At 40.9% G+C, this 121,896-nt stretch overlaps 1 protein-coding gene across 1 annotated transcript; it reads left to right on the top strand.

The window, feature by feature from the left end:
- The first annotated feature begins 48,949 nt into the window (after nt 1-48,949).
- Nucleotides 48,950-121,563, top strand: PCOLCE2 (procollagen C-endopeptidase enhancer 2). Its single transcript, XM_019753573.2, has 9 exons — nt 48,950-49,351; nt 50,364-50,472; nt 92,325-92,580; nt 97,005-97,129; nt 99,840-99,976; nt 108,417-108,571; nt 113,750-113,833; nt 118,764-118,931; nt 120,996-121,563. The coding sequence occupies exons 1-9, from the start codon at nt 49,266-49,268 to the stop codon at nt 121,124-121,126; spliced, it is 1,251 nt and encodes a 416-aa protein (XP_019609132.1). The 5' UTR covers nt 48,950-49,265; the 3' UTR covers nt 121,127-121,563.
- Nucleotides 121,564-121,896: the final 333 nt, after the last annotated feature.

Here is a 121,896-nt window from a genome sequence, read left to right on the forward strand (position 1 = left end):
GGGGTAACGGAGGCTTTGACAAATTAAATCCATCTGGCTTTAAGTTATAGTTCCTATATCATTTTTCCTCATTTCCTGTGGCATGAGTGTCCCGAGAGTAGTGTTAAGAGTGGTCCCAGGCAATAAGGGAGTGCATTGTACGCAGAGAATTTTAATCCAATACTAAAACAGGCTAAAAGTTGATTTGCTTTTACTATGGTCATACACTGGCAAATCCACACAATGTCAGGTACAATGTAAAATACTCTTCCTTCCCCAAGATCTTTTGTTGGTCTAAGCTTCAAAAAAATTGTATGGCTTCTATTCAATTTTATAATAAATAAAATTAGCACATTTTATTGCTTATCCTTTAATAATCATTGTATTCTACGTGGCAGTTATCTCAGAGAAGCCCCGGCATAAATGGACTTATCTACATGTGTTTGTCTGAGAGTTAGCTTCCTAATCACTCAGAATCATTCCTGCTTGCTTTGGGATGTCTCCAACTCTCCTGGAACTGTCTGCTTCTGCATTTAAACACCAGCTTGCAAAAAAATAATGGCAGTAGTGACTGTCACAGTTCTTGTGCTACTTCACCTCTCTTTCACTAAATTTAAATCTTTTATTCCATGTGACCTCTTAGAATTTTATTTATGATTAAAACTTAAAACAGTGAAACTGCAAACTGCAAGGTATAATATTTTTGTTTCGTAAGGGCAAGTTTTAGTTCGTACATGAAAAATTTTACTGCATTTGAATAATATCATTAAAAATTGAAATTAATTCCTTTTGTTATTTTTCTTGTTATCTAGTTACTATTAACCTATTATGTTATTATCCATTTCTGTAGCAGACTAATACGTTGGTATATGATTTTTTTCCCTTTCATTTGAAAAATAATGTAATTATGTATTAATCCATTACTTTCCCCTCTCTTTTGATTCTGTAATTGTTTATTTTATTACTTAATTATTTTTATTGGCATGATGATACACGCAATGTTCAATAAAAGAAAAATCTGTGTTTTTTGCTCTGTTATTATTCATTTCGTTTCATTATAGTTGCTGAAGTAATGTTGCATAGAGTAGCATTTGTTAGACAATGATGTACTCTGTATATCAGATACACGAAGTGACCGCTGCTTCCCAGAGTGGGAAGCCCACCTTGTAGATCCACAGAGCCTGGAAGGAAGACTGCCCCCTACTTGTTCTGGTGTGAGTCAGCCCTGAGGCTTCTGGAGGGAGAGTAACCCTCACTTTACCTTCATCTTCTTTTATTCAGAGATGTATATTTAACTAAAATGTCAACTCTGTAAGGACTAGAATTTTTCGTTGTTCAGCACAGATCCCCAGGAACAGAGGGCAGTAGTGGGGACAGAGCCCCAGAGAGTAGTTTACAGGCTCTCGGCCTCACGTGGAAAGGTGCTGGCTCGGCTGTGGATGATGGGCTGTCGGCTGTGGCCGGTTAGCCGATTGGCCGCCGGTATAACTGCTGCGGCTACGGAGGAGAGCCGAGGATTGCCGAGGAGCCGAGCAGAGCCAAGGAGAGCGGAAGAGAGGAGAGGAACAGAGTCGAGAGAGTGGAGGAGAGTAGTCGGTCAGTCGGTTGGCGAAAAGGCAGATGGCAGATCGCACGTCCGGTGAACCCAGCCTCCAGTGAGACCGTGGTGGTATGGCTCCCCTACCTATGGCTCCGTGGGTGTTCCTTTTTGGCCTCACCATATCCTGCATTCTTGTGTGGGGAGCGGGAGCAGAGACCCCGCAGGCCGCCCCGCCTGAAAAATGGCGCGGCGAGCAGGGTATGGTGCCGGCTGAAACTCTCCGGAATATACTGGAGCAGTTTACACGTATAAAAGCTCAGCTTCGTAAGCGGAGTATGGTGCTGGCCAAAACCTACCGAAGCATGGTGGAGCGGTTTGTTCGTGTGAGAGCCCAGCTTCGGGAGGCCCATGAGGAGCGACACCAGGAACAGGAGGCGCGGTCTGCCTGGGAGACTCAAGCCTCCAGCTGGCACACCTCCCTCTTGGCCATAGAAGGCTTTGTCCTCTTTTTGTTGATCTGCTGCGGCCTTAGGCTCCGAGGGTGGTGGACATCTTACAAGGAGGCCTCCACCCACTCAGACACCTGGCACGGTGAGCAAGATTCCGACCAGGTAGGAATGGCGTCTGACTCTGGGCAGGAGGACGTGTAGCCCCCACACAGTATATGGTGTCCGGTGGCCACTGTTCTCAGGAGTTGGACCCCCAAGGAGGGGTGGGAGGACATGGACGGCTCCCCGGCCAGTGTGGAGAGGGCCCTGCAGGCTCTGGCTGAGTGGTTGCCGGAGGAGGAGAAGGCTACAGCCAGCCGCGTGGGCTGGATGTTCCTCACGGCCTTGAGTCTCAACACGGAAAATGGGCTTAATGAAATGGCCTGGGTACCGAACCAGGTGTCCCGGTTGGAAGCGCTGGAAGCCCCGGTCCGCCTGTTAGAACAGGGGCCCCAAGGTGGAGACTCTGAGGCAGTGGCGGAGGAAGCAAGTGGAGACAATGTAGCTCCCATCCCCCAAGCCCAGCCAATCTTGAAGCAAAGGGTAAAAGGTGAGCAACATTTGGGCCCCGGGGGCATTGCTGCCAGCAACCCAGCTGTGACTGAGTTCACGACCTACACCCCATATACTCCCACTGAGTTGCAGGAGCTGGGGAGGCGGTACAGACAGCGCCCTGGAGAGCCAGTCTCGGCTTGGCTATTACGTTTATGGGATGAGGGAGCAGACAGCATTCTCTGCTCCCCAGGCGAAATGGAAAAGCTAGCCTTCGTGACAGTGCATCCATTCCTGCGACAAAGGTTACAAAACTGCCATAGGTTGGCCAACAACCAGGGCAACCATTCTCTAATGCAGTGGCTCACTGCTGCGGTATGCACAATATGGGGACAGGCTGGCGAGCTGCCAGACACTGAGTCAATGGCAATCATATACAGAACTTACGCAAATAATCCGTGAAATGGGTATGAGACATGCTATTTTTAACCTCAACGTTAAAAGATGACGAGCTTTTTACTGCCAGCATGAGAGATCTGGTTTTGGATACTGCACCTGCGAGTGCTTTTGGATCCTTGGTTGCTATTCTTACACCGTATGTAGGGCGACGGATCCATGAAGTTACAACTGCCATGGCCACCCTAGGGGATGTTGAAAGCCGGAGGTGAAGGAAGTTAAGACAGGAGGTCCGCACAGTTGAGACCTGGAAGCCCAAACCAAAGGTAAAGGGGCGAGGTCGCGGGCCTCAGAGAGTAACACGTGCACAGATGTGGCGTGATCTCGTGGCAGCAGGGGTCAATAGGAAGAAAATAGACCGACAACCCAGTGCACTCCTGCTTGAACTTTGGAAACAGTTGCGTCCGGAACAACAATTCCGGAGAAACATAAAGGAGGAGTCTGGGAAAGCGCGACCTGTGTCCCTCCAGGACTTCATGCAGCCGCTTGAGGCCGACTCCTCTCAGCTTGATTAGGGGTGGGGCCAAGGTACCCGGTCAGAGGGGACGAGCAGGGACCGGAGGCCCCACGTGGAACTGTCCATACATTGGTCCCCTTCGAATGTACAGAGGGTTTTGGCTCTAGTTGACACTGGTGCCGACTGCAGTCTCGTTTATGGGAACCCAGAACTGTTCCCTGGACCAGCAATCTGCATTGATGGCTATGGGGAAAAACTGTCACTGTGAAAGCCGTTTCCTTACCACTGGGTATAGGAAGGCTTCCTCCTCGTACCTACAAGGTTTATGTCTCCCCCGTTCTGGAATATATTCTAGGGGTGGACGTGCTACATGGCCTCGGCTTACAGACGTCGGTAGGAGAGTTCCGTCTCCGGATCCGGGTGGTGAAAGTGGTGACATGCGGGCATGCTCACCACCCTCCTCAAGTGTTGCCACAGCCCTGGCGCGTGGTTACAGTGCGACAGTACCGCCTGCCAGGAGGACAGGAGGAGGTTGGTCGTACAATATTGGAATTGGAGAAGGCACGTATTGTGAGGCCAACGCACAGTCCCTTTAACTCCCCAGTATGGCCTGTCAAGAAGCCAGATGGGACCTGGCGAATGACTGTGGACTATAGGGAGTTAAATAAGGTGACGCCACCCTTACACGCTGCAGTGCCTTCAATTCATGATTTAATGGATCGTCTGACTGTCCGCCTGGGGACATATCACTATGTAGTGGACTTGGACCTGGCAGGTCAAAAGCCCCCACTGTCGATGGTTGGGCCTGATAGCACCATGGGGGGCCAGTTTGACTCATGATTTGCAATTGACGCCAGGGGTGGTGGCTGAGTGGCCACCGCAAGTGACTGTAGTATACAGAGGCCCCGATACCGGGATGATTTTGTGAGGAAACTATGTGCTCTCACTATGGCCTATTATGGGGTCCCTTGTTCTGTTACATGTTGAAACTATGCAAGGGACCCCAAGTACTGCCATAAAGGTCTGGTACCACAAACCGGGAAAGGTGCCAGTGGCAGCGACCCTCCTTTCCCAGGACAAAAAGCTAGCGTGTATCCTCCCAGATGGAAGGAATTTGCCATTGTTGGTTCCTAAGACTACCGTTTCTTTTCGTCCGTAGGTGTCAGTAGGCTAATATGGCACAGGGACCCTTGCGGAAGACGCTTGTCGCGTAGATTGTGAGGCGAGACCATGTAGGGGTGGAGTGTGGGGACAGAGCCCCAGAGAGTAGTTTACAGGCTCTCGGTCTCACGTGGAAAGGTGCTGGCTCGGTTGTGGCTGAATGGCTGTCGGCTGTGGTTGGTTAGCCAATTGGCCGCCGGTATAACTGCCGAGGACTGCCGAGGATTGCCGAGGATTGCCGAGGAGCCGAGCAGAGCCGAGGAGAGCGGAAGAGAGGAAAGGAACAGAGTCGAGAGAGTGGAGGAGAGTCATCGGTCAGTCGGTTGGCGAAAAGGCAGACGGCAGATTGCACGTCCGGTGAACCCAGCCTCCAGTGAGACCGTGGTGGTATGGCTCCCCTACCTATGGCTCCGTGGGTGTTCCTTTTTGGCCTCACCATATCCTGCATTCTTGTGTGGGGAGCGGGAGCAGAGACCCCACAGGCCGCCCCGCCTGAAAGATGGCACGGTGAGCAGGCCTCCGTGCACGACAAATGGTGCAGCGAGCAGGGTCTCCCAAACGACAGCAGTCAATACATTTTTGTTGAATGAAAGGAGTGTGGTGTTACTTTGCACATGCTAGAGTGCACACAGCTTCATATTTCCGAGTGTTTGTGTGAGGGTTCCCAGCACAAGGAGGGAGGCTCATTAAGAGTGGACATCATGTATTTTGCTTCTTTTGTGCCCCAGCACCATCACCCCTGGCCGTACCAGACTCCACAATTGCAGACTGACTAACCAGTTGACTATAGTTCAGGACTCAAAACACTATTCTGAAGAAATTAAGAATGACCAAGAAGTTAAAATTCAATAAAATAAAATAGCAGTTTTAATTATTTTCTTACCATCTTACTGGTTTCTTGGGGTGGGGTGGGGAGGGAAGGAGGGCTATGCATTAGAGAATAAAATACTCAACTATTAAAAGACACTGATCATGGGGGCCGGCCCAGTGGCTCAGGCAGTTGGAGCTCCGTGCTCCTAACTCCGAAGGCTGCCCGTTCGATTCCCACATAGGCCAGTGGGCTCTCAACCACAAGGTTGCCGGTTCAATTCCTAGAGTCCCGCAAGGGATGGTGGGCAGCGCCCCCTGCAACTAAGATTGAACATGGCACCTTGAGCTGAGCTGCCTCCCAGATGGCTCAGTTGGTTGGAGCGCATCCTCTCAACCACAAGGTTGCCTGTTCAACTCCCACAAGGGATGGTGGGCTGCACCCCCTACAACTAGCAACCACAACTGGACCTGGAGCTAAGCTGCGCCCTCCACAACTAAGACTGAAAGGACAACAAATTGACTTGGAAAAAAGTCCTGAAAGTACACACTGTTCCCCAATATAGTCCTGTTCCCCTTCCCCAATAAAATCTTTAAAACATAAAAAAATAAATAAATAAAAGATACTGATCATTGTCGAATTTTAATGATTTATTTCTCATTCATATAACAGCTACCCAGGAATACATCTATGAGTCAAGATAATATTACTAAAAGTTATATTCAAAGTAGGAAAGGAGGGAAAATGTAACTTTTAAGAGATCTGAGCAGCTCATATAAGATGTCCTTTCAAAGTTAAGTAATATAGAAGGTTAGAGACCCTAAAGACTATTATATAATCCAGCCTCAGTCTGTAAAAGAAGCCAGAGCCCAGAAAACATGAGACTTTTGTCAGGCCTCACAGTGAAGGGGTGGAGCCAGGACCGGAAGCCAGCAACCTTGAGTTTTACCCCAGGATCTGTCCTGAACTACAGAACTTCTAAAGTACAAGAAAATGGTTCTACACTTGTTTATTGTACTAAATGGCTTAGATATTTAAGATAAGCATTCTGGAGTTACAGCTTTTTATCGTGGCCATTGACTAAACAATGAAAAAGAAAGTTATAAAGACACTGGCAGATAATATACTGATTAACAAAGATTTGAAGTTACCTTTAATAACCACTTATTATAGCATATACATTTACGAAGTAGAATTAGTACATACTAAGCATCTATCATGTTCATGACATAGTTATTTCCTGTAGAGACTACTGAATGAATAAATAATAGTACATGTTTCTTAACACTGACCATATGCCAGTCTCTGTTCTAAATGCTTTACATTCATTTACATGCTAAATCTTCACAACAACCTGCTATTATCATCATCCTCATTTTATAGATGAGGAAAATGAGGCATAGAGAATTTTACCAAGATCAGACAACTAATAAGTAGAACTCTTCTAATCTGATCATCCGGCTCCATAGGCTGTACAACTATGATCTACTTCTCATTTTAAGGAACATAAACATAAGAAGAAGTGAATGGCAATGCAAATTTAAAGACAATGAAGGGGGACTATAATGTTCACAGGTAGTACACAGAGCTGAGTGTATAGTAAGCCAGAGATCTTTGGGTACAAATGGCAGAAACTAAATTAAAAATAGCTTAGGTTAGTTCAAAAGCTATCTGTTTGCTATCCATATTAGTTGTTATGGGCTAAATTGTGTCCCCTCCAAATTTCGTAGATTGAGTTCCTAACAGCCAGTACCTCAGAAGGAGATAGAGCCTTTAAAGAGGTAATTGAGGTAAATTGAGATCTTTAGGGTTGCCCGAATCCAGTCTCACTGGTATTTTTATAAGAGGAGGAGGTTAGGACATAGGCGACAGAGGCAAGGCCATGTGCAGACTCAGGGAGAAGAGGTCATCTACAAACCAAGGCCTCCGAAAATAACCAACTTTGTGGACATCTTGGTCTTCATCCTGAACCATGAGGAAATAAATTTCTGTGTGTAAGCCATCCAATCTGTGGTACTTTGTTGTGGCAGGCCTAGAAAACTAATACACAAGTCTACTAGGTAGTTTACAGAATTGAAGGGAGAGTTGCAGGAACCAGTCAGAGCCAGTTACCTCAAGGACTAGAGCAAGGGCCTCCACACATCCAAGATACACACACACACACATACACACACATACACCATCAGTCTCTCTCTTTCTCTCTCATCTGTGTTTGATTTCATTCTTTTCTATATCAGATGGGCTTTCTCTGTGTGGAGGGGAAACATGGCTTTCAACTTTGTTTTTCTTTCTCAGCCTCAGAACGTAAGAACGCTAAGGATGGACTCAGTTGGCCCATGTTCAACCCTAGTCCGGGCAGTTAATCCTCCTCATTCAGTAAAGTGTCTCTGTGACCCTTGCTTGGCCTGTGTCCCTGAGTCTGGAGCCGCTTCTGGTTCACTTTCCCCAGAGCACAAACCTGCTTTCTTCTGGGGCGAGAGAAAGATAGTCATTTGCCTGCTGAGAGAAGGGGAAGGAACCTGGGAATCTGACTGCTCTTCAAAAGACTTTCCACAGAACTGTTTGCAGCCCTGCCCCTTACCCTCTCTTTCAGAAAAATCTGTGCCTCCAATCCCAGGGCTTTTCTGAGGTGCTGTGCCGTGAACTGGCTTCCTTCTTAACAGTTCTCCATCTGCAGACACTCAGGTTTCAGTTTTCTTAGGTCTGTTGGGTTAGTCTCCCCTCTCCCCTCATCTAGCCCCTGTCCATGTTCCAAAAATAAGTTAACATTGACTCTTCACCCATTCCCTCTGTCCTTGTGGACTTGGCCTTTTGCCTTCTTTGCTATCATTTTAGTGGTGTTTTGAAAGGGATCAAAGAAAAGTGCATGTTTAACCAGAAGTTGATTCTGGGCATTTTTAAATAATCCTCTGTGAACATGCCACATGGCTGCCTTCTGGCTTGGTGGTGGTGATGGTGGAGATGCAGGGGCTGAGAGAAGACAAGAGGAAGAGAGGTGTGGCAGACTCTGGCCCCTTCCTTATTCAAGCAGAAAATCTCTGTTTTTAAAATATATATATTTTTTGGGCTTCTAAGATTTCATTTGAGCAAAAAGCCTTTAATTAAAAATAGAAAACCTTAAAAACCACTGCCTAACACCAGGCTGTCTCCTATGTGTTTTATAAAGTTGTAATCATAGTGTACCTACAGTTTTGTATTCTGGTTTCGTTTATTTATTTATGTGACCTCAGATTGCATTATAAACATGTTTCCATATTTCTGTAGCTTTTTCATAATCAGTTTCTTAATCCAATGCCTGGCACATGATATGTCATTAGTAAATAGTGATTGAATGAGTTATAATATTTAATAGCTGTTATTTGTAATTTTTTGTTATTATAGTAATAACTTTTGTTGAATTCATGTATTCATTCACTCAACACATGTTTTTTTAATGCCTACCATGTGCCCCACACTGGTTCATAGTGCCGGGAAAATGGCAATGAATAAGATACATATAGTCCTTTCCACACAGAGCTCACAGCTTACATCAAAATGGAATCTGACAAGCGAGTTGACAATCACAATGCATGAGTATAAAAGCTATGGGAAACTAAAGAAACTATGGAAGCACATTGTAGGGGCCCCTAACCTAGACTTGAAAGTCTGGGAAGGCTCCCTGGAGGAAGAAACGAAGGAAAACTGTAAAAAATAAACAGAAAATGGCGAGTGCGGAAGGGAAGACAAATGCTCCATACTTAGGAAGAAGCAGGTGTACAGGCTGGGCACAGAAGAGACTCTGACCCCTTCCAGGACCCAGGAGAGGCTCAGGAAGGTGGCAGAGCAGAGTGCACAGGGGTGAGAGTCCAGGGATGAGCTGGAGAGCAGGCAGCAGCCATGAGGGAAAGGTCTTACCAACCGCACATTTGGCATGTATCCTGAGGGCAATGGGAAACCATGAAACAACCTTGGAATAAACTTCACTTGCCATTTCAGGGTCAGATCTGCAGATGTTATAGGGCTTGTGAGCTGTGATGAGTCTGTGACTCATCCTTAAGAGTAATGGAGACAATTGCAGGGTTTACATAAGGGGACAAATACTTGCATTTCAAAACAAAACAAAACAGTCTGATTACAATGTGAACAATGGATGGAGGGAAAAGGCAAGACTGTACCAAAGACCATTTAGGACTAGCAGAAAATATAAGACAATTCCAATGGGATGAAGAGAAGTAGATGCCTTCAAGGATTAGGCAGGTAGAAGCAACAACCTTTGGTGGCTGGATGTGGGGAGAGAAGGAGAGGAGAGATGGTCTGCTAACACTGGATTTCTGGCTTAGGCCATGTGTGTACTGTGAAACCCTTCATTAGAACAGAGACAACAGGATGGGGGAAGCCAGTGAGTTGAGTTGGACTCACTGGTATTAAAGTGCCTGAGGGACCTCAAGGGGACTTGTCTGTAAAATAAGAGGAAATGTAGTTCAGAAGCACAGGCAAGAGGTTTGGGCTTCGGATGGGGATCTGGGTGTCCTGAGCACAGAGGTGGTAAGTGATGTGGAACTGAAGACGAGTGGTAAGATCACTCAGGGACAGATGTGGAAGAGAAGGGAGGAGGCATGTTGTCAGACCCCCAAGGCATACTGATAGTTACAGATGGGGAGAGGGAGATAAGGCTGCTACTGAGATGAGAGCTGGTGGATGAAATCCAGAAAAGTGCTGGGTGAGGAAAGCCCAGAGAAGACCGTGAAAGAGGAACGGTCAGTGTATCAGCGTGATATGGACCACAAAGTGGCAGCCAGAACATCACTTGTGAGCATGATAAGGCAGTTCCTATACTGCCTTATCATGCACACAAGCCAGGTTGCAGCCGGTTTAGAAGCATCTGAATTTCACACCAACTATGTAGGCAAGATTTTTAAGAAGTACAGCAGAAGGGGAGTAGAGAGAGACAGGGCCTGACTGGAAGGAAGGAAGACAGCACAAGACTTGAGCGCTTTGAATGCTACCAGTGGCTCCCTGATACCACCCATTTAAAAACAAAATAAAACAGACAAACAAAACTCCCTAGTCTACTTACAATTCAGGGTTCTCCAAAGTTTGGCTCAACCAGCTTTATTTCCTACTATTCTCCCACCATCACCCTGTGTTTTGGTCAAGCAGAGTAGTCATTGTTCCCCAAACAAAACGCATAGTTCGCCACCTCCATTTCTTGGTTTATATTGTTTCCTCTACCTGAAGTGACTCTGTTACCTCCCTGGGTATAGCCCCACTCACGAGTACTGCCTGTCTCTGGCTGTTGGGAACCCCATGACCCTCCATCCTGAGACTCCAGAGTTCATTGCTTATCCCATTCTCATGTCCTCATCTTCCGTTCCTAAGTTATCTGGATATTTCTCTTATGACTCTACTTGACTGTAAATTCCTTGAAAACATGAGTTGTAGCTACTTAGCACTTTGTAAGTTCTCTTTATGCAGTAAAAGTTAAATAAACATGAATGAATAAAAGTTTCAGTGATTCTTTATTATACACAGTTGATGCCTTGTCAAGGGGCAACTCACTCTGATCCTGTTCTGGGCCCCTGTATTTTCATTAAATAGTAGTAACTCCCTGGGCTATGTTCCAGGTATATAATCTGTTTTATGCCTTGATCCCATGAAGTGGCTGCTATCATCATCTTGTTATATAGATGAGGAAATTAAGGCTCAGAGAGATTAAGAAATCCACACAAGGTCACACAGCTAGTGAATGGCAGAACCAAGACTCTGAATTCAAATGTCTTTCTTGGCCCTCAGAGCTTGTGATCTTATCCAGGACACAACCCTGGTATTGCTGACTTCTTTCTGCTTTTGTTGCTGACGTGAAGAATGGAGAAAAGTAATTATAAGAAATGCTCTAACAGCGTTCTCAGTTAATCGTCATAGAAAACATTGAAAAATATACTACTTTAGGAAGCCCCTTCATAACAATAGAAAAGTCAATGGAGTCTGTCATTTTTCCTTCTTTAAAATTCAGTAATGAGGAAACAGCATATAAACCATAATGACTTTCAAGAAATAGCCAGTCAGTGAAAAAGTAAGTGTGGTTGAAAAAGGGGTACTGTAATAAATCCTAACTGGGCAGGTCCTGGTGGGTACTCAGTCCCAGGCCTATAACTTCTTTAGTGAAAGGTTTTTAAGCCAGCCCTGTCCATTGTTCTTGTGTATCTAGGTTAACACACCTTTGACATAAGCATAACCATCCTCAGCAGAACACATAATTCTAACTACCCTGTAATCCAATCCCCGCCCTGCTTTCTCCCACCTTCATGTAATCTTCCTTATGTTCCCTCCTTAATTTCAAACGCATAAAAGAAACTGCAAAACTGTTATTCTCCAGCGCATTGGAGATCTTGCTTCCGGAAATTGTCAGTTTTGGCTCAAATAATCTTTTACAAAAATTCTCTACGGGTTTGGATGTTCTTACCTTGACACAAGGTATTGGAATATGAGAAATGAGAGAAGCAGCTAGATAGAAGAAATATTCACATTTTATTTGGAAACAATGTTTAATAAATTCTGAACTTTCAATTCCCTGGCATGATTCTAAGAACCAATTTCTTAGAAAAATTATATTTGTCAGTGCGTTTCCTAGGAACATTCTTTCATGATGACACAGAATTAGGTGGCTTTAGTTCTTCAAAGTTGTAAAAATGACTCTTTGCTTACATGATGTAGTAAGGAAACATCGAGAACATAACCGCTTAGCACTGCCTGGATGAAAAATCTGCACTCATTCCTAGGAAACTCCAAGAGTTAGACTGCATTTTCTGTTTTCACAAACATGTTGCAGTAGACCTTTTTTCATTCATCTAATAACAGTTCTCATTATTTATGGACAATGATTATTTAACAATTCATTTGTTTTTCTTTGGGACACCATTTCTAATTAGATAGTCATTATAAAAGTAGAAGATAGCTCAATTTTTGCTAATGGACTGGCATTCTTCATGTTAGGAATAAATCTATCTGGCATTATAAAGACATCGATGTCCAGGAATATTCTGAACAGAGTCAGAAACATTCAGAAATAGCCACACTTTGGCCAGATTCCCAGTAGTCATTGTGCTTTTTCCTCAAATAGTCTATTTTAGATGCTGGCTTCTCCTCTTTTAAAGATGAGCAGTCCATCTTGTGTGATGTGAAACATTTCTCTTTTGGCCTAACTCCCTTTCTTCTCCCTGAACACCTGTGTTCCATCAAAAAGTGCTTAATGAGACAATTTTTAAAATAAAAGTGAAATTAAAATAGCTGTCTTTTGAGGGTCCCCCCACCCATAGAATTCTGGGTCAGGCCTAGAGAATCAGTTTCAGTCAGTGTAATTTTATAACCCTTCGCAAATCCTTTTAGATTCACTAGCATCTAAAAGTTTTATAACTGATTTACTATTTATTCCTTTTTACCTAATAAAAAATTTAGAAGTTGGTTAAAATAATTTTCCAAAATAGAGGATTTGGGAGAGGAACCTAGCTTTTGGAGATGCTCAATGTCACATGTTAGCCATGCAGCAGCTGTGTTTTGTCCTTAGTTCCTGGCCCCAGGGTGGTGGGTGGAGTGTATCCCGCCATGGGCTGGGTGGGTGCAAGGCAGGTATGAAGGTGTAAACGTGACCTGGAGTGGAAGCAGCAAGCTTTGACTGAGCTGTGTTATGTAATACATAGTACACAGCCAAGTCCTGTCCTCAGGGCAGCCTGGGTTCAAATCCCAGAAAACCATCTTGCAACTTTGGGAGATTCCTTAACCAACATGAACTCCTGTTTTCTCCTTTTTAAAATGAAAAAAACTGCTATTATCATTAGGGTCGTGTCAGGAGACAGAAACCATACCAATTATCTGAGCAGTGAGAATTATATATGGGTAACTGTTAACTAGCTATGAAGTTGTTAACTAGGTGACTACAAAGATAAAAGAGGACACCAAGGAGTTGCTGTGGTAACAACTACATCTTCCTTACCTCCCAGGTGGTAAAAAGAGGAGGGACCCAGGATCTCTGAGAACGGGGTGCCAGTGGGGCAGTGCTGCTGTCTCTGAGCCGGTGCATGGACGCTGGTCCTGCAAGTGAGCGGAAACTGCAAACTAGATTCAGACTGCTCTGGGAAGCAGCTGCTCCTGCCAGGATAACTCAGCATGGCTGATGTGACACTCACAGGAACAGCTAGTAAATGCAAGCCAAAAGGGAGGAGCAAGTCCCTTCCCCTCCCTCTAGCCTTGTAGCCTCTCTCTGGTCTACCCATTGGCAGAGTCCGACAGGGACAAGCTGGTAAAGCACAAGTGTATCCTGGAGGGTTCCAGACAGAGCCAGTACAAGAAGGGTGAGTTTAGAACCACAAAGACCTACTAACTGACAAAAATGCCATTTATTGAGCATCCACCCCAGGCTAGACAAAATGCCAAATGTTTTACATGCATCACTTTATTTAATTATCTTAACTTAATGGAGTATCCCCATTCTACAGACAGGTAAGTAAGGAAGCCAGGTTTATCTGACTTCTTAACTCCTGTGCTATATATAACAAGACGTTGTTTGAATCATGTCTCTGTAAGCAGATGTTGTCCCTCCCACCTTCGCCGTCCCTCGTTGTTCCAACATATTCAATATTCTCAGAGCTTGGTGGTTCCTGGGGAGAGGCAAGGGGAGTGGAGAGTCAGGCAAATTTATAGAGGAGCCAAGAGGCAGAAGTAGACCCATTTTGTGGTTCAAAAGTACGTAATATGGCCCTGACCAATAGGCATATGGGAAGAAAGCTCAAGAGAGCACCAAGGGAATTCACCTGACAGGAAGGCTGAACTAATGGCTGAGGTGCCATTAGTTCCTGGGGGAACACTGGTGCTGGCACTGAAGCCTTTGCAGCTGGCACGACTCAAGAGGGTGGCCAGAGTAGAGGGCACACAGGAAGGACTGTCAAGCTGAGGTAGAGCTTCTGAAAGAATCTCCAAGGGAAGAAGCATCCTTCTTTGTGTCTTGAGCCACCACAGTGACCTGGGCAGGGATCTGCACTGGGCACTCAGGCAACAGTACCGTCTCCGGACTTCAAGCCTGAACAAAGAGCTCCAGCGTTAGTGAGTACAGCTATGATGTGAAGTGGCGTTCTCCTGAAATTTCAAGGTTTCAGTGAGGAAAACAAAGACTTCTGCATTGGGAACAGCACATTTTGGAGCAACCAGCTGCCATGTCACCTCAAACACCTTGTCGTGCGGAGCGGCCTGCGGTTTCTCTGCTCCCGCTCCCCACACAAGAACGCAGGACATGGTGAGGCCAAAAAGGAACACCCACAGAGCCATAGGTAGGGGAGTCATACCACTATGGTCTCACTGGAGGCTGGGTTCACTGGACGCGTGACCTGCTGTCTGTTTTTCTGCCAACCGACCAACGACTCTCCTCGGCTCTGTTCCTCTACTCTCCTCGGCTCTCCTCCATAGCCACAGCAGTTATATTAGCAGCTAATTGGCCAACTGGCTATAGCTGACGGCCAACCAGCCACAGCTGACGGCCATCTACTACCCGAGCCAGCACCTTTCCACGTGAGGCTGAGAGCCTGTAAACTACTTTCTGGGGCTCTGTCCCCACACACCTCCAGAAAAAGAACCAATCTGTTGAGGCGAGAGCCCCAAGGCTCAGTGAATGACGCATTCCATCTGCCCTGGTCTATTCCTTGGAAACAAACTCTAAGGTGGAAACTTGTATGCAGGTGTTTCATGAGGGTTGTAATTAGTAACAACACCTGTAAAAAAGTGAGGAAAGCAAGACTGCACAGAGGGAGCAGTTAAACAGCAATACACATGCAACAGAGGCCTTGCCGATTCCATTCTTAGTGAGAACCAGAATGACGCTTCGGGACGTTTCTAAGATGGGACTGATGTTTTAACTCCCACAGAGACCAGCTACTGGGTACAAGGGGTTGTAACTTTGTCCTGTGGGAAATTCCTTGATGTGCTGGCTGGGAGCAAAACCAACACCCAGCACCTGTCCCAGCAACTGTGATATGGGCCAAATGAAAGGGCTTCTCACTATAGAAACTCTAAGTTTTCTTTTCCTTAGTGTCTTAGCTCCCTAGCTCCTGGTTGCAATCATTTTTCAAATCAGTTTCTTTTTCTTTTTCCCCTTCTTCTGCCTGCCCCTGCCCCACTCCGGTTCAAGCCATTGTTTCTCAGTCTAGTTGTGTAGGACACAGCTCCCTGACCCATACTGGTATTATGAGCCTTGCGCTCCCTCCCCACCCCAGGCAGTGGGTCGGTTGCTGGTAGGCCGCTCATGGCAGCTCACAGCAGCTCTAGCTAATGGCAGCTGATGGCGGCACACTGGAGCCCGCAGCAGCACACAGCAGCCCGCTACAGCCCCGTTGTTCACGATCTTAGCTGTAGAGGGCGCAGCTCACTGGCCCACGTGGGAATCGACTGGGCGACCTTGGCATTAGGAGCACGGCGCTCCAACCACCTGAGCCACCAGGCTGGCCCCTCAAATCAGTTTCTTAATCACAAATAATAGTGTGTTTTTAACCAGAATCATAGAAATTTTCTACCCTCTGCTTTAGATAATTACCCTAAAGCTTGTGATTAATGCCTGTTGACTACAGTCATTGTGGCTCAGGGTTCTTTCCAGGACTAGCTCCCGGGTGAACAATAACTGAATGACTGGTTAAACGAGAAGAAAAGCCAGGCTCCATGAAGCTGAACAAATTTTTCATCACGCAGTCACCCTGTGTCAATGGCTTTGAATCATGCTTCTTGGGCCAACACTTTTAACTCCATTAACTAAAATCGATCTCTCCTCATCAAGGGGCCATTAGGATACAAGTGATGCCCCAACAAGACTTCCAGTACATCCCAACCACAGAGGTCATCCTGGTCCTCCAGGCGGATCTCAAGACGCCTTCCCCTCATCTAAGGTCAGATAGGGTGAGAGTCCCGTGAATCCCCACTTGTCAGGGACAGTGGACACATTCAGCAGGAAGCAAATAGAGAAAAGGAGATCTCCTGTCCCTCAACTTCCCATAGAGACTTATGGGGATCACGCCTCTCAAGGGGAACATAAGGCAGGCAGTTAGAGACAGGAATTGGGTCTCCAAGATGCCTTGATACGTCAGATGACATTCCTGAATGTCCAACATAGTCTATGGGAAATGATCACCCAAAAGACCTCCCCTCTCTGGCCAAATTTTCCTTTGTTTGCTATAACCATTAGCCATTATCAATCACAGGTATTGTGATTGATAATCAAGCAGGCCCACAATTAGAGAGGAGTAGCCCATTCTAGAAGAGAAGGAAATAAAAACTCCAAGTCTTCACCAGTCTGTGGTTTTTGAGCCACTCTGTGCTCGGGCCCGCTTCTTCTTCTTTGGAGTGTACTTTCGTTTCTAAGAAACTGCTCTTACACGACTGTATTTCTGTGTCTCGTTCAATTCTTTGCTCAAGAGGCCAAGAACCTGGGCACCACTCTGAGAAGGGTCTGTTCTCCAGTAGCAGCTGGGAGAATAATGCTTTGGTCCTGAACGAGAGACCAAAGAGATCCACTATTGCATCCACTGCACATCCATCAATTAAAAAACATTTACTGAATAATTGCTATAAATCAAACAATGGAAACACATCAGTAATTGTCGTGCGGGAGACCCTGCTCGCTGCGCCATTTTTCAGGCGGGGCGGCCTGCGGGGTCTCTGCTCCCGCTCCCCACACAAGAACGCAGGACAATGGTGAGGCCGAAAAGGAACACCCACGGAGCCATAGGTAGGGGAGTCACACCACTATGGTCTCACTGGAGGCTGGGCCCACCGGACACGTGACCTGCCGTCCTCCTTTCCGCCAACCGACCAACCGACCGATGACTCTTCTCCACTCTCTCCTCTGTTCCTCTCTCTCGGCTCTCCTCTTCCGCTCTCCTCGGCAATCCTCCGTAGCCGCAGCAGTTATACCAGCGGCCAATTGGCTAACCAGCCACAGCCGACGGCCATTCACCACCCGAGCCAGCACCCTTCCACGTGAGGCCGAGAGCCTGTAAACTACTCTCTGGGGCTCTGTCCCCACAGTAATCAATATAGATGAATTTCTAGCCTCCTGTTAGAGTTACATTTACTAAACCGTTCTTTGCCTCAATGACCTCATCTGTAAACTATGGATAATCATAGTTCCTAACTCATAGAATTACTGTAAAGAGTGAATGAGGTAGCACATATAATGTCCTTAAAACTGCCTGACACATAGCAAGCTCTCAATTAGTATTAGATATTGTTATTTATAATGTCCACTCTACAGTGTTTAAGGAATGCATGGAGGACCAGCAGGTCAGTCAGTTCCACTGCTACCACCCTTTCCAGGCATGGATTTACATGAAGAAAGGAGCTTTAATGAAGAATTGGGACACTGGGCCTGGTCCAAGAGCAATAATAAGCTACTCCTGAAGGAAAGACATGGTTCTCAGAAGTCTACCATGTGGATTGATGGCCAGCCCAGCCCCCAGGGACTCCTAGTTCATGCAGACTGCAAGAAAGAGTAAGTAATGACACAAAATCTCCATGACCAAATAAACATAGCTGCTCTCAGAATACCATGTCTGCCCAGGCAGCAGCTCTGGGGGAGCAGTTGTGGGATACTCACCAGGCAATCAGTTCAAGCTCAAGTCCATCTCATCAGCTTGGTGCTCCTTAACTATCTTATCCCCTGCCTCCCTGTGTTACTGGAGAGCAGGCCCTTCTCTGCACGATGCCCGGGCTTGGTTCCCACATGGGGTGGGGGGCAGTCGAACCCAGGCCTCCTATAGGAAAACTGGGAATCCTAGCCACTACGTTGCCAGAGGATGGGCCCTTCTCTGCATGATATCCAGGTTCTCGGCATCTCCAGCAAAGAATTGAATGAGACACAGAGGTAAAGTGGTGAAACAGCAGTTTATTAGAAGATATAGTACACTCCAAAGAATTAGGAGTGTACCAAGCACAAAGAAAAATGGCTCGAAAGGCTGCAGCTCAAAGGCTCAAAGGTGCTGACAGGCAAGGACTTGAAGTTTGCATGCCTTTTTTCTTTAGAGTGGGCCGCTTCTCTCTGAGTGTGGAACCACTTGATTGACACCTGTGATTGACAAGAGGCTATTACCTCATTTTTTTAGACTGAGCATGTTTCTTTCCATAATCCAGTCTGTTATAATGATATTAATAAACTTCCAGGCATATGTGTGATATTATAATGGTGGTATAATGACGCCCAGGTGAAATGAAGGTCCTTGTGGTCTTTACTGTGCAGGTGCGAGTGACTGGTCTAATTTAGTTGGGTATTTTGCACTCATAGGGGTAGATAATTACAATGAAAAGGGAAAGTATGGGGCAGAGAGGGGAGATCCTTTGGGTGGTTGCATTCTGTGGGTTATGCAGGAATGCAGAGACCCGATGCCTGTCTCTAACTACCTACTTTGTTTTCCCCTTAAGAGGCGTGATCCCCATAAAATCTCTATGGGAAGTTGAGGGACAGAAGGTCTTTTTCTTCTGTATCTGCTTCCTGCTGGGCAGGGGCATAGAGCTGTCCCTGCCTATTGGGGATTCACAGAACTCTCTCCCTATCTGATCTCAGATGAGAGGAAGGGTCTTCAGATCCACCTGGAAGACCATGTCGGCTTCTTTGGTTGGGACTGTAATCCTGCCGGGGTATCATCTGTATCCCCAAGGCCCCTGAATGAGGAAAAATAGGTTTTATTATGCAGCCTGTGACCATTTAACCGGTCATTCAGGTGGCAATAATTGTCCAGGAGATGGGTCCAGAACATGGTGGAAAGAACATTAGGCTTCAATGGTTACAATCAACAAGTATAAATCATAAGTTTTAGGGTAATTATCTAAAGCAGGGGGTAGGAGATTTCTATGATTCAGGTTAGAAACAATCTATTGTTTATGATTAATGTTAGGTACGGCTGGAGGAATGAGTCGCGGGAGACTAAAATTGGTCTATTAGAATTTATCTGCTGTGTTTGAGCTGCGGGAGGTCAGGCTAGAAAAGACCATAACCTCTCCAAGCAAAAAGGGATATGGAGTTTTATAGGAGGGGGTAAACAAGATTGCTTCTACTTCAGTGCTTCAGGGTGTTTTCACTGCATTGTCTCTAGCAACAAAGGGTTTCAGGGCATGACCAAGCCCTCCAGCTCCACACCCTGACCCCCAGGCCTCTATCTGGACAGCCGATCACAAGCCCCTAGGAGACAAACAAAGTACAAATCAAAACAGGGTAAGATGGTTTCTACATTCCAGGCAGCTCCTCCAGGCCTAAGGCAAACACAAGCCGGCAGGTACAAAGTACAAAGCAAGACAAGATGGCTTTTAAGACAAAAGGTTCCTGTTGCCAGCCTAAATATGGCCTAAACAATTAAGAAACTGATTTATAAAATAATTGAGAGGCAGGAGGATAAGAGCTAAGAAACTGAGGAAAAGGAAACTTAAGGAAAAGGAAACTTAAAATCCCTATAAGAAAGAAAACTTAAAGTTTTTCAGTGGGGGAGCTACTCACTTGTCCCGTATCACCTACCCATGGGGTCTGAACTTGGACTTGAACAAGGCACTGCCTCCAGGAATTTCCCTTGGCTCCATGGCTCCAGCTTTACAACCACAAATTGTTGTGCCCCAGCCCCAGCCCCAGCCCCAGCCCCTGGCTTACGTGTTGGCTGGGCACTCATCGCCTAACCCCCATCTGTCATGTAAGAGGGACTGGATGGCAAAAATGGGAGTGAAGTGTACTGTTGGAGAAGTAGGAAGAGACATTGTTTTAAAGGGTTTGGTACTTTTGTTACCATAGGCAGAAAGAACAGGGCCATGGGAAGAGATGGGGAGGAAGGGAAGGAGGAGGTGAGAGGAGACAAAGGAGGGAAGAGATGAGATCAACCTTTAGAAAAACACATGCAATTTCATTCCAGTTCCACTTCTCTCCCTTCATTTAATCATTACAACTATGAGATGTAAGTAGGGATGATAGCTTTATTGTCCCATTGAAAAGGTGATAATACCCTTGATATGCTAAATGATTGCCTAAGGTCTTCTAGCTAATAGATGATAGATAGGGCCTGGAGCTGGGAAATAGGAAAAGTGAACAAGATCAGTAACCAAAACAGGATAGTTAATCAGACCTCTTTACTGATATTATCTTGAGGATAGTTTTGGAAAATTATTTGATGTTTCAAACATTTTCTGTTTACATCTGCTAATGTCATTTTATGATATCGGTCATGTTTTACAACTCCACGGAGTTTCTCATTAATAGAGAGAGAAAAGTGCCTGTAAGAAACAAATTCAGTTGATATATAAGCTTTTATTAAACGCTTAGAAACTTTTCCATTACATGCCCCCACCTCATTTCCTCAGCTTTTGTGCCCCTGGTTCTCCAGAGCTGCTCACTGGGCTTCCCACCTGAGAGAGGAGCTGTTGTGGCAGGAGCTGCCACAACAAGCAGTGATGGGTATACGTGTAGGTAGCATTTCAATAGCCCTGAATTCCTATTCCAAAGCATGAGTCACTCTCCCAGTGGGGGCAGTCCCCGTTTTAACTGATGTCCAAGGACATTCAGGTGGACAGATAGACTGACTGACTGACTCACTAAATGACTGACAGATTGCTTCTTTCCATTGTCCATCCCAAATTCTCCACAGCTGTACTCTGTCTGCCTGCTGAGATACAAATATCTCTTATTGGAAAGCTTGGAGGCAGATTCTTGTCCTGTTCATTCTTTCGTTTGTTCATTCATTCATTCATGCAACAAATACTACTCATGTACCTACTATGCATCAGGCACTAGGCTAGACTCTGAGGATACAGAGGCCACAAATAGAGGGCTCCTGTCCTCAACACCTTCACAGCCTCATAGAAAGAGCCACACCTATAAGGATAAGGATTCTAGCTAACGCAGGTGCTGTAATGAAAGTTTGCACAGAGTACAGTGGAGAAAATAAAGGACGTGTCAGTTCCATCAGAGGCAGGGAAGGCAAGAAAAACTCGTAGATGATTGGTGCTCAAAGTGAGTCTTGGAAGAGAAGGAGGTATTTGCTGGTAGGCGGGGTGGGATAACTCCCAGTGGAGGAAGCAGCAGCATGTGACAGAAAATCTGACCCCAGCTGGTTTAAGCAAAAAAGGAATTTATTGGGGAACTGAGTGAAAAAAAATAAAAAGTCCAAGGATAGACTTTTCAAGCATAGCTGAATTCAAGGCCTAAGCACTGTCTTTAAGATTTGATTTCTCTCCATCTTTCCCTGATTTCCTCTGAGATGACTCCAGCAGTATCAAGATGGTGACAACAGATGAACCCCACATCCTCTCAGGTTTCAGCGTCAGAGGAAAAAGTACTACCACATCCCACTCTTCTCAGAAACGTCTCATTCTCCAAAATTGGCTCTAAAAAGAGAGCAGTCGTGTGCTCATTCCTGAAGACATCACTATGGTGGCCAAGGGAGTGGGGAGCTCTAAGGATCTGTCGTGTGAGTCACGGCTCTCCTCAGAGAGCTGGGTGGGGCCGTCCTCGCCAGGACAACTCGGGCTCTGAGTGAGAAGGACAATTCAGGCTCTATTATCACAGGCAAGGGGAGCTGACAACAAACGTGTATTCAGCACTAGGCCGGCTGACACAGCTGCTCCATGTCACCTGTCCAGGAATCTGGAGCCAATGCAGTTCAACACCACAGAGCCCCTGGGCACTAGCACCACACTGGATTCTCCTAAAGGACCGGATCCCGGTCATCTCACTTGTGAGCAGTCAGCTCCTCTGGAGTCCACACTCTGAGAAAGGTTTTCTCTTCACCTCCATTGCCACGGGAGAGCCCGGGCCTGTGGGGGAGCCAGAGAGCGGGCTGCGGTCAGAGGCTCCGAGAGTCTCTGGGGAGGCTGCCTGGCCCAGCACAGGACCGGTCCTTCTCACCTGTTCTACCAGCAGCGCCTCTTCTCTCCCTACCCATGGCGACCCACGCCGGGCCACAGGGGGCGCCACCTCAGCTCTCCAGGAATTAGTAGGAGGACCTGGAAGCTTCATCTTGCAGAAGCTGAGCTTCATGTTTGTACAGCGGCTTCACTCCTTTCAGAACCTATCTCAGAACCTATTTCTCCCTCCTCATTGCATATCAAAGCTAAGAAATATTCTCAGTTTCTTCCTTTTCTGGAACTTTTTGACTTATATACAGTTCCTTATATCACCATAGCCTATCTCTTATACAGCTGAGGGGAATTTTATATGCATACACATATACACATGTATATGTATATATACACTTTATAGGTAAATATGTATTTTTAAAATTGTCTTTATTCACATATAAATTGCACAAGTAAAACACATCCATTTTAAGTGTGTAGTTCAAAGGGTGTTGACAAAAGCATACACCCATGTAACCACCACCACAATTAATATGGAGAACTTTTCCATCACCCCCAAAATTCCCTCGTGCCCCTTTGCAGTCTACTATATTCACCCACCACCCAATTCCATTTCTGGCCCTAGACAACCACTGATATGCTTTCTGCCTCTCCAGATTAGATTTGCCTGCTATAAAGTTTCATATGAATAAAATCATATAGTATATACTGTTATAGGTCTGGCTTCTTTGCTCAGCATAATGTTTTTTGAGATTCATCCATGTTCAGACATATATCAGTAGTTTGTTCCTTTGGGTTTCTGAGTAGTTTTCCATTGTATGTGTATATTACAGTTCACCTACTGGACTGGTTTAGCTTTGAGCTATTGTGAATTAAGTTACAATAAACATTCATGTATAAGTCTTTGTGTGGATTTATTTCTCTTGGACAAATAATTAGGGCTGGGATTGCTGAGACACAAGTGTATGTTTAACTTTATAAGAAACTAGACAAATGAATATTTAGTAGAAGAATAGAACTCTCACATATTTGTTATGTTGATAGTCCAGGCCTTAGTTTCCTCGTTAGTAAAATGAGAATACTATCTACCCTAATTCTAGCTACGATTGTGACTAGCAGAATGGATAATACATGTAACACATCATAAAGTGCTGAACTGTGCAGTATGAAAAAAGGGCTATAAGGATTCTGAGGGAAGGGAGACAAAAGGGGGTTGAAGGAGTCAGAGAGGGCTGAATGGAGAAGGAGCTCACCCTTGGATGCTCAATTAAAGCTGCCTCATATGTGGATGTATGGATGTGTAGATGGATGGATAGGATGACATAACTTCAGGGAATAGGTAATAATTTAAAGAATGTAAGGAGAACATTAGATTTATCTAATTTGCAAAATAAGAAGTCCTGACAATTAAGTTCACGAACTTGTTGCAACAAAGTTGCTAACTTTTTTGATATCAGAGGGATTATTCACTATGAATTTGTACCAACTGGACTAACAGTTAACCAAGTTTACTATTTGGAAGTGCTGAAAATGTTGCGTGAAAAAGACGACCTGAACTTGTTGCCAATAATTCATGGTTCTTGCATCACGACAATGCACCAGGCTCACCTGGCACTGTCTGTGAGGGAGTTTTTAGCAAGTAAACAAATAACTGTATTGGGACACCCTCCATACCACCTGATCTGACCCCCAATGACTTCTTTCTTTACCTGAAGATAAAGGAAATATTGAAAGGAAGACATTTTAAGGACATTCAGGATATCAAGGGTAATACGACAACAGCTCTGATGGCCACTCCAGAAAAAGTGTTCCAAAATTGCTTTGAAGGGTGGACTAGGTGCTGGTGTCAGTGTATAGCTTCCCAAGGGGGGTACTTCAAAGGTGACCATAGTGATATTCAGCAATGAAATATGCAGCACTTTTTCTAGGATGAGTTCGCGAACTTAATTGTCAGAACTCATACGTTTTAAAATTGCATTGACATAAAGAATGTTCCTGACCACTTTGTCATATGTATTGTCTTGTTTAGAGGATCAGCTGAGGCAAAAGTGGCAACTGACCGGTGTGGTCCTGCAAGAAAAACAATGCTCCTGCCAAAGAAAAAGGATTATCTGGCCTCTTGTTTCAAATACTGTGCTATATAAAGCTCTAGACTTTCCTAGTACCATTTGTATTTTCTACTAAAAGCCAAAAATAAGCAAGTCATGGCATATAAAATAAAAGAGAAGAAATGCACAAGTTTATCAGAGAATTTTCACTCTTGTGTGATAGAAGTCTAAGATAATATTAAAGTTTCTCTTTCCTCAAATGTTCTAGTTGCCCAGGTCCCTCACTGACTGAGGCAGCCTCACACATTGCTTTGGTTCAGGGATGTGGCACCCCTTTGCCCGTGCGGGAGACATAGAAGCCTTCAGAAGCTAGGAGCCAAGCTCATTGTCACCTTAGTGTCTGTTCTCTCGTTCCTTCCTCAAGACTGGTTCTTTCTTACTATTCAGCTCTCAGTCTAATTTGATCACAGTGAGGACTCCCTGCCCACTCAGGCCTCTATCACAACACACTGTTTCAGTTCTCTGTAGAGCATTTATCACTGCAGATATTTCTCACGTACTTATTTGTTTGCTTTCTTACTGTCCACCTTCCCCACTGGGACACGTGCTTCTCAGGAGCAAAGCCTTTGTCTTATTTACCACCATGTCCTCAATTCCTAGTTCCTGGTATATAACAGGAGCGCAGCAAATATTTGATGAATGAATGAATGAATGAGTGAGTGAATGAGATCACACCTTGGAGAAGGGGAAGAGAAGGGAAGTAGTGATCACTGAGTTGCTGGAGTAATTACCCAAAATAAAATGAGAAGAATCTGGAAGTGACTGAGTTTAGAGTCAACAGGCAAGATGAAGCTTTCTGCCATCTAGGGCTTGAGAGATGGTTTCATTTCAGCTATAGAGGAATAAAGAAAGTTCCATTTTTGCGACACCTACTCTATCACTATAAGATTCATATATGATGCAAAATTGATAAAATGAATAAATATTTTCACTCGTGTAAAAGTCACTCAATTTGAAATGACTGTCTGGTTTGATGGGCAAGATTTTATTAATGATTTAAGCAATAGGACTAGTGTCCCTAATTGTGTACATGACATTTGACCAAACTAAATGTAAAAGTATCTCTGATTTCTTTAAAACACTGATAAGATTTGTACATATTGTAAAAAAATTTTTAAATATGTCTTTAGAAAATAGTCACTGACTTTTTAAAATCTCCTCTGAAAATATAACTAAGCTGGTTTTCTTAATTTTCAAATATATTTGTCATTTTTTGCAACTCTAAGCTATTTTATCTTTACTTGGATAAATAAAATACAGAATTAAGATAATATAATGTTGTTTAATTTAAAAATATTAATTTAACCTACTCATAAAACTAATTTATAAAAGGAAGTGTATAAATCTCCAATTGGATGCTATTTTGAAGTTTTATCTTCTCCTTCGGGCTTTAAATACCAGAAGTGGGAGGGACAGGCTAAGTCTCTTGAGAATGTTTAGGAGCATAACTCGTTTTCTCACCAGACAACAGAAGAATAAACAAAGGAAAGAAAAAAAGAATGAGGGAGGAAGGAAAGGCAGGAGGGGAGTTCTCACAGCAAAGAGAAGTTATAAGCAAAAAGTCAAATTAGTTATTAGCAAAAGTCAAATACATTTCTTTATTTAATCACTTGCTAGTGAGAGTTGACTATCCTGTATACCAGGCCAATATAATTTAAAGTCTAATCAGTGGTCTAAATAGCTGTGGCTATTAGGTACTGGAAATGTGACTAGTGCAACTGAGGTACTGAATTTTTAAACTTTATTTTAATTTAATTAATATAAATTAAATTTAAGTAGTCACATGCGGCTAGTGGCTGCCATACTGGGCAACACAGAGCTAGCTAATTTACTGTTTCTTAGAACAACACTAAAGTGATCATAGCTATGTTTCAAAACTGATTAACGGAATGGAGCTGGTATTTTGGAAACATGGAGATCAAACCTCAAAAGAAAGTTGAGAAGAAGCAACAATTAGAGAGGAGCTGCTGATCACCTTCTTTGCTACTCATTGTGTCTAATGTTCTCATATTTCCTTTTTTGAGAGCCAAGAAGCAAGTTTCTCCTGTTTCTCTAGTGTATTTTTTGTAGAGATAATAAATTTTAAAAAGCCCAGCCATCAGACCCTTTTTTCTTTTTTAGGGAGGGCACAGCTCACAGTGACCCATGCAGGGATCGAACCACCAACCTTGGTGTTATTAGCACCATGCTCTATGTAACCAACTGAGCTAACGGCCCTCCCCCACCAGCTCAACGATCAGATTTTGATCTGAAATACTACCTAACTGCACACTTTCTGATTTGATTATTTATTTGTTTTTGCCCCGAAGAGTCAGCTGACTGCTGTTTTGGTATTCCAAAATTTTCTTGGTGGTAATAATTTTGAAGATGGAGAGTTATTTAACTGGTATGTTGTTGGTTAAAATACTTTAGGCTGCCTAAGTTTTCAGACCCACTAGAGCTATCTGATTAGAAGGTTACCTGGAGAAAGGTTCAGTCAAAGTGAAGTTGGGTTGTAATTATTCTGGATTGTGTAGTTTTTCTTTTTAATTTGTTTATTTTTTGCTTGGTCTTTCTTTGCCTCTGCTACAAGTCTATTGTTGTTGGTGGTGACGTGGTCTTGGTTTGGTTTTGTTTTAAAGAGAAAGGGAAATGCAACCCAAAGATGTCCTAGATTTGTAGACCCAGGAAGGATTGTGACATGAGCCAATCTAGAAGAGGTAGGTGATGCTGGATACCTGCTGTGTGTAATTCTATACCTGTCTGCTGGTAGGTATCTGTTGTGGCACGAGAGTGAAAACAAAGGATTTGGAGCCTTGGGCATCCTAAGAAATGCATCATTACAATGTAAGTGGACTTCCAGTACTTTGCCCGCCCAATGTAGTGACCTCTGATAGAACTGGGAAGTACATAGGTATGTACTCGTTTGAGTGTCACAAAATTAAATTCTTAATATCTACAGCCTTCACATGGGGACAGCAGTGAAATGTTTCTCCCACCCCTACTCTACTCTCACCTATACCAAGAACTTGACAATAAAGTTGCTTTTGAGGTTAAAACCCCCAAATCCACCCAGGTGTCAGGTGGCATAGAGTGCACCTTATAGATCTCCCTTCAAGAGAGATCCTCTGTAAGGATCTGTAAATGAGATCCTCCTTCTGTCATAACTTCAGGATTTGCTGCTGCAGGATACATGTCAAGACCACCTCTACCCAAGTTGGCTCCCTGCAACAGCTGAGCAAGACAGGAGTGCTAGAGCTAGGCCAGGCCTACCCTGTGCAGGTCTCCGGAACAGGCTCCTCGCCAGAGCTGCTTATTGCCCCTGCCAAGGTTTTACCCAGGGCTGCACTGTGGTGAGGAACTCTTCCGACCCAACCCCCTTCTTTCTTTCACTCCTTTCACAGGTGTCAGGCCTGCATTGCTATCTGAGGCTCCCCACCTGCTCACGCTTCCTCTACCCTTCATCCTCCAGGTGTTCCCCCCAATATATCTCCTGCACATGTAAGTCTCTGTTGGTGCCTGCCTCTCAGAGGACCCAAACCACACCATGCCAAAGGAATGAGATTAATTATTTGAAGAAATAGCCTTAAAGAGCATTCTTACTTGTGAGGATGCGGACCAGATCTATTCTGTTCAACATTGTTATCCAGGGCCCAGGGCAGGACTTGGCATAAAGGAGGCTCTGTGACCTGTGAAGGGGAGGGGGAGGGGGAGGGAAGAAACATTAGCTGGGATTAAAAATCTAATCAGGCTCTAAGGATTGTTTTTTAAAAAACTGTAGCATTAAAAGGAAAAAATGTAGACAAGAAGATGGTGAGTGTAGAATTTAGAAAAGGGAATTTCAGAGTGAAAACTTGTGAGTGTGTCTGCAGCACTATCTGGGGAGGACATGTGTATACACAGATGTGTACTTACATTCACACCTGCTTCCAAGTGTACATATGCACACCTGATAATATGGAAGAGATTGTATGTGTATTATACATATCTTTATATACCTGTTATTTTTCCTCTGAATTCTCAAAGTACACAAATAATACCCAAATATACCACACAGGTAAAAAGAAAATGAAAAAATCTCCCCTAGACACTGCCAACGGAAACATTACCAATTGAGAAAACAGACAACTGCCAGCTCCAAGCACAGAGACAGTGCCTCTGTGGCTGCAGCTTCCCACGTGTGCCATCAGTCCTGCATAGGGGCCAGGACACTCCTGTCAATGGCATCTGGAAAACGTCCCTCAGTTAGGGCTGGCAACTGTAGTGTCCCTGAGAAAAGGCTCTGGATGCATCAAGAGCTGTAATCTTATCAAATCCCATCAAACGAGTCTCATGCTAAATTTCAAAATTAATAACCATTTAATACTCACAGTAAACATATGTTCAAGTATTTTGGCTTTATTTAGAATTTACAGACAGGGATGTTTTTCCATATATATCTTCTTTTGCATTTACCTTAGTGGGGAAAAAAGTATACTCAGAGTTCTGCTTATTTCTGGAAAAATGAAGTATTGGTTGGGATTATTTCAAAAGCATTCACAAGATTGTAAAAGGCTTTGAGAATTCTGAGGGCAGAGGACTCAGGGCACATACTTTAAACCAATTTTATTAATATAATAGATTTAGGGCTTTGTTCATAGTTATAATTTTATATATATTATATACTTGTATATTTATATACTATATTACATATGCTCATATATAAATTCTTTATATAATTCTACATGTATATAAAAATTTTACATATATAAGTTCTGAGAGAAATTCTTAAATTTTAATTTAATTTTAATTCTTTTATTCTTAAATCTTAAATTCTTTAAATAAATACTTAAAAGAAAACAAACTTTTACATACATTTGTGGATTGTTGGTTTTCTTTTAAGCTCGGAACTCTAAAGACTCTCTTAATGACTCAGTCTCATAGTTTTTAACACGTTTGCTTGCAAGTAATTTTATTTGATTAATGCCTTTAAGGTAGTTGTCTTATTTTTTCAATAACTCTTAAGCAATTTTGCAATTCATAGCAAACCTGCCTCAAATTAAAAATTCAAACTCTTTTACTCCAAATGTTTAATAAGCAATGAATGTTAATCTTTTCCTTAAAGAACAAATCAACGGATATTTAAATTGAGTAGATTTATTAGCTCTGCCTGTGATTGGATTGTTTTCTGCAAACAGCAGTTTAGAAGAGCAATGAGTAAACAGGAAGTTACTTATGAATGGAGTTAAAATAGAAAAAGATCCACTATTATTCCTCTCAGAAAGTCATTCTCAAAAAAAAAAAAAAGTCATTCTCAGTCAGTTTGTTATTACAGTAATGTTGACACTGTAAAATCATTATCATTGATTTTCTTTATTAGTAACTTTTCCAAAAGTAAAGAAAGACTTGGAATTAAAACAAACTCTTCAAATCCCTAAATATAATTTTATTGTAGAAGAGACACATTGGAAAGGAAGGGGAACTAAAGTGACACTAGTGTTGTCTTTGGGTGGAAAAGTTAATGGTGTTTTTCTTCTTTCTCTCTCTTTCTTTTTCCAGATCTTATATAATCACCATATATTTTCTTTATACTCAGGGAAATTTTTCCTTAAAAAAATAAAAAGAAGAGATGGTGACCAAAAATGGAAAGCTTAAGAGAGAGCTTCAGTTTTCATTCTTTGGAGTGGATGAGAGTTCAGGTACTGAGACCAAATTCTTGCCCAGAATTTTGAGAATCAGTGAGGAGGGCACAGGGACCCCAGGATCATCTGGGGCAGAGAGATCTGTGCTAATATTGTCTGGTACTTGGGCATTTCTTGTTCCAGACTCCTGATGCCTTGTTAGCAGCCAGTCATAGTGACCTCCTTCTTGACTCTGCAGTCCCAGAACTTAACCAAGTGGCCATATTGCATTGCTTTCCTTGCAGATAACTACCAGCTTGACAAGACTAATATTGAACCCTGGTGAGACAGCCAGATGAATTACGACAAAAAGCACCCAGATGGCTAACTGGGTCAATCTATTGAATGAGGTTATTTAAACATGGGGATTATATCTCACACATAAAAAGATATTTCTTACCTGCAGTTGATACTAATCATTCTCGTAGACAGCAGTTCAGCCCCAAAAGTCAACTTAATAATTCTGAGGTATTTTGGTTTGATTTGGTGTTTTTGTCCATTATACTCCTCAGTTCATGGTCTTCATGACCTACCATCAATGGCCCACACATTGAGTGTTTGGAGGGATCAAGTTAGTTTTTGATTAAAACACTTTTGTATATCTTTTCTCACCTCAAGTCTCTGTATTATGGGGTAGAATCCTGGGCTGTCAACAGAACCTTTTCCAAATTCTTGGAAGTCCATCTCCAAGTGGAAGTCGGGTGTCCTGTTGCTCTGAAGCATTCACCTCAGGCTTGATGCTCCTTTCCTAGGAAAACAGTTGCTTACAAGATGCTTCCAGAGGAGTAAAGAGGGTGCAAAAAACTTTTTATTTTCTTCATCTGCTTTTTTTTTTTTTTTAATTGGGGAATATTAGGGAACAGTGTGTTTTTCCAGGATGTCAAGTCATTGGTTTTTCAATCTAGTTGTGGAGGGTACAGTTCACTGGCCCATGTGGGAATCGAACAGGTAACCTTTTTATTAAGAGCTTGTGCTCTAACCAACTGAGCCATCCGGCCACCCTCATCTGCTTTTTTTAAATAACTTTTTTATTTTTCAATTATAGTTCACATATAATATTATATCAGTGTCAGGTGTACAATATAATGATTAGACATTTGTATAACTTATGAAGTGTTTACTCTGAGAAATCTTCTGTCCTTTTGACACCACACATAGTTGTTACAACATTATTGACTATATTCCCTCTACTGTACTTTACATCCCTGTGACTGTTTTTACGACTGGCAATTTGTGTAATTTAATCCCTTCACCTTTTTCACTCATAGCCCAACCCCTCTCCCACCTGGCAACCATCAAAATGTTCTCTGTATCTATGAGTTTGTTTCTGTTTTGTTGTTCATTTATTTTCTTTTTTCAGATTCCACATATAAGTGAAATCATGTGGTATTTATCTATTTTAATCTGACTTATTTCACTTGGCATAATACTCTTTAGGTCCATCCATGTTCTCACAAAAGGTGAGATTTCATTCTTTTTTATGGCTGAATAATATTCCATTGTATATCTGTACTACTTCTTTTTTATCCATTTGTCTACTGATGAACACTTAGGTTGCTTCCATATCTTGGCTATTGTAAATAATGCTGCACTGAACATAGGGGTGCATACATCTTTTTGAATTAGTGTTTTGGGTTTCTTTGGATAAACGCACAAAAGTAGAATTGCTAGGTCATGTGGTAGTTCCGTTTTTCATTTTTTGATGCACCTCCAATACTGTTTTCCATAGTGGCTGCACCAGTTTGCATTCCCACCAACAGTGAACAAGGGTTTTATTTTCTCCACATCCTCGCCAATACTTGTTTGTTGATTTATTGATGATAGCCATTCTGACAGGTGTGAGGTGATATTTGATGTGGCTTTAATCTGCATTTCTATGATGATTATTGATGTTGAGCATTTTTTCATCTATCTATTAGCCATCAGTATGTCCTCTTTGGAGAAATGTCTATTCAGGTCCTCTGCCCATTTTTAATATTATTGTCTGTTTTCTTGGTTAAAATATTTGAGATTTTTATATACTTATGTTTTGGATATTAACCTTTTATTGGATGTATCATTGGTGAATGTCTTCCCCCATTCAGTAGGTTGTCTTTTCGTTTTGTTTATGGTTTCCTTCATTATGCAAAAACACTTTAGTTTGATGTAGTCCCATTTGTTTATTTTTTTTCTTTTGTTTCCCTTGCCAAAGGAGACATATCCAAAAATACATAACTAAGAGTGATGTCAAAGAGTTTACTGCCTGTGTTTTCTTCTAGGAGTCTTATGGTTCCTGGTCTTACACTTAAATCTTTAATCCATTTTGAGTTTATTTTTGTATATGTTGCTAGAAAGTGACCCAATTTCATTCTTTTGCATCTGTGTGTCCGGTTTTTCCAACATCATTTATTGAAGAAACTGTCTTTACCCCATTGTATTTTCTTGCCTCCTTTGTCATAGATTAATTGACCACATAGGTGTGGGTTTATTTCTGGGCTCTCTATTCTGTTCCATTGATCTATATGTCTATTTTTATGCCAGTACCATACTGTTTTGATTTCTATAGCCTTGTAGTATAGTTTGATATCGGGTAGCATTATACCTCCAACTTTGTTCTTTCTCAAGACTACTTTGGCTATTCAGGGACTTTTGTGGTCCCATGTATATTTTGGGATTATTTGTTCTAGTCAGGTGAAAAATGCTGTTGGTGTTTGGATACGGATTGCTTTGAACCTATAATTGCTTTGGTGGGTAGTATGGACATTTTAATGATGTTAATTATTGCTATCCATGAGAATGGTAAATGCTTCCATTTATTTACATCTTCTTAAATTTCTTTCTTTTTTTTTTTTTTTGAAAGTTTTACTTTTTTTTTTTTTTTAAGATTTTATTGGTAAAGGGGAACAGGACTTTATAGGGGAACAGTGTGTACTTCCAGGTCTTTTTTTTTTTTCCAAGTCAAGTTGTTGTCCTTTCAGTCTTAGTTGTGGAGGGTGCAGCTCATCTCCAGGTCCAGTTGCCATTGCTAGTTACAGGGGGCACAGCCCACCATCCCTTGAGGGAGTCAAACAGGCAACCTTGTGGTTGAGAGGACACGCTCCAACCAACTGAGCCATCCGGGAGCTCAGCTCAAGGTGCAGTGTTCAATCTTAGTTGCAGGGGGTGCTGCCCACCATCCCTTGCAGGAGTCAAGGAATCGAACTGGCAACCTTGTGGTTGAGAGGATGCACTCCAACCAACTGAGCCATCCGGGAGCTCAGCTCAAGTTGCCGTGTTCAATCTTAGTTGCAGGGGGCAGAGCCCACCATCCCTTGCGGGACTCAAGGAGTTGAACCGGCAACCTTGTGGTTGAGAGCCCACTGGGCCATGTGGGAATCGAACGGGCAGCCTTCGGAGTTAGGAGCATGGAGCTCTAACCGCCTGAGCCACCCGGCCAGCCCCTTCAATTTCTTTCTTGAATGTCTTATAATTTTCCAAGTACAGGTTTTTACTTGCTTGATTAAATTTATTGCTGGGTATTTTACTTTTTTTAATGCAACTGTAAGTGGGATTGTTTTCTTAATTTCTCTTTCTGATAGTTCATTATTGGTGTATAAAAATCAAACTGATTCCTGCACATAAATTTTTTATCCTGCTACTTTACTGAATTCATTTATAAGTTGTAATAGTTTTTTTGTGGAGTCTTTAGGGTTCTCTCTATGTAGTATCATGTCATCTGTAAATAACAACAGTTTTACTTCTTCCTTTCTAATTTGGATGCCTTTTATTTCTTTTTTCTTGTTTGGTTGCTGTGGCTAAGACTTCCAATACTATGATGAATAAAAATGATGAGAGTAGACATCTTTGTCTTGTTTCTGATTTTAAGGAAAACACTTTTAACTTTTCCCCATTGAATATGATGTTAGCTGTGGGTTTGTCATATGTGGCCTTTATTACACTGAGATATGTTTACTCTATCTCCACCTTGCTGAGAGTTTGTATCATAAATGGATGCTACACTTTGTCAAGTGCTTTTTCTGCATATATTAATATGATTTTCATCCTTTATTTTGTTTATGTGGTTTTTCACATTTAATTGATTTGCAGATATTGAACCAGCCTTGAATACCAGGAATAAGTCCCACTTGATTATGGGGTATGATCTTTTTAATATATTGCTGAAATTGGTTTGCTAATATTTTGTTGAGGATTTTTGAATATATGTTCATCAAGAATATTGGCCTATAATTTTCTTTTTTATTTTTTTTTCGTAATGTGTTTATCTGATATTTTTTTTTGTAATGTGTTTATCTGGTATTTATGAGGGTAATGCTGCCCTCATAAATGGGCTTGAGAGCCTTCTCTCCTCTTGAATTTTTTGGAATGTTTTGAGAAGGATAGATGTTGATTCTTATTTGAATGTTTGGCAAAATTCACCTGTGAAGCCATCTGGTCCAGGATTTTTGTTTCTTCAGAGTTTTTTATTACTGACTTGATTTCATTAGTAGTTATTGATTTGTTTGGGTTTTCTGTTTCTTCTTGATTCAGTACTGGAAGTCTTGATTCATTCCTATGTTTCTAGGAATTTATTCATTTCTTCCAAGTTGTCCAATTTGTTGGCATACAATTTTCATAGTATTTTCTTATAATCCTTTGTATTTCTGTGGTGTCAGTTGTCGCTTCTCCTCTTTCATTTCTGATTTTATTTATTTGGGTCCTCTCTCTTTTTTTCTTGATGAGTCTGGATAAAGGTTTATTAATTTTGTTTATCTTCTCAAAGAACCAGCTCTTGGTTTCTTGATCTTTTGTATTTTTTTTAGACACAATTTCATTTATTTCCACTCTGATCTTTATTATTCCCTTCCTTCTTTTCACTTAGAGTTTTGTTTGCTTGTCTTTTTCTTTTTTTTCATACTGTTATTCTTGTGATTCTGTGTTTGTTTGTTTGTTTAAGTTTATTGGGGGTGACAATTGTTAGTAATATTACATAGATTTCAGGTGTACAATTCTGTATTACATCATCTATAAATCCCATTGTGTGTTCACCACCCAGAGTCAGTTCTCCTTCCATCACCATATATTTGATACCCCTTACCCTCATCTCCCATCCCCCTCCCCCCTTACCCTCTGGTGACCACTAAACTATTGTCTATGTCTATGAGTTTTTGTTTCTCATTTGTTTGTCTTGTTCTTGGTTTATATACCACATATCAGTGAAATCATATGGTTCTCGCTTTTTCTGTCTGACTTATTTCACTAAGCATTATACTCTCAAGATCAATCCATGTTCTCACAAATGTCCTATTTCATCTTTTCTTACCACCGAATACTATTCCATTGTGTATATATGCCACACTTCTTTATCCATTCATCTATCAAAGGACATTTTGGTTGTTTCCATGTCTTGGACACCGTAAACAAAGCTGCAATGAACGTTGGAGCACACCTGACTTTATGTATAAATGTTTTCAGATTTTTTCGGTAGATACCCAGGAGAGGGATTGCTGGGTCATATGGCAATTCTATTCGTAATTTTTTGAGGAACCTCCACACTGCCTTCCATAGCGGCTGCACCAGTCTGCATTCCCACCAACAGTGTATGAAGGTTCCTTTTTCTCCACAGACTCTCCAACACTTGTTACTATTTGTCTTGTTGATGATAGCCATTCTGACTGGGGTGAGGTGATATCTCATTGTGGTTTTGATTTGCATTTCTCTGATGATTAGTGATGTTGAGCATTTTTTCATATGTCTATTTGCCATTTGTATGTCCTCTTTGAAGAAATATCTCTTCAGGTTGTCTGCCCATTTTTCAATTGGGCTGTTTGTTTTCTTGTTGTTGAGTTGCATGAGTTCCTTGTCTATTCTGGATATTAGCCCCTTATCGGAGGCACTATTTGCAAAAATCTTCTCCCATTCAGTTGGTGGCCTCTTTATTTTGTCCGTGGTTTCTTTTGCTGTGCAGAAGCTTTTAAGTTTCATATAGTCCCATTCGTTTATTTTAGCTTTTATTTCCATTGCCTTTGGAGTCAAATTCATAAAATGCTCTTTGAACCCAAGGCCATAAGTTTAGTACCTATGTTTTCTTCTATGCACTTTATTTTGTCAGGTCTTATGCTTAAGTCTTTGATCCATTTTGAATTAATTTTGGTACATGGTGACATACAGCAGTCCAGTTGCATTCTTTTGCACGTGGCTATCCAATTCTCCCAGCACCATTTATTGAAGAGGCTGTCTTTCCTCCATTGTATGTTTTCTGCTTCTTTGTCAAAAATTATCTGTCCATATTTATGTGGTTTTATTTCTGGGTTCTCAATTCTATTCCATTGGTCTATGTGTCTGTTTTTCTGCCAATACCATGCTGTTTTGATTATTGTAGCCCTGTAGTACAAGCCAAAGTCAGGAAGTGTGATACCTCCAGTATTGTTCTTTTTTCTTAAGATTGCTTTGGCCATTGGGGGTCTTTTGTGGTTCCAAACAAATCTGATGATTTTTTGTTCTTTTTCCTTAAAAAATGCCATTGGGATTTTGATGGGGATTGCTTTAAATCTGTATATATGCTTTGGGTAATATGGCCATTTTAACTATGTTGATTCTTCCAATCCATGAGCACGGAATGTCTTTCCAATTCTTTGTGTCTTCTTCAATTTCTTTTAAAAATGTCTTATAGTTTTCAGCATAGAGGTCTTTCACATCCTTGGTTAAGCTTATTCCTAGGTATTTTATTATTTTTGCTGCAATTGCAAAAGGAATTGTTTTCTGTATTTCTTTTTCTGAGATTTCATTGTTAGTATACAGGAATGCAATGGACTTTTGTGCGTTGATTTTGTAGCCGGCAACTTTACTGTATTCGTTGATTGTTTCTAATAGCTTCTTGGTGGAGTCTTTAGGGTTTTCTGTATATAGCATCATGTCATCTGCAAAGAGTGACAATTTAACTTCTTCATTCCCAATTTGGATGCCTTTTATTTCTTTCTCTTGCCTGATTGCTCTGGAAAGGACTTCAAACACTATGTTGAAAAGCAGAGGTGATAGGGGACAGCCCTGTCGTGTTCCTGAACGCAGAGCAAAGGCCTTCAGTTTTTCACCACTAATTGTGAGATTTGCTGAGGGTTTGTCGTATATGGCCTTTATTATGTTAAGGTATTTTCCTTGTATACCTATTTTGTTAAGTGTTTTAATCATAAATGGATGTTGTATCTTGTCAAATGCTTTTTCTGCATCAATTGATATAATCATATGATTTTTGTCCTTTATTTTGTTTATGTGATGTATCACATTGATGGATTTGCGGATGTTGAACCATCCTTGTGCCCCGGGGATGAACCCCACTTGGTCATGATGAATAATCTTTTTAATGCATTGTTGTATTAGATTTGCTAGAATTTTATTTAGGATTTTTGCATCTGTATTCATCAGAGATATTGGTCTGTAGTTTCCTTTTTTTGTGTTGTCCTTACCAGGTTTTGGTATCAGGGTAATGTTGGCCTCATAAAATGAGTTAGGGAGTACTTTCTCTTCTTCAATTTTTTGAAAGAGTTTGAGCAGGATTGGTCTTTGAAGGTTTGGTAGAATTCACTAGTGAACCATCTGGTCCAGGACTTTTGCTTTTGGGAAGGGTTTGGATGAATGATTCAATTTTGTTTCTGGTGATTGGTCTGTTTAGATTTTCCAGTTCTTCATGGTTCAGCCTAGGAAGCCTATATGTTTCTAAGAACTTGTCCATTTCTTCTAGGTTATTGAATTTGGTGGCATATAGTCCTTCATAGTATTCTTGGATGATCCTTTGTATTTCTGTTGTGTCTGTGATAAAGTCCCCTTTTTCATTTCTGATTTTGTGAATTAGTGTCTTCTCTCTTTTTATCTTAGTGAGTCTAGCCAAGGGTTTGTCAATTTTGTTAATCTTTTCAAAGAACCAGCTCTTTGTCACATTAATTTTTTCTATTGTCTTTTTGTTCTCTATTTCATTTAGTTGTGCTTTTTGTTATTTCCTTTCTTTTGCTGACCTTGGATTTCAGTTGTTCTTCTTTTTCTAGTTCTTTAAGGTATAACATGAGGTTATTTATTTGGGATTTTTCTTGTTTCTTGTGCTAGGCCTGTAATGACATAAATTTCCCTCTTAAAACTGTTTTCACTACATCCCAAAAATTTTGGTAGGATGTGTTTTCATTGTTGTTTGTTTCTATGTATCTTTTGATCTCTCCTCTAATATCTTCTTTGACCTGGTTGTTCTTTAAAAGTATGTTGTTTAATCTCCATGTATTTGTTTTTTTTCCCACTTTCTTCTTGCAGTTGATATCCAATTTCAAAGCTTTGTGATCAGAGAATATGCTTGATATGATTTCAATCTTCTTAAATTTGCTGAGGCTGATGTTATGTCCCAATATATGGTCTATCCTTGAGAATATTCCATGTACACTAGAAAAAAATGTATAGTCTGATGTTTTAGGATGAAGTGCTCTATATATGTCAATCATGTCCATTTCATCTAATGTGTCATTTAGGGCTGCTATTTCGTTATTTATTTTCTGTTTGGATGATCTATCCATAGCTGTCAAAGATGTATTTAAGTCCCCTAGTATAATTGTGTTTTGGTCAATCTCTCCCTTTAGTTCTGTTACTAGTTGCTTGGTATACTTCGGTGCTCCCTGATTGGGGGCATAAATGTTGATGACTGTTATGTCTTCTAGTTGTATAGTCCTCTTTACCATTATGAAATGTCCATCTTTGTCTCTTGTTATCTTTTTCACCCTGCAGTCTGTTTTATCTGATATCATTATGGCTACACCTGATTTTCTCTGGATACCATTTGCTTGGAGTGTCAATTTCTGCCCTTTCACTTTGAGTCTATGCTTGTCCTTGTAGCTGAGATGTGTCTCTTGGAGACAGCATATGGTTGGGTTTAGTTTTTTTTATCCAATCTGCTACTCTGTGCCTTTTTATTGGTGAGTTCAGTCCATTTACATTTAGGGTGATTATTGATATGTGAGGATTTCCTGTCATTCTATCTTTAGTTTTCTGGTAAGGCTGTGTCTCCATTGTTTCTCTGCCTTTTGTTGTTGTCTATTATTTCTGTATTGTGGTATTCTATGATTTTTCCCTCTCTTTCTTCTTTTATTACAGTATATATTTCAGTTCTGGATTCTTTTTGAGTGGTTATCCTTAATTTTCTGTAAAAGAAAGTTTGATATTTAGAGTATTCCATTTTCTTCAGCACTTACTTTCTCCATTCCCATATTCCGGTTCAGGCCTTTACTCTCCCCTTTTTATGTTTTGGTTGCCACAAATTGTCCCTGTTGATGGTGGTCGAATAGCCTCCTTTAGTATTTCTTGTAGTGCAGGTCGTGTATTAGAAAATTCCCTCAGCTTCTGTATGTCTGGAAAGGTCTTTATTCCTCCTTCATATCTAAAGGATATCTTTGCTGGATATATTATTCTTGGCTCATAATTTCTCTCTTTCAATAGTTTGAATATTTGGTTCCACTCCTCCTGGCTTGTAGAGTTTCTGCTGAAAAATCTGATGATAATCTAATGGGCTTTCCTTTGTAAGTTACCGTCTTCTTTTCCCTGGCTGCCTTGAGGATTCTTTCTTTGTCGTTGATTTTAGACAGCTTCAATACAATGTGCCTTGGAGAAGGCCTGTTGGGATTGAGGTAATTAGGTGTTCTATTTGCTTCTTGGATTCGAGGGTCCAGTTCTGTCCACAAGTTTGGGAAGTTCTCATCGACAATTTGTTTGAATATATTCTCTGTTCCCTTCTCTCTTTCTTCTCCTTCTGGTATGCCCATTATTCTTATATTGCTCTTTCTGATGGAGTCAGAAAGTTCTTGTAGAGTTCTTTCATTTCTTTTAAGTCTCAAGTCTCTTTCTTCTTCCATCTATGTCATTTCCAGGTTTCTATCTTCGATGTCATTGATTCTTTCCTCCATCTGGTCAACTCTACTACCTAAGTTGGCTATTTCATTCTTAATTTCTTCTATTGAGTTATTAATGTCCAGAAATTCTATTTGGTTCTTTTTTACAATTTCAGTCTCTTTCGTAAAATGTCCACGTTGTTCTTTGATTATGTTTCTGAGTTCATTAAACTGCCTTTCTGTGTTTTCTTGCATCTCGTTGGTTTTTTCAGAACTGCAATCTTGAATTCTTTGTCATTTAAGTCACATATTTCCATATCTTTAAGTTCCTTTTCTGGAGACTTTTCACTTTCTTTCTGAGCTGTCTTGTTGCCTTGGTTATTCATGGCAATTACTGATTTATTATTTCTCTTCCTAGACATCTCCAGGAGTGGCATCTGCAACAGGTTGATAGGAAGAGGTCTTTCTTTTGTTTTCCAGTACTTGTTGGTAGAATGATTTATTTTCTCTCTGATTGCAGCCTTTTTTCCTCTCTCACACGGTAGTGCTATGTTTTCTCTGCACTATTCCAGTTTCTCACACAATGGAGGGATTCCCTGGGAGACGGACTTCTCCTCTGTTAATAGTTCGCCTAGGTCACAGGGTGCAGAGTCCATGTGAGTATGCGGTGAGCTTTTGAAGTTCCAAAGCTCTTCCTGCACCAGATTCAGAGCCCGTATGTTTCAGCAGTTCTGTTTACTCCTGCAGGGGTCCGCCCAGATAGGTGGGGCCAGGGGCGGGGTGAGTTGTGAGAGGTGGACCAGAGCAATGGCAGCGACCACCACCACAGCGGGTCCTGCTTCCACAGCTTCCTTCCCTATGCCAGACTAGTTTGGCTGTGAATCTGTGTCTGCGGTCCACAGTTCTCAGAACAGCAAATATTCTGTTATTTTGATCTGACACTGCTACTGTTCCGCTTCTAGCACCGGGCAGGTTGGGGCAGGGCAAGCTCTGGGAGGGTAGGAAGGGGGCGGCTAGTCTCAGTGCCTAAGGCTTCCATTCTCTGCTCGGCAGTGAGGGCTTAAACCACCGTTTTCAGCCTTCTTCCCTCAGTCTTTTCTCCGAGGTCTCTGCCTTGAGCGTTGGGTTCAGCTGTGTTATATGCTGTCCCCTCAGCCCTGTGGGCCATAAACGGAGCCCTAGTAGTCCGAGTTCTTCCCTCTCCCACAGTTGTGGTAGTTCTGGGATGCAGCGAGCTCGGAGCACTGAGCTAGGTTTGCGTATTGCACCCGCGGCTCTGTCTGTCTCCGCACTTCTCCCTTCCCTCCTCCTCCCCCGCTGGCACCATTCGCCCACCTTTAGGTGAATTCAGTAGTGGGCCTCTTCATCTTGCCTGTCTACTGTGCAGGGAGTCCTTTGTGGATTTATAGTTGTTTGATTAGTTGTAAATTCCAGGGGAGATTTACAGAGGCTCACCTCACACCGCCATTTTGATGATGTCTCCGCTTGTCTTTTTCCAGTTCCTTTAAGTGTAAAGTTAGATTGTTTAAGATTTTTCTGATTTGTTGAGGTAGCCCTGTATTGCTATGAATTTCTGTCTTAGGACTGCTTTTTTTTTTTTTTTTTTTTTGCTGTGTACCATAGACTTGGGGGAGTTGTATTTTCATTTTCATTTGTCTCAAAGTATCTTTTGATTTCTTTTTTCATCTTATTATCAACCCATTCATTGTTTTGTAGCATGTAACTTAGCCTTCATGTGTTTGTGATTTTTTTCCGTTTTCTTCTTGTACGAGATTTCTACTTTCATACCATTGTGGTTGAAGAAGATTCTTGACATGATTTCAATCTTCTTGAATTTGTTGAGAACTTTTTTGTGACCTAACATGTGGTCTATCTTTGAAAATGTTCCATGCACATTGAAAAGAATGTATATTTTGCTGCTTTGGGATAAAATGTTCTAAAATATCAATTAAATCCATCTGCTATAACGTGCCATTTATTGATTTCCTTTTTGGATGATGTGTCCATTGATGTTAATGGGGTGTAAATTTCCCTACCATTACTGTACTACTGTACACCTCTTTCTTTATGTCCATCAATATTTGCTTTATATATTTAGGTGTTCCTACATTGGGTGTGTAAGGTTTACAAGGGTTGTATTCTCTTGTTGGATTGATCTCTGTATCATTATGAAATGTCCTTCTTTGTCTCTTGTTATATAGCCTTTGTTTCAAAGTTAATTTATCTGATAAAGTACTGCTACCCTAGTTTTGTTTTCATTTATATTTACATGAAATATCTTTTTCCATCCTTTTACTTTCAGACTGTGTGTATCTTTCTAATCTGAAGTTGTTCTCTTGTAGGCAGCATATGTATGGGTCTTATTTTTGTATTCATTTAGCCACCCTATATCTTTTTATTGGAGCATTTAATCTATTTACATTTAAAGTAATTATTGGTAGGTATGTTGTTATTTCTTCTTCTTTTTAAAGAAGTCCCTTTAAAATTTCTTGAATGCTGGTTTGGTGGTGATTAACTTCTTTAGCTTTTTCTTTTCTGGGAACCTATCTCTCCTTTGAGTCTAAGTGATAGCCTTGCTAGGTGCAGTAATCTTGGTTGTAGGTCCTTGCTTTTATCACTTTGAATATTTTGTGCCAATCTCTTCTGGCCTGCAAAACTTCTGTTGAGAATTCAGCTGACAGTCTAATGTGAGTTCCCTTTTAGGTAACTAATTGTTTTTCTCTTGCCACTTTTTAAGATTCTCTCTTTGTCTTTAACCTTTGGCATTTTAATTATGATGTGTCTAGGTGTGGGCCAATTTGGGTTCATCTTGTTTGTGATCTCTGTGCTTCCTGGGCTTGTATGGCTATTCCCTTCACTAGGTTAGGGAAATTTTCTGTCATTATTTCTTCAAATACTGTGTTTCCCCAAAAATAAGACCTAACTGGAAAATAAGCGCTGGCATGATTTTTCAGGATGACATCCCCTGAACATAAGCCCTAATGCATCTTTTGGAGAAAAATTAATATAAGACTAGGTCTTATTTTCAGGGAAACATGGTAGGTATTCAATTTCTTGCTCTCTGTCTTCTCCTTCTGGTCCCCCTATGATGCAAATGTTGGTATGTTTGATGTTGTGCCAGAGACCCCTTAAACTATCCTCATTTACTTGTATTCTTTTTTCTTTTTGCTGTTCTCTTTGGGTGTCTTCTACTGTTTTATCTTCCAAGTCACTGATTCCATCCTCTGCTTCATCTAATCTATTGTTGATTCCCTCTAATGTAGTCTTTATTTGTTATTTATTCTTTATTTCTCACTGGTTCTTTTATGTTTTCTTACTCCATTTTTCTTTTTCTTTTATGTTTGTTAAAGTTCTCACTGAGTCATCCACTCTCCCCCTACACATTTTGAGCATCCTTGCAACCAGTATTTTGAACTTTGCATCTGGTAGATTGCTTCTCTCCCTTTTATTTTGTTCTTTTTCTGAAATTCTTTCCTGTTCCTTTATTTGGGACATATTTCTTTGTCTCTTCATTTTGGCTGCCTCTCTTTGTTTGTTTTTATGTATTAGGTAGATCTTCAGCCCAGCACCCCTTGTTCTCACAATATAATTTTGTTTACTGATGTACTTTTTTTTTTTTTTTTTTTTTTGTCAAGCAGGAGGAGATGATTCCAGGGTCACAGGAGAATTTATGATTTTGTTTTGCAGAAGGAATAAGTGCCTTTAAGAAAGTTGTGACCAGCTGCTGACACCCAAAAATCTGGTTGCACAAAATATTATCTGTGACTGAAGAAACACAGACTCTCCACTTGGTTCCGTGAAACTCCCCCTCCTTTACTCCCTAGCTGCATATAAACTCCCTACTTTTGCTTTTTGAGGGAGACAGATTTGAGAGATCTTTCTTTCCCATCCTCTCACTTTGGCCAAGTCAAATAAACCTTTCTCTATCTCCAAGCACAGTTTTCTTAGTATTTGGCTTACTAGCACATCAGGCACACGAACATGAGTTTTGGGAAATGGTTCTGTAATAGTTCCTCGTTGTATGATTCTGGAGCTTTTTGAGCTGTGGCCCAGCGCTAGAGCTGAGTGAGTTAGTCTGTCAGTGAGTATGTATGTACGTGGGCCTTTTAAGAGATATGCCTGGGATTCCAGCAGCCCTCCATTTCACTCAGTGACGATCTCCACTGGTTTTCACATCCAGACATTATGGAGACTCATTCTTCCTGTTGCTGGAGCCCTGGGCTGAGGAGCCTGGTGTGTGACTGGGACCCCTTGCTCTTCAGGGGGTCCGCCACAGCTGAGATATCCCTCCCGTTTATTAATCACCACACAATGGGTGTGGAGCCTGCTCATTCCATGTCTCCATCCATGCCACCAGTCTCAAGGTCTTTCTATCCTTTCTTATATTCTGTTCTCAAAGGTGGTTGTTCTATAATTTAGTTGGAATTTTGATGTGGTCGTGGGAGGAGTCAAGCACAGTATTTACCCACTCTGCCATCTTGAGCAAAACTACACTGGAAGAAACGCTTCCCAGTATCTCCAGTAGAAAAATCCTGGGAGAGGTCTCGGAGCAGTCTTTAGTCTCATGTCCTATCTGGCTGCTGGAGGAACAATGAATGGGTTCAGTGATCCTGGATGGATAAATAGTATATGTCCGTTCACTATGACTGCCATCTCCATGTGCACTGAGCATTCACGGGTCCCAAGGAGGCCCTGATGGATTGCCACACGATATTGGTTGGGAGCTTTAGCTTTCCAGTCATCTTGGGTTCAAATCCCAGCATTTCATTTATGTATTGCAGGTTTTGGATTAGTGAGTAACCTCTATAAGTCTCAGAATTTTTCACCTGTAAAATGGTGATAATTGTTCTCACCTCACAGGTTTTTTGAGAGAATTAAATGAAACATTATTGTAAAGCACTTGTTGCAGTTCCTGGTGTATAATAAGTGCTCAGTAAAAGTTGGGGATAATGATGGTGATGATTCATTATGGAGTTCCTCCATTGCACACATTTTTTTATTCCAAACCAGTCAAAAGCAGCTGACTCCTCTGTCCAGCTCGGGCAGGTGAGCGCAGCTGGTTTCGTTCAATGTACACAACATTGCCTCAGCACCCTTATACATGAAGACCCGCTTGGAGCTGTTTTCCTCAGCATGAGGATGCAAGGAGACAGGCTAACTGAACTTTGTAGATCCGTGTTATGGACATTAATTTAGGGCAATTTCTACAGTACGTGACCATTATCCCCCATGAGGAGCTGAATTTCTAGTCTCCCTTGCAGCAGACTCACCCATGTGACACAGACATTACCAATCATACACACTTGCATGAGATTTTGATTCAAGAGATCCACATGAGGAAAGAGCGTCTGTGATGAGCTCTTGTTTTCTAGGTGGCAGCAGAGCTGTCTGGTCTTTGGGATAGGAGTGTTTCCAGGCTGTGCTTCCCAGGGCAGAAATGCATCCGATGAGCCCACAGCACTCACAATTGCAGTGAGTTGGAACACTGGTATTTAGTGCTTACTCTTAGTGGCAGCAATGGCAACAGTCTCACTGGACCATTTCTGAAGTGAGGCTTTGGCCATTATTCTAGGGAAATTAGACATGAAAAACTTTTTCCGATTCTCTTAATAGTAATGTGAACTATGTTTTATTTTTACATATGTCTCTTTTACTGTTTGAACTAGCCAGAGTGGACTCAGTTGTTTGTATCTAAGCAGCCTAACTAACGCGATTCTCCATCACACTTTTATTCCCGGAAGAAAGTGAGGAAAGTCTACATCCTCAAAAAATATTGAACTGTTAATTCTAAAAATCTTGTTCACAAGAGTATCTACTGATGGATCTGTGCATAAATATTCAGACATTAGGGGGGGTGGGGGTTCTTAAATGTTGATAGTATCTTAAAAACTGAATTCAGAAAAGGCAGTTCCATCACTAAAATATTACTAATATAACTCTACACTATTATATTTTCGTAGATAAAAGAACCTGGGCAAATTCCAGTTTGGTGGTTCTGTAAGCTACAGATGTTATGGAAATATCATGAACATTGTATTGTCACAAACTTGGGCTGCATAAAATAATTTCCACATGACAGTCATTGTTTTCCAGATACTTTCCATTCCTTTTATACATTTGTAGCACTTAGAAATTTAGAGACCCATGTGGTGCAGCTAGACCTGTGTCATGTTCAAGGAAGCATAGACCACACTGGAGGTCCAGATATGGCTCATGCCTCTAAAGAAAAAATGGGAGGGATCCGCGGTTAGAGTCCAGCCTCTCCTTATGTCCTCTCGCACCCTTTCCCCTCATTCTGATGCACTGCCCTGGCTTGTTGCTCAGGCACCTTTCAAGGTAATAGAAGATTGTCCATATCTGAGATTAATTGCATTGCAGAAGTCCAGTTAAAACGTACTTAAAACAAGCTCCAAATTTTTATGGCAGATATTGTTTAGGATTTTACCTTCAAAAATGAAACTGGAAATTTAAAAATTAAATTTGTATTTAACAAAATATCTTTTATATTTGCAACTAAGTGCCAATTCTCATAATGAACAAAGAATGAATCATACATGGATTTTTAAATGTAATTGTCCTCACAAAAATGCGTTCTAGCAAAACACAAACATCCTTCCCTTTACTTTTTACTTTCACAACATTATAATGTAAAAGATTACTTTTTTAAAAAGTATTGTAGGTCCTCTTCATTTTTCTCATGGGCTTCTGTTTAATATTTTGGTATTAAAAATCATTATTTTTTTGAAGGGACTTTTGGTCAGCAACCTTCTTTAGTTTCTTTCCTTCAGTTCACTGGAGTAACTCATTTAGGTCTTCATTGGTCAAAAGAACCCACCATTTCCCATTTCTTTCAACATCACCTACATCCATTTTATGAAATTCTGGATCTTTTACAAGATGAATACTGCACTATGGATTGAATGTGCATAGTATTTACATTGTATTTTCAGATGTTTACAAGGTTGGTGAATTAACCAGAGACCAACTAACAAAGATGTTGACATATTGGGCCCAGCTAGATGCTAATACTATGTAACAAGGAATGTTTCGGTGACGTAAAATTTTACAATTCAATTCTTCAATGAAGAATATTTTCAAATTTCATGACTGATACTCTGTGCAACCTGGTTGACTAGAGAGACTGGGTAATATATACTTTGGATGACAAGGATCATTTTACCTACCACTCTGCTTTTCTTCCGAGAATCTACAGACAGGGATTTCGTCCTCTCTACCTCTCCTCTTTCCTACTGCCTGAAGTTCTGGGGCTCCCTGCCCATGATATCAATTCTGCTTTGCTAAAATCCAGAAATGGGTCTCACAGAAGTGGACCTTATACACACCTTCAGAGTCCACTTGGGTCTGTCTCAATTTTAACACATTAAGCTTCTTAGGACATTTAAGGTTTATAATTTTGGTCAGAACTGTAGTTCCAAGTCAAATATGTGTTTCTAAGACCAAATAATATGGGTTTTAGTAAACTTTTAATATCACATGGTAACATCAATGTCTTTCTGTGAACATCAGTCTTGGAACCCTAACTCTTTAGTGAGAATATGAACTCAGTCATCAAAAAATTAAGAAAAGAAAATACTGTTGCATATTTTTATCCAAATAGTTTTCTATCCATTTAGGCAAGTTTAATACTTTGTTTTTTAATTTTAAATGATGAAAACTGAGATTAGTCTTAAGAATGAAGTATTTTTTGGCTATGATGACTTCAAATCATTACCAGAAAGTGAATTGAGCAATAGTTTTACTTTATTATTTAAAATAGGACTTTTAAATAAAATATCATCTAAAATGCTAATGCTATTGGATAGCATATTCTTGAAGTGTGTGCAAAATAAACAATCATTTATTTTGCTCTTTGCTGTTTTAAAGTACTTTTATTGGGTTGAGGGTGTATGTTTTAGGATATGAAGTAGTTTGCCAAATTCTGTAATCCTTTTTTTTAATGTCATCAAGGGTGTGGTGTCTTTAGAATTTTTTTATTAAGTTGCAGTTTTTTTCCTTCTCTTTTTCAAAAATAGTGAATTAGTATACGAGTACATCCGCCAGGGAAATTCTGGTTCCTACTATTGGCCCATGGGTTTCCCCACTATTAAAAGTCAGATTATTCCCTGTAGCTAGTTTTCATTTATTTCCTTGCCAGGAATGTTTATGTTCTTAACATTGTAAGCTCATTATTAGCAATGAAGTCTTGATAAGTATTAATTTAATGCTTCAGTATTTTGCTTAGAAAGTTGAACAACCCAAATGAGGCATCTAAATTCAGCTATATCCCACTTGCCATGGTGTGGTTGTTGAAAATCTCAATGAATCCATTCTGTTCTTGTTTTCTTTTATTAATCCCTAGTTATTGGGAAACACTGAGCAAAATAAAAGATTTAAAATCATTTTTCTGTAATGAAATAAAGGAAAACCTTGATTCTACAAAGGTAGAATTACCTTAGAAAAACAAATTCTCTGAGTATCTTAACTCAACAATACCACAGAAAGAAACTGTTGGAAAAGATCTTTTAAGAACAGAGAGATGCCAACACAGAAATACTATTTTCAGAGTGTAACATGAGATGTGATGATTCTGGTTCTGTCTTCATTATTTGACATAGTTAATCACAATTCATTCACAAATCGCATTGCTAAATCCCCGCACAGAAACCATCTCCATTTTCTCACACACCAGAAAAGAATCTGCAGATAGATAGATAGATAGATAGATAGATAGATAGATAGATAGATGATAGATATTAAAGTAAGAGAATAAGAGCAGGAATGAAAGTATAATAGAATCTCTCTTCTATTTTCCTTTTTCTTGCCTTAGACGTGGGTGTTTGAAGGAAACAGAAATAAAGAAGGAACCCTACGTTTTCCGGCAACCAGCGAGCCCAACACTTTTTGTTTAAAAGCAACTAGGGACAAACACTCCCCAAAGCAAACCATGACCCCACCCTCACCCCGCAAATCGTCTGTGGATCACGGAGCCATGTCCTCTTGGGTACCACTTGACAGGGGGTTCCCCTTTCATCCTTCTCCCCACAGGCCCTGCAGGAGGGACGTGACCGGGCTGCAGGTCCCGGGGTGCCGGGGAGGAGACGCCCGCCCTCCCCAGGAAAGGAGGCGGCTCTGGCCCCGGAGCCAACCCCTCCCGCCACCAGAGAACAAACGGGATATTCAGCAGTGGCCTGTGGCTGCCAGGGCAACTCCTCAGGGGAAATTAAGCGTCGAGTCAGGCTGCACCGTAATCGCCTTTAAAAGCGCCCCCACCCTGCCTGCCGTGCACACCCAGATACCTGGGCTGCCCCTCACCCCGCGGTTGAGTGTGAATGTGAGTGTGTGTGTGAGAGAGAGAGAGAGAGAGAGAGAGAGAGAGAACCGGGGCGTGCGGGTGCGAGCCGCGTGTGCCGGCCGGGGGAGTGCGAACCCGCGTGCGTCCGGGCGTGCGCGCCGGGCTGGGGGGCGCCCCCAGCGACCACACTGGCCATGAGGGGCGCAGGCACCTGGGCTGCGCTCTGCCTGCTGCTGACCACCGCCGCCCAGCTCTCGCGGCAGCAGTCCCCGGAGAGGAGGTAACGCGACCCCCGCGCGGGCTCCCTCCCTTCTTCCTTCCCTCCCTCGATCCCTGCAGCCTCGCCCGCTGCTTTACCCGATCCGCTTCCGGCGCGGGGGACCCAGCACGCGAGCCTGCGCTCATCGGGGCGCGGGCGCGGGCCGTTCCCTGCCCCCAGCACCGCGTCTGTCCTCGGGACTCCCTGTGACGCCCCAGCCCCGCCTGCGGGCTGGCCCCGCAACTGGCCGGGCTACCACGTGGCGGGGACAGAATCTGGCCTGCATCTTCCCTCCTGCAAGTTTATACAGGCGGAGGGAAGCGTCGGGCCCAGATATGTGGACTTTGGTTTACTTCTGTTTTCTTAACCTGAGTGAGACGTCAGCCTAGGGAAAAACTCGAGTCGCGAGGCGATCCGCGAGCGGCTCCGGGAAAGTTAACTCTTCGCCAACCTCGGAGCTGCCTCATGGCCCCAGCACCTGGGCTGCGGGACCCGCCCACGGCCAGTTTAGGCATCTCCTCTTCCACCTCCATCACGGTCAACCTCCCTTTTCCGCGGGAGGCTCTGCCAATGGCCAACGATTTTCAGAAAAGGGGAGGAGAACTAGGCATCTCAGCAAATCTGGGAAATTAAAATTAGTTTATGTTAACCAACTGCTTGTCTATCTTTTAAACCATGCACTTCACACAGCCTAGCTCTCGTCTCTCTCACTCCTGCCCGTTAAATTTTCCATTTACCATTTTTCTCCAAGATTTTACCAACCACGTGGAGCACTTAGTTGTATATGGATTGGATGGATGGATGGCTCGATGGATGGATGACACACCAATCTATGTTGTGTTATGATGGAGACAGATGGCAGCTGGACTGAACTTTGAATCAGTCTACAACTGGAATAATTCTAAGAGCTAGCAAACTTTCAAATCCCTTATGTGGTGCAGGCATTTATTAATCAATATTAACTTCACCTGTATTAATAGAACCTTTCTGAAACTGACATGTTTCAAATTCAATTTCCCCTTTTATTTCCCAGACCTGTTTTCACATGTGGTGGCGTTCTAACTGGAGAGTCTGGATTTATTGGCAGCCAAGGTTTTCCTGGAGTGTACCCTCCAAATAGCAAATGCACTTGGAAAATTACAGTAAGCATTTTTTAAAGGGGTATTCTCATCGAAGTGGGAATTGGAAACAGCGGAAGGCTGCTGCTTTTTCCCTCTGGTGTCAGGATTCGGGTTGGGGCAAATGCCTGAAATAGTGAAATGTTGGGTTTACCTCAAGAATTTTGGAGATTTTTATTAATAGAACCAGAGGTGTCCTGCGTTAGCGATTGGAAAGGGCACAAGATAATGCTTAAAGGAATAAATTCTTAAAGCAGATGTGTTTCTGAAAACCCAGCCTGACTCAGTTGAGTTTCATAGATTATAAATTGAGGCTATTTTCTGTCAAAGGCCTGTTGTAATGATTTTTAAAAGCTATCTGTTGCCTGCTTCTTGCATAAATGATTCCCAGTGGGGAATAGAAGATCACTTACCCCTGACTACTTTACACCAATTACAAAAAAAGGGGAGGAGGGGTGTGGAAATCTCAATGTCCTGACTCGAAAGCACAGCTCAAGACAATTTAAGAATAAGAATAACTGAAGGAGAGGGGCTAACTATCACACAAGGGCTAATATGGCATAGATTATGCTGAGTCAAGATAAGAGGTCAGATTTAGAGACAGCCAGCTTAAAAAAGGTCTGGATTTAGGGTCAGCTAGATCAAGTCATCTTTCCAGTCAGTGTGGCAGTGTCTTTTTGCTTCTTCAGTCTTTCGTTTTGGGGGAAGTTGTTTGGTAATTGAAAACGCTGGTTCACTGAGAGCTTCATTCAGTCGGATTGTGCCACCTACACATTATGATTTTTAAAAATAGCTACCTCTTGTTGAGCATTTACTGTATGCCAGACACTGTGCCAAGTAATGAACAAGCATAATCTCACTGAATCCTCAAAATCACCAAGAAAGTAACTATTATTATACCCATTTTATAGATAGGGAAGCTGAGGCCCAGACCAATTATATAACATGATTTAATCAAACATTTGGTGAGTCCAGCTTCATGTAAAGTGAAATCTGTTTTGCCATGAAGCATTCCCACCAAGAAGGTCATTTGACAGGCAGATATGAGGGGTCCCCTCCGTAACATAAACCTTGGCCCTTATATGCATGGATGCCTTACCATAAAATATCAACTATTTGATGAACTGGTATAGATTTCATTATGTTATTGCAGCACATGGGGCCAGGAGAGAATGAGCCATAGAAAATAGCTTTGAAATATTGATATTAGCATAAATGTGAAATAAGGCTTTGAAACAAACATAAAAGTAACCTGGTTTTCATGTTATATTTCATGTTCCAATTATAATCAAATATCTATAAGGTAAAAATGATCCAAGAAAATTAACAACTGGAGGCACCATGTGCCTAACAAGGAGAAATTCATAGCTGGCCACTTGTTCTGGGTATTCTGGGGAATTGTTGGTGTGACATCAAACTTTGATTGGGGGCGGGGGTGTCCAGGGAAGGTTTTCCTTGGTAAAGAAGTGGTGTGCTCCTGGAGAGTCCTAGATACCTCATTCTTAAGTGTGGGGGCAGGGGAAGTGTAATGGATGCTCCATCTGGATGCAATGTAAAGGTAAGTCATGTGGGCTCAGCAGTCACACGTCTCTCGATTCAAATTCTCATTCTGTCACTCAGGATTTATTTTCTTTAAACCTTAGGACTGTTGTGAAGATAAAACGACACAATACATGTGAAGCCCTTGGGCTCAGTAAATGGTAGCCATTGCTGTTTGAATTTTCATTATCCTCATTATTGCTGGAATTGAGTTGCCCTTCTTTCTGCCCCATAGACAATATGGCAGATCACTGCCACGCCCTCACCACAATGGCCAAGCTGGGCTTGGCATCAGCTCAAAACAACTCAGACTTTTACTGAACAATCTATATTGTCACGAGTATCTAGGAAGACCTTATTTCTGTGCTTGGGTTCTCCTGTAATCTTACTGGAGCGATTCTGTGTGAGTTAGGGCAAAGTCAGCTCCCAGTAACAGAGACCCAAAATAACAATAGCTCAAATAGAAGTTTGGTTCTCTCATATAAAGGAATCTGGAAGCAGGCAATCCAGGCATGGTGTGGCAGCCTCAAAATCCTTAGGCACCCAATGTCTTTCTCTCTTCCTGCTTTGCCACCCTTAGCATGCCAGCTCATTGTCCAGAATTACTGCTCAAATTCCAGCCATCATGTTCATGTTCCAGCCAACTGAAAGGAAGAGAAAAAGGGCATATGTCCGCCCTTTATGGCCATTGTGCAGAATTACATGCAACTTGCTCCTTACATTTCATTGACTGGTTCTTAGTTACATGGCTGTTTCTAGCAGCAAGGAGGCTGAGAAATTCAGGTCTTCTATCACTGTGGAAAGAAGGGAAAACAAGCAGACAACATGCAGTCTCTGTAACATATTTATGTGTGGTTCAGGCTTCCTGAAACAATGTTTATGAAATTGAGAAACAAATGCCAGGCTTTTTTGAACAAAAAGTTTTTAGAAATCATTAATGAAGAAGAAAGGACTGCACAATTTGCTTTTCTAGTTAAAAACTTTATAGTTTTAACTCTTAGCCAATTGAGTTTATTCTGTTTCAAGGGGCTGCGTCTTTTATGTTTGCATATAAGTAGCTCCTGAGAACTTCCAGAGGAGCCCAGCACTTTCTCTTGGTTTTAATTACAGCCACAGTAGAAAGTTCACAAAAGGCCTGGTGCTCTCAAGGTCTCAGTGTGACAACATCTTTATTTCTTTGTATTTCACATGGAATATCACTAATTTGCTTGTAAAAAAAAAAAAAGTATTCATGGTCCTGTGGCTTTTCAGAGTAGCAGAGGGAGCTCCTGAGTTCCTGTAGACCCTGTGGGGAGCTAAAAGGGAGAAGAACTGGTAGAGCTGAAGCTGGTAGCCCTGAGATCTTTCATTCATTCAACAAATGTGTGTTGAGTGCTGGATATTATTGGGGTTAACGCAACACACAGTGCAGCCAAGCTCCTGACCTCATACAGCTAGTTGGGGGAGACAGGCAAGTGCTGATAAATGCATCATAAGATGCAATAGCTATTACTTCATAGACATTAGGACAGCTATTATAAATAATAATGATAATAATAACAAGTGTTGACAAAGATGTGGAGAAATTGGAACCCTTGTACATTGCTTGTGGGAATGTAAAATGATACAACTCAAAAACAGGGTGGCACTGTCTTAAGAAATTAAACATAGAATTGCCAAATTCCACTTCTGGGTATGTACCCACAAGAAGGGAAAGTGGTGACTTGAATATATATATATATATATATATATATATATATATATATATCCATGCTCATAGCGACATTATTCACAACAGGTAAAAGGTGGAAGTAACCAAGTATCTGTCCACAGATGAATGGATAAACAAAATGTAGGATAGACATACAAAGAACATTATTCAGCCCTAAAAAATAAGGAAATTCTAACACATGCTACAACATGAATGAAGACATTCTGCTCAGTGAAAAACGTCAGTCACAAAACAACAAATGTTGTAGGATTCCACTTATATGAAGTTCCTAGAGTTGTCAAATCATAGAGACAGAAAGTAGAATGGTGGTGCCAGGGGCTGGAAGGGGGACACAGGGAGTGGTTGTTTAATGGGGACAGTTTCAGTTGGGAAGATGATAAAGCTCTAGAGATGGATGGTGGTGTGCGACAGTAAGAGTAAGCTTAATGCCACTGAACTGTGCACTTAAACATGGTTACAATGGTAAGCATTATGTTGTGTATATTTTACCACAATAAAAATATATTAAAAATACAATAAAACAAAGTGGTGGAATATTGTATAATTCCATTTACATGAGATGTTCAGAAAAGGAAAATCTGTAGAGATGGGAAGTAGATTAGTGGTTGCCTAGGGCAGGGGACACACAGGTATGGCGATTAACAGTAAATGGTCAGAGGAGTTTATTTGAAAGGATGGAAATGTTTTCAAACTGACTTATAGTGATGGTTGTACGACATGGCATACTTACTAAAAATCATTAAATTGTGCACGTGAAATGGGTGAGTTTTATAATATGTGAAATATACCTCAAGGAAGTTGTCATACACACACACACACTCACACACACACACCATAGTGGTGGATAGAGAGTGGTCGTGGTGCTGGTTTAGATGTGATCATCAGGGAAGGCCATTCTGAGGATGTGACATTTAAGCTAGGGCCGGAATGATGAGTCACTCACCATGTGAAAGTCTGGGGAGGAGCATTTTGGGCAGTGAGACTGGCAACTGCAATAGTCCTGAGGTGCACAGAAGCTTCATTTGTCTGAAGAACAACCAGGAGGTCAGTGTGTCTGGCACAGAAGGAGCAAGGGGGACAGTGGGAGAAGGTAAAGAGGTGAGCAAAGCCCCGCAGGCTGTAGTGAGGAGTTTGAATGTTACTCTGAGCAGGCATCCACTGGAGAATCTTAAGCAGAAGAATGAGTTTACAGCAGCCCCCCCTTATCCGCGAGGGACAGGATCCAAGGCCCCCAGTGGATGACTGAAACCGCGGATAGTACCGAACCCAGCACATGCTACGTTTTCTCCTATGCATACCTATGATAGTTTAATTTATAAGTTAGGCACAGTAAGAGATTAACAATAGCTAACAACAAAATAGAGCAATTATAACAATATACTGCAATAAAAGTTCTGTGAATGTGGTATTTCTCAAAATATCTTACTGTACTGTATGCACAGTGCAGTTACACTGGACAAAGGGATGACTCATATCCTGGGTGGAATGGAGTGAGATTTCATGACACTACTCAGAATCGCATGCAATTTAAAACTCATGAATTGTTCATTTCTGGAATTTTCATTTAATATTTTCAGACCACGGCTGACTGTGGATAACACAGACCATGGAAAGCATAACCATGGATAAGCAGGGAACTACTGTACCTGATTTTAAAAGCTCTCTCTGGCTGCTGTGTGGAGGATGAGTTGTAGGGAGTCCAGAATAGAAGCAGGGAGACCAATTCGGAAGCTAATGTGGTATCGGGAGAGAGAAGATGGTGGAGTGGACGAAGACGTAACAAAAGAGATGAAAAAACATGGAGTCTTCCACCTACAGGGATGTCTCCACAGTCGTGAATGCAGTGAGTGTCACCAGCCAGGAGGCCAATGCACCAGGCTCTGGACCCCTGCTTGGCAGCTGCTCCAGACAGCTCTGGGTTCTGGTGTAGCCTCATTCGGGGTGGTCAGGTAAAAGCTTTCCTAAAGCCAGTGCATCCAGTCTGTTTTCCTGCTTCTGCAGTCAGTAAACCAAGGATAGAGTGCCCACTGGACAATTCAATACCACTTTTATTAAGACATCACAGCGATGCCTCCATTGGGCAGGGTCTCAGCGTAGCCCTCAAATTTGAGTTCCTGTAGCTAGAGAGAAATATCCTGCCACTCACCGCTCACCCGCCTCCCTTTCATTTCTTCCAGAGTGGAGATATGTCCCAGCAAGGTGTCTTTCACCACAGATTCTTTTTATTAAACTCTATCTCATCAGTGGGGGAATGGGGAAATCTGATTTTAGCATCTGTATGCTTTGAGAAAGATGAATGCTACTTATCACAACCAAACTTTCTAGCCAATTGTATTGGACTTTCTGGTATGGAAGTACAGGGCGCAGATTGAAAATTTAGATTTGTTCTTAAATTATAGTACTTTAAAATTTTCCTAATGATTTCTTATGTCCTATATAATACGCTTTCTACAACGGGTATTTAAATGTAGATTAATTCAAGTTAAATTAAAATTCAGTTCCTTAGTTACACTAGCCACATTTCAAGTGCTCGGTAGCTACCTGTGGGTAGTGGTTACCATACAGGATAGTTGTAATATGAGTATTTCTGTCATCACAGAAACCTTGCTTTGGACAATGCTGTTTTAGAGAATGTCTGAGGTTAAGTTTTATTCATGTAAAGATGTGTTGAAGACGAAGGTGCCCCATGCTGCTTAGTTGCACTTCTGCTTTGCAAATGGGGAAGCTGATACTTCTTCATGGTTATTGGAGCCGTGACTGGAATCAAGCCTTTTGACTCAGCTGTATTTTTCTGGCCGCCAACTCTTGGTGACCTCATGTAGTCTTAGATTTTACTGATTAATTTTGCTGAGTATGTTCTCAAAAATGTATGGCTAGAGATTAAATCAGAGAGTTTGAGGGTAAAAAACTGTTAAATATTTTGTAATCCATGTCGGTGTGGAGGGTTTCTTGGTTTCCTGTGGAAGTTTGGGACTGTAAGCCAAGGGGTATCTGCATAAAACATCTAGTCTATATGTGTGGTGGGCGGGGAGGAGGGAAGTATGACCTGACAGCTAAGGTATATATAATCTTTTGGAAAAGGGGGGCGGGTCTTCTCCTGAGCAGCTTGGAGGGATGATAGGATTGGATTGAGGCAAAAGTCACCCTAACTGATTTAAGGATGAGAACCAATAACTCAATTAACATACCCAGCCCTGTGATATGAAATGAAATGCCTAGTACTGACATACAAACACCTGGATCCCTTTCTTGCAGTGGTCCTCCTGCTGGGTGCACATGCCCAGAGGGGCAAAGCTTTGTGCACCGTGTGCAGGAGACAGTGAGAGATCTCTGAGATCCCTGAAGGAGCCTGGGGAGAGTGGGTCATTGTCAGCAAGAACACAGCCAGTGTGAGGTAGTTCACTGCTACACAGGCAAGACACCGTTAGGAAGAGCCCACCAGGCACTTTGCTGGGTGCTGGACACACACAGATGAACACGAAGCCGATGTGAGCTTGGGGGCTGCCCCCAGGGTCTGAGGGGGAAGTGAGATGAAGCCCCACGGGCTTGCCTTCTGGTTCCACAGGCACCTCTGGCACAAAGATCACCATTCCATTAATGGTTTCACTATAAATTCATGGCATATTTACTTAGCATATGACCAATATTTCTTCTATTCTTTGGTCTTTTCATCCATAACTTGTTCATTTTAGAATCCCACAGTATTGATAATTTGACACTTTTTTTAAAAAAAAAGAAAAATAGCCACTAGTAGCAAAATAATAGATTGTGAAAGCAACTCTATTCAGAGTTTGACTTGGGCTACAAATGGCGTGGCCCACTGAGTAGGACTAGCGGAACCTTTGTTTATAACAATTATGCAAACTGGAGGAAGCTAGAAGTCTAGAACCTCTGTGAACTCCCCTCCAATAGGTATGTATGAATTGTTGTTTCAAATAGGTCCCCCAAGTTGAAACTAAATATCACTTCTGAATGTGCTATGCACTTGCTGTTATTATCAGACAGAGATAGCAATTGTTACACAGAGATCTATGGAAATGATTTTGTTCTTAGATTTAAAGCTGGGCATAATTTACAAAACAGTTTTTAAAATGAGGTAATCTATGTATGGGGTCCCATTGTTACAAATCATTATTGAAATTACAAGGTATTTATTTATTATTTATATCCCTTTTTTTTTCCAAAAGAAATTTAAGGTACAGAAATTGGAAAGCCAATTATTGAAGGTTTCAGTTATTATTTTCAGCATAAACCGGGCTTGGGAAAAATCAGCAAACATTTGAGCAATTTAAAATTTGATATTTATTCAGGTCTTTTAACGCTGAAGTAAATAATGTGGAGGGGTCAGAAAGTCACAGACTTTTGCCAGAAATGGGAGGATAATTATAACAATGAATAGAATCAGTGCCATTTAAGCTTTTCAGCTTGTGGCAAATTTTTCCTTATTTAGCTAGTTCATGCAGAAGAAAAAAAGCACAAATTATCATATATAGATCTTTGGGTTCCCCAGGTAATGCACGTATTATCAGTTTTTTTTAATAGATGCTTTTACTTTTTTTTTTTAAACCGCAATTACTTTTTTTTTTTTTTTTTTTAAAGATTTTATTGGGGAAGGGGAACAGGACTTTTTATTGGGGAACAGTGTGTACTTCCAGAACTTTCTTGCAAGTCAAGTTGTTGTCCTTTCAATCTTAGTTGTGGAGGGTGCCGTTCATCTTCAAGTTGTTGTCCTTTCAGTCTTAGTTGTGGAGGGCACAGCTCAGCTCCAGATCCAGTTGCCATTGCTAATTGCAGGGGACACAGCCCACCATCCCTTGAGGGACTCTAGGAATCAAACTGGCAACCTTGTGGTTGAGAGCCCACTGGCCCATGTGGGAATCGAACTGGCAGCCTTCGAGTTAGGAGTATGGAGCTTCAACCACCTGAGCCACCGGGCCGGCCCCATGTACTATCATTTTGATGGCTACCTATTTTTTCTATTCAGCTGGAATTAAATATACTAGTTATTCTATAGATCCTGGATCTATATAATAATGTATGGTACCTTCAAATATATTGTATCATTTTATTCATTCACATCCCATTCAGTGAGATTGGTGGGATACTTATTGCTATGCCTATTTCATAAGTGGGGAAACTGAGGTCTAAAGAACTTGTATTTTGCCAAATATTATCATGCTTGCAAATGGTATGAAAAGACTAGCATAAAATTTCTGAGTAGGTGATACGAATGCACTATTATGCATTTATTTAGTAAATAAATATTCACTCAACACTTATTGAGCACCTACTGTGTACTAAGCGTTAGGTTGGGCCCGGGAGGGTGAGGGTGAGGGCAAAAAGACCAGGCATAGTTTCTGTCCTCAGGGAGTTTATAAACTGGTAAGGAGTACTTAGACAAGCAAATCGGTAGCAGTTATGTGTGTCAATGCATAATACACAAAGCTGTATGTAGTTTTAAGTATTGATAATTTGAAATAAAGGCTTATTTACATTTATTTAACTTATTAAAGATCTTAGAGTGTTTAAGATGAAAATATTTATTGCCTCATGCAAAGAGAAAAAGATGTTATGACCCACTTTACATCTATGCTACTCTAAAACTTGAGAACTAGTTCCTATGTCCTATGTTTGATTTCACAGAGCTGTTTAGCACATACCTTGATATTTCCAAATTTCCCTGGTAAACAATTATGTGAAAGCACTCCTGCACCATTCCTTGGGGTAACTTTGTTACTAATGTGTGCTAAAGTCATCATACTGAATCCATGTTCCAGAAGCCTGATGAAATTTAGAACACATGCTGCCAAAGCCAGCACAAGTGTGATTAAATTTAAATCACATTCACATTTAGTTTAAAGAAAGAGATTTAAAATATGATTGGGATTTATATCTTCACAATAACCTTCCAATGGCTTCATGAAAAGGAATTCATCAGTGATGAGGCATAGGTTTGTGTGAAAACTGAAACATATGGTGGTGTTCTAGTAAGACAGTGCTAGGTATATAATTTGAGAAAACAAATAGTGAATTTAGACAGGAACTCAATATTTAAGTCACTTAATTATACCTAAGGGTATAGCAAGGGATTCTAAAATCACTGTAACTATTATTTGCTTGGCATAACCACAGCAGGAGAGATAGGGGAATGGAATTTTGGCATTAAATACATATTTCCTGGCTTTAAACTACATGTAGGATTTAGAATTATATAGGGACTTAAATCCCATCTTAACTATGGGTTTTTTGTGTGTGTTAATGTACCTATGCATTGTGGGATGAGGCTGGGTTATTTCAGCTGCCAGAATAGTAATTTAACTCAATGCTTGTGTTAATATTATTTACATCTGTTTCCTTAGTAAAGAGGAATATAATTACCAGAGAATGTCTGCATACCCAGGCTTGATGTCAGTAGAATAGGATAGGAGCAATATAGCTGTTTTTTGTTTATTTTGTTAATAGAGTATAATTAATAGAGTATAATTCAGAGACTTTGTGATTCTTATGACACTTAAGCTGTTCCCATTAAGTTTTGGTTAATAAGATACTGGAAGAATGAAACATTTTCCTTGCTGCCTTAAATCTTTCTGAGAATTAGGGATAATATAAATCCTAAATAAATAAACAAGTAGGTGACATTTTCCCACTGGGGCCTCTGTTGCTTGTTTTGTTCTGTTTTTCTTTGCTCTTTCACATGGAACTCAAATATGTTTTTGTTGATTAAAAACCTGATGTTTTATAAATGTGCTTATTTATACTGCTTGTATTTTTAGGGCGGTACTCAGGCAGATGCCTTAGAAAGGGCTTAATAAGTAGAAAAGAAAATGAGAAAACATGAAAATGAAATCTTTATTGGGTATTTCTCTTTTCTGAAAGTCTCTTTAATAATACATTAATGACCAAAAAAGTTATTCTTTCTTGAAACATCTCTATAATAATAGAACACAAAGATAACACATCTAAAATCTCTCTATTACTAAGCAACATAAATTGAAAAGGCATTTAACAGAAGTAAAACACCCAGAGAGGATTTTTTAAGAATGCATTATTAAAAAGACTGATTTTTACCTTCACATTTCTTGCCCACTTAAAGAGTGCAATTTATGATGTGAAATTATGGGCAGAGTTGAATTGTTCCATAAATTTGCAGCTTCCTTAAAATCTATCAGGTATTAACAGTAAGAGAGAGAGAGAGAGAGAGAGAGAGAGAGAGAGAGAGAGAGAAGGGGGGAGATAGATATCTCATTTGTTGGTTGCTTTAAGCTGGAGGACAGAGAAGCATTTAGGGGATCCCTAATTCTAAGATTTCTCCTTTTTTTCACATTGTTCTGCTTAGAATTAGGAGGGTTTTCCTGTGGGTAGTCGCTATTCCATGTTCCTTGCACTCGGAAGTTTTATATGTCTGGATTACTGTTCCTTGATCCTATGAAAAATGTAATCACTACTTTCAGCATACAGAGTTGCACCTAATAATTTAGCAGCTTTGTCAACAGTGGTAATAGCGCTTTTAGATGCTCTTGAATTTCTTAGGCTAGGAACTTGGGAGAATAGAAGTGTTTTCTTCAGCTATATTATTTGTTAGGTAATGAGAGTCAATATGGCAAATCTCTGGAAAACCAATATAAACATCCAAAAATAAATGGAACACACACAGAGAAGTGGGGAGTTGGAATGAAAGCTGTACAAGCGCTACCACTAAATATCGCCTCTCTTTCACCACCTCACCCCTAGGACATCCCTGAGCACTGCATATAATAAAATAGTGGTTCCCAAAATGTAGAAGGAGGTAGAGACCAGTCAGTCAGAGATGAGCTGTTCCATAGCCCAGGTGACAAGAAGGGCACAGGGAATCCGCTGGCGATTCTATTGCTGTTTAATGCTCCCAGAAATGAATTGATAGGGATCTGACTGCTAGACACAGACTTTCTGAAAGACCTGGGTTACACCTGACCTTCTTTGAAGAAATTATAACTTATTAATTGATTAAAACTATGTTTAAAGTACCTACAAGAGACCAGGTGCTGGGCTGGGCACAGAGACCGCGATGACTGGCAGACCACATCCCTGGGCAGGGTGGAGGAGGGCCGGAGGCTCTCAGCAGTCAGGGAGCTGTCCCAGAAATGAATGCCAATGGTCCAGTGTGACGAGGTGCATGGTGCAGGGTTGTGCACAAGGCATGACTCAGCGACTAGAAGAACAGGCATTGGAGAGTCATACTGGCATACTGCTCAGCCATTTACTAGCAATGTGATGCAGTCTCCAAAACTTCCCGTAGTTGTTGTCATGGTCAGATCTGCCTTGTAAGGGTGATGTGAGGATTGAAGGAGGTGGTAGATGAAAGGCCCTTTAAGCAAGCACTCAGTAAGTGGTGATGATTTTTCACTTCTCTACCAGGGCTGCAATAAGGCATAAAAGCATGGTGTTTGTGTACAACTTGTCTACAAGCTGACACATTTCAAGCTGGATGGTAATCCCTTTGGGGTATGGCTAGTTCCCATTGGAAATACCCATTCCTACTTACTATGTCCTTTCTTCATTTAAAATATGATTTCATAAGACTTTGTCCACAGAAGTGCTTCAGAACCTTCCCCTGCTTCTCCTTGAGCCTTGTGCCCTGAACCAGCCACCTCCTACCCTCACACACCCAATAGTGTCCCTTAACTTTTGAAGCTAAGGTGTTTAGAAGCAGAGAAATGATTGCCAGTTAAAACTGCAAATAATTTTCTGTCCTTAGAGATGGAATTTAATTCCTCTTTGTCTTTAATTCATTTTTGGAGCCCCAAATCATCAGAATAGTCCCCTCTAGTTATACAGATTACCGTATTTTGCTGTGTATCACGTGTACTTTTTTGCCCAAATTTGTGAGGGGAAAATAAGGATTCACATTATACATGGGTAGTACTAATTCTGTGTCTATATACATGTTTTTAATTCTTTTATTTATGCTTATGAATTAAAAGTGTAACTGTAGAAAATCAATAACGATATCTGTACGTAAAATAATACTCTGGAATACGATAATCAGTTTTGTTGAACTTGGAAAGAACTTGTAACGATGACGAAGAGTTCTTGGCCTTCTATGATATGTAAATATTGTAAATTTGTTACCGGTACATAAAATGTCTTGTACCTTGTGTCTGTTCTTGTGTTTTGTAATTATTTGTTACATAAAATTTCTTGTGCCATAATATGTTAAAAAAAAAAAAAGCTAAAATTCCTTTATAATACAAAACACAAGTACCTAAATGTAAACAAATACAAATTTGAATTAAAAAATTTAAATGAAAGATTTTTTTTCCCCTTGAAAGTTTGGGCCAAAAATGTGGGTGTGTGCACATTATACATGGCAAAATATAAGTAGTGAATTTATTCATTTATTCCCAACACAGACACCCCCATGGTATAGTGGCTAAGAGTGTAGTTTCAGGAGCCAGGCTGCCTGGGTTCAAATACCAGCTCCACTCTTGTGGTGGTGAGTCTTCAAAAACGACCCTCCAGTAACCATACTGCCTGGTATTCACACCATTTTCTACTACCAAACACCGAATCTGGGCTGGCCCTGTGAAACAAATAGAATGGGCACAAGTGACACTATTTCTGGGGCTAGGGCATAAGACATTTTAATGTTTTTGCCTTAGTCTCTTAAAACGTGCACTCTGGGGGAAGCTAGCCCTGATATAAGGACCACCGTGCTGTGAGGAAGCCCGAGCTGCCTGCATAGAAAGGCTTTGTGGAGAGAGACAGAGATGCTCAGGCAGGCTCTAGCTTCCAGCTGTTCCATGTTCGTCTTCCCAGATGTGGTGTCAGACATGTGAGGGAAGAAGTCACCCTGGAGGCCCAGCCCAGTTAAGCCTTCAGACTGGAACTCATAGTAATTGCATGAGAGAATTTAAGCAAGAACCACTCAGCTGAGACCTGTGAACCCAGAGAACCATAAGAAATAAGAGTACAGTGTTGTTTAAAGCCACTGCATTTTGGGGTGCTTTGTTATACAGCAATAGATTACCAGAACAATTACTTACTAGCTGCGTGACCTTGAGTTTGTTAGGTAAACTCTCTGTGCCCCAGTTTCCTCAACTATAAAATGTGAATAATACTCCCTACTTCATGGGATCATTTGAGGCATTGAATTAATTATTTCATGTGCAGTATTAAGAACAGAGCCTAGTACATGGCAAATACTCCAAAAAATAGTAAGTTTATTCACTTATTGAATACTGTATATTATGTGTCAGCCCCTGTTTATATTCTAGGAATATAACAGGGAGGGTCCCTGCACCAATGCTGTTTACATTCTCGAGGTGAAGAGAGACAATGCAATAGCTCACAAAGAGGCAGGGTGCAGAAAAATACCGTGAAGACAATAAAACAAGGTGAGATACTAGAGAGACACTGGTGATGTGACATCTGAGCTTGAACATAGATGATGCAAATGTCTCCTCGCTGATGGTTCCTGGAGCGATTGTGAGGTGACCACTGCTGTGCATGGAGATGACTTAGCATGTGTGTTAAGCGAGCTCTTTGAGGGTTCCTGCCTATTATTGGATGTTTATGAACAGAAAGGCCTTTTTCGTGGATTAAGGTTAGTTCCTGGATTTGGTTTGCATCTTTGCTTATTTCTGTTTGGGTTTGACTTTTGAGAGGTCCTTTGGGGATGCAGAAAGGGGAGGAGCTGAAGAGTTTGTTTCTGTGAGTAGTATTGTCTTGGGTCCAGGTGACGCAATGTGATGCAGAGTTGGGAGGAAGCTGTTTTCATCGTCCCCTCTCACAACTCTGCAATCTTGCCAGGGAGCAGCATCTGAGGAGCATCAGGAAACAGCACCCCTGAAACAGTAGACACTTCCTCTTCTTGGGCCCCATTTAGGGAACTTGGAGGGCACATCCATCAGCAGGAACATTTCATGTGTCTACTCGTCCGATTACGGACACTTGGATTGTGGCTGTTTTGAATAAGGCTGCTGTGCCCATGGGCGTACTGGTGTCTGAGTCTCTGCTTTCAATTCCTTTGGGTGTACACCTAGGAGCGAATGGCTGGATCACATGGTAATTCTGTGTTTAGCTTTCTGAGGAGCCACAACACTGTTCTCCAGGGGTAAGGGAGGGAAGACATGGTGGGGGATTCTGGCACAGTCATCAAGCTGATAGGAACTTGAGTTATTGTTCTTTAGTGATTACAATTAAGCATGCATTGTTTGGGGTTACATAAAGCCAGGCAGTAACTCCAAGAGATGCACAGTGTACTTTTTTCAATTATTAGAGTTGTGAGTTATAATTTTCATGAACTTGTTTTATTATTCCTCATATATCTTATACATACATATATATAATTTATCTCCATAAATCTTAGCTATGCATATATTGTTTCATTGCTCTTTATAAATTTCAGCTATATACATCTGAAAATAATGAAACTACATTTCTTAAAATAGAAATAAATCGTAGACTTACTAAGTCAGAAAAGAATGACCACACAGTCTTCCCGTCTGCCTTTCTACCGTCCCATGCAAAATGGGTGTCCACTTTCTCTGTGTCCCCACAGCATCTGGGGAGTATCTTTATTGCAGCAAGCACTGATCACTGATTGTCTGTTTACTAATGTCTCCTCTACCAAACTGTAAAGCTCTGAGAACAAGGACCTTGTTATAATTGTCTATTCTCCAAGGAGCAAACACAGTGTTTGACACATGCGATAGTATTAATAGTTGAGTATAAGGAAAGAATATATGAATAAATGAATGAATAAACGAATGAACGAACGAACAAACGAATGGGTCAATTACTCCATCCACCTGCCTTTAGGCAGAACAGCCCAGAAGCTATAGATCACTGTAGAAAAGTATCCATTTACTGCCAAAGAGTTCTGGAGAAGGACTTATTGTACACATTTCTGTGGTCTGTAGAACGCCACAGTTGAAACAGATGTTCTCTTCTGTGTCCTCTCCTTCTGTGTCTAGTTGTGTTCTGTGTGTGCTGTTTGCCCCACCCCCAGGTTTGTGCATTACCAGCCACCATATGGTGACCACCAATCAGTCAGCATAACAACATCAGTGACATAAACAAAGCAACTCACCATTTGGATGTAATGTCAATTTCTGCACATTTACTTTCCAGCACAGGTGAACCTGCCATATGCTTCATGGAGTGAAGCTCTTCTTATGTGCTTTCTACCTTGACATTCCACCACTTAGTTGAAGTATAAATTATATTTCTTGTATATGCAAGAGTACAAAGCTGCAATATTAATGTTGGCTTGGGAAGCTATTAACTTTATGTATAACACTGCTTTGGATGGGAAATAGATAAACCATATGAACTAAGAAAGTATATTATAGTAGCTAATTAACTTTAGGAAAAACATTAAATTTTATAGAACCAACAAATGCATATAAAAATGTAAGTAATATAAGGCTGAATGATATAGATTAGATTATAATTGTAACATTTGCAGAATTGTTTGGTGAACTGGCATTTATAACATAACATCACATTAAGTATTATACTTCAGTTTTAGGTATTTCATTCCAGTTAGGCCATAAATCTTTGGAAGGAAAAAAAAAGTCATTTTGAGGGGAGTTATTCACGTCTTGTGAGGATGAATTAATAATAAAATTGTCATCCTGTTTATGATGACACTTGGCTCTGGCTGAGCAGTGGTTGTCACGCTTACCCAAGGTATGTGTGCAGTGACTGTGGAGTACATCGATGGGTGAAGCAGATGTGGAAGCTTGTGTTTTTCTTCCACTCCGTGTAATTTTGTGAGCTGTGATGAAGACAGGAGATGGATGCAACAGGGAAGGGTGCTGGTATGGGAAGTCATGAAATTAATAAGTTGAATTAGTTTTATTTGACTTATGCAACAAGCATTTACTGAGCACCTACCATGTACCGGGCACCATTTAGGTACTTGGGGTACATCAGTGAACCAAGCAGACAGAGGCTCTTGCCCTCAAGGAGCCTTACATCCGCCTGTCCTGGGAACAGCGAAGAGGCCTCTGGAGTGAGCAGGGGGAAGGCAGTAGAAGCTGAGGTCAGGCAGGGAAGAGGGAGCAGATACATACATACACACGTATACACATAAGTGCATACACACACACAAATACACACACACATACACACATATAAAGAGATTTATATATCGGCTTATGTGACCGTGGAGGCTGGCCAGTCCAGAATCTGCAGGGCAGGTCAGCAGGCTGGAATCTGTCCATCAGGAGCCGATGCTGCCGTCTTGAGGCAGAACTGCTTCCTCAGGGAAAGCTCAGTTTTGCTCCTAAGACCTTCCGACTGATTGGGTGAGCTTCCCTCCCCCACTCTGGAGGATCATCCCTTTACTCAAGGTCAACGGGTGGGAGATGTTAAGTCTCCTACAAAATACCTTCCCAGCAGCACCTCGATTAGGGTGCTACAGCCCAGCCAAGGCGACACGTAAAACTCACCATCACAGAGCCACTGTAGGGTTTTGGGCAGAGGAGTGACATAATGTGACTTGTGTTTTTAATGGCTCCCCTGCATATTGTGTGAGAATCCAGTATGGGGTGCAGGGGAGGAAGCAGGGGGATCAGTAAGGAGGCTGTGACTTAGGTGAGAGGTGAAGATGGCTTGGGCACCATGCAGGTGCTGAGGGACGGTCAGTTTCCAGATATACTGTCAAATAGAGCCAATACGAGTTACTGGTGGACAAAAATACAGGGTGGAAGAAAAAGAGAGGAGCCAAGGATGACTTCAAAGTGACTGGTCCTAGCAGAATGGAAGGCTGGAGGTGAACCGAGCATGACAGGAAAGACAAGAGGAGCAGATCTGGCCAGCAGGGGTGAGGAGTGGGTGGGAGGGCCAGGGCCAGGGCAGGGGAGTGAGGGGGGTTTGGGGGTGAGGGGGTGGGGGCGGAGATCTGGGCTTCCATTTGGACAGGTAAAGCTGAGGTGCACATCAGACCCCACAGCCCAATGCCATTCCAAATACTAATTATCCATCAGAGAGAACAGGCAGCAGGTAACAGTTTGCTTCTTATACATATTCTTAAGTCAGTGTTGCAGAAAGTAACAAAAATTAGAGACGTGATCAAATGGCAGCCTGCGAGCCCATGTCTGTACAGCATGTAATTCAGGGGCCTGGGTGGTGCCTGCCGCCGCTTCAGTGTACTGAGTCTTGAAGACAAAAGTGCTCATGCGAGATTTTTGAAATGAAGAATGGGATATAGTAAAGACAAACAAAAACATCGCCTCCCTTCACTGACAATGTCAATAAAGACATTTCTTCTATTCCAAATGAACTGCTCTGTGTATTACAGTAATAAATTCTAGTTATTGTCTAGCCTGAACCTATTATTTAGAGCCCAAATGTCACGAATTTACCTTGAATATAAGGTATTGGAATCTTTTGAGGTTGAACTGTGTTGCTGAGAGTTTGAGATATTCCCAACATTTGATTTTTTTCACTTTTCAGAGAAATAAATTCATACCTTATTATGGGCATACACAAACACTACAGCAGAATATGAACAATACTTTCTAGAGCTAAACGTTACCAAAGCCAGAATCAGGAATCCATTCACTGCTACTGCCCGAAGTGAAACAGTCAGCTTTCTAGGTCTTGAGTGTGATGCCTTGAATCTGTCGACCTAACATTTTACAGAGCACTGCAGTTCTCTGAGAAATCACTCCCTTGTTCTGGTCCCAATTTTATTTGACTCTCCAGAATTATCTGATGAAGCCAGCAAACATTGCTGCTATTCTTGACATCTTATTTTTCTTAGTGAGGGTGTTCTGATTTGTAGGGATAAGACTAAAAAATTAAAATGACTGCCTTTGGGACTATCACCAAATGTGGGAGGACAGACAATTCAGTTCACAAACTTGTTGCAAAGATGTTGCTAACCTTTTTTAATGTAAGAGGGATTATTCATTATGAATCTGTACCAACTGGACAAACAGTTAACCAAGTTTACTATGTGGAAGTGCTGAAAAGGCTGCGTGAAAAAGTTAGATGACCTGAACTTTTCACCAACAATCCATGGCTCTTGCATCACGACAATGCAACAGCTCACATGGCACTGTCTGTGAGGGAGTTTTTAGCCAGTAACCAAATAACTGTATTGGAACACCCTCCCTACTCACCTGATCTGGCCCCCAATGACTTCTTTCTTTACCCAAAGATAAAGGAAATATTGAAAGGAAGACATTTTGATGACATTCAGGATATCAAGGGTAATACGACAACAGCTCTGATGGCCATTCCAGAAAAAGAGTTCCAAAACTGCTTTGAGGGTTGGACTAGGCGCTGTCATCAGTGCATAGCTTCCCAAGGGGAGTGCTTTGCAGGTGACCGCAGTGATACTCAGCAATGAGGTATGTGGCACTTGTTCTAGGATGAGTTCGCGAACTTAATTGTCCTACCTTGTATTGGCATACATTAGAATCATCCCTGTTGTTTATGTGAAAACTGTGTTCATTTTAAGGTAGTGAATTAATTTAATTTTAGCCTTTTAAAAACAGGCCTAAAATTAAAAAAGTGTGTATATTCCCAATATCTGTTAAATGGCCGTTGGAGGCCAAAAGTTTAAGAAACAGTATCTGAGACAATGTTCTTTTTAAGAGCAAAAGCCACACTTACTCTTGTACTTCCCTTAGTGCCCAGCATGTGACCTGACACACAGTAGGTACATAATAAATATTTGATTAATTTATTGAAAAAAAATGGATAGCCTTTTTGGGAGAAAGAAAAGAATTGCCGTTGTTCCCTTATTTCTTGCCCCACCCTCCAGGATCTTATATTCTTTTGGGAAGAGTTTACAACTATTTATTTCATTTCTGAGTTTTACTGACAGGTTTTCCTGCACACATATTCTGCTTCAGTTTTCAGATCTATATCACAAATCCCGGGTACTTTTCTGAGCAGAGAGGTAGAACCGTAGTTCACAACTGCCCACAATTCTGCTTTAGCTTCTTTGGGAAACTAGCAAATTAACCACTGATATTGCAACATTTATTTATATCCAGAATGACTGTTATTTCAAATTAAGGATATAGTTGTGTTAACAAGACAGGATAAATTGAATGTGGCATGTAATAAATTATGAAGTTTTTAATGATAGATCCCAGGTGACAGAATATGAGTGGATTTTACGTTAATTTGTTATGCAGATTATTATAAATTTCAAAATTTTCCTAAATAGCAGGTTTCAAGTTTGCACAATGATGTGGGTGGCATTTAACTAGCGGCTTTGTTTTAGCCAACATTGAGCACTGTTCTACGCTCGGTAGACTGACAGATGTATGTTCCTACCAAGTGCATAGGAGTGTGTGCTCCTGCTTGTTTAGTTTTAGTTATTTGTTTTTAGGTACACATGAAGTGCACAGATCTTAAATTTACGTCATTGAATTGGACAAACTGCATACACCTCTGTGACTGACACATTCACCAAGATAAACACTTCCAGCACTCAGAAACTTCCCTCTTGGTCCTTCCCAGCCAATTCCCGGGCCTTCCAAGGAGAAAGCACCATAGATTAGTTTTTTCTGTTCTAGAACTTCATAAAAATGGAACAATAATGGAATGTGCTTTTTTTTCTTCATCATTTGCTCTGCATAATGTTTTTGGATATATCAATGTTGTTGCATGTGTCAGCAGTTTGTTCCTTTTATTGCTAAGTGTTCTACTGTCTGAACACACCACCATTTGTTTATCCATTCTCCTGTTGATAGACAGCTGTGCTTTTTCCAGATTCCAGGTATTATGGATACAGCTGCTATGAGCTTTCTTGTGCAAACCTTTTTATGCGTAGGTTTTCTTTTCTCTTGGGTAGATACCTAGGAGTGAAACTGCTGAGTCATGAGATAGGAATATATTTGAAACTTTTAAGAACCTGCCAGATCAGTTTCCAGAGTGGTTGACCGTTTTACACTCCCACCAGCAATGGTGGAAACTTCTGTTTGCTGCTTGTTCTGGCATTTGTTACCACCAGTCTTTCTAATTTTAGCAGTTCTGGAAGGTGTGTAATAATGTTTCATTGTGATTTTAGTTTGTACTTCTCTCATGACTAATGAGGTTGAACTTTTTTCATGGGCATATTGGTTTTTCTTTGTGAAGTATTTATTCAAGTCTTTTGTCCATGTTTCTCATTGTGTTATTTGTCTTTTGTCATTAAGTTGTAGGGGTTCTTTGTTTATTCTGAATATGTTATTTGTCAGATATATGTATTGCAAATATTTTCTTTCTATCTGTAGTTTAGCCACTCATTTTATTAACAGTTTCTTTCAATGAGCAGAAATTTAAAAATTTCTGAAGTCCAATTTATCAGTTTTTACTCTAGTAGTCAGTGCTTTCATGCTACCCAGGACTGTAAAGATATTCTTCTATGTTTTCTTCTAGAAGCTTTATATGTTTAGCTTTCACATTTGTGTCTATGATCCATCTCAAATTAATTTGTTTATGGTAATAGGTGGGGGTCAGTATTCATATTGTTCTCTGAGGATTTCCAGTTTTCCCAACAAATTTTCAACGAAAGACGGTCCTTAACCCATTGAAATGTTTTGGCATCTTTGCCCAAAATTGATAGACCATATGACTGTGGGTCTATTTCTGGACTCTCTGTTCTGTTCCACTGATCTATTTGCCCATCCTGACTATTTTTCTCTTGCTCACAAGGAGTCTTTTAGACATAACTATTATGATGATGTGATACCAAACAACAAATTAAGCGAACCACATTTTTAGAAAGAGAAAAATAAAGCCTTAGATTAAAAGATCGTAACGTATCCATATTTCCTTTCTTCCTTCCCAGTCACAGAAGTTATTCTAAGCTCTCCATACTTTGTTTGATTTTGTTGATGTACTTATGTCATGAGTGAACATGTTAATTACCTAATATTTGTATTGTAGTTATCTCTGAAACTTCCTTGTGTGTTTTAATTGTCATTCTTTCATATTGTCCTTGGAAAAGCAGTGAGAGGCCTTCCATCCTTCACGGGTGATTTTTTTCTTTTTATACTCTGTAGAAATTGTTGCTGATTGAGAAAGTGAGAAATCATTGTTCCTAGCCGGTTCATTCCTTAGGAGGTGCTGTTGTCAGCTTACTGTTATTTTGTGTAGAATGACTTCGTCATACGAGCTTGTGAGGCCTGCCTGCCTGTCACTCCTGGCATATCATGGATATATGAAACCAGATTTTGCAGTGTGACTCAGATGACCATCTTTATTTCAAGTTAAGTAATTTTTTTTACAAATTAAGTTTTGATGCTTTTCTTTCTATTTGTATTTTAAATTGTTTTAGGGTCAATGGTTAAAAAAACAGGAAAAGATTTGAATAGATTTTCACCAGAGAAGATATATGAATGGTCAATAATCTCATGAAGAGATGTTCAGCATCATTAGTCACTAGGGAAATGAACCCCAAACTACAGTGAGATAGCACTTTACATTCACTAGGATGACTTCCACAATGTATACAAATATCAAATTAAGTCATACACCTGAAACTAATATAATATGATATACATCAATTATATCTAAATTTAAAAAAGCATAATAAATGTTGAAGTTGTGAAGAACTTGGAACTCTCTTACACTCTTGGTAGCAGTGTAAAATAGTGTGGCCACTTCAGAAAACATTCTTTTAAAGTTGAGATGTCGCCAGAAGCTACGGAGATGTCCAAGCGAAGACTCAGCTCAGAGCAGCAGTGACTGGGTTCTTGTCTCCAAGATTTCAAGAGCGAGACAGATGCAGGAAAGTGATTTGTTGAAAATAAAAGTACACACTTGAGAGAAACATGGGGGCAAACTCAGAGACGAGTGGCTCCCAGTAAGTTCTGACCAGGGGTATTTATACCCCTGGGGGCAGGTTTTGGTAACACCCCATTATGTGGGTAACACCCACAATGCAAGTGAGATTATAATAACATTATAATTCGCTAAAGGTCAGGTCCTGGTCATAGGGATTAGCCTTGCTGCAAGAGACTGGCTCTTGTTGTTCTCCAGCTGCAGCTGCTGGATACATTCAGGTTGTTACTGGTGTAACCAGTGAGGCACCTCACCTCTGAAGAGGTTGTCAATTTCCTAGGCTGCATGTCCTGCCTCAAAACATTTACCATAGGACCCAGCAATTGTACTCTTAGGTGCAGAAAAAATGAAAACAAACATCCAAATAAAGGTGTGCAGAGAGATGTTCATAGAAGCATTATTAATAATAGGCAAAAAGTTCATACATCTCAGATATCCATCAGCTGATGAATGGTAAATAGCATGTGGTGTTGGGTGATGTACTAATTCATGCTGTAACATGGATGAACTTCAAAGACACTGTGCTAAGTGAAAGAGGCCAGATGCAAAGACCACATGTTATTTGACTCCACTTAGAAAAAGCAAATCTGTAGAGACAGGAAGTAAATTAGTGGTTGTCTGAGGCTGGGAGTGGGAATGAACAGTGACTGCCAGTGGACATGATGGATCTTTTGGGAGTGATGGAAGTGTTCTAAAATTGGATTGTGATGATGGGTAACCAACTCTAAAAAACTTACTAAAAATCATTGAAATGCAAAGTTAAAATGAGTGAGTTCTATGGTTTGTAAATTTTACCTCAGTGAAGTTTTGTAAAAGTGTTTTACGATTGACAAAGGCTGGCCTGAATGAATAGAGTCTGAGATATCAAGGAAACACTGTGGCCAAGAGGGGGGATTATAAAAGCAACTCCGCTGCACCTGGAATTATAGGACTCTCAGGTTTAAGAATCATCTTCTCTTTGAACTGAAAACCCACAAGATTAAACTTCCCCTCAACATTAACCATCCCTTCAGGATGCTGAGAGCTCTGAGGAAAGGTGCTTGGTGAAACTTGGATTTTTTTCATTTTACGAATAATCCAAAGATTTGCAGTTGAAGAAACAAGAACAGATGGGACACCATGGATGAAGTGCCTGGCATGTTTGAATCTCTGCCCTGCCATAACTTTCAAGCCGTCCATGCCAGTTACGTGAAAGTTGTACTAGTGACTTCATTCTGAGACTCTGACCACTAGTGTCGTCTTATGATTTTTCCTAAATGTGTTGTCATGGAACATTTCATTTAAATGCTACATCATTTGAAAAAAATGATTCACTGTCTTTTCTCCTGCTGTCTAAGGTCTCCTCTGGGAATCTCAGATTTTTCTTAAATAGCATGTTAGTTTATCCACTTTTGTTTTTAATTCCATTTACACTTTTCAAAAATCATTTTCGGAGGGGCCATCTGAGTGGAGGAGAATTTATAAGCAAAGTTGTCAGTAGGCTTAGGAAGACAGTCGTGGAAATAACAAGTTGCCTCCTTTGTCTGCCACCATCCCCAGGATGTGGCCTTTGGTGTGTGGCTTCTGGTACCTCTGAGCCCTTCACACACCTCTTTTCTCTCAGACCATCTCCTCATGGCCACACGATTGTGAGACATCTGGCCAGAGTAAGAGCCGTCTGTGCCCTCAGACTGTATTTTCTTTTTAAAAAATTGTATTTATTTATTTATTTAAAAATTATTAAAATATAGCTAACATACAATATTATATTAGTTTCAGGAGTACACCATAGTTATTCAACATTTATAGACCTAAAGAAGTGATCACCATGATAAATCCAACAATCACCTGACACTGTACCACGCTGTCACAATATTATTCACTATATGCCCCATGCTGTACATTATATCCCCATGACTAACCTGTTTTATACCTGGAATATTTGGACCTTTTAATCCCCTTCATCTTTTTCCCCTCTTTTAAAATTTTTCAATTACTGTTGATAGTCAATCCTATTTTATATTAATTTCAGGTGGACAGCACAGTGGTTAGACCTTAATATAATTTAAGAAGTGATCCCCCGACTAGTCTAGTACCCACCTGGCACTATACATATTTATTACCATATTATTGACTATATTCCCTATGCTTTACTTTACATCCCCATGATTATTTTGTAACAATTTGTACTCTTAATCCCTTCACCTTTTTCACCATGTCTCTCAACCCCCTCCTATCTACCACCCCAACAAATCTAGTACCCATCTGACTCTATACATAGTTATTACAATATTATTGACTATATTCTTTATGCTATACCCTACATCCCATGACTACATTCTAACAACCAATTTGTACTTCTTAATGCCTTTCCTGTTTTCACCCATCCCCAAACCCCCTCCTATATGGCAACCATCAAAATGTTCTCTGTATCTATGACTTTTTTCCTGTTTTGTTTGTTTATTTTGTTCTTTAGATTCCACATATAAGCGAAATCACATTGCATCTGTCTTTCTCTGTCTGACATACTCCACTCAGCACAATACCCTCCAGGTCCATCCATGCCACTGCAGATGGCAAGAACCTATTCCCTTCCATGGCCAAGCAATATTCCATTGTATGTATGTAGCACCTCCTCTTCATCCATTCATTCATCGACAGACGCCCAGGCTGCCTCCAGTCGTGCCCATTGTAAACAATGCTGCAGTTAACATATGGATGCACACGTCCTCTCAAAGTAGCAATTTGGGTTTCTTTGAATAAATACCCAGAAGTGGGGTTACTGGGTCCTTCTTTGTCTCTTGTTATAGCCTTTGTTTTAAACTCCATTTTATGTGGTGTAAATATTGCTACCACAGCTTTTTTTTTTTTTTTTTTTCCATTTTCCATTTACTTATAGTCTGTGTGTGTCCTTCAATCTGAAGTGAATCTAAGGGTCTTGTTTTCTTATCCATGCAACCCTCCTACATCTTTTGATTGGAACATTTAATCTATTTACATGTAAAGTAATTGTTAATAGATATGTAGCTATTGTTATTTTATTATTCATATTTTTATTTTTTTCCAACTTAAAGAAGTCGCTAACATTCCTTGTGATACGGGTTTGGTGGTGATGATCTACCGTGTTTCCCCCAAAGTAAGACCTAGCCGGACCATCAGATCTAATGCGTCTTTTGGAGCAAAAATTAATACATAAGGCCTGGCCTTATTTTACTATAAGACTGGGTATAATATAATATAATATAATATAATATAATATAATATAATATAATAATACCGGGTCTTACTTTCAGGGAAGCAGGGTAGCTTTTTCTTGTCTGGGAAGCTCTTTATCTGGCCGGTGATTCTAAATGATAGCTTAGTTGGGTAGAATAATCTTGGCTGTAAGTCCTGGTTTTTCATCACGTTGAATATTTCCTGCCAGTCCCTTCTGGCCTGCAAAGTTTGTGTTGAGAAATCAGCTGACAATCTTATGGGAGCTCCCTTGTAAGCAATTAGTTGCCTTTCACTTGCTGCTTTTAGAATTTTCTTTGTATTTAACCTTTGCCATTTTAATTATAATGTGTCCTGGTGTGGGCCTGTTTGGGTTCATCTTGTTTGGGACTCTGCGTTTTCTGGACTTGTACATCTATTTCCTTTGCCAGATTAGGAAAGTTTTCAGTCATTATTTCTTCAAATGCATTCTCAATCCCTTGCTTTCTTTGTTCTCCTCCTGGTGCCGCTATGATGTGAATGTTGTTACACTTGATGTTGTCCCAGAGGTCTCTTAAGCTCTCCTCGTTTTTTTTTTATTCCTTTTCTTTCTGCTGTTCCAAAAGGATGTTTTCTGCTACCTTTTCTTCCAAATCGCTGATTTAATCCTCTGCTTCATCAGGTCTGCTGGTGATTCCTTCTAATGCATTCTTCATTTCTGTTATTGTATTCTTCACTTCTAACTGGCTTCTTTTTATGACTTCTGTGTCCTTTTTTATGGTTACTATTGCTTTGTTGAAGTTCTCACTAAGTTTCTTGAGCATCCTTATAACCACTGTTTGAACTCTATCTCTGGTAGGTTGCTTGCCTCCATTTTGTTTAGTTCTTTTTCTCCTGAACAGAATTCTTCTCCTATTCTTTCATTTGGGACACATTTCTTTGTTTTCTTATTTTGGCTGCCTCTCTTTGTTTGTTTCTATGTATTAGGTAGATCTGCTAGTCTTGGCCAGGTGACCTTATGTATTAGGTGACCTGTGGGGCCCTGTTACAGTCTCCCTGATCACTTGCACCCAGTGCTCTAAGAGTGTCCCTTGTGTCGGTTGTGTGTAACCTCCTGTTATAGTTGAGCCTTGATTGCTACTGGCCCATTAGTGGGTGGGATTGATTGGCTGTGGAGTTTGGCCAAGTCCACAGCTTATGGGCTGCTGTACTGGGGGCTTTCCCCACTGATTGGGATTTGCTGCAGTGGGCTTTGGTGCCTGTTGAGACTGCCCTTTGTGTGTGCCACTTGTGGGACCCATTGGATAGTATTCTGCTGTGGTCTGAAATTAACCTCCAAGTATGTTAGTTTGGGGGCCTCTTGGGAGGGGCTCTGGTGCAGGTCCGGGTCACCCACTGCCTGTGACTGGCTGAGGACTACATGGTAGTATCTACAAAGCTATCCACAGTTTGTTCACTGCCTGTGCTAAACCTGGACGCATGTGGGAGAGCCCATGCTGCAAACCGAGGATAGCTGCCACCAGTACCTGACCTGGAGTAGCTCTGCAAAAAGCCAGGACACGCTGAGGCCTGCTGTCATCTGCTAACTCCCTTAAGGTTCATGTGCTGATAAAGGTTCAGCCACTGATAAAGCAGTACACGAGTTGGGTGAGCCAAGGTCTCAGGGAGTCAATAGAGTGGGAAGAGTTGTATTCACCTGGTTAATCTAGATTCTGGTTTGGTGCCAGTGCTGAGCCTGGAGCTACTCAGCAAAAGTCTCAGAGCACATAGAGACCAGTAGCCACCCAACTGGGGCCCAAGGACCTCGATAGTTTTCAAGAAAGAGTGCAATATGTGCAGGGCTGGCTGCTCTCTGAGAAAGTGCCTCCATCATTGGGGAAGTTGGGTAGGGTGGATTCCCAAGAAGTTAGCAGGGTGGAGTGAGCAGAGCTCACCAGACCAATTCAGATTCAGATTTGGCCTGTGGGGAGGGATCAACACAGGAAATGGTGCCCACCTGCCGGCTGCATGGGAGGAAGATCCCCACACAGGGACAATGGCAACTGTCTCTCTAGTCCTCTCCCTGAAGCCACACAACTAAGTCTCTCCTCCTGTATGTCTTCAGCGCCCCCTGAGTCACTGTCCCCCCCCCCCTCCAGAACCCAGGGTGAGGGCCTGTGAGTGACTGAATCTATGCACAGGCCCTTTAAGAGGATGACTGGGTTTCCCATAGCCTTCTTTCTAACCTGGATGGTCAGAATCCCCACTGTTTTTCACAGCCAGATTGTTGTGGGGGCTCCTCTTCCTCGCACCAGTATTCTGGGCTGATGAACCTGGTATGGGGCTGGGGTAACCTTGCTCCTGTGGGGGGAACCTTCATGGCTGAAATATCCCTCCTGATTTTCAACCACCACATGCAGGTGTGGGGCCTGTTCTGCATCTCTGTCCCTCCTACCAGTCTTAACGTGGCTCATTCTTTATATCATTAGTTATAAAACTTCTTTTCAGCTAGACTTCAGATGGTTCTCCAGGTTGATTGTTCTAGAATTTAGCTGTAATTTTAATGTGGTCACCAGAGGAGGCAAGCACAGCATTTATCTACTCTACCATCTTAGATCTTTTTTATTTTCTCTTATAAGTTTTTCCATGTCCTCTTTCCTGAGACAATTACACCTTTTAAAATCTTTGTTTCAATATCAAAAGGCAGTTACAAACCATCATTCTAACTGCCTTTTGATATTGAAACATATTCCTCTAATATCTTTAACTTGACATGTTAAAAATTGTTTATTATACCCCCTATCCTTCCATGTTACTTATCTCTAAAGCAAAATAAAATGAAACTTTTCTCTCTTTCTCCCTGCCTTTGTCATGTGGTTGGTGTCTCTGGGCTTAAAACCTCCGAGGTCATCTTTGATGAAGTTTCCTTTACCTGCCACCAGCCATCTTATCTCCACCACTTTAAGTGAACCTAGCTTTCCCATGCAAATGCCCACTGTGAAATTAAAACAAGTGGTGTGTAATTTTTTGCCTACCATATTGGTAAATATTGACAACACTAGTGTAGCTGAGAGTGTGTAAAATAAGAATGTGAATTCAACTTTTCTTGGGAGTAATAATCCAAAATGCCTATATTCCTTGACTTATCAAATCCATTTCTAAGAAATTTATGCTACAGAAATATTCCCTTAAACAAAAGAAGATTTATATAATTGTGTTCCTAATAGCATTATTTATATTAATGAAAAAATAGAAACATACTGAATATAGAAAAATATGGTATTGTTTCTATAAATTATGATACCGGCATACATTAGAATAGTATAAAGTCATTATAAATGGTAATATTATAGCTGTCTTTCAGGTCTCATGAGTCCTCCATAGCATCTAACATAATTCTTGGTACTTAATAGGTTCTTGATAGAATCTGGCATTTATTTTGAAATATACTCTTGCATATAATTTTATAATGTCATACATAACACATTCATACATAACCTAAGACTATAATGTCATATCATTCTTACTACTTCTTAATAAAAATCACCTTATTCTGGTTAAGCATGTGGATTAAACACATGTTCTTATTTCTGCTCCATCTCAAAATCCCACCAAAACTATAGTAAGGAAATTTAAAAGTTTAAACCCACAAGGATAAAGGGAACTGGAATGGAATTAATAGTAGATGAGTGATACCAACAACATTTTGTAAGATAAGAAAGCAGATGATCAGTGGTAACTGAATTAACAAAGTATAGAGAATGAAAATCAGTATGTCTATCAGAGGGGAGGGGACATGTCAATGAGAAGCAAGTTGATTTGTGCCACAGAGTCCCCGAAAGGCTCAGGAACTGGAAATGCCAGGTTTCTTGAAAGGCAGCAGGGTAGGTGAAGTTAAAAACTAAAATTATGTTTGAAAGCCTTTTAAGAGCAGTTAACCACTCAGGTTTCCTCCTCTACTCCAAGCAGCAAGTGACTGGCTGTTTTCTTTCCCTGGTCACCCTCCATCATGGCAGAGTTTGTTCTCTGGAAACCAGAGGCTCTCTGGACTTGGAAACTGCAAGTACAGCAGAAGGGCCAGGCTGAGGTGTGACACTGAAAATGGAATAATTAAAGTCTACAGACCGAATTGTGAGGACCTCCCAACCCCCTTTCCACCTGTTCCTCCTATGAAAACTGCAGGAAGGTTTTTACACCTCCTGCAAGTCATTGAAGGATCTTAGAGAAAATGAGCAACCCCAGAGAAAGGACTTCTGGATACTAACATTTGGGAGGCCCAGTGAAAAAGCCAGCCTTTTCCGTGTCACACTATGGTGACAAGCCCTGCCACAGAGCTTCCAGTCAGCCTCACCTCAGTTCTGAATATGAATGGACAGTGGAGTGTTACTAGACATTTGAGAAAAGCCTCTTACATGAACCAGTGGAGCTCCAAAGACACAGAAAACAAAAACTATAAGGAAATAGAGATAATGCAGAGAGTGGAATAAAACTTCAAAATGATTATATCCTCAGCGAGATAAGAAAAGATATCGTGCACATAAAATAATAACAGGATGCTAAAAAAATAAACAATAAATACAAAAATCACTCCTGGAAATTAATGACTTGATAGAAATAAAAAAAATTAATAGAAGAGCTGGAAGATAAACTTGAAGAAGGCACTCAGAAAAGTAGAACAGGAGAAGAGATAAAATATTTGAGAGAAAAGATGAGAAAATTAGAAGATATATCTAGGAAGTCTCGATTTGACTAATAAGAGTTCTAGAAAAAGAACAGAATATGGAGAGAAAGGGATTATTAAAGAAATAATACTCTATACGATGAATAGAAAAAGACAAGCACTAAGCTGTATCTTTGTTCAGTTTAGAAGAGAAAATCCTACAAGCTTCTGGAGGTGGGAAGGGGGTGGGGATCGCATGGAAGCTAGAAGGCCATGGAACAATGCCTTTAAAATTGTGATGACAATTATTCTAAAGCTACAATTCTGTACCCTGCCAAACTGGCAGGCAAATGCGAGCACAGAATAAAGATGTTTTTAGATATGCAATATCTTAAACATTTTATCTCTGTACACCCTTTTAAAGAAAACTACAAAAGGATGAGTTCCAGCAAAATGAGGAAATAAAGCAAGCAAGAAAAACAACAAAGGAGCCTTGGGGGGATTTCCTGAGCTGATGATGAAGCCAGTCCCATCCCATCAGCTATGCAGCAACCTTGAGAGTAGCCAGTCCAGACTAGATAGAGGGAGAACGGGAGGATGGAGGGCTCCAGAATGGATGTTTCCAAGAAGAAAATGGAACTGATAAGATACCAGTGCCTGGTCGTTGTTGAGAGGGATTTTAGTGATAGGTACACAGAAAACAAGGCAGCCATTTGCCCTAGGAAAAACAAAAAATGGACCCAAAAAATGTAACAGCTTAGCTCAGCAGAGAGTAGTATTTATGCAGTCATAGTAATGGAGAGCCTGAATATTGACATAACCAAAACTTTGATGGAGGAATGGGGCAACAGTAGTAAACAAAGAGATGAATTTTTAAAGGGATAAATGAAGAAATAGCAGCACAAGCATGTTAGTTAGAAACAAGGAGGTAAATTCCAGACAAAACTGTCAAAAGCATAAAACTGGTTGCCTCTGAGGAGTGGGAATCAGGGACGGGAATCAGGGAAATCTATTTTTTTCCCAACCCTTTCCGGACACAACTATGTAACATCTTTTAAGGATAGTATTCAGGACCCACACTAGTCACAGGGGGGCCAAGGACAGTTAGTTTCCATCATAGCCTGATGGAGTTAGTTTAGATTATAAACTATGGACATTCATTTTTTTGGTATAAGAATTAGGTTTAAAAACAATTTTAGTTCTCTTGTAGCAACCTCATCCGACCACGTACACCCTGTTTCTCATTCAAGAGAACATTGGCTGCTCACATTTGCATCTGTTCTCTTTTAAATGTGTTTACTGCCTTATTGGGACTTCTCTCATCCCAGAAGGGAAGGGCTTTTTGTTTCATTCCTAGTGAAATAATATAATTTTGGGTTCCTGATCCATTACAGATTTCCCAGATGAAATTACAGATTACAGAAGTATTTTCTTGAAAATATTTTCATATTTTTTTCTTAGATCATTGCATAGACATCAGCTCTATCCTATAAAAACTTTCCCCCCAAAATCATACGTGTCATTAAGAAGAAAACATGACACAGAGGGCACTAGCAAAAGTCTCCCCTGGCTTTTATGTCTGTTTTCCTCAAGCCTTGCTGTCAGACAGTATGTCCCAGTGGCTTTTTCTCCAAGAATCTCCACCAATTGTGTTTATCCTGTGCTTGATTAACTCATGTTGACAACTCCTAAGAATTGTAGGAATATCCTAAAAGAATTTACGTCCTTTGTTCCATTTTTTGAAGGTGTGAAGAAATTGGCTAGCGTTAATTTCCACGACCTATCTGCAGTCTTCTATCATGAAACACAGCTAAGAAAAGGAAATGAATATCCTTACTTTAAAAAATTATAATCCAATATATGCAGAATGAGAGATTATAACAAAGCTGATTGCTTGGGGTGGGGTTTTGTTTGTTTGTTTGTTTTTACAAACTTTTAATGCTGTCTCTCACATGTCTTAGTGGGACCGCAGCTTGTCCCAAGGAGGCGCTGCTGGGTTCTGGGTCATATGGACACTTGGAGTTTATGTTTGATCCTAGCTGGATATGTGCTGCTGTGTCCACAGCTGGTATTTAATGAATATTTGTTAATTTGCAGAACAAATAATCAAATGGCATAGGGAATCCCCAAAGTATTCAGAGATCCGAGACTAAAATATATGAAGTGAAGATAGATAACTTTGCCCCTCTCTATCCTCCCTTTCCTGGCACCTTTTTGATGCCTGGGCCCAGCTCCATGTGCATTCAGTTACTCAGACACAGAGGAACCAGAATGGAACAGTCCTGCCTGCGAAAGGTTCACAGTCCACTGTGAGGCAGAGCATACACCCCAGACCCGGAGACCCTGTGGGGCCCTATAGATGCTGAGAAGTCCACCAAAAGAGAGGGGAGAACAGTGGGCTCTGGCAGTTGAAAGAGGAACGTAATGCCTCCTAGCGTCTGGTTACTCTGGTTGAGAAGTGCGAGGGTGGCGTGTTCCTAGAGAAGGTGCATTTGGCCCAGACTTTGAATTTAGGCAGCTGACGTCTGATATCAGGATAAAGGGTGCCAGGCAGGGAACGTACACATGACCTCACAGAGGAGGGAAAGGAAAAGGGCTGGGTGTTTTTGAGCATGGGTAGATTGGCACCCTACATAGGAAGAGCTGAGGGAAGGTGATACTAGACTGTCAGAATGGGGTGGCCTTACATACCATTATTCTAAGGAGCTTGGACTTTATTCTACAGGTAGCAGGAAACCATTCTGTTACACTATCATCCTTTGATTCTTTAGCAGCTATTAATTTAGCCAACATATGGTTTTTAGGATCCAGTGGGGCAGCTTCAAACTTCAGAGGAAATGACTACCCTAAGGCCAGGGTAGTCACATGTTCTCATTTTTCCTGGACAGTTCCAACATGTGCCTGTCATTCTGGGCATCTCATATGGTTTATCATTTGTCATGGATTTTTCGTTGTTCGGGAGAAATGTTACTCTTAATAGTTGCTATAAGATAATCGAGGATGGATTTCGTAGAGCTTCACTTTGTACTTTCATCTTCTGCCATAGTCTTTTCTAGAAGTGTCATACATCATATGCAGTGCCGAGTTCTCTGTTCAACACATAGTTAAAACTGAAAGACAACCAGTGAGAACTGTCTGTTTTTTCCTGACACAACTAACATCTTCCAAGCATAGCACTCAGGACCCACACTAGTCACAGAAACAGCGTGGGCATCAGTCAGTAGGTTCAGTGACTTCTTCCAGTCTCGGGGGCTGGGGGGATGAGTATTTGCTGCTGCTGCTGTCAGGCATGTGATACCAGTGCTGTGGTGGGTGCTGTGGCCAGTGAGGGGCACGAAGCCAGCAGGGTGCCAGCTGGCTGGTCCTGTGGACCACATGGGAAGTATAGATTCATTTACTTGAAGGATACGCTGGGATATGGAGGCTGAGCTGTTCTGCTATAGAACAGTCTGGCTGCTCTTGCCAGAGTGGTTTTGTTATGTATTACTAGGTATAAATCTACCGCTCTTTGTTTTATAAATCTTTGTTTTATTGTTTGGTAGTGCTTTTTTATTTTGCAGTAAACCATTTCAGGAACAAAGAGCTAAAAAGAAAATGCAGTTCTCAAGGAAGTTGATGAAAGAATGACTTACTTAGAGGATTTGTCACCACTCACATCCCAGTAGGGTCCTAATGACATTATTAGCCCCAGGGAAACCAGAAGACACACATATGTGAAAGAGAAACTCTCCAGTGAAACTTACTTTACCTCCTGCCCAAAGCAAGTCCGAGGCCTGCAGCGCTGCAGGATCGCCTGGCCCTGCCCCGCCGGAATCACCGCAGCAGAGTTCCTGCGGCTCCGGGTTCTGCTTTGGTGTTCCTTCACTGTTTTTCCACCTGTGCTTTCTCTTGGCAGACTTGAGTTCAGTAACCCCCGCGGTGCTGCATGGCCACCACAGCCATGATCTTCCCCTGACGTTTTCTCCTTCACCTCAGGCAGCCTTTGCAAAAGGCGCTCATCCCGAAGCCCAGCCTATGGCTCACTTCGTAGCCAAGCCGTCAGCAAAAGACCCATCTTCCTCCCAGCTCAAGCCGTACTCACGGCTGATCGCCTTCTCACCTCCGCTGACCAGCCCCAGACGGAAGACTCGGGGTCACAGGAATAGTGCTCAAGGGCCCGTTATACTGTAGCACTGGCCACTGAAGTGCCAGCGCGGACTTCGCGGATGCCGAGTTTTCTCGCTTCTGTGAGAATGTATCACCACTTCAAATTGTCTGTTGCCTCCCTTGCTATTTACACAGTGTGACATTGCGTCCACTTTTTTGGTGGCCACGTTACACTTTTGATTCATATCGAACTTATAAGCACCAAAAACAACGAAGGTGTCTCTACAGCTGCCTGTCACAACTGCTGGGTAAGGACCACCGGTGAATGTCACTGTCCGTTTGTTGATCAGTATAACTAGCACACAGTGGAAAGCTGCTGTACAGACAACCCCCCACACATAAGTGCCAACACAGAAAAAGGTTGTTTCTTGCTCAGGTCACAGTCCCATGCAGGTGGATGGCGGTCCCTGGTCATTGTCCTTTGGGCCTTAACTCCTGCATAGCGCTGTTGTCTCTTAGGACCTCCAGTTTCCTCCACCAAATCCCTTCCTCAGAGCAAAAAGAGAACTGCACAAGGATTGCATGGGACCTTTTATGACGAGGCCTGAAGGAGAGTACTCACTTCCACCTACAGTCTACTGACCAGGACTTAGTCACGTGTCCCCAACCTGACTGCAAGGGAGGCTGGGTAATGTTGACCTCCTGTGTGCCCAGGGAAAGAGGAAAGGAAATTGGTGAGCATTTCCTCAGTCTCTGCCTTAGTCAGGCCATGGAAAACACAGGGGGTTACGAGTCAGGAGAGGAGAGGAGATGGGCTTTGCCATTAGCACCACTCTGAGCCATTTCTAAGCTATTAGCACCACTCTGAGTCATTTCTTCCTTCCCAGAGGGGTGCTAATGCCGCTTGTCTTGTACCTGTGAGTTTATACTGACACACAAATGTATGTGTGGGCAATAGGAGTTGTGGCCTGCATTGTTTTTTAAAATCTAAGATTATAAGGCTCCTAGTCATTTATTCAATAACTAGTTTTTGAACTTTTGTAATAGCCAGGCACTGGACTAGCTATGGACAAGCTCTGGTCTTGGGAGCTTACATTCTGGTAGAAAGACAGATGAGAAATGATCTGTAGAGAAATCACATGGTTATGTGGTGTAAAAAAACTGACGGGCTCAGGATAGGCCTCTCTCCAAAGGTGACACTTGAGCTGAGACTTAAATGATGAGGGAGAGGCAGACAGGTGAATATCAAGAAGAGTGTGCCAAGCAGAGGGACCAGACTGTGCAAAGGCCCTGAGGTGGAAAACCAGCTCAGAGGATTTCTTGAACAGCCAAATTGTTGTATGAGGCGGAAAAATGAGGTTTGAGAGATATTCAGAGGCCACACCATGCATGGCCTTAAGCTCTGTGTGCCTAGTTTCCTCGCCTATAAACTATAAAACTGGGCCAATAATTTTAACTCCATAAGGTTGCTGTAGGGATAAAATGAAATCATATGCGTAAAGTGCTTAGAAAAATACCTGGCACCTGATATACACCAACTAAGTGTGTGGCTGTAACTAAAGTGAGGATTTTATTCCAAGCTCATGGGAGAGCTTTGGACAGTTTTCAGCAAGGGGTGTAACCCAGTCTCCGCTGGTGGTGCCTCTTGCTGGGCTTGAGGTGGTTGGAGGTTTCCTTCCTCCTTCCAGACATCGAGGGTATAAAGGGCTCTTTTTGGTGAAATCCCCAACCAAAAAAAAAAAAAAAAGAAAGAAAAACTACTCAAAACATGACATGTTATTTCCACTAATAAAAATATGTTTTATTTTCCAAACATTTATAAGCTTCCTTCTTTTAAAACAGGAGCATTTAAATAAACACAGAATATACATTAATAAGGTCTAACCTTCTGATTTATCCCTCTCTTGAAATATAGCCAAATATTTGTACATAAATTTCTCTGGATTACATTTGGGGGGTATATGTGAGATGACACTGTGCTGCCACACCCCCTGAACTTTATGTAAATAAAATCTGCCCTGCATTTTAGAGCAAGCTTGCTTTCACACATATCTCTTTGTGGAAGAGGAAAGTCTTAGAAGATAAAACAGTGGCTTTGAAAAACAAATCAAACAGGCTGGAGCAACAGAGCTTGTCACTCAAATTAGTAAGTGATGTGTTAGGGGAAGAGACTGTAGACAAAAGGAGCGTTACCATTTCTACAGAAATCTACTCCACACAAAAGAAGCTGGCCTCGTGTTTGCATTTTGCTCATAGTATCTTGAAAAGGCAAAAGTCAGCTTAAAACACAGTTGTCTCCCCACTTGTTTTCTGGCAGCAGCTGGGCATTGGCACTGGCACCGAGACTTGTCTCATCAGCCTGTGACAATCAGGACATCCCAGGGGCTGTGGGGTGAGCTAAGGTCAGTGTTGCAGCACTAGGTTTTGGCTCACACAGGACTCGGCTGTTGATAGGAAAAAACACAAATGTAGAATTGTTTTTCTACAGGCAAATAATGAATCCCCTGGTCAATATAATCTCACAAAACAGTCACTAGGTCTAATTGCCACCAAAAAAGCTTCTTGATTGAGTTTCTGCATTAAGTGTTAGCATTTACAGGAGATTTGAAATATAAAGTTTCCCCAAATACCTCCATTTTGTAACAAATGGCTTAGAAAGGGGAGCAGCCTTCTGGAGCACTGTTGCTGGACAGGGCAGCAGCTATGAGAACCACAGGAGGTGGAGCCACCAGGAGGTACCTCGTCCACACTTTGTGCAAAGAAGCTGGAGCCCCACGTGGCTCCCAATTGACTCTGGCATTTAATAAATCTTGATGCATGTCCGCTTTGGGCCATGCATTGTCCTGAGGTTGGGGATGCAGCAGGGAATGAGGCAGAGGGATCCCTGTTTTCTAGAGCTCTACCTTTCAGGGAAAACTTGTTGCCGAAAAACAGATTCTTGGTGGTCATTACAGGAAAGAATTCAGGGAACTCACCGAATAAGCCAAGCAAGCAGATTTGTTTAAAAAAGGACAGTACACTCTCAGGATGGTGAGAATGGGCATGCCCAGAGAAGAGCAGCTGCCCCGAAGAAAAGTGAGGCTTGGGAATTTATCACAGTTACCATGAAGGCCTGAAATATTCGACAGTTAGGGCTGGCGTTGTAGGTGTTCCTAGGTGGGTCCTCGCTGACCACTCCTTCTGTCGGAAGGAGGGAATTTTGTCCTCATTTCGCTCTTGTCAGAACTGCCATGGTAGGCCAGCCCGGGGGCTCAGGTGGTGTGGTTGGAGTCCTGTGTTCCTAACGCGGAGTTCACTGGTTCAATTCCCACGTGGGCCAGTGAGCTGCGCCCTCTACAGCTAAGATTGTGAACAACAGCTCTCCCTGGAGCTGGGCTGCCGTGAGCAGCCGGAGGTCAGTGTGAGCTGCCCTGTGCTGCCATGGGCTACCATGCTGCCATGAATGGCCCGTGGCCAGTGTGAGTGGCCGGCAGCCATTGTGAGCGGCTGGCAGCCGGCGAGAGCTGCCGTGAGCTGCTGCGAGCAGCCAACCGACGACACCAGCATGGGCCTGGGAGCTGTGTCCTACACAACTAGACTGAGAAACAATGGCTTGAACCAGAGCGGGGAGGGAGGGGGAGACGGAAGAAGGGGGACAAAAAAAAGAACTGTCATGGTGACACAGGGGATACAGATTTTCCTAAACTACTATGCTAATAATATTGTAATCCACATAATTAGCTAAAGTTTACCTAAAGTGACAAGATGGCATCCTGGGTCCTCTCTTGGCCACTGGAATCATCTCCTCCCTCCTTAGTCTCCTCTCACCTCCTCCATTCCCTTCCTGCCCCTCTCTCCCTGTGGCCCTATTCTTTCTGCCGACAGTAACAAACTTACCGTGAGTGAGTTGAGCCATCTCATGCTCAGAGCCACAAGGGGCAGGCTGCTAACTGGGCAGAATCCATCTTTTGAGGGGAACTTGGGGGGTCTGGGAGTGCCTTCAGGAAGAGGTGACCTTGAAACTAAGACCCTAAGCATGAGTACAGAAATACAGAAGTGGGAAAGTGTTCTAGGCAGAAGGAATAGCTCATGAAGGCCCTGTGTGTTTTTGTTTTAATTTTTATTTTTCCCCTTTTTCTTCTTCCTCATCCAGAAAATTCAATGATGCCCAGATCGTACTGTGATGTGTATAGCATTAACCCATTTTTATTCATTTTTAAAACACACAAAAACACAGCAATACATTTTGCATGGATACATATACATGTATATAAAAGTAGTTTGAATGATATAGAAGAAAATCCACTACATTTGTGACAGTGGTTGCTTCTGAGAAAGGAGGGAGAAGTGAGACCTGGAACGAAGACAAAGGAAACCTCATTTTGTGTGAAATTTTTAATTTCTTTTTTAAAGAAGACTTTAAAAAGATGCTGACAAATTGTTGACAATAATAATTCTGAACAGTCGGCACCCAGATGTTTGTTATATTACTCCATGTATCTATATATCTTTCTGTATTTTAAAAATATTCTTAACAAAGAAAAACCAAGAATACAAACTGTAGATTCTTCAAGTGGAAGGATCATCTTCAGAGAATTTGCTTTCCAAAGTCCTTTAGGACAATACGAGAACTCAGCAAAGTTTGCATCACAGCGCAGTAGACAGTCTTGATTATTTATATAAATATGACAAGCAGCTGCTGCATCACAGTGAAAGGGTTTGCTGTATATGTGTCACATCACATGCGGTAGGATTTCTCAGGACAAGATGGCGTTTGTCTCTGGTCACTGTGGACCCACTACTGGTACAGGTTTCCTCTGCTTCCTTTCTTCATAGAATTTGTGCCAGGGTTCTTGGGATCAACTTGTGTTCAAACTCGCAATGATGTAACCCAGTTTTTACTGCTGGACATACTGTGTCTCGTTCTCAGAGAAGCTTCAACTTTTCATTGCAATGGGACCCAGTAAAGAACTTTTGTGAAGGAATGATTTATCTCACTGGGGGTGAGTAGTCAAGGCCTGTGTCCATTTCAACAGCCTGACTACAGGAATGAATCAACAGAATTTTCTTAGTGTCAAAGAACTGAGAACTTAATGAAACAGGACTATGCTGTCCAGTGTCTTCCTTGTTGTCATCTAAAAACCTCATTTTTATAAATTTTAGCCCCTGGCTCCCTGTCACTGTCTTCAACATTCTTCCTTGTGATAATTCATAGTAATTTCAGTATATTTGTCAATGATCCTTTTGGGTCTCTAACCTCCTCCATTCCAATGAGCTTATCCTCCATCATTCCTCAGCCACCCCCTTCCATGGTCATTATGCTTTCCTACACTACAATCCAGGTTGTTACTGTCCTCACTCCACTGCATCCTGATTTCTGTCCCTACCCAGCTTGGGGTCTACCATTATGCGCATTCCCCTGCTTACATCCTTAACTCTCTTGGCCCTCTCTTCTTCCATAGTCCTCACTTAGCAAACACCCACCCTCAGCCACCACCTTCCAACCCCCAACCCACACTGCTGAAATCCAACAGTCTGCCTGCTCTGCACCTCCACCCAGGCCGCCTGCTACATTTCCCTAGTGTAAATGTACACACCTTCTCTGTTCTCAAACTACTAAAGCTGCTCTCGTATCCACTCTTGCTGCTGACCACCTTGTTTCCTATTTCACTAAGAAAAGAAAAGCAATCAGAAGAAAAGTTTCATGTGCTCTCACAACCTCATCTGCTAACCTGCCTGCACCTGCCTTCCTTCCTCTGACTGGGACAGCCATCCACACTCCTATCTAAGGAAGCCTCCTCCATCTGACCCTTAGATCAAATCTCCCCTGGTTTGCTCAATGGCATTTCTCCAGCAATTCTCCCTCTCTCCTCCTTCATCAGTTTTGCCCTCTCTGCAGTATTATTCCCACTGACATGCAAACATGCCTTAATGTAGCCCATTTGAAACTGGTCTTGACCCTCATCCCCTTCCAGTAACCCTCATATTACTCTTTTCATCCTTCCAGCCAAACTCCTTGAAAGGCTTGTGTATACTCATTATCACCAATTCCTCTCACTCCATTTTCTCTTCAATTTTTCTCTTATCAGGCTTTGTCCCTGCTGCTCCACAAAAACATTTGTCAGAGTCATCACTGACCTCTGGTTGCTATATCCAGTGGGGATTTCTCAATCCTCATCTTCCTGTTAACTCAGCTGACCAGTTCTTCCTCCTGGACACACTCTCTTTACTTGGCTTCCGGGCACCACACCCTTCTGGTCGCCATCTACTCACTGCTTCAGTTTCTATGGCGGTTTGACATCATCTTGAAGATCTGATGACACTGGAGTGCTCCAGGGCTCTATTGTTAAGGCCTCATCCCTTTTTTTATCCTCACTCTGAAGATGAAGAGTCGCACAACTTTGAATTACCCTCCATAATGTTTGTCAATACATTTATACAAATAGTTATTATTCATGCAAGGACAATCCAAATTAAATTAATTTAGTTCAAAACATTTTCTTTGGCTGGGTATTTTTCAATGATTCATAGAGAGCTTGCTTATATTTAAGATTATAGATGGCATCACATTATAACAATTTTCTGATCATGGATTAATAGAGATTGCATGCAACAAACCAAAACAGAAAACAAGGAAGTTCTATAACAGATATCTCAGTGAGAATGTTTAAAAATTAAATTGCATTTTCTGCTATCAGCTTCTTAGGCTGTAGCTTTGGACCTTCTGAAATTCATACCATTAAGATAAGCTCCTAGCAATTAGAAGGCAACCATGGCAAAGCCAAAATATACCCTTTCTTGTGACTACTCCATTACAGATTTTATGTAGGAGTGTGCATGTGTTTGACACAAAAGGCAAGTAGCACTGAAATACTTCCTCTTATTGTAGGAAAAACAAAATCATGGCACTGAACTCACGAACATGGGGAAGCTGTATTGTTAAAGTATCTATTGACTCTTGAGTGTGAGATAGTTAATTAAGATGAATATAAACTAACCAGTGTGGCTTGTAGGTTGTTGTTGTTTTTTTAAATCACTGACCTTTGTCATCTGTAAGTTTTTACAGAATAAAATTCTTATGCTATTCAGTGGGGACGTCGTGTAGTTGAAAATGTGAAATAAGTCTGATCGAAACTATATGACTAAGCAACTTGAATGAGGAAATTAAAAGATGGTGTGAACTGAGAAAGAAATGGAGCTTTTGTAAGAATTCTGCCAAATGTTTTTGCAGCCATTTTGTTTTCTACCTATTCAGGGAACAAGGAAGAAAACATCATAAGAATTATATGGAGGAAATTATGGTGAATAAAGTCTTAGGAGAAAGTGAAAACTCATGATTTTCATCAGTGCATTGTGTTTCAAGTTTACCTAGTATATAAAGTTTTCACCTAAAAAACAAACAAAATCTCAGTGACTTGGAGAAGAGATGATGCAACAATTACTCAGTTAATGTAATCAGTATACACAGCTGATCTGGATTTTTCAGGACCCAAAGTGACTTATCTATAAATTAGCTGCACAACTGCCAGATAATTCCTTTAGTTTGAACTTGTTGGAAACATTCTATTTCTTGAGATTGACCCATTGTATTTGTGAGAAACGACATTTCAAATGTTTCTTTGCCAAGCATATCTTTATATACCTTGATATTTTAGAATATGCAAATCTGTGCTAAGGTCCAATCAGGACTAGTATTCTTTGTATGAATAAGACTCACCCAATATTTAGAAGCTTTGTTGAGATGAACAACCTAGGAATAACACTGTGTACCCTAGAGTATTGTGGATTTGTCAAAAAGAATAAACACTTAGATTTTATTAGGAATATCTTTTCTGGCTTAGTTCAGATTTGAGGGGTGGGGGGAAGCATCATCTTGGATATTATACTTTTATCTGCTTACTTTAGTAATTGGTACATGAGAAGGCCTCGGATGTTGTTTTCATGGCAAAGTTTTCCAATTGGCCCTTTTCTCGGCAGGTTCCCAAGGGAAAAGTGGTCGTTCTCAATTTCCGATTCATCGATCTGGAGAGTGACAACCTGTGCCGCTACGATTTTGTGGACGTGTACAGTGGCCACACCAATGGTCAGCGCATCGGGCGCTTCTGTGGCACCTTCCGGCCGGGAGCCCTGGTGTCCAGTGGCAACAAGATGATGGTGCAGATGATTTCTGATGCCAACACAGCTGGGAATGGCTTCATGGCCATGTTCGCGGCCGCTGAACCAAATGAAAGAGGTACTGTTTCTATATAACGGCAGTAGGGCAGCTCACAGTTACTGGGTACCCACTGTGTGTCAGGCACTGTTCTAGGCACTTTATATGGATTTACTACTTTCATTTCAAGTTTAAGAGAAGTTCTCCAACAGAGCACTAATAAATGCCACCAAGCTACCAAGAGATCATTAAAAAAAAAAAACAGTCTTTTTTTAAAAGCCCATATATATTCTTGTAAAAATTCAAATATAGAAATTCCTGGAGTAAAAATGTGAAGTTTGTGGATATAGATATAGATATAGATATAGATATAGATATAGATATAGATATAGATATAGAAACATACCCCTTCACCCCACTGTAGTCCCTTCTTAGAAATAGCTGTGTGTATTCTGGTGGTTCCCTTTCTATTTGCACTTAGAAAATGCACTATGTGTGTGCACTTTTGAAATAGCTTTTTAAAAATACAAGTAGGATCATGGATTCCTATTGTTTCAAAACTTTCTTTTCACTTAACACTATGTTTTGGGATATTTTCATAGCAGTACCTATGAGCTCCGAAGTATAGAAACCTCTGTCTTTGAAAGATAACTGCAGAGGGCAAGACCTGTTAAATTTGCAGCCTTTTGCCTGAGGGAGTGCTTTGTCTGCTCTTGCTTTAGGCTATAGAACAACATTACTAGTTGAGATATCAGAGGACAGAATCTGGGTCTGATAGAGCAGCCAGAATATTTGGGAGGAAATCCTGGCTGGAAGCTATAGAGGAATTGAAGCACAAAGTCTGTCTGTCTATCTATCTATCATCTATCTATCTATCATCTATCTGTCTGTCTATCTATCTATCTATCTATCTATCTATCTATCTATCTATCTATCTATCATCTGTCTATCTCGCCATCCATCCTAATCTTTGGCTTACAGCTAAATTCTACATATATGCGGGAGAGCTTAGATGGCCTCAAACCAAAGCCTCAGCTGGAAGATAAAAGAACTGACAGAAACTACAGCTGCTGCCCTCTGCCAGAGAGACATAATTTGAGCTTGGATCGAGCCAAGTTAAATGCCTGCTAGAACAAAAATCATTTTTCATAGGGACACAACAGAATCTAGAGTCTCTATAATATATCATTCATAATGTCCATTATCCAATCATATGATGAAACCAGAAAAGTATGTCTATATTCAAGAAAAAAAGCAGTCAATAAAAACCGACCCCAAGACAACTCAGATGTTGCAGTTAGCAGACAAGCTTTTTAAAGCAGCTATTATAAATATGTTTGAGGACTTAAGGGGAAGTGTATGTATAATAAACAGATTGAGAATCTCAGAAGAGAAACAGAAACTATAAAAAAAAAGGATAAAATAGTAATTCTAGAGCTGAAAGATACAGAATTTGAAATTTTTAAATTTACCTGATGGTCTTACAAGCAGATTAGAAATATTGGAAGAAAGAGTCAGTGAATTCGAATAGAAATGATGTAATCTGAAGAACCATATTAAAGAAAAATATTAAAGAAAAAGAGCCCCCGAGGCCAGGTAGACAATATCAAGTGGTCTAACACGTGTAATTTGAGTTCCAGAAGAGTAAGAATGATAATAATGCAGAAAAAAATCTGAAAAAAATATCTGAAGAAATATTTCTGGCTTAAAGCCACCAAAATTTAGTGAGGAGCACCATTTATAGACCAAAATCAACAAACCCCAAACAGGATAAATAAAAATGAAGCCACACCTAAGCACATCAAAATTAAATTACAAAAATCTAAAGATAAAGAGAAAATCTTAAAATCAATCATATAAAAGCCATATTACATACAAGGGTAAGACGCTGTGAATGATGGCTTTCTTCTCATCAGAAATGATGGAGACCAGAAGGCAGTGGACGGCATTTTAAAAATGCTGGAATAAAACTGTCAACCTAGAATTCTATGGCCAGTCTTCAGAAAGGAAAGTGAAACAAAGACATTTTCAGATAAACACTTGCGTCACAAGAAATATTGAAGGAATTTCCTCAAGTTGAAGGGAAATGGCTCCACAGGGTAACACAAAGGTAATGGAAGGATTGAAGGCCACAAATAATAAAAGACTGTGTATTATTTTCTTTTCTTCTCTTAATGTCTTTACATGTGTTTGTTCCAAACAAAACAAACTACATTATATTGTGGAATGTATAATGTATGATATATATGTATAATATATGACATATGTACAGTATATATATGACATATATATGACACATATATCATATATATAAATATGTAAATAGAACAAAGGATGGAGAAATAGATGGAACTATAGTGTTGCACATATACATACATATACGATACATGAAGAAATACAACTCTAACTCTAGGTAGATTGTGATAAGTTAAAGATGCATATTGTGATCCCTAAAGTAACCACTAAAAATACAAGAATTGGAACTAAAAGGCAAAAGTTTAAAATAGAATACTAAAATTATTCAACTAACCCAAAGAAGGCAGGAAAGGAAGAACAGATGGAACAAAAGAAAGGTGAGACAAAAAGAACAAAATAGTAAATGGCACTAAATTGAAGCATATCAATAAAAACATTAAATGCAAAGGATTAAATACTCCAATTGAAAGAGAGTGAGTATTAGAATGGGTTAAAAAGCAAAGCCCAACACTGTGGTCTACAAGAAAACACTTGAAATACAAAGTCAAAATAGATTGACTGTAAAAGGATGGAAAAATATGTGTGAAACAAACTTCACACAGGAAGATATATGAATAACGTATAAGTACACGAAGAACTACTCAGTATCATTAGTTAACAGCAAAATGCAAATTAAAAGCACATTGAGATACCATTACATACCCACCAGCTTGGCTAAAACATCAAATGGTTGCAAGCATGTAACGCAACCAAAGTGCTCATACCACTTGGGGAAACTTTTTCAGTACTTTTATATGAAGTTTAATATCTACATCTCCTCTTGGCCCAGGAATTGAATTCCTGTGTATTTGTGCAAGAGAAATGAAAATACATTCCACAGAGAGATTTGTACAGAAATGTTCCTACCAGCTTTATTCACCCAATAAGGGAAACTGGAAACATCCAAGTGAATATCCACAGGAGAATGAGTACACAAATTATGGTTTCCATACACTGGAATATTACTCAGCAATGTAAAGGAACACATCACCAACACACACAGCAGCTTGTAGGCATCTCAGCTGCTGTGCTAAGCAGAAGTTTACACACTATATGACTTCATTTTTTCGAAGGTCTAGAGTAAAACTAATCTGGAGTGGCATTGTTCAGGACAGTGGTGTGGAGAGTCAGCAGAATGACTGGGACGGGATACAGAAATTTCGTGAGAAATGGATTCTATATCATCATAGGAGTGTGGCTTACATGGGTATATTCATGTTTCACGATTTTATGGCTAAGATTTGTGCATTTCACAGTATATGAATTTACCTCCTCTAAACGTACAAGTCAATAATAATAAAAAAGCGGATGGTGCGGATTGGGTAGCAGTATTGAGAAAAAGAATAGTATATTGATGATAATTGTTGAAACTGGGTGATGGACACATAGAAGTTCATTATATTATTCTATTTACTTTGTATATGCTTGAGATTTTCCATGAATAAAAAGTTTTAGAAATTATGCCAGCCTCAATTTTTAAATGCAGTTTTCTTAAATTTAGAGATTTCTTTTAAGAATGATTATCATCTGTGTCAAAGAACTATTTCATTAAACTGTATTATTTCCTTTAGTTTTCATTAGTTTTTCTTTGTTAGTTAAATTCAAGTTAAATTAAATTTAGAACTTTGTATTAAAATATATTTCTAAATTTATTACTGTCAACCTAGCAACACATAAGCATAGAGATGTCTGAATGATATTTGTCAAATATTAACTGTGGTTAGATTTAGGTAGTGGTATTTGGGGTAATCCTTTAATTCTTTATGCTTTTCCGTATTGCTGAAATTTTATAATCATGTATTGTTTTTACAAACAAAAATTCTTAAAAGTTGTTAAAAATGTATGACATACCAAGTTTTCTGGTAATGAGTTTTCTGTACCAACTAATTCAAACTTTGTCCATGAGCATGGATTTTAATCCTATCTATAACTATCCTTGCCTTGAGGGTTGTTACAATCTATGTAATTGGTTGAGCCTGCACAAACTCTCTTGTGCTAATGTGGTTTGTCAGGAGAGAGAGAGAGAGAAAGAGAGAGAGCGAGAGAGCGAGAGAGCGAGAGAGCGAGAGAGCGAGAGAGCGAGAGAGCGAGAGAGAGAGAGAGAGAGAGAGGTTAGAGGAGGCTCTGTGACCATTTTTAAGAGAGAATTTAAGAGCTTTTGCTATTGTCTTTATTTACTGTAGTATCACCTAATATTCCAAATTCCTAATCTCCTCATAACTTATGTGAGGGTATAAACTTGGATTTTTTTTTGTATTTAATAACTTCAGGGGATCAGTACTGTGGAGGACGCCTTGAAAGACCTTCCGGCTCTTTTAAAACCCCCAACTGGCCAGACCGTGATTACCCTGCAGGAGTCACTTGTGTGTGGCACATTGTAGCCCCCAAGAATCAGGTGAGATTCCTGAAAATATGAAGAAAATGTGCATGTGTGAATGGCCTAGAGGGTGTGAGGGGCCCGACTCCCAAGAGCTGTGGGTACCTGGCGAGGAGAGTGCTGCTGGACGCAGGTACGGCTTCCTGAGAAGACCTGGTGAACATTGCTTTGTCTCTATTTGACTGGCAGGGTTATGGATTCAATCTCCTATTATAATTGCAATTTTCACAACAGGCTTTGAAATACAAATGGTAAGCAAATCCCATGTGGAAGATGCTATAAGCAAGAGTGCCTAACTGTAGGAAGATAAAAATCCCCAAGTACATACATGTTTCCGGTTACCATTTGCTCCCAACGCAAAGCCATCATGTCCTCATAATTCCCATCCTAGTCACCAAACCAAAACCAGTCTGACTGCTTCACTTTGAGAAAGCCAATGCAAGCAAGCCACAGCTTCTCTTCAAAGAACAAGTGCTCTGGTGTGAAAGCTAGTCTGCTTTGTGGGGTTTCTTTCTTGTTATTTAAAATAAAACTTGTGCAGATTCCCCACGAATGACTTTATTCATTGTTCTAAAACAATCAACAGAAGGTCTAGTTTTTCAGTGTTTATTAGTTGGTGGTTACGTGAATTTTTACCCTTGTTGGAAACCATTCTCAGATATTAATTGCAGGACAAAACTTAATATGGGAATAGACCAAGCCTATTTTGTGGACTTTTGAAAATAACTTTAAAAAATTATTATTACTACAAACACTACAGACTTTACTCAAAATGTGGTGAGCATTATATTACTGTTTTTTAAATTTCTAAACTGACCTTTTGTATCGCTTCCATGAATACTGTTTGCCATGTATTCATTTTTTAATGGAAAATTATTCAGACAAATATACCGTGCTAGTTAGTGATCTGACTATACAGCACATGCACACACACACTTTGATCAGAATTCCAAAACTTTTATTTTTAAGAAAAAGAAAATGTCATTTATTTAGTAATGAAAGGTTTTGTAAGTCTATTGAATGTTTCATAGTTTAAGGTAACATTTAAAAAATTACATTTCTCATACATTTAAACCATTCTGTAGTTCTTGAGATTGTATTGGTCATTTTTTTCTCTGTGATGTTTGTATGTATGTTAGACTAAATAATTTCAACTTAATTATACTTACAGATTACAATTCAGCATCTTTTTCCCATTGTCCTTTTCTTTTATTATTTAGATTTAAATTTGGGTTTTATTTTATTAATGTGATTTTTGGCTTCAGCCAGTTGAGTTGTAGTCATTGTTGTAGTGTGTGAGACGGCAGGAAGCCCTGTCCAAAGGAGAAAATATAATGGGAAAAACGTCCTAAATAATTGCTGTGTGAGTCTAAGGGCATTTTCTTCTGCTAAAGACTTACCTCCATGTTTTTTATCATAGCTTTCCCCTTTGTCCTCCTATTTACTTACTTATTTTTTTATCTCCTCTGCAAAAGTTGTTATGTGACTAATTTCTAAGTAGAGAGAGTGCAGCCAATTTTTTAATAACCTGGAAAGCCTTTTATTACTAACTGGTGAGAAGTTACTGGACTCAAAGTTACAGGAAGTTACAGGAACTATTTTAATATAATTTAAAGCAATGCTAAGTATGAATAAGCCATTATTCACCCATCACTGGTTGACATTTTTTAAATGTGGGTAAACATGTAAGTCTGTGGCAGTTCTCTTCAAAGTCAAAATTTGCCTTTGGTACCTCTGAGGCTGTTGCCGTTATCATCTTTACTGTATCTGAATCTTCTTTAGCTAATAACTGTGTGCTGTCCTAACTGGAATTAGTGCCCATTGTCTTCCCTAAGTGGCAGGAAGGGCTGCCTGCTTGCCTACCGACCCAGCTGTCTGGGAGTCATGGGTATTATGAACCCCATGAGATTTCCTTTGATTCACACATTGGCGGTGCTCCTGAAAAATCTGTTTGTAAGGGGAATGATTGCCTATTAAACCCAAACTTCCTATTAACTTAAATAATTTAGGACTCTTTTATTAGTTTTAGTGCAAAAACAATTAAGAAATACTTAGGAAATCTAACACCAACTTTGTGTATCAATGCTTTTATGCAACCTCTTTAAAAAGCAACCACATTACTGAGTAGGCTGTGCTCGGTAGGCACGTTCTTCAAACATAATTCAAGAAGACATCACAGGCCCTCTTCCCTGAGCCCCTGGTCCCAAGAATTTAACTCCTTTACATGTGATGGGAACATGAGTCTCCTTCCCTCGAAAGGGCAACAACTCTACCTACCCAAACACAAACTAATATTGGGTACATCTTAGATAATACTTTTAATTTCTATTAGTTTTCTTCTAGATATGAATGAAGTTGGGATGTAACTCCCCTTTCCACTCCAATGCATACCCAATTACAGCCTTAATGTAGGTTGCTAGGGTTACATAGTGTTTCCATACTTTCATAGCTGTAAGTGAACAGAACTCCTAAGTTTAAGATCTTAACTAGGGCTGATCTGGGGTTGAGATGATTTTTTGGAATGATTTAAAATTAAATAAAAAGAATACCACAAGAAATGTGAATAACACAGAAGAAATATGAAAACAAGAGAAAGTAATTGGAACAGAATGAATACGTTTTACAAGGAAAATCATGGTACCCTACAAATCTGGGGAGAGGAAGAATGCCATTTGAGATTATTCAGCAATGCTATTTTGATACTGCTAATGTTGTGCTTTCACCAAAGCTTATAGAATTAAAGTTTGAGAAGTTTGACGTTGAGCGCGACAACTACTGTCGATATGATTACATGGCTGTATTTAATGGTGGTGAAGTCAACGACGCCAAAAGAATTGGAAAGTATTGTGGCGATAGTCCGCCTGCGTAAGTAGCGCATATTTTATTCCATGAATATTTTAGTGAACCTACACTTGTTTCTTATTAAATTGCCCAGTTACATTTTATTTTCTGGAAGACTTCATGTTCTTGCTGTTTTGTTCACAAATATTTGCGGTCTATAACCATGGAATAGCCAACCCAGAAAGTAAGGCAACATTAACAAATGTAGAGAGGCCTGGACAGCCAAATAGATAAACAGAAGCAGGAGGGTGATGCCCAGGGACAGATTCTGAGCCAGGTACCTGGGAACATCACTGCCCTACAAGGGTGAAGTCAAGCATCAGAGTGGAATTGGGAAAATTCTGAGAACCAAACGGGGTGAGTACTGGGAATGCAGGCAAGAAAACCAGAAAGCTCACAAGAGATGCACCTGACTTTACGGGATCAGAGTTCTGTCCTGGATCCTTTGGAGCCTTGTGGGGCCTCCTCACTCACACTGTTGCTCAGTTTTTTGTGGAGTGAGCCTGAAAGATTCCGTGTATTTATCATTGAACGTTTATGGAGCTAAGAGCTCTGCCACTTCCCAGCTGTGTGACATGGGGCATGTTACTTTAATAATTAAGAATTTTTAATACAATTAAGTTAGTTATAATTTAACATTACTGTCACCAAACTGGACTTCAAAGGTGAATGTGTTGGAGAAAGGCTCGTTTCTAATGTCCTAATGATGTCCCTTGTATTCTTTTCCTATTGCTGCTATAAAATGAGTAGCTTAAAACAACACAGTTATTGTCTTATTTCTGCCGAGGTCAGAAGTGTGAAGTCAGTTTCACTGGGTAAAAATCAAAGTGTCAGCAGGCCTGTTTCCTTCTGGGAGCTCTGAGGGGAGAATCCGCTTCCTTGCCTTCTTACAGCTTCCAGAGGCTTTGTGTGCTTTGGCTGTGGCTCCTTCTTCGATCTTTTAAGAGCATCACTCCCATCTCTGCTTCTGTGTCGTCATGTTGCCTTCTCTTCTCTGGTAGTCAGCCATTCCTCTTATGGGACACTTGTGGTTACATGTAGGGCCCACCTAGATAATTCAGGACACTCTCTCCTTCTCAAAATCCTTAACTTAATCATCGCTGCAAGGCCCTTTGCATATTTGCATATAAGGTAAGACATTCATAGGTTCTAGGGATTAAAATATGGACATTATTCAGCCTACCACACCCTCCTTTATTCAAAGCCAGTATTTTCACCTCTATCCTACTCTGACCTCCTCATTTTGTCTCTTGAAACTTTCCTCTACCCAGTACTCCTTGTTTTTTCCATCTTCAGCTCTGCCTCCTTTTTAAAATTACTTCCTCATAACCTATAAACTTAAGTTATTCCAAATGAAAAAAAAAAAAAAACCACTCTCTCGACTCTCTATCCTGCTCTAGCTTTTTCTGCCATGTCTCTCCATCTCTTTATATCCAAATATTTAAAAAATAGTTTCAAGTTTCACTTTCTAGCAATATGGAAAATAAGCTACCCTTTAAAACCATCCTAGAATAAACACCAAACAATGTTTTTAAAGTTAAAAAACAAAACAAAACAAAACGAAAAAAACAATGCACTGCTGAATTGGAAAAAATCATCAGAAGTCAAAAATGATTAGAAGCCCAAATCCACAGAGATGAATCTGTACTCGAAGGTGACCTCTTCCTTCAGGACATGTGCCAGTTCTTGATAATCTAGAACTTCATTCTTAACAAACTGTGTTTGGGGACGGGAGACAAAGACCACAGCATAAAGAAGGGACCTATAGAAAGTGACACCAACGTGATTGAATTCTCCCCCCTCCCCAAGGTAGACAGTAAGGAGGATTGGCTGCTTTGGCCTCGGCTGTCAGTAAAGGGATGAAGAAGTAGTCTCCGATGAGAATTCCTAACCAAAAGCTAGTCGAGAGTTTGACGTTACAATTTACACTACCTGACTGTTCTAGAAAACCATAGTCAGTAATTTAGGTTAAAGAGTTTCCAATTTGGTAGCACCCACAGAGGCTGACAAAAGAAAACACAAATTCTCTGGAAGGATGCGTCTTAACTCAGGCTTTAAGGATGCCTATAAATAGAGTTTCAAGAAACATGAGTTTCCAATAAAAAAAATTGCAAAGGAGAAGCCAACGTAAACAAGAGTCTACAGAAACAAACAGTATAATCAGACCCACAGAGGGCATATATAGTAAAATAATGAGATACAGAATGTGCAATAAGTATGCTTAAAGAAATTCATGTAAAATATATTAATTGAGAGCCTACAAAGTGCAGGCTATTGTAAATATGACTAAGAAACAAGAGACTTTCAGAAATGATCAGACAGATTTAATAAAGAGCTTAATAGAATTTCCAAAGCTAGCCATAATAACTTAAACAAAAAACTTAATACATGTGTGAAATAGCTGATAAGACATAGATCCAGAAAGAATTAGGGAACCGAGAAATAGATGTGAAATAATTGCCTGGAATATAGCACAAAGAGCCAATGGCTGGAAAATACAAAGGCAAGGTTAAAAGTCACAGAGCTAGAGTGAAAGGATGTCATACACATTTCATCAGAGCTCCCTAATAAACATTAGGGAATGCAGGAAATTTAATATTTGAAGAAATAATAGCTGAGACTTTTCCAATAGGATGAAAGATATCAATTATCAAATTCAAGAAGTCAATAAATCCTAAGCAACAAATATATTACTATATCCATTCCTATATGTATTATAGTAAAACCACATAACAGCAGAGAAAGAAGATGTTGAAAACAGCAAGAGAGAAAACATAAATCATCACAATGGAAGTTAGACAATCTTAGAAGAATATCTTCAAAGTGCTGAGGCAAAATAACTTAAGCTTGAATTATTTACCCAAAAAAACCTCTCTTTTATGAATGTGGGTAAAATAAAGACCTTTTCAGTTAAACAAGAGCTGAGACTGTTTACTACCAACAGACTTCATTATGAACTTCAGGCAGCAAGCTAATGATTACAGAATAAAGGATTGAGATGCAGGAAGAAACACTGAGCAAAGATATTGGTGGTAAGAGTTGAAGGATTCCATGGTCCTCGTATTATTTGAGAATAGGGTGAAGATATTATAAAACTTGATAATATGCAAATATGGATGTCAAACTTAGGGTAACTTCTAGGAAAAGTAGAAATAGAGTCTTTAACTTCCAAAACAGTGAAGGAAAAACACAAAATGAGAAAAAAGTTTGATCCAAAAGAAAAGGGAATAAAGAGAAACATTAAAAAAGGTAGACCAAATAAAAAGCACAAAATAAAATATCGCTAGATGTATCTATAATCAAAGAAATGCAAGTGAATCAAATCATAAATGAAAAGACAAAGAGTGTTAGGCTGGATAACAAAGTAAAATCTAGTTGTATGCCATTTATAAGACACATTTCCCAAAAAATAAGAACACAGAGCATTTGAGAATAAAATGATAGAAAAAGATATTGGAAACAAATGCTGATTGAAAGAAAGCTGGCATACCTTTATTGATATCAAGAAAAAGTAAATTTTATAGAAAGTATTACTAGTAATAATTACTATATAATGATAAAAGGTGCAATTTAGCAGGGAGGTGTAATAATCATAAATTATATGGACATCAAAAATATATAAATAAATAAAAATAAATGAATAAAAATTAAAAGAGCATTATTATAGGAGGAGATTTTAAACACATCTCTTAATAACTGACAGATTAACTGTGGATTACAGAAAAATGGAAAATCAGGATACAGAAGATTTAAAAAACAATTACCAGGCTTGTTCTAATGGGTACAGAACACTGCATCCAACAACAGGAGAAAATACGTTTTTGTCAAGTAGAAAAATGAACACAGGAAAAAGAAAAAGCCAGAATTGGCAAATGATGATTTAAGAAATTTGATCTATAATTAGAAGTTATCAAGGGGGGAGATAAATAAGCCCAGATTGCTTTTCTCCATGAGTTCTAACAAATGTTTGAGAAACAGAATAATTTCAACACTACACAGTTTGTTCCAGAGGAAAATGGGGATTGTTCCACAACTAGTTTTATAAGGCTTGTAAAAATTGACAGCAAAACAAGGTAAGGAAGTACAAGAAAAGAGTATTAAAGACCAATCTCACTTATGAATGTGATGAAAAGTAAATCCTAAAAGAAAAATATTAGCAAGTCAAATCTAACAATGGATAAAATATACTCTCCGACCAGGAAGTTAAGTTTGGTTTGACTGTATTAAATCTATTCATTTTATACCTTATCAGATTACAGTGTGACTTGTAGATTTATGTTTTTATTTGTTGAAAACATTAATTTATTCAAGAATATCTTTTCTTAAATTGCTTGAATTTAAAAGTTTGTATTTTTAAAGAGATTATTTTAATAGCAACAAAAATATAAAATAATAATAAATGTAAAAAATCGTGTGCAAGGCATTAATAGAGAAAATTATAAAACCTTACTAAAAGATATTTTAAAAGGCCTAAATAAATGGAACTGTATACTATTCTCATGAATAGGAAGGATCAATACTGTTTTAAAAAATCAAAATTGGTTTTCCATTAAACCTGACAGTCTGATTCTAAAGTGTACGTGGAATAGCCAGGGGGTGGGACGGATGATATTCAGTTCTGAAGAAGAGCCTGGCGGGAGGATTTGTTTCACCACAATGGAGCCATATCAGAAAACTGTTGTAATTAAGACAGTGTGGTTTCATCAGAAGGATAGACAGATTGAGTAATGAAAACACCAAAGAGAGGCCAGAAACATCCATATGTGTCTGAAGATTGGGCACATCACAGAGACCCACAGGTCTGCAGGTAAAGGATGCCCTATTGCAAAGGAAGGTGGGAACAGTTTTTATTCATGTGAGAAAAATTGATTATATTCATATGTAATATCATACAAAACTCAATTATAGATGGATTGGGGACTTAACTGAGAAACTTGAATGAGAATTTCTGCTCATCAAAATACACTTTCAAGAGAGGGAAAAGAGAAGGCACAAAACAGAAGCAGATACTTGCAACACATTTATTTGACAAAGATCTAGGTGCCAGAATATATCAAGAAATCCTAAAAATTAATAAGGAAAAGACAACTCAATAGAAAAAACATGGGTAAAAGACATGAAAAGGCATTCCCAAAAGAAGAAAGCTGCACAGTGAATAATCTTTGAAAGGAGTATAAATTGTTACAACCACTTTGGAAGTCAGTTTGGCATCATCTAATAAAGGGGAAAACGAGCATATACCTTGTGGCCTGGCATAGAGCACATACCCCATCCTCCTGGTGTGCCCACTACGGACACGTCTGCCCACGTGCACCACAAGACAGACACAAGAATGTTCTCAGCAATATTGTTTGTAACTGGGCTGGGGGAGTAAACAGCCAGATGTTTATCAACAAGAGAATAGTTCAATTGTGTTGTAGCACACACTACACAGCCGTGAAAATAGTGGATGACTCTCACCGTTATAATGTTGAGGGTGAAAAAAGTAACAGAAAACTACATGCGATACCCTTTCATTTATATAAAGTTTAAAAGCATGCAAACCTATACAATACATTGTTTAGTGATGCATATGTGTTGGTAAATCTATAGATAAAAGAAAGAAAAGATTAAGCACAAAATTCAGAGCAGTGGTTGCCTCCATGCGGATAGGGGTCGGGGAGGAACCGGAGGGGGTGATAAGCGCTACTCACTTCTGAAGAGTTTGTCTGGAATAGCTTGATTGCCTGCCATCAGCTAACACTTTCACCAGAGGAATATTTTCCCATAGTCAGAGTATTTCTGGGGTGGGGCAGTGTAGAAAGTGAGAAAACCTGTTTGGGGAGGGTTCTCCATTAAAGGTATGACTAGAAGGAGTGTCGTTGGGTGGTGGGACATCACCTTACCACCCCCGTGTCTGGTTCAGTGCAGTATCAACATCACTGAATTCAGTTCACAAACATTTCCGACGCCGCTGCCACGTGGTGGGCTGTGTTAGGTACCAGGAACAGAAAGATACATTCAGACAAAGGTAAGGAGTGGGAGGGAGTGAAAAGAAACAAAGCAGATTGGTAAATTGGCACAGGGCTGTCCTGGTTGAATTTCTGATGAGGAGTCCTTTGGTCCAGTCAGGACAAGTGGTGCAGAGGTCAGAGGAGGTTTGTTGGAGGACACGGTGCTTCTTGAATCTGAGTCTTGAAGGAAGAGTTGGAGTCAGAGGCAGAAGGGAGGAGAGACTTACTCCACTCAGAGGGAGCTCCGTTCATACAGATGCACAGGAGCGATACATGCTATTCCTGAGCCTACACCTTGAGTTAAGGCCTAGAGAGAGAGAGGAGGCTGGAGGGTTGGGTCTGGTTCCATGTCCTGCAGACATTGGAGCCCTCCAAGAGCATTTAGGCAGGAAGTGACAGGACCAGTGCCCCTAGAACCCCCATCTTAGACACGATGAGCAGGGAGGCAGGTTAGGAGGTTGTAGCAGTGGTCCAGGTAAAGTCAAGGAGGTAGGGACGGGTGCAGAGGTGAAGAGAAGGATGTGGATCAGGAACTATTCGGGAGGCAATGTTGGCGGGACATGGTGGTTGAATGACCTAAGTGATTGAAGAAGAGGAAGACGGATGACAAAGTAGAGACAGGCGACAGTGCTGGCTGTACAATAAGAAACATCCCCAATCCATTCCCAGGACTTGCCAGGGTGGAGTGGATCCGACTGAGATTTCCTCTCGCCTTTCTAGTGATTTGTAACATTACTTTGTGAAGCCACACTTGGCCCTCAGTACATTATGGCACTGTGATTCTGTCACATTCACGCTAAAGCTCAGCAGCAGCATAACAAAAATAGGACTGGGTTACGAAAATACTCTTCCTTGAGAAAATTCAGTTTCCGATATATGCTTCCAAGATTAGTTCATAGAAAAGGCAATGAATGATCACTATAATTATAGCATCCTGGCTAGAAGGCTGGCCTGGTTGTGTCTTAAGGTTTCCTTTGGGGCTTATAATAACTGCTTTTTGTAATTTTATCATTTAAACAAGAGTAACATTTTGTTTGTAATTGTAGTTGAAAATTGTGTTTCATGCACACTGTTGGTATTTAAGTATTTAATGGAATGTGTTTTCAAAAGCAAGGCAGATTATTTCTGTTAAAGGCTGGATTCTCGGAAGCATTATTTAAATGACTTTGGTCACTTTTGTGACCAGAAATCTTAATGTAGGTCACGAAGCTCGCTCTGTGGTTTTCCCCTGTCCCTTGGCTCAGAAGGTAATAACCTTCAGGGCAGAAAACATCTTGCATTTTTTCTTACTGATTGGGTCAAGTACAGATCTGCCTTCCCTTCTACCCACCCCCACTCAATGTAGCTGAAGTTGCCTCATCATTTGCTGTCGGTGATGCCTAAGATGTGGTTCGGACCAGAGAAGATGCCTCAAAAGAGGGCTTTAGTCAAACCATCAATTAACTCAATTAAATAACTTGTTTAATTTTTCCACTTCTGAATTAGTTTTTAAATAGATTAGCCAAACAGCATTTTTACCATTGTTTAAATAATAATATCAAAAGCTTAAATGAAACTACGGTCTTTAATATAGTTATCCCCTGAGATTTGGAAGAGCTTCTGAGCCTCAGTTATTATTGCCACTAAATTTTTAGTACCCACTAACCAGCAAGCCCCTAATACAGCTTTAACATTAGAGTTTTTAATGATTTCGTCATGACCACCAAAACAAAATAATCGCTTTCTCCTCCATAGCATTCTGCTACCCATATTATAAACAGAAATATTTCCATTACAGGCATGCATAAAAAACTCTCATTAAAAATGGAATGGAAGTCCCGTTAAACCCTGCATGGCTTTCTTATCCCCGGGGGACCGGCCTGCTAAGATAAACCCTTGGGGCTGTGTCTTCACAAGGCCTGGGAATTTGCTTCTCAAATTTCTCCGTCTGGTTCTGCATGGTCAGCGTCCCTAGCTCCCCAGGCCAGCAACGACCCAGAGTCTTCATTCAAAGAAGCTTATGGTACCCAAGACTGGACAAACCCTGAGGTGCTTGTGAAGAACCAGCCACGGTTTCCATGTTTACTTTACTCCCAATGTTTGCCACAGTCTCTCGAGTCACTTGGTGCTGGGTTCATATTCTGATTCTCCTGCATACTCGCTGTAGGGCCTTGAGCAAATCACTTGAACTCTCTGAACTTCAGTTGCTTATTCCATGAAAAGGAGATAGTAATAGGGTTGTTATGCAAAATTCGACAGTTTGCGGAAAGTACAGTGCCTAACTGAACAAGCACTCAGTAAATGTTAGATATTAGCATTAATATTGAGCAGATTTAGCCTTTCACCTTTTAAAAGTATTTTAGCTCTTAAGTTTAAACAAATAGTAATCTATTGTCAGAAGTTATTGGAAATCCATAAAATGCTACATTTCAGAGAGGTGTCGCTTAAACTTTAAAATGTGTATTTATTTAAACATGTTTTCCTTCTTTTAGGCCAATTTTATCTGAGAGAAATGAACTTCTCATTCAGTTTTTCTCAGACTTAAGTTTAACTGCAGATGGATTTATTGGTCACTACAAATTCAGGCCAAAAAAATTACCTACAACTACAGCACCACCTGTTACTACCACATTCCCTGTAACTACAGGTAAGTGTTTCTGTTTTGAAGTTTGTACACAAACTTAAGGAGTATAACAAAAATTCTTTTGAAGGAAAAAATAATTAAGAGGAAGATACTTGAAACTAAAGTAAGTTAAATAAGACGCAAACTTATGTAAGAGAATAATGACTCCATTGAAAGAAAAATATAAGGTGTAAGAATAATAATAAGGTATTAATTTTTAAATGTCATCTAAGAAAATTACGACCATTTAAAAATTACTAGGAACCCTATTAGAGGCACAGATCATTACGAGTCTTATTTTTCTTTTCTGGCACTTATAAAATCAAGCTTTTATTTTTATTACATAGAATTGTAGTATTTTAGGTTAAAGTTCTAGGGCCTTGATACCTACCTGTTTTCACATCTGCCAGTATTTGATTTGGGCTTTTCTTTTTCTTCGCTCCAAAATGTGTCATACAAAATATATTATTTTTTCAAAATGGAGTTAATCATACAAAGATATTCGACGTATTACACAAGCCACTTTAAAAGCTCTCGTCTGGGGCATGATCTAAGAAATGGAGATGTTGGAGTGGGTCCCTTTAGATCTAGTCTCTACATCCTGTCCGCTCCACCCACTGGGATTTCAGGCCACAGAGCTCAAAATCTAAATCCAGGGAGGAGAAAACAGATGGGAAGGAAGGATCTAGGGTTAAGATATGCAATAGGCTGAAATAAGCCCAACTGTATGGCCCACCGTTTCCTGTGTTTACCGTTGATAGGGCTGTCCTTAGTACAGGCACTTAAGGGAAAAGCTGATTTTTCTGAGCACTCCCCAAGTGTGCCACCTGGTGGCCTGGAAGTGTACTGCCTCATGCTAAGGCAGTATTTCTCCAGCTCATCTCAGTGGACCCTGGTTGTCCTTATTCTTTCCAGTGAATTATCTGGTCACACCCATGGTGCTTACTGGTTCCCCAGCTTTTATCTCCAGTCCTAAACTTTCTCTGAAATTACAAACTTGGGTTTGTAATTATCTCCTAGAGTTTTACAACTGCTAAACATGTCAATTAAAACACATGAAGCTCAACTTGTTTTTATCACACTGTTTTCTGCCTCAAACCTGCCTCAAACAGGCGGAGACCTGTTTGGCCCACAGCATCAGTAGCCACACTTCCTCTCGCTTACCTCCCCGCTGCATGCCCCACCACACACACAGAGCAGACCATGTTGTTCTCCCCCTTAAATTCATCGTCTGCACCTGTGCCACACAATACAGTAGCCACTATTGAGCACTTGAAATGTGGCTAGTGATACACGGGAACTGAAATTTGAATTTAACTTTAAAACCTTGTGTGGCTAGTGATTGCCATATTGGGCAGCACAGGAGCCTACCTCCTCCACACGGCATGGAAGACCTTTCACACTTCCTCCTCAGCCTCTTCTTAGCTTCATCTTTCATCCCTACCACCTCTCTCTTTATGCTTCAAGTATTTTGAATTTTATCCTAAGTGTGGAGGCAGCTGTTGATGGATTTAAACAGAGCTCAGGGTTAGATTCACACTATGAAGATGGCTGTGGCCGCTGGGAGGTGAATGGAGTGTGGGGGTCAAAAGGCTCCGTAGGTTCTCGTGGTTGTCCCAGTGACAGAAACACAGAGGCAGTCAAGAGACGCTGACCTCTGTGTAAGCCAAGGGCTTTGGGAGACACTGACAGGGCTTGGTGATGGATTGGACTAGGGAGATCGGGGAGGTATCAGGAATGCCCCCCAGGTGCCTGGCTGGCAAAACCCAGGGGATCATGTTACCATTCACTAAAGTCGAGAACTGGGTTTAGGGGTAGATTCGTAAGTTAAGCCATGACCTTGTTGAGTTTTAAGTGTCTGTGAGACACAAATGGAGATGTCATGTGGACAGTTACATCTATGGACCTCCAGACCAGAAGAGGGATTTAATCAAGATATTTAAATGTGAGAGTCATCAACACATACATGGTAGATACCATGATCCAGAATGAGATTGCCTAGAGAGAGGTTAGGGTTAAAAAAAAAGAGAAGGGCTGGAATTAAATCTTTATAACTACAACATTTTAAAAAGGAGGAGGGAAGAAAGCCAGGAGCAGGTGTCATGGAAGCCAGGGAAGAGAATATTTTAAGAAGGAAACGGTCAGTAGAGCCATGTTGATGAGACTTCAAATAGGGAAGGCTTAAATTGTTCCCATTTGATTTCATGACATGGAGGTTACTGGAGTCCCTAGCAACTCAGCATGAGTTGTGTAAGTGAGGTTGTGTAGGCAGAAGCCAGATAGGATGGGCTGAAGGGTGTGTGGAAAAAGGTGAAGAAATTGAGACAGTTACTTCCAGCAACTCATTCCACAGGTTTGGCCCTAAAGAGGGAGAGAGGCTTGAGTGTCTGGAACAAGTTAAAGCTGATGGGAAGTCACCAGCAAAGGAGGAAATATTATCAGACTGAAGGAATAAACTGAGGAGGAAATTTCTACAAAGATGGAAAGGTGTGACCTCTAGAGGACTCACAGATGGACAGACATTAGACCAGATGTGGGGTATCTTCTTTCAGAGGAGGAAACAAAGAGAGGGGGTACAGAAAAAGACAACTCAGAGGTTTGGTGATGATCTTGGGGACATTTTCTTCTATGATCTCTGTTCTCTCTAGAAAATAGGCAAGGTAACCTGCTAAGAAAAGGAGGATGGGGAACTGGGGGGTTAGAGAAAGAATGTGAAAACGGCTGTGGAAATTGGAGAGTGAGTTGATGCACTAAACAGCTTGTCACTTTGATGAGGATCTGAGTGCAGGCACAGAGAAAACAAGCTACTACAGGACATAGACAGGGTTGAAGGACAGAGGGGAAGGAGTTTAAGGTTTTGTCAAGAAAATGACTGAGATAATGGACTGTGGAAACTAAGCGGAATAGCCAAGGAAGTAAAGATGGGCCAGAGTTGATGGATGGGGGAAAATGAGAGGTCAGTGTGTTGAACCTCTAAAGATGGGGGGCTGGGGATGTAGTCATGAGAGTAAATAAATAAGTAAGCTTGAAGAAGAGGAGGCTGTACTGGATATGAGGATGTCTAAATTTGAGACATTGGTGACTAAGGACTTTAGTAGGAGGACATGTGAGCCTCCCTCTGAGATGGAGCAGAGGGAAAGTCTCTGGGAAGGATGACGTCCCAACACTGAGAAAGATCATCCACAATGAGGGTGGACCCACCAAGATGGTCACAGGAGCACGCAGAGAGGAAGGCTGAGAACCAGATGCCACGCTGGGGAGTACAGGGCGGTAGAGAGATGACGTAGGATGAGGAGGGTCAGGGTGGTATAGCTGATGACTGCAGGGCAGGAAGCAGGGATCTATCCAAGGGAGAGAGGGAACAGTGAGAGACACCTACCCAACTTCCAGAGTGATGTTATGAGGCTGAGAAGGAGCTGGTTTCCAGTGGTCCATGTAGAAGGGTGCCCTTTCATCAGACACGACAACCACTAATGCCACTACTTTTTGACTCAGTTAATTAGGTAGATTGGGGTTTCCAACTTCTGGTATAATGTTCCTTCTAAATGTTTACTGAGCTCTTTCTCCTTAAAAAAAAGAAAGTGTGTGTGTGTGTGTGTGTGTGTGTGTGTGTGTGTGTGTATTTAAGCCATTATATATATTTTAACATTAAATTGTATATATTTTAATATTGTAATCCACTTCAGACCTCTTTTGGAGTTAAATAGGGGTACAAATTAAGAGCAAATAAATAAATAATAAATTTCCAGAAGAGTCAGTATTAGAAGGGCATATTAGAAGGGCAATATTACAATTGCAAATTCTTACCCAACAAGTACAACTCTGTTACAGTTTTTTTTAAAATTTTATTAGTTTCCAGTGCATAAGACAAAGCAATACTTAGACGTTTATCAGTTATATCCCTCACACTGTGTGAACCCCCCTCCCCCCATCCACTATCCCTCTGACATCGCACAGAGCCATTACATTTCCACTATCTCTATTCCTAATGCTGTACTCCGCTTCCTGTAACCATATATATATATTATAGTTGGCATTCAGTATTGTTCAGCTTCAGGTGTACTGTGCAGAGATCAGGCACCTACATCATCCCTGAGGTGGTCTCCCAAATGGGACACATGTCCATTGGATACCCTACAACATCTTTACATTATTGATTATGTTCCCCAAATTAATTTTCAAAACCCCGTGGCCATCTTGTGGTTACCGACTATTTTCTAAACCCCTCACCTTCCCCCTTATCCCCACCCCCCGCCCCTCTAGCAACCCTCTGTTATAGTTGTTTTGTTTAGTTTGTCGTAGGAGATGACCACATATAAGTGAATAATTAGCCATTATTTTTGAAACATTTTTAATGATGATAATGAGGATTAAATATTTTCATTTTGTTAACCCATGGTTTCTCAACCTTGGCACTGTTAACATTTTGGGCCAGATAATTTGTTGCTGTTGGGCACTGTCCTGTTCATTATAGGATGTTTGGCAACATCTCTGGAATCTGTCCACTAGATGCTCGTTGCACCTCTTCATGTGACAACCAAAACCATTTCCAGACATTGTCAAATGAGAACCACTACATTTATCTATTTAGCTTTACTTTTCAGTCGGTCTACTTCTCAGTTCTTAATATCCTTATAGGCAGTGACACGCTCAACATAAATGGTTAGTAATTGGTTACATCTAATTACAAATATAACACACTTTATACATGAGTGGTGTTTTTAAAAAACTTGTACTACTCACATTTAGGCAACTGCACATTTTAAATGCACCACAAAAGCTCTCTCTATCCTCAGGGGTTACACCATAGGATGCCCTGCGTAGAGTGAGGAATTAACCTATACTTTCTGAGGTCATATTTGTTGTACTGGGTTTTTCTAAGCAGGACACATGGAGACTATGTCTATTTTTAGTTGTAGTGTTAGTTAAATGTAAAGAAAGAAGAGAAGAGGGCTAAATTTGGGTTATCTTTGATCTCAGGTTTAAAATTCAGCAGAGGGTATTGAGTTACGCTGAGGAAATTGGAACAGTATTGGTAGTGTGAAGGATTTCTTTTGCATGCTTTTTAATTATTTCATTGCAATGATAGGTTAGTGGCTTGGGGAAATACATGGTAATTTTAAATTGATAGATTTATATCTAAGTATCAATTATACTTGAATTCATTTTCCTCAATCTTATATCTTTCTTCTTTGAATTAAGGTTTAAAACCCACCGTAGCCCTGTGTCAACAAAAGTGTAGATGGACGGGGACTCTGGAGAGCAATTATTGTTCAAGTAACTTTGGTAAGAAATAAAACCCAGTCTTTTCTCTTTAATAAGAAACTTGAGACTGCATGCTTAGTCTCACAGGAATCGCCATGAATGTGATGGTAAAGGGTCAGTTACACTCTTCATTTACCCAAGAAAATATTTTCCTACACACTAAGGTATGTTGACTTGTACTGTTCAAAGTGTTAGATTTCACAACTGAGAAAAACGTGCATACAGAAAATACATTATTTCCCCATACACTTAATTTGAATCCCGGTACATGGTACTGCTACTCTGTATTCTGGATGGTTCAGTATTCCTGAAAAAAACCTGTATACTTTTTTCCTCACATATTTTTCACGTACTGAATATTTTTTTACACATCTATAATTCAAATTAAGTAAATTAGAAACATATCCAAGCCTCTCTCACAAGAAATTCAAGTATTTCCTTTTTAGTGTCCTTCCAAGGTATTAAATAAAAACTTGGAAATCTGAAATCCACTTGGAAACTCTTATAAATTAGAACCTGAGGAGATATTACCTAATGACTTAGAATTTCTAAGAGCTTTTTCCCATAAAAAATAATTACACTTTGTGTGGAAAGCACTCAAGAGCAAAAGATACCAAATTTAATTATGTTAGTTATTTTCAAAAGGAACATTTAAGAAAGGTTATCAGGGGGAGAGATCCAAGATGGTAGAGTAGATAAACACAGTGCCTGCTTCCTTCCATGAACAAATTAAAATTACAACTAAATTATAGAACAATCAGCTGGGAGAACCCTCTGAAGTCTGGCTGAACAGAAGTTTTATAACTAAGGATATAAAGAAGGAGTCACATCGAGACTGATAGGAGGGGCAGAGATGAGAAACAGTCTAGCCCCAAACCTCCGTGTGGTGGTTGAGAATCAGGAGGGCTATCTCAGCCATGGAGGTCCCCCCTGGAGGAACAGACGGTCCCAGCATCACACCACGTTCCCCAGCCCAGAGTACTGGTGCAGGAAGAGGAGACCCCACAACATCTGGCTGTGAAAAACAGTGAAGATTCTGACCATCCAGGTTAGAAAGAAGGCTGCAGGAAACCCTCTTAAAGGGCCCATGCACAGACTCATTCCCAGGCAGTCATCATGGGCTCTGGGGGCGGGCGGGGGGGTAATGGTGACTGGGGTGTGTTGGAGACATACGGGAAGCAGACTGAGGTGTGTAACTTTGGGGCAAAGGCTGAAGATGGTCACCATTTTCCATGTGAGGTATTCTCCTCCCAAGCAGCCAGAAGAAAGGCACCGTCTTTTCTATGTTGACCCTCCTGCCCAGGCCAAATCTGAATCTGAGTTGGTCTGGAGAGCTCCACTGGGACCCCACCCCACCCAACTGCCCCAATGCTGGAGGCACTTTCTCTGCGAGCAGCCAACCCCACCCATGTTGCACTCATTCTCGGAAAACTATCAGAGTCCGGGACCCCAGGGGGGCAGCAGCTGACCTCAATGTGCTCGTCACTCCAGACTGAGCACTGGCACCAAACCAGAGTCTACATTAACTTGGTGACCACAACTCTTCCCACTTTGGTGACTCCCTGAGACCCTTGCATACCGCACAAGGCTTTATCAGTGACTGAACCGTAAGGGAGCTGGCAGGTGGCAGCTGGTCTCAGGGTATCTTGTCTTTTGGCAGAGCTACCCCAGGCCCGGGACGGGTTGCAGCCATCCTCTGTTCACAGTGTGGCCTGTCCCATGTGCCTCCAACTTTAGCACAGGCAGTGAACAACCGCGGATCGCTCTGTAGCGCCTACCAGCTAGTCCTTGGCCAGTCACAGGCAGTGGGTGACCTGGGTCTGCACTAGAGTCCCTCCCAAGAGGCCCCAGAACCAACATACTTGGAGGTTGGCTTCAGACCACAGCAGAAACACTGACCAATTAGTCCCATAAGCAGAGACACACAAAGGGAGGTCTCAACAGGCACCAGAGCCCCCTGGGGTGAATCCCACTCAGTGAGGTAAGCCCCCCAGCACAGCAGCCTATAGCTGTGGATGTGGACAAACCCCACAGCCAGTCAGCCTGAGGACCAATACCACCCACTGACATGCCATTAGCGATTAAGGCTCAATTATAACAAAAGGGCACACACAACTCTTAGAATGGACACTCCTGCAGCTCCCAGCACAGGTGGCCAGGGAGATTGTGCCAGGGCACCTACTACAGAAGGCCACCTGGCCAGTACTAGGAGACATAGCAGCTCTACCTCATACATAGAAACAAACACAGAGGCAGCCAAAATGAGGAAACAAAGAAATACATTCCAAATGAAAGAACAGGAGAAAACTCCAGAAAAAGAAATAAACAAAATAGAGGTGAGAAACCTACCAGGGACAGAGTTCAAAACCATGGTTATAAGGTTGCTCAAGGAACTTAGTGAGAACTTCAACAAAGTGATAGCAAGCATAAAAAAGGACATAGAAACCATAAAACAAAACAAAAAAGTAAGTTTACTTCTTTACAGAAGTAAAGACTATAATAACAGAAATGAAGACTGCACTAGAAGGAATCACCAGCAGACTAGATGACGCAGAGGACTGAATCAGTGATTTGGAGACAAAGTAGCAGAAAACACCAACTGGAATAGCAAAAAGAAAAAAGAATCCAAAAAAAATGAGGTTAGTTTAAGAGACCTCTGGGACAACATCAAGCGTAACAACATTCACATCATAGGGGTACCAGAAGGAGAAAAGAGAAAGCAAGGGATTGAGAACCTATTTAAAAAAATAATGACTGAAAACTTACCTAACCTGGCAAAGAAAATAAACATACAAGCCCAGGATGCTCAGCGAGTCCCAAACAAGATGAACCTAAACAGGCCCACACCCAGACACATCATAATTAAAATGGCAAAGGTTAAAGACAAAGAGAGGATCCTAAAGTAGTAAGAGAAAGGCAACTAGTAACTTACAAGAGGGCTCTTGTAAGAGCCCTTACAATTTTAAAAGACTGTCAGCTGATTTCTCAACAGAAACTTTGCAGGCCAGAAGGGACTAGCAGGAAATATTCAAAGTGATGAAAAGCAAGGACCTAACAAGCAAGGTTACTTACCCAGCAGAACTATCATTCAGAACCAAAGGACAGATAAAGAGCTTCCCAGACACGAAATGATTGCTGGATTTATCATGGCAGTCACTTCTTTAGATATATAAATGTTTGATAACTAAATGTTGAATAATTAGTTTCATGTACCCATGAAACTGATATAATATTGTATGTTAGCTATATTTTTAATGAAAATCTTTTTAAAAAATAATCATGGGGATGTAAAGTACAGCATAGAGAATAGTCAGTAATGTTGTAACAACTATGTGTAGTGCCAAGTAGGTACTACAGGGGGATCACTGTGTAAATTTTATAAATGTCTAATAAATTATATAAATGTTATACATCTGAAACTATTATAAAATAATACAGAATGTCAGCTGTAACTGAAAAAAAATATTTTTTTTAAAAAAGAACAGTTTTATCAGGAAAAGAAAATTACTCTAGTCTAAATAGGTTATCGCAAACCAAAGGGCCTCCCAGAGAGGCTTTGCTTCCTTTTTCTGTGCCTTGATGTGGTACCTGTCTGGAGCCCAGACGAACTATGTTGCAGTAACATGAAGTCCCAAATCCTACTGGAGTTTGCATGCTCACATTCAAGTAACTGGCATAAAAATGAAAACAATAGCACCAGGTGTCATAGCCACCACCTCCAATTCAGTCTTCTGTAGGAGGTGCTTAAGGAAATCTCCCTCCCTGTCCTTTGGAGCTGCCTGATTCCTCCTGGCTACAGACTGACATTTTGCAGGGAACACTCATCACCAGGAATCAAAGTAAGGTGATAAGAATTCTGATTTTAAGAGCTTTGCACACTACAGAAGCAATGAATTCTCACTTTACCCTGAAAAGCTCATTCAGCCAAGTCCAAAACTTTCTTTATTCCACTGTGACTCACTTACATGGCAAAATGACCACATACTATCACCAGTGGCCTGTTGGTTCTCAGCCGGCATTGGTAACACTCGTCTAGAGGCGGTTTTTGGTTGTCACAATAACTAGGGAGAGTTATTTGTTTTTCTGGGCAGGCAGGCTCCTAAAACCATCATTCAGTGCAAGTCCTGCACCACGCAGAACTGTCCCACCAAAGTGCCAGAAGCACGCCTTGGAGAAACACAGCGTCTTTCCTTCTGCGGCTCAGAAATGAGATGCTTTTCTCTGAGTATCACAGTGGAGAAAAGAGAGAATGACATAATGAAAAGCAACTGCATTTTGCTAGAGGTTTTTGTTGTTGCTGTTGTTTAAGCAAGAAAATGTTTTAAGTTATACCTCAGTTCTATTCTTGTTAAATGAGATACACAAGGTAGATAAGAAAGAGAATACCAAAGACCCAGAAAAAGACAGATATTTACTGGTAATTAGACACAGATAAGGACCCATGGGATGAACCAAAGTTTCAGGAGCGAGGACAGCTCAAGAGAGGGTAGGGGGAGACACAGAAAGTAGGCGCCCACCCATATAGACACAAAGACGAGGATCTTCATGGCTCAGACCCCTCATGAATCCTCCTAGCATGGAGTTGCCTCTCAAGATTCAAGGTCTTGTTGCGTATGTGCAGGTGAGGCTCCTGAGCCTCTACCTTACGTGGTACTTGATCCGCAGGTTGGGGAAGACATGATGAAGAAGCCCTTTCTCGGTAACAGGCTGCAGTGTGGCAGCTACTCAGGTTTCTCACCAAGGTGTCAACAACCTGGACACCATCACACCTGCATAGCTCCTTTGTTCAACCTGTTTTGGTGACAGAATCAAATCTGATAGCTCTGTTAGGGTCTTGTCTTTAACATTAAAATGTTTCCTATCTGAAACTTAGAAAAATATCAAATGATTTTCAGTTCCACATCCATTTGCCTTTACTGTGACACTATTTCCAAAATATTTTCTTCTGCAGTCTTGGCCGGCACTGTCATTACCACCGTCACTCGAGGTGGGAGTCTGCACGCCACGGTCTCACTCATTAACATCTACAAAGAAGGAAATTTGGCGATTCAGCAGGCGGGCAAGAACATGAGTGCCAAGGTCGTCGTGGTCTGCAAGCAGTGCCCTCTCCTCAGAAGAGGTAAGTAGGGAGGAGACCTTTGGTCCTTCTTCTAGGGGAACTCAGGGACAGAGAAAGGAACAAGACAGCCGATCTGAGCAACTCACAGGTCTGTCCAGGCCGTGGCTGGTCTGGGGAAGCCCACATATTGCCCATGTCTGGCACAGACTGGAGGCCTTTGGGGTCTGGCAGAATTAGGCTCTAATTCCAGTTCTTGTCATTTGTGAAAGAAGATGAGATGGTGGAAATGAATGAGTCCAAGAAGCATTTGCACTTGGATCAGTAGGGAATGGACGTAGAGGAGCAGTTCTGGAGAAAGAGATGTTTAACCTCAGACGCCTTGAAGGTGTCTGAGGAAAATATTCAGCAAGGAAAAGGAAATTCATTCAGAGCTGAAGTTCAGAAGAGAGAGGAATAGAGGGCTTGAATGAAATATCTGGGGATCATTTTCAGATTTAGGACCATTAAATCCACAGCTGGGAATGAGTTTATCATGAGAAATTATGGAAAAAGAAAAGTTACTTCAGAGCCAGAGACACATGATTATTGTTACAAGTTCTCTAACTTATAAAGCAGTGTGTGTTCAAAAAAAAGTAATGTATGTTCTATGATTTTAAAAAAGTTTGAATAAATAGAGAAGGATATAAAACAAAATGTGAAGCCTTTTCCCTTTCAAACCCAGGGGCACTATGAAAAACTCCTTCCAGAAAGTTTCTCTCCATATGAAGCATGCACACACACTCTTGGACAAATGGATCATGCTATACATACTCTATGGCAGTTTTCCCACACATGATATGTATATAGATGCTTTGCACAAACAGTACCTATGGGTAGGTCTCTCTCTTTGGAATGGTGGTAATGCTGGTACTCCACCGTGTGATGTGCCATGGTTTCCCTATCCAATCTCAGCTCATTCCTTTCCTCAGTCTTGTTACAAAGCTCTCCCACAACCAAAACAAACCAAGTGGCGCGCGAGCACACACACACACACACACACACACATACACACACACACACACACACACACACACACAGACTGTAGAATATTCACTATAAGAAAGCTTTGAATTCATATTGTTCACAAAAGTCAGGAAGCCAGCAGCCTCACGTTGGCTTTTCAGAGGGAATAGCCAAAGCTCTGTAAGAGATAACACTTCTTTCCAGGACTGCCAGGAACTGCCAATAATGCACATCTAGATACGTATTTCAAGGTCGCATACTGTGCTAGCAGTCGCGCCTTGCGTTGGCATCCTCCTGCCCAGGGCACCAACCTTTCACAGGCTTGAGATCACCACGATGACCATGTTAGCCCACAGCTGAAGGATTACGCAGGAGAAAAAGGAAACACGTATGTCTCTCATGACACACCGGGGAAGAGGGAGAACAAAGGAGGTAGTTGGTAATATGTGCTTCACTTACGGATTTTCCTGAGGCACCGTGAATCTTCAGAGTTGAACCCAGCATACCGCAGCTTCCGCCACAGTCTAGGCCTAACTTAGTCAGACACACTGATCTATACAAAAATAGTATAACAGATATGAGTACTTTTTAGTACATGGTTTTTTGCCAGTGACTGTAAGAATGCAAAGAAGCACATGATCCAGCCGTGCCCTCCAGAAACTTCCATTGTATAGATACTTGAGATATTGGGGAAAGTTTAAGACGACAGAAGACAGTGGATTATTAGCGGCCAAATGCCTGGGAAAGCCAGAAGCACTGCGGGACTTTGAGAGGCCATCTGAGGATGGTTTGTCAGGTGCCTCAGGGAAGGAGAGCCTCTCACGGGAACAGAGTGCATGGTTCCTGGCAGCCAGACACTCAGTAAACAGACCCACAGCACTGCAGAGCGGAGCACAGCGGGACCTAATCTTTCCAGCCAGTTCCCAGTGTTAGCAGAGCTGGACACTTACTCAGTTTCTAGATGTTTTCTGATGAGAGCCTGAAACCAGATCTTATGCTAGAGAGAATAAATGTATAAAATGGTAACATTACAGACCATTTACCTAGAGGTAAGTTATGGCCTAAGTTGTTTGTAACACACGCACACAGAGAAAAACTTAAGTTTATATTCTCTTGCTTTAGGTCAAAATTACATTATTATGGGCCAAGTGGGTGAAGATGGGCGAGGCAAAATCATGCCAAATAGCTTTATCATGATGTTCAAGACCAAGAACCAGAAGTTCCTGAGTGCCTTGGAAAACAAGCAATGTTAACAGTGAGCTGTATCGAGTTAAGCTTCGTTCTGTCATTGCCTCTGAAAGATCTATTTTTCTCAGTAGAAAAACAGTCTTATAAGATTAACTATTGAGCATTCTGAAAGATTTACTCTTCACATGATGTGGGTCTGAGACCTCCAACGTCGCCGGTGGAAGTTCTGTGCCTGCCCTGCGAGAGCAGACACGACAGGAAACCTGCAGATTTAGTGCCATGAGAGGAAACTAAGTGTATCAGAGCGTGACAGTTTGGAAGCAGTTTATTTATACATCTCTGGAAAAGGGTATTTTAGAAATGAGTCTGGTGAAGATGTAAAAAAGATTTTATAAGTGCAATATTTATAGTGGTATTTGTTTTACCTTCAAGCATTTGCTCCAAGGTGGTATATTCTCTTGCATTTTTAAATCGATGCTTAATAAAATATTTTAAATGCTTATATAAGAACCATCAAATTTGTTTTTATAGAAAATGGGACACTGACATGAATATTCCCTGCTATGTACATGTAAGGTTGTCCTTGTAACAGTTTACACTTTGCAGAAAGAATTATCATTCCAAGAACTTTGGGGCTAGATGGATCCAGGAACATACAGACTGTAATTCTCCGCTGCAGAACCAGGAAATGGTGGCGCTCGAATGGTGTCCTTCAGGAATCTAGTTCAGCTCCTTCATTTTATAACAGAAACTGAAGCTCAGGTATATGTAGCAAGTTGTCCATGCACACGTCCCCCATAAGACCACAGGTGATCAAGCTTGCAAGTCCTAATTC

Source organism: Rhinolophus sinicus, linkage group LG01, assembly GCF_036562045.2.
Source record: "Rhinolophus sinicus isolate RSC01 linkage group LG01, ASM3656204v1, whole genome shotgun sequence".
Classification (NCBI taxonomy): domain Eukaryota; kingdom Metazoa; phylum Chordata; class Mammalia; order Chiroptera; family Rhinolophidae; genus Rhinolophus; species Rhinolophus sinicus.

Coding starts and splice junctions, on each gene's coding strand:
- PCOLCE2 (XM_019753573.2), top strand. CDS start 49,266: ATGAGGGGCGCAGGCACCTGGGCTGCGCTCTGCCTGCTGCTGACCACC. Junction 97,130..99,839: donor TTGTAGCCCCCAAGAATCAG/GTGAGATTCCTG, acceptor CTTTCACCAAAG/CTTATAGAATTAAAGTTTGA. Junction 108,572..113,749: donor CACATTCCCTGTAACTACAG/GTAAGTGTTTCT, acceptor CTTTGAATTAAG/GTTTAAAACCCACCGTAGCC.